The sequence below is a fragment of the Misgurnus anguillicaudatus genome, chromosome 20 (assembly GCF_027580225.2).
Source record: "Misgurnus anguillicaudatus chromosome 20, ASM2758022v2, whole genome shotgun sequence".
NCBI lineage: Eukaryota > Metazoa > Chordata > Actinopteri > Cypriniformes > Cobitidae > Misgurnus > Misgurnus anguillicaudatus.
In genome coordinates, this window is record NC_073356.2 from 5766846 (window position 1) to 5911024 (window position 144179).

At 38.7% G+C, this 144179-nt stretch overlaps 1 protein-coding gene and 3 long non-coding RNA genes across 5 annotated transcripts; 1 reads left to right on the forward strand and 3 right to left on the reverse strand.

Annotated features, from left to right (window-relative positions):
- Window positions 1–6480: 6480 nt before the first annotated feature.
- On the reverse strand, window positions 6481–82814 carry LOC129455254 (retinoic acid receptor beta). Its single transcript, XM_055219927.2, has 8 exons — window positions 82136–82814; window positions 63940–64088; window positions 39872–40013; window positions 30426–30586; window positions 21005–21181; window positions 17117–17321; window positions 10612–10770; window positions 6481–6762 (listed from the first exon to the last, which is right to left on the reverse strand). The coding sequence occupies exons 1-8, from the start codon at window positions 82266–82268 to the stop codon at window positions 6482–6484; spliced, it is 1407 nt and encodes a 468-aa protein (XP_055075902.2). The 5' UTR covers window positions 82269–82814; the 3' UTR covers window position 6481.
- LOC129455255 (uncharacterized) lies at window positions 49715–51804 on the reverse strand. 2 transcript variants are annotated; one of them, XR_008648298.2, is made up of 3 exons: window positions 51158–51804; window positions 50012–50136; window positions 49715–49904 (listed from the first exon to the last, which is right to left on the reverse strand). It is a non-coding gene; the product is annotated as an uncharacterized lncRNA (long non-coding RNA). The 2 variants fall into 2 exon arrangements; XR_012359624.1 differs by having other exon boundaries at window positions 50012–51804.
- On the reverse strand, window positions 55348–55918 carry LOC141351382 (uncharacterized). Its single transcript, XR_012359625.1, has 2 exons — window positions 55821–55918; window positions 55348–55743 (listed from the first exon to the last, which is right to left on the reverse strand). It is a non-coding gene; the product is annotated as an uncharacterized lncRNA (long non-coding RNA).
- Window positions 82815–110844: 28030 nt separating the features above from the next.
- Window positions 110845–112900, forward strand: LOC129427834 (uncharacterized). The gene is made up of 3 exons (XR_012359527.1): window positions 110845–111078; window positions 111215–111310; window positions 112254–112900. It is a non-coding gene; the product is annotated as an uncharacterized lncRNA (long non-coding RNA).
- Window positions 112901–144179: the final 31279 nt, after the last annotated feature.

The window sequence follows — 144179 nt, forward strand, 5'->3', positions numbered from 1 at the left end:
TTGACAGTGTGGCTTGAATTTTGTGGTTTGTGTAAATTTCAAGAAATGTGTTTTAGCAATTCAGAAAAGCTTTGATATAAAAAGAAAGAGTTGACAAATCTCTTCTCTGACAGACTTTTGGATATTTGTTGGATTTTGCTCACCCTGCTGTTTGATTAGGTTCAAAACTGTTTTTCTAATACAGTTTTTTACAGACGCTAGGACACACTTCTCAACACCCAGGTCACCTCTGCAAAACTCCTCACACAGTGAGCACAACAGAAGTCAATGTGGGCTAAACTGAGGATCAATTATCATTGCTTTGGCACAAAATGCACTCAAATTTCATGAATTCTTTTCTAATTCAGGCACAACAACTCATACACCAACAGCGGTGTCAGCCATGCAAGGCGCCAGCCAGCTCATCGGGAGCAGCTGGGGTTAGGTGTCTTGCTCAGGACACCTCAACACTTGATCCAATGGAGCCGGGGATTGAACCACCAACCTTCTGGTTTGTAGACAACCTACATAAACCACTGAACCATATGTTGAATATGAAGAACGAGATATGAAATGAACCACTTTGCCAAGCTGAAAGTTGGTTAGGAGAACTGAAGAGTTTAGCAAAAGTGACCTAAGCATTGAGAAATGTGTCCTAGCGTCTGCAAAAAAACTGTAAACAGATGAATTGGATTGATTGATATTATCCTGTGCAGCGTTTTAAACCAGCAGGACAGTATGGCAACAGGAACAACATTATTAGTAAATAAAGATATATCAGCACACTGTTGTGTCTGTGCTGTGACATTAATTACAAACATAAAACATCATCACATTCAGCACAACAATAAAGGCAAGATGTACAGAGTTGACTATACAAGATCATTCTAGATGACCCTTGTTTCCAAGTAAGATTTTCAAAAGCAAGTTTGAACATATGAAAAACAAAATTTTTTAAATATCGTGTGCCTATAGCTCAGTTGGTAATGCAGTTTGTAAGCAATGCAATCAGGTCATGGATTTGATCCCAGGAACACAGTCTTTAACAAGATATACAGTATTTTATCAGCATGTAAGTCACTTTGGATAAAACGACAGCCAAATGCATGAATGTAAATGTAAAATATAAATTGCTCTATTTCATGCATTTGCCATTGCAACCAGTAAAATTATGAAAAATTCTCCTTTTGTGTTCTACAAGAGAATGTCATACTGATTTGTGGTACTGCAAATGATGATAATTGATGATTTTTTTGTGAACTAAGACTTTCTTAATGCCAATGGATAATGGTTCCATAACTTATAGAACTGATTGTATGCATACTATAATAGAACTATAATGGGTCACGTTTAAAAAGACATTCATGAGCTGCTTCATTTCACCGCAGCATCAGCAAAAACAAAAAGCTTTCATTGTGAAAGACAAAATATGGATACAGAACTCCTTCCTAAAATACATGTGATGAAGGTCTGAGAGCCAGAAAGATAAGTTCTGCATATCATATACTTAAACAAACATTCACCTTTTCCACTTGTGTGAAGGTCATATAAGTTCATCCAAAAATGGCAATTACAACCCTTTTTTAAGTGGAACCCAAAGTAGAACACAATATGAGATGTTCATGCTGATGTTTTCCATTAAATAAAAGCATCCAGTGAACACAGCTGTCATGCTCCAAAAAGGGCAAAAAGGTACACAACATTTTATTTTGTTTTCTGAAAATCGACCATTTCTTAAAGGCGGAGTCCACGATGTTTGAAAAACGCTTTGGAAAAGGAGACGGGCCGACTACCAAAACACACTTATAGCCAATAGCAGTAAGGAGCGTGTCTACTAACCAACATCCTTGCCGGGTTGCATATGTGTGGGGCGGGTCTATCAACAGAAGGTCCAGATTCTATTGGGGTAGGGGCGTGTTTGTTTAGGGGATTTCAAATATCAACATTGGCTTTCAAACATTGTGGACTTCGCCTTTAAATGACATTCACATGGATACAGTTCTGATTAGAATTATTAGCAGCCTTTATGTTGCTTTGTCTATACTTTTGATCTTTCATTAAAAAAAATGATAAAATGAAATAAAAAATGGGATAGGCCTTGGGTGGTAAACAGTAAAAATCGGTGCCACAATTTCCAGGACCTTAAAGTGGAAAAGTAGAAGATCAAAAAATACAGTGCAGATTTATTTTCACAGCCTTTTTTCTCATATCAAAGAGTGCCAAGTTATATTGATATCTAAAAGCAAAAGTGCTTTTTGTCTTAATTTTCAAATCTCAATTCCCTTGCATTACATAGAAAAGACACTGAACAAGAATGCTAAAATTTCTTGTAAATATATTTAGTTATAAAGGTTGTGAAAGAACTGATGTAACCCTCGTTCCCTGAAGGAAGGGAACGGAGACATCACGTCGGTGACCGGCGAATTGGGAACCCGCTTAGAGAGACCAAAAAGAGCCAATGAATAACTCCCCCACCGGGCGAGTATAATTGAGCAGCAGGTGCAATGCATTAGTACTTTTCACTGAGGGGCCGAGCCTGAGAGCTCCGGCCACCTCGGGAATGGTACAGCAACCGTGGCAACAGGACGTCACATCGGTGAGCAACGAATTGGGATCCCTACCAAAGCTCCATGGAGTGCTGCCCCTTCCAGTGCCCTGCATAGGCCTCCTGCCCCTTGTTTTAGAGTAGACGGGACAGGGTCCTATGCTGAGAAGGCTGGTCACTGCTGTCCGATATAACCCACTCAGTAACACTTAGACCAGTGGTTCTCAACGTTATTCCTGGAGGCCCACTGCTCTGCTCTTGAAAATGCATGCAGGTCCCCTACCCTCTTTATCGAGGCCAGTGCAAGCAGGATCAGAGTTTTCATAGGCAGAAACTTGATATGCGCTGAATGCAAAGAGGTACCCTTGAGAGACTTCAGCACCATGGACAAGTCCCGAGAGGGTATAGAGGGAGGACAAATTGGATTTAATCTCCTCGCCTCTCTAAGGAACCTGACGACCAGGTGGAGGGGGACAGCCTCCTCTCCAACCATTGCTGCTAAAAAAGAGAGCAGGATACTGACCGGGCATCTTCTGGGGTCACGCAGAGAAGCGTGTCTCGTAGATGGTGCTCATGCCAAAGGGATTGTGTTCGATACCTCCTGGGGTGAGCCACTTAGAACCATCCTGTCCATAGACTACACGTGGAGATTCCACAAGTCTGGACTGGGTGCCATATGATGCCCCTCCCTGGGGGATTTCCCAGAGAAAAGATATTCTTTCTCAGGGAGGGGGCACCATAGGGCTGTCACGAGGAGTACAAGTTTTGTGAACCACATCCTGATGGGCCAGTAAGGAGCCACTAGTAGGATGCGCTCCCCGACTTCTCTGACTTTGGACAGCATCTGTGCAAGCAGGCTCACTGGGGGAAACGCATATTTGCTGTGTGCCAGCACATCTGTGCCGAGAATTCCCTTGGTCAGAGAACAGGTGCAGTGGGAAGTTTCTGTGGATGCAAACAAGTCTATCTGTGCTGTCCCAAAATGTCTCCATATCTCCATATAAGCTGGACTGCCTGGATGTGGAGGGCAGCCTCTGCGAAGATGTGGGGGGAAAGGGACAGCCTGAAATGTAATACTGTGTTGGGGGAGAATTGAGACATTAAAGTATGCATCCTTCAGGTCAATGGCTGCTAACCAATCTTGGTGATGGACACATTGGAATAAACATTTCTGTGAAAGCGACTTGAACAGCATCTTGTGTAGTGCGCGATTCAGACTACGCAGATCCAAGATCCATCGTAACCCACCACCTTTCGTGGGAACTATGAAGTAAGGGCTGTAAAACCCAGACCTCATGTCGGCTAACTCCATGCGCAAGATGTTAGCATCTGCAGCTAAAGAGAAGTGGATGCTGGCAAACTTATGGGGACGCTGGGTGAACTGAATTGCATAGCCGAGTCTGATGGTGTGGATGAGCACTCGCAACGGGCTGGATAGCTCTAACCAGGCTCCCAGGAATTGTGCTAGTGGGACTAGGGGCACCACAGATGAACCCACAGTGGGGCAGCCAAGCGAAGCAAGGGTGCTGGTTGCCATGTGCCTTGTATGTGCATAGGAGGGGGAGAGGTCGGTGTGTGTGGCATAGGCCATAGTTGGACTGCTGGATCATGGCTGGATTCTCTGGATGTCCAGGCATGTCTGCTGGCGACAGAGGGAAGGGATGATGGGTCGACTCTGCGCCGTCCATAACACCCTGCGTCCTCTGGAGACCTGGAGAAGGAATAGAGAACCTGCTCTTTTTTGGTGGAGTGGGTGCCAGCAGAACAGAAACAAAAGGAAACACAAGATTCTCCATCTACCCTTCTCCAGTGGAGGAATTGGTGCAGGAGGTTCGGGGGAGGCCACCGGAGGACGCCCTCGGCGAGGAGCAAACTGCGCCGCTGCGGATGGGAGGATGTAGAAGCTTTCCGTAGGGGCAGGATGTGACTAATCACCACAGTCTGCTTCTGGGCGGCAAAGAACTGTTGGAAGAGGCTGGCCTGGGAGTCGCATTCTCAGATCCGCTATGGGCATCTTTCCGCATTGGGAACATGACTATCCACGAAAGCCGCCTCAGCGTGCTGAATACCCAAATACATGAGACAGCAATCATTACCATCCGTGGGAGCGAAATACCGTCTGCACATACCGAAACACATGGTTGGAAAGACATCTTTAAAAAGTTGCTGATGCACCCGTGAACATGGGAGAAAAAGTCTTTAAAAAGACTCAAATCAGCCCATACAAGCCCTTTTAGGGAAAGCTGTCTTTGCGTTCAATGAGGCAGACAGGGGAAATGGCCACCGCACACTTGATGTTAAAATCAGGCAGAGACAATTACTGTAACACCTTTACGCCAAAGATGTCTTTAAGACAGCAGAGAAAAAGCTCCCAGCACACACAGTTCTACTAAGCAGAGGCACTCTGCCCCGATGCCAAAGAGAAGATGCATTGCACCTGCTGCTCAATTTATACTCGCAGATGGAAATACTGCATGCCAATATTCATTGCCTCTTTTTTAGACACACCAAGCAGATTGGTCTCTCTAAGCGAGTTCCCAAAGAGTTTGCCGTGACATCGGAGTGACCGACTAAAAGGGAACAGAGAAAAACATGTCAATCATTCACCCTTAGAAGGCAAAAGAAAGGTCAAATAAGGACAGAAATTGATGTTAAGTAATATTAAGTTACATGTCTCTTGTCCCCTGAAGAGTTCGGTTTAAGTGCAGTGAGAGAAAAGAAAACAAATTGTCTTGATGCAGAAAAACGAGTTTACAGGGCGACCCATGCCAAAGCCTTTATATTATATATAAAGATGCTTTGCATTGACTCTAGTCATAAATCTGCCAATGATTGTAACCCAGAAACACTTGCATTTCATTATGAGGTATTTTACAAACTCACAATCAATTTAAATAAAGCTCTTTGGTTAAGAGCCACAGCTTACTGATCATAGCTACAGTAAAGGCTGTCATATCACCCTGTCAGAAAATGTCCCAAAAATGATCCACGTAATAATAACCAGGTTCCCTACCGAATGAACACAGACGTTAATGTACAATCTGCTCGCCGTGTGGGTTTTTAGGCATGATGCAAATCACTGCAATGACCCGTTGATTTACTGCAAAAAAAGACACTCATGTAATTGATATACAGTAGACGATTATGGTAATTTGACCCTGAATCCATGTGCGTTTAGAGTGATGAAATGAACCTTAACCGTTCCAAAAGACTTAAATAAGACTTCCACTATCCACTGCACTGGAATCATCTGAAAACACACATCAGACCATGACAAGTATTTCTTATTTAAACAAAAGGAACAGTTTCACTGCTTGACATTCTTATTTAAAAAACATGGATTTACATGACGTTTTCATTTTAAATAATAGTTATAGTTAATTCTTTAAATGAATAAAACTGTAAAACAAGAGTTTTTTTCTACAGTGACACTGATTAAGTGTTTGGATTTGTTGCTGTGAAACAAAATCCAGATTTAAGAGTTAATCTACTACATGATTGGTTGGTTACAGTCTAAAGTCTTCTTCCATGTAAAGGCCTAAAACCATATATTAAAAACAAAAAAGAATAGAGTGCAATCTCAGCATTAAATATACAAACAAATGTGAAATATTAAGACTTCCATGCCTCTATGCAAGAAAATCTAAATAGTAGCATTTATATACGTGTATCAGTAAGTTTAAATTGAATGTATTGCAGTTTCAAAGACGATGCAAAAGCACTTCCAAATATGTCATAAAAACAAAGATATGACTGCATGATGATATTATGTACAATGTACACAGCAACAGCAAAAATCACTTATTTAAAGTAAGAGCTTATCATGCACATGAAGAAATCCATACAGGGGACCTGAGGAGCTTCACATTTGTTACAGCTGTTAAAACCAGTAGGTCATTATTTGTTCTCAAAGCAGGATAAAGGGTCAAATAAATCATTTAGAAAAACACTGAAGGCTTAAGAGGCACACCTCCAGTTCACCTGTACTGTGCAAAGTAATCTCTGACAGTCTGAAGGGATGGTTTTAGGGTTTCTCACTAGAGGAAGCCGCATCGGTGCCGTCCGTGGGCTTTGGAAAAGGGGCGGAGGGCTTGGGCTGCTTTTCCTCTTATCCGGGCCACTCCGCTCTGTGGAGTTCTGCCCATCCTGTTGTCCCTCAGAGTTCTCCAGCATCTCCTGAATCAGAGGAGGCATTGATCCAGGAATCTCCATCTTTAGAGAAATCACACGCTCTGCACCTAGAGGAAACAGTCATTGTTACAGCCTTGTTTATTTAACTGTGAGTGACTTATTCATAGCATACGTTGCCATTCCTTACACTACTAAACATGCCTTATTTAAACAATGTGGTTTAGCACATACTCAGGTGCTTCCTTATATGTCACAATCTGGACTTTAGTTCATCATTTAAAGCAACACTATGTCGTTTTTTATATTTAAATAATGTCTCTAAAATTATTTCAGTGATAGAACAACATTTAACTGGACAAAATGTACTGTTGCTGCAACCTGAGCAGCCTCCTAGCTGCTACAAGCACACTATGAAAGTGGCGGTGGAGGGTAGAGCACACAGCCTTGCCCCTCCCCCTGCCTGCAGAAGAGTGTCTGATACCACTGTTGCGCTTTTCAACCACATGGGGGAGCTGTAAGTCATTTTTACATGGAAACTACATAGTGTTGCTTTAAAGAGCACCTATGGTCCGATTCACGATTAAAAATTTTTTTTGGTGTGTAAGTGTGTATTACTACATGTTAACGTTATGCAAAAAGTCCAAACCCCAAAGTAAATGATGACGCGAGTTATCGTTTCCAACATAAATCTCTTTTCTTGTACTACTACAAACACACATATTGTAGGCAACAGTTTATATCCTGGGCCAATTAACGTGGACTAACATTATCATAATTCCTCCGGCTTCCAGCCTATACAGAAAAGTTAACTCCTGTTAACATTGCATTGTGAGCTAATCTTACAAACATGGTAAGAAGCGTCACATTTCCGGCTGACCTCAGAGCTATTCAGGCCAATCACAATGTACAGATTAGCCTGCCAATCAAGGACACAGTGCTTTTCAGTTAATTGAGCTTTGTACAAAATAAGTGTGTTTCAGGAAGACAAGGATATCTGGAGCTACAAAAATGAGGCATTGGGTCCGGGCAGCCTTGAGGGAGTTTTGCCACATACATGGAGTGGGTGGTGGTATCCTGTGGATCGTCGTACACAGCTGAGGAAGACGAAAGGCCCAGTTTTGCTCTCTGCAACTTTCACTGGTCCCACTTAGCTCCACTTCACCTTCGCTGGTCCTGCCCAGCTCCTCTTCACCTCCGCCTGTCCCACCCAGCTCCTCATTGCCTCCACTGGTCCCGCCCAGGTCCTCTTTGCCTCCGCTGGTTCCGCCCAGCTCTTCTTCTCCTCCACTGGTCCCACCCAGTTCCTTTTCGCCTCCACTGGTCCCTCCCAGCCTCCCTCCTCCTCTATACACTACAATTACATTATTAGCCATGGGTCTGCTGTCCGCTAGAGTTTCCTTGACTCCCCCTTAGCAAGCCACTGCTGTTGGGTCAGGGGTTCTTTGGGGTCTCCAGGTGCCAGCTACCTCAGGGCTTGAGCATCCTTTGTCTCTGCCTCCAATAATCGAGACCCTGACTCAATCTTGATCCTTCGACCCAGCGGCTCCATCTTTGGCTCTTGGCTCCCTCGTCTCCACTATGGCCCTTCATCACCTTGGCTCCACTTGGCTCCCTCGTCCCTCAGGCTCCGTCTTGGTCAGTCGTCATCCTGCCCTTACTGTACCTCAGGACTCCACTCCTCCATCTGTGACTTGTCGCTGCGCCCCACCGGCTCTGTTGGGCTCCTCCTTTACTCCAGCTTCAACTTTGTGCTGAGTCGCTCAGGCTCCACCACACTCTTCCGGATCCCCCATCAGCTGCCCGAGCCACCAGCTCCACCTTGACCCTCCGGAGTCTCTGCTTCCCGATGGCTCTCTGTCTGCTCAGCTCCGGCTCACCTGTTCACCATTTGTTTAATTGTTTTCACCTGTTCCCTGTAATCTTCCCTGTGTATTTAAGCCCTTTGTTCTCCCTATGTCCTGGTCATTTCTCGTCTTGTAAATGTTAGTTTTGTGTGTATATCCTCCGTGCCAGTCTGTTTATTAAAGTTTCTAATATTTTGGTCATCATAGATCACCTGAAAATGTGCGTACGTGAATCTGCCTCACATCCCGCCCTATAGGCCTACACGCCCATTTTTACCATAAATAGTCAATGCAAATCACCTCCTGAATGCTGATCCTCATATTAATGAGACTGGCATCCAATTGTTAGTTCGTAAGCTAAATGCGCCCAGCCAATAAACACAAGCCATTGTCGGAATCCTCGAGCATTGAAAGGACGCAGCATTACACAGAGGAGTCACCGCAGCATTTATATATTTTTACAGCAATTATATGCTGTGACACCTTGCCAAAATCACAGCATAAATGAGAGGTATTACTAAAATAAATAGATATGTGTTTTCTGCTTCTTCAGTGCATGCGTCTGATATATGCGGAGTGTTCTCCAGCAGCACGAGCATTCTCCTTTGCTATAGCCTACAAAAAGCAGACATGTGAAAAATGAATCATTTAAATTTAAAAACATAAATAGTAATTTCCTTTTACCTATCAGACTTGCATTAATTTAGTGAGAGAGTACACGTGAGAGTAAATATTTATTTTAATATAATAGGCGAACGCATGTTTTTTCATGCAGGTTTTCACATAATATTTAGGACTATTATAATCATAGAGAGAAACGGTTGTCCAGGAGCGTGATGGCTGTATTTCCACACTTTGACACACTTGATGATAAAAATGCACATTAATTAAGGAAAATTTTTGGTTATTTACAGTGTTCTGCAGTTATCCAATGGATATTTGATGCCATCCATCTGTCTGTTCATATCGCGCTTCCGTAGTGGACAAAGTGACCTTGAGACAGCGCTGATAAATATTTAGAATGATTTTTGATTTAAGATTGTATTATTTTACAAGATGTATATGAAACAATTATCACTCAGTACAAGTGCAAATAACACTGCTGGATTTCTTCCTGCTGGAAGTAGCCATCAGAGGATGGGTACATGGTGGTGATAAAGGGATGGACATGGTTAGAAACAATGCTCAGGTAGGCCGTGGAATTTAAACAATGCCCTATTGGCACTAAGGTGTGCCAGAAAACATCCCCCACACCATTACACCACCACCAGCAGCCTGCACAGTGGTAACAAGGCATGATGGATCAATGTTCTCATTCTGTTTACGCCAAATTCTGACTCTACCATCTAAATGTCTCAACAGAAATGGAGACTCATCAGACCAGGCAACATTTTTCCAGTCTTCAACTGTCCAATTTTGGTGAGCTTGTGTAAATTGTAGCATCTTTTTCCTATTTGTAGTGGAGATGATGGTACCCGGTGGGGTCTTCTGTTGTTGTAGCCCATCCGCCTCAAGGTTGTGCGTGTTGTGGCTTCACAAATGCTTTGCAGCATACCTTGGATGTAACGAGTGGTTATTTCAGTCAAAGTTGCTCTTCTATCAGCTTGAATCAGTCGGCCCATTCTCCTCTGACCTCTAGCATCAACAAGGCATTTTCGCCCACAGGACTGCCACATACTGGATGTTTTTCCCTTTTCACACCATTCTTTGTAAACCCTAGAAATGGTTGTGCGTGAAATTCCTGAAACTGAGCAGATTGTGAAATACTCAGACCGGCCCGTCTGGCACCAACAACCATGCCACGCTCAAATATGCTTAAATCACCTTTCTTTCCCATTCTGACATTCAGTTTGGAGTTCAGGAGATTGTCTTGACCAGGACCACACCCCTAAATACATTGAAGCAACTGCCATATGATTGGTTGATTAGATTATTGCATTAATGAGAAATTGAACAGGTGTTCCTAATAATCCTCTAGGTGAGTGTATCTGTATCATCATCGTGAACTAATGTTAAAAAGAAAAGTGGCTTTTTTGCTCTTTCTGCCCCTGCAGAGTCAATAACATATTAGTTAAGCTTAGCGTAGATTCAACTTATATGAATCATACAGACCTTTAGCACTGATACTGCGCAGGTCTGTGATCTTCATGAGTGTCTTGGGGAACATGTGTGGTTTACTGGGTCTGCGCTTCCTCACATAGATTTTTAGTGCCTCCAGTAAAGGTTCCTGGAGCTGGTCCACCTTAAAGGGCTCCTCCAAATCCTGCCGGTCTATGCGGAGAGAAACCATATGATCAGAGACATTATAAATTAATAAGCAATCAAACCCTCAGAGTATTGCTGAACAAAATATGAACTCTTCTGAAATTTGAGGTGATTAACAATGCAGTACCTCTTTGGATCAGAGGAGGGCAGTGTGTCTTTAACATTATCAGTGGAATAGTGTATGTATGACATATTGTATACTGTATATACACTGTATACTGCCAAGCCTTATATATTTCAAACATTATACATTTCAAACAGAGTAATATTACTAAGTATTGTTGTTACATGACCTCAAGTTTAATTGTGAAACCTGTTATCATTTTAAAAATAAAAATGACACAAGTAAGTCTTACTGAATAAAAAGCCAACTAATGCATTTGGTTTATTCATCACACTGTAAATGGAAGGTCAAGTTGAACGCATTGCATTGTGGGATGCACTATCTTTATCTTGCTCATGTTTTATCGTACATAAGGGTGCTCATACTGGCTAAGATCTTGAGACGTAAGAGTAGAACCTAACTTATTTCAGTATCCTTCACTATAAAGGCCTTACACAAGCACGACTTGAACAGGACATTCATTCAGGTATGTTTTTATTTTGTAATTGTTAGGGATGCACAGAAAAGAAAATTCTTGGCTGAAGGTGAATAAATGAAACACTCAGCCGAAGGTCGAATTCCGAACATGTTTTTTTTCCGAATTACTTTGCCAATTTCTTGCCATTGCAAAAGTTACATTCATAATGTCCTTGTTACTATATTGATTTCGCATTATTTAACAATGAACTTTTTTTATAGGACCTTTATACACCTCAGATAGCTATCAGACTTGTTGAAACTGTTCCAGTTACATTCGACAACATAAATGCATCTTGGCTAAATGGATATTAATCTGATTTTCTGTTCCAGCACAAAATGTAATTACATTATTCATTAGTCGTAAGAAACTTGCAACAATGCTTTTATGAAGCACTGTATGTTAAGGAGCAGACGCGCCACTGCGTGCACTGTCAAGCCCGAGCAAAGGAAGAAAGAAGTTGACAAAGAAATTGAGTCATGACAAAGGAAAAAGCGCTCAACAAAGCACTTCTAACAATAAATAAACATTTTTTTTCTTCTTTAATATAAGTGTGTTTCTCGTGACATCACTGGTTCTAGAAGTTTTTATTACATACTGCTGTCGGACTTCATCGTTCCTCTTCTATTCTAACATCGCTCATTCTCTGTGCCCAGGACGACCACCGTGTTTTTGCTGCACGGTGTTCAGGATGTCTTGATTTTATAATGAAATAAATGAAACTTGTAGTGCTGTATGTTTTCGCGTCTTTCTCGGACAATTTAACTCACCAAAGTATTTAAAGTGAGAAGGATACATAAAAACATGTATTTTAATGTTAGACTTTAAATTTGGTGTTAAATCCACTATTGTATTATACATAATTGTTCTACACTCCATTCACAATATTTATTTCAATTACATCAGAAGTAGTGTCGCGTAGCCAGACCTTCAATACTGAAGGTCTGGTGTTTTTCGCTGCTTTTTCTGGAGAAAGCTTGCCCACGAGCTGTTTGACCGGCATGTCAAACAACCAATCACAGTTTGTTTCATCTAGCGTCACGTTTCGGACTCCCCACAATAATGAGCCGGCTGGCAACAAGTCAGTTATTGAAATAACCAGCCGCAACCGAATAGCATCTAAATAAACAACATTACTCACCATAGAACAACGTTGTGTACTTCATCAACAGCCACACCAATAAGACGCTCCCATTAAACATCTGTTTGAAGCATATCTCTCCACTTTTTAACACCTACAAGCAATTCAGGAGAACCAACCTTTTTGACTCCACTAGCTGCGTCAAGCAAACTCTTGGACGTCTTGGAGAGTCTATGCCACGAACTTTGCATATTTTTGAGAATCCAATGTTTAGCTGATCATGATAACTGGTCATTATTATCCACGTGAACACGACTGATTCTCTTCCTCAATGGAACGTCAGAGCTTTGTTTTCCAAGGACCGAAACTAATCGCGACACTCGCATCTCCTGGAAATCCAGGAGACAACCAATCAAAGACGACTTTGACATTACCACAAGGTTTCCAGAAAAGTGTACGAAAAACATCAGACGTTTAGCCAACAATCTGTGGGCGTGACGTTTGAGGCTGAGACTAAATCAGAAGTAACTGTAATTAAATTACTTGAAAAATTAAAGTAATCCCTTACTTTACTTTTTAAAGGGAAAAGTAATTAAATTACAGTAACTAATTACTAAGTAACTAGTTACACCCAACACTGGTAATAGGCTACTTTTATTAAAACACTCATGGTGCTCTCTCAGGTGCTGAAGAAATATATTGTTATATATGTAAGCAAAAAGGTACGAGAGGCTGTGCTGTATCGTGAATAAGTAACGGCTGAAGGGTGTTGTTAGGCACGACGCGAAGCAGAGTGCCTGCAACCCCTTCAGCCGTTAATTATTCACGATACAGCACTTGCCTCGAGTACCTTATTGCTTTTATAAAACAGTTACCACACAATATTAAAGTAAAAAAAAATATTAGTGCAACTTTCATGAAGTTAAATCAATAAAAGCATTCCTTCTGCTAGAAAAAATAGTCCCGGACTGCGAACAATAACATTACAGCTCAAATAAAAACAACAAACTGTTCTCAATTATATGTTTATGTGTTGCTAAGGGTGTTGCTAAGGGCGCAGTGATATTAAATAGAACTGTTGGGTAAAGCGGTCATAGCAGTGTTTTATCGTGAATAAAGCACACCTATTGACCAATCAGAATCAAGGATTGGAACTAACCGTTTTATAATATTAAAGCCGCTCTAAGCGAATCTGTGTGAAGTCACTTTTTGTTGATGTTTGAACTGTTTTCAAACAAACGGAGCATAGATAACTCCTCCTCCTCCCTTCCGTGCTTTCATGAACGTGCCCAACCCCCCACCTTCAAATCCTTCTTGTCTTTATTGGCTGGAAAGCTTTGTTATGGTTTCTGTTTGGTTTCGGTTTGGCCACTGTGTTTTTATTGCAGTTTATGGAGCCTATAGGCTGTCTACAGAGATCACGTTTTTTTACAGTTTGATCAGCGGACAGGCAGCAAGCAGATAGTGAGGAGATGTTTGCTGTATGTAACAAAAAATGTTTTATGGTCTAAAACACGTGAATTCGCTTAGAGCACCTTTAATATTCAGCTATTAGAACTGTGCTGATTTTACTTATTACTCCATGACTGAAAAAAAACTTTAAAAGAGCACCAACGCTTTTATTACAAAAAAGAACTAGATTTGGAAAAACAGTTTTCATTTATATGCTGACGACACAAAATTGTATCTTACATTTAAGTGCAATGATTCGTGTTTACTCAGGTTTTGCTAGCGTGTCTGCAGGAACTGACAATAAGGCTACAAATTTTATGCTCTTTCATTTGTACTTTGTTAGTTTAATCATGTTTCTTCTGCCTGCAATGCCAGTGTAAAATGTTCCCTCCCTTTTTGAAGTAGAAATGTGTTTATTAATTCACGCCTCAGTTATTGCAGTCTGTTTTATTATGGAGTTGGCTACGTGTAAGACTGAGAATAGAATTTATAATTTTTAATTCTTAACCATTAAATGTCCTAGCACCAGTTTGTCTGACATTCGTCTTCACAACTCATCTAGGTGACGGACTGCTGTCTGTCAGTATAGGCGATTATAATGTTTTGTACAGCACATTTGTTCACCCTGGGTTGTTTTTACATCTGATGTTAAAAATAATTACATACGGGCTGGTGAATTATTCGAAAATAATGTACGCCTGAGGTGGTAATGCGACCACCTAATACATTGTTCAGATGTTTTATTTTAAGACATTTGGCAGGTTTTGCCCTTAAAATGCTAATTTGAGTACACTGTAAAAAAATTCAGTAGAAATTACAGTATTACTGGGTATCACTGGCAACTAGCTGCCAGTAACGTAGGGGAGAGCGGGGTATGTTGTCACACTTTTCACACTGTCTAACATTTACTGAGCACCATACATCAAAATGGTATAAATCTCATACCAAATGAAAGAAGGAAGTCTTGGGCACATATGTTGTATTCATAACATCTTTATATCTTATCTCATTACAGAGTTGTAGACTGTTGAATAGTGACTGTGCACTTGTGACAATTTGCCCCATCGGAGGGTAAGTTGTCACACTAGGGCGGGTAAGTTGTCACACTAGATTATCTAAAAATAAGAACACAACTACTTAATTGTGAATATTGATTTTAATTTTTAAACTGAAACCAAACTGGAAATATAAACATCCGTGCCTGGAGAATCTGGAAAAACAATTATTTCAATCCAAATAATGCACATTTCAATTAAGTGGCAAGACCACTTTACTTTGAACTTTGGTTCAAATGTTCTATGGCTTTCACATAAAACCAGATAACTGAATGGAACGCTGCAGATAACTTGCTTAACTTAACATGTTTAACCTCTGAACAAAACAGATGCCCTGTATGACTAATAGGACTCATCTCCAGAATCACAATTCTGACACACATAAATTGCCTGGCCTGAGGTGCAAGCATCATGGGCCCAATTGTTGCATTTTACACATTTTACCCAGGTCTCCTTTGGACGACTCTTTGAAATGGCTCTACACAGACGAGGCAGAAGCACTCTTCATCATCTGATGATGACTCTTGCATGATTTTTCTTCTTTTAGCTGCCTTGTTTTTCATAGGTCCGGATTTCTGCTTCCCTTTCTTTTGAAACAGCTTTTTGCTAGATTGAGGCTTATTCTTTTCTATATCATGTTTTCTGAGCATGTTCGATGTGTTTGTTTGTACAGGGGCAAGTTGTCAGATGTGACGACTTGCCCCAAAGTCATTGAGACAACTTGCCCCATACTTACTTGTGTGCTAATGTTGTCTAAATCTCAAGTTTAGCTCATCATATCACTTTAGCTAAAGTATCAAAAGACACTTTACGGTCTCCTCTATTTTGTGCAAAATAATCATTTTAAACATTCACACCTAACAAAGTTGTATTGCATAAAATGTAAAGTGATTTTTTTTTACTTTTTAAGCAGAAAAATAAGAAAATTGTGCTAACCTCAGATTACAGTGATCTTGACCACATGTGAACAGGAAGTTCACTATAGAAGAAGAAGTCACATAAAGTGGCTATTTGATTTTTGACATAGAGCCTCTAGTGTTGGAGTTATTAACAGTGTGACAACTTACCCGTGTGACAACTTACCCCGCTCTCCCCTACTGTAGATTTAACATTTATGTTATTTACTGGCAACAGTTTGTTCAAAGTTAAATGAACATTTTCAGTCTTTATCTTCTACAGTAAGTTACTGGCAACCAGCTGCATAATTACAGCAAATTTTTTACAGTGTAGTATTATATTCTTATGCATCTCATCTGAAGCGTCCATGTTTGCATTTGTGTTTGCAGTAACGGGAACAAGTTGGCCAATCAAAATTTAAATATTATTATTTTTCTTCAGTATTTATGTATAATTTGTTCTGGTTTTATATTATCATGAATGAAGCAAAAACTAAACTAAACAAGCGGGCAAATGTTAATTTACTGTATTTATTTTCTTCTGTTTTTAATTATTTTATTCATTTCACTTTCACTACACTCTCAGAAATAAAGATACAAAAGTTGTCACTGGGACAGTAACCTTCCAAACAGGTACACCTTTGTACCCAAAAAGTGCATATTAGTTCTTCAAAGATATAGGGCAGTTCAAAGATACATATTTGTACCTAAATGGTACACTGTAAAAAAAATTCTGTAGAAATTACAGTATTACTGGGTATTACTGGCAACTAGCTGCCAGTAACTTACTGTAGATTTTACATTTGTGTTATTTACTGGCAACAGTTTGTTCAAAGCTAAATGAACATGAAACATTTTCAGTATTTATCTTTTACAGTAAATTGCTGGCAACCAGCTGCATAATTACAGCTAATTTTTTACAGTGTATATAAATAGGACCTTTTTTAAAGGGTACTGCCCCAGTGACAGCTTTGTACCTTTATTTTTAAACGTGTACCACACATATATATTTATGCTTTATTTGTCAAAATAAAATAAATCTGTTATTTAGTCACAAGGAACTGTAATGTGGTCAACAGACCTGGAACTACTTTGTAAGTGTGCGTTGATTAAAAATAATGCACATCCATAGCTTAACAGCTTCTTTAACAGCTCCGTGCTATAAAAATAAATAAATGAATGAATATTATTCTGGTTGAGTACTGTATCTGTAGTTAATGATTAGTGTTGTATTTGCCAAAAACTACCTGAAAAATGCTTTTTTATTTAAGAAAAGGTGTTGCCCACCTCCTGAGATGAGGCAGATAGCAGACAGCAGTCCTGTCTCTGTGTCGTCCATCTCAATCGGCAGGAGTTGATTGGCGAAGGTAAACACCAAGTCAGTGAGTGGCCCGAAGCCAGCATTGTGCATCTGTGTGCGGTTTAGCGTCAACCCATCAGAGAACGTCATTGTATCCTGGTCAGGAGTATAGCGTGTGCAGATACGCAGGATCTACACACACACACACACACACACACGTTATTATTTACGTAAACAAATGCATCTCAAGCTAGAAATGCTGTATTTAATCATTTGGTCATCATGCTATGTGAAATTTGTTAAACTGTGTGCCACCTGTAATATTTTAAATCTTTCAGTCTAAACTCTTGGGTTCTTTGTTACAATTTCATTCAGTTCATTTGCCTTGAGAGTGTGTGCGTGTGTGTGTAATGTGTGTGTTTTTAGTTGGATAGGGTTCATCTGCAGCACACCGTCGGCTGCTGTGGATGATTGGCAGTACTGTCATGAAGATGAAACAGAATAAAACATGTCTGCTGCCAACAGCAGACTCTCTCCATCTCTCTCTCTACACACACGGAGAGATGCCGTTTGATCTTCCTCTTCAACACTAACTCTATCCACAGCATAACGCTGAGCAACTATCACAGGACAAAAACTTTGACCCATGGAGTTGGACAGTATATGTGTTGAGTTTCGAATGAGCTTCCATTTTAGTTTTTGCCAACACTGTAAAAAGCACAATATCACAATAAAGTAATATGGGACAGGCCATTACATTAGCTGTCTGTTTTTTATTTTGTCCTACATGCATTATATGTGGTGCACGTTGGTATATTTTACAGACCTCTGCATGCATGCTTTGAATTGGATGTTTTTCACATTTTTGTAATGTTTATATTTTTGGTCAAATTTTGGCCAATAAAGGGCAATTGCTTAAGTACTTCCACAGCGGTGTTCTCTGTGAGTTTTTTTGTGAATGTGATTTTAAGACCCTAGTGATGTGAAAGTGTTTAATCAAATGTCATCAAAAGCTGACTGCATTCGTTGGGCTTAATCATTAAATTCAAGAAAAATGAAAATAAGCTTTCTTCAATTTATAAGAAATGTAAATATGTAGCTTTGGCTAACAGTGTCAGTATACAATGTATATCATACATTATTGTATACATAAACAGCAAATAATATTTTTTTAAAAGCTAAATAAAGAAAAACTGTATTATAAAAAAAACCCTGCAAATGATTCAAAATGCAGCTGCATAATTGGACTCCAATGAGCCCAAATGAGCCCTCATCACATTTCTGTTTATCTCTCTGCACTGGCTCAATTTCAAGGCATTTGGTGCTTGCCTATAGAACAGTCACGGATTTAGCACCTCCCTACCTCAACTCTCTCTTACTGTACAAGTTTACATCCCCTCCAGAAATCTGCAGTTGTTATAAGAGCGGCACCCCCTGGTACCTTCACAAAAAAGCACAAAGTCACTTTCAAGGATTCCCAAATTCCTTATAGACAGCCGAATCAATTACACTATTAAAAAAAACCAGCTGAAAACTCAGATTGCACTTAAGGCTCTCTTGCAAATAAAAAATTATTTGACTATAGGCATTTTCCGAACAGCATTTATATACCCTTTGTTGAGTGAAATAAAAAATTGTCCTACCTTTTGTAATATGTACACTCACCTAAACGATTATTAGGAACACCTGTTCAATTTCTCATTAATGCAATGGTGTAATGGTGTGTGGGATGTTTTCTTGGCACATTTTAGGCCCTTTAGTGCCAATTGGGCATCATTCTAAATGCTACGGCCTACCTGAGCATTGTTTCTGACCATGTGCATCTCTTTATGACCACCATGTACTCATCCTCTGATGGCTATTACCAGCAGGATAATGCACCATGTCACAAAGCTCGAATCATTTCAAATTGGTTTCTTGAACATGACAATGAGTTCACTGTACTAAAATGGCCCCCACAGTCACCAGATCTCAACCCAATCATCTTTGGGATGTGGTGGATCGGGAGCTTCGTGCCCTGGATGTGCATCCCACAAATCTCCATCAACTGCAAGATGCTATCCTATCAATATTGGCCAACATTTCTAAAGAATCCTTTCAGCTCCTTGTTGAATCAATGCCACATAGAATTAAGGCAGTTCTGAAGGCAAAAGGGGGTCAAACACAGTATTAGTATGGTGTTCCTAATAATCCTTCAGGTGAGTGTATTATGCTATTTTACTATATAACCATCAGAAACCCTTAGAAAACTTGTAATATGTTATATAACCTTGAAAACGACTAATAACCTGTAGTTTGTTATTTTGTACTATGTACACCAAGTATTGTATATACAAAAAGTATTATAACCACAGAGTTTGAAAAGTATATGAATGACAACTCTCTTGGTTAAGAATTATGAATGAAAATTAAAGACAAGCACACAACATTGTATTAACTGTTTATTGAGATGACTTTCTAAACATGTGTTAGAAAGAATAATGCATTTAACCTATAAAAGACAAAGGAACAAAGAGTAAGTTACCATCAGATAAGGCATGATGTCTTGCAGGTCAAGAACACCATGAAGAGGATCGTGAAGAGGAGGATACGGAGAAAATGAAGACAAAGAACAAAGGAATTCAGAAGGATTATATAGGATCTGAGAAGGGGATTTCCAAGATTGTGATGTCATGGAGAATTTAGACTTGGCAACTCGTCTATAAAAGGATGAAGTTTTGACGAGTCCGACAGAAACTGGACGCGACCTCCGTGTCTGACAATCCGTCGCTCTTTTACTTTGAATTAGGGTATTAGACTTTTTATTTTCTTTTTACTTAACTGGAAAAACATTTTTTTTGTACTATTACTAAATTGTATTAATAAAACTTATAAAAGACAAGAGAAGGTCTGCTTGCTTCTACTAGAACCTTAGCGGTAATTAACGTCCCATGAAGGAGTCTTCTGACAAAGAATAATGTATCATTAGCTTGTAGATAAAAAACCCTTGACAAGAAATATTAAAAAGAATATATATATATATATATATATATATATATATATATATATATATATATATATATATATATATATATATATATATATATATATATATATATATATATATATATATATATATATATATATATATGCAATAACTGAATCCTAGGTTTCATGCAGACATGCAGTGTTGTCAAGGTGACATTGGTCTGTCAGTCATTTCACCAAGGGAGATCCAAACGCATAGATGAGACCATAAATCCCCTACACCCTCCAAAGAACTCACTTCAAGGGCTCTGTCCTTCGAAGGGGCATAGGGATGCTCTTTAATCACTCCATGTACTGGCTTATACTATCTGAATGTTGTGACTGAAACTTTGTATTACTGACTTTTTTGGGGCCTATCATACACCCGGCGCAATACGCAATGCAAGTGTTTTTTGCTAGTTTCAACCCGGTGCAATTATCATTTTCACATTTAGCACCACGTTGTTTAAATAGCAAATGCATCTGCGCTCAACTGTAATTGTACATTCACAAGGGACACAAAAGCGTTAACGCTTGACAGAAGGCTTATCTGAAGCGTGGCCAACAGCCAATCACAGTGGCCGCAACACATGCTCCGGTCTTCCATTAACGTAATTGGCTTGCTCTGCCTAGGTTATTTGCATAAGACGATCTGATTGGCTGACGCACACGTTGCTTCTTGAAAAGTTGAGAAAGGTTCAACGTGGCGCTGACGGATCCACAATTCAGTTCGGTTATGCATGACGTCCCCCATAACAAGTGAATGGGAAGTGTTAACGCTTACGCCCCGTGTGAACGTACTGTAAGAGTCTTGGATAAAAGAGTTTGCTAAATGAATAAATGTACACGTTATATACAAATGCACATACCAGTATGTCGAGGCAGGCGGCTTTGAGTAGCGTGATTTGATCAGCCATAGTGAGTCCAGTGAAACCAGGAACTCGTTTGGCAAACTCCACAATTTTAATGATGCATTTAGTAGCTAGTTCACTGAACTTATCCCAGAGACCCAGATCCAACCGGACACGATGATCTGAACTGGAGTTCTGCAGAAAACAAACACAATCAAAGCGCTAAAATTAAAGATTTTTCCACACGTGGCACATTGAAACAATACCATCTATGAGTTTTCTCTACTGTCAAATACAAACAGTACTATAAAGTAAATAGCAAAAATATTTCAAACAGTTGTATACTACATTGCCATCATATGACTTTATTATTTGTATGTTTTATTCTTTTCCAGTAATCGTTTTTGAAAATAAAGATTTGCCATTATTATACAATGTTTTTTCAGTCAGTTCAGCCAAATAAGAAAAGTCATAATGAATGTATACATTCAATTTTTGAACATGATGTTTAGTGTCTATTGTTATTTGACAAAATAATAACTTGTCTTGCTGGTATGCTGTTTTTTCCAGCAGGGATATTACTTAATGATATCTTTAAATGACAAAAACAATATTGCACCATTGACTTTAGCCCAGCTTTTAGTTGGTCAATGGTGTAGTATATTTTAGTTGCTTCAAAATAGCAACGTGTCAACAATGCGCCTGAACACACATTGTTTTCAAGCCAGCACGCCCATGGTCACACAATGGGCGCAAATGCATTTTCCTATTTAAACAATATGACCCTGGGGGTGAAAAGGATAACTGCACATGGCTCAAACTAGCAAAAAATACTTGCATCGTGCTGCATTGTGCCGCATGTATGATACAGTAGGGCCCTTTGGATCAAGTCTCTAGTCAAGTCCTCAGTCAAGACAGACAAGTCCCAAGTTGAGTTGCAAGTCCTCACGTCATAAGTCATCCATGCTCTGTCAACATTGATTTCAATATTTGACATGGCCTTACTCGCCCAATATTAAACATTTCAAGGTTATATTTTCACACAATGTTCCTTACATGTTTTTAATGTAAAAAACAGTAAACCTAAAAAAAAGATTTCTGCTGGGTTTTAACAGGTAGGGTCACATTTTATTTTAATTGTCTGTCACATGTTAGCGAGAAAAGAGAAGGCCAATCATGAAGCAATGTGGGTTACAGAGGGGGAAATCAGAAAAGGCAAAGCCAATCCTATTAAAGATATGATTTAGGGTGTCAGGACTCTGAGAACGAAATCTGATAACCATTTACATACCACTATTTTTACAGAACGCAGTTGTAAATGATTTTTATCTAATTGAAATTATTCTTGGATGAATTAATGTTAAATGAAATAAGTAACACATAAAAACACAAGATGAAGACGGACATCAGTTTTTATATATAGAAATATAGATGAACTGTTTGGTCGAAATTATTGCTACTGCATGTAAGATTCATTGTTCCCTGGATATTGGTCGGGACATGTCCCTACTCAAATCGAGCCCTTAAATAATTTTAGCGAAGGGATTTTTCCTGCACTTAAAGAAATTCTTCCAAGTTATAGAGTAATAACTCTTGATCATTTAAGACAGTCAGCAGGAACGAACTTGGAAATATTGATTCAGTTTCTAGACATCAAGAAATAAGGTCAACACGCCCTGATGACCTAATTACTCGAGAAATTGAGGTTTGCTCTTACTTCCAAAGAAACTGATCTACTGGAGAATCATTTAAAGAGCTCAGTTAATCCAAACTGTGAGAACCATTTCCCAATATGTGGTTATTACAGAATCTGGAGGAGTGTAAGGTTCTTTTTTAAATGTTGAAACTGTAATGTTATTACTGTAAGACCAGACTCAGCCTCTGAAAAAGCTTTGTACAAAGTCTTTAAGGTGCTGAAGAAGAAAATTAAGTTATATGTTGTTCATCTTATTTAGCACATTTAAATGATTGGTATCCACTGAGATAAATTGCCAGATTAGAGTCTAAAAAAGAGATTAACCACAATATTAGCTTTGTATTGTATTGTTAAAAAAAATTGCAGGTGGAGGAAAAGCACCAATGAAGACATCCGGATCTGCATATTATAAGTTAGACCTACTTACATTTAGTTATTTACATTTATTGTTACTTGAAAATCTGTTGGTTTTACTGTTTAAAATGGATGAAACATGTATGGCATGTTATAGAACAAGAGGGGAAGTCAGAATGACATAATTTTTGCTGCAAGTAAAAAAAATATTAATGACTTGGTCCTTTTTTACAGCTTAATAGGGCAACTACTACTACTTGAGTATGTTAAGTACATTTTTCAAGCAGTGTTTATCTTGGGAAAATGTTTTACTTAACTTTACAAAAAAATTCACAATCTAAAAAAATAATCCGTAAAAAACGGACAATGTCCTGCCAGAAAATTACCAGTACCTTTTCCGTTATGTTTACAGACATTTCCGTTTATTCAAATTCTGTAGATTTATAGAACATTGTTCGTAGATTTACAGAACATTTTCCGTAGTCTTTAGGGACACTTCAATCCGCCTATGAAACAACAAAGCTTCATGCCACAATGCATGCTGGGTACCAGGATTGTACAACACTCTTTCTTAACATTTACTCTCACCATTGTTGAGATTTGTATCCAAAGTGTTGATATCTCTGAAGCAAAATCCACAGCTGACACATTTGCAGCAATCTTATTCAATACAGTGTGTTTTTAGATCAGCATAGACTGTCACTCTTATACATTTCAGCTCCTCCATTTATATTTTATCATTTCATATTTAAATGTTAGGTAGCATAACATAAAAACAACCAAGCTTATATGACATCATAGACAATTCCCCTTACTCAAGCAAGAAACAAGTTGCAATTGCTACAAGCAAAAACACTGTTGCAATGTTAAAAGAGCAGAGGCAGTTCTGTGAAGGTCAAGGTACAAAAGCCTAACTAAAGGGAACACTAATCACCATAGTGGTGACTTCAAATGAATCAATCTTAAACAAACACAAACTGTAGATTTAATGTGATTAATGTTGTGGTAAATATCCATTTGACTTACACGTCACGTCAGAAAGAAGATTTGTCTACTAAATCACGTGTCGATGCTGGAATAGTTTAACACTTGTATCTTGTTCTGACAGCATTTGTTTAGAAGTTAAACATCATCCATGTTAGAAAATAACTACGCAAGCAAGTTGTAATTTTAGGTTTCAAACAGAGATGGTGATAGAGAGGCAAAAGTGAAAGATTGCAGCAGGGGTTATTGCACCCATAATGCAACATGTTATTAAAAAAACAGATAAATGCCTGTAAAACATAAATACGGAAAATTCCTTCATATTTACACAGTACTTTGTCCGTTTTTTTATGGATTTTTTTTAGAGTGCACTACATTCTAAATCATGGAATCATACAGTGTATTTCTTTTATATTACGAAAATTGATTTAATACCTAATCACATAAAAATTGTGTACTTTTACTTTTCTTAAGTAAAGTAAAAAAATACTAGATGTTTAATGTACTTGAATATTAAATATAAACCAAAAACTTGATATTATGAAATGTAGTGGAGTAAAATTTATATGCTTTGGAATGCATGTTTTCCAAAGAAAAACACTGATTAAATACAAATACTTAAAAATGTACTTTTATGTAGAAAGTTAAAATACGTAAGTAGTGTCCGCCTCTGGAGATACACTCATAAAATCCTTAATATATCAAATATTTCATATTTTATATCTTTTACTTAAGTCCAGATGATACAAAAAACATGACATGAAATTAGTTTTAGTTAAGCAAGATTGATACACCCTGGTGCATTATACTTCAGGAAGGACATAAAACCAGAATGGGGAACCTTATACAGTATAAGTCACCATTAACCAAGAAAGCAGGAGACTTACCGGATAATTTTACATGGTGCAATTGTGGTTAATGTTTTATTTTGGTTTAAATAAGTCATATAAGTCATGATTGTCCTTTTTATTTCAGATAGAAACAGTGTTTCATGCTTTTATGCATTGCTTCAGGCTAAAGCCTTATTTATTGTTTTGGGAATTTAAGTTTTTGGTGAATCTTTCTCGTTTGAAGTTTTTATTTGTGATTTCAAATATACTCAAAGACATCGATTTTAGTGTCATGCAGGGGCGTAGCCACGAGGGGGCCTGGGTGGGCCTTGGCCCCCTCATTTACATATCCGCTTCCTCAGATTTCCAATTGCTTAAAATAAAATAAGAAAATGTTGATTTCTTAGTCTGACTGATAGATTGACCAATCAAAATGCTGCACTGTAAAATGCAGCTGTTTTCAAACTTGATTGGATTAGCTTATGTCATGTGTTGTTGTGCGTAACTTATGCTGTCATCTTCGCATGAGAGTTCATTAATATTCGGTGACAATGGCAGCTGGCGCGAAAAAGGCGCGTTAAGCCGTTTTATTTATAGGTTTTAAGCTATTGCCCCCTCATTTTAAAAATAAAATTCTAGCTACGCCCCTGGTGTCATGTGTTGGATTTTGTTTTAGGTCAAGCTAAGATGGCAATTGATAGGTAGGTAACAAATGTATAGAACATTTCCTTAAGTTAATTTCAAGAAAAACTCTGGAATGAGCTGTAAGTACAATTTCTTTCATTTTACAGAAGTTTATATATAGTTGGTATACCATTAAATATCTCAAAGTGCTTGAAATGTATTTGTATTAATATTCCAAATGTTGTATATGCATAAGTTAAGCTTTTTCTTTAGGTATTGGTTGTTTTTGTATTCTAAAATGTTTTCTGTAAACCTGCTTTGCAACAATGCATTTTGTGAAATGCACTAAAAAGTGGTCCTCAAAATAGGCTGTTTCCTGCTGTTTCCAATTTCCTGCTTTTCTTTAGATTTTAAGGTAATTATAGAGCTAGAGATATTTTTAGCAGTTTCCTAAAATATAGCAAAATATGCTTTGAGTGGCTTGCTAAAAGCATTTGTCCTGTTTATAATCATATCAAATTTTTGGATGCACCCTAACTAGCAGTAGATTAAAAAAATCTGTTTCCTTCCGAAGAAACACCCAGTTTTGTTAATGCTGTCACCAAGTACAATCCTGTCACTACTGTCATTCATTAAAAAATTTCTTTATGCTTTCCACTACAGTAAAACTGAATCCTGCAAGCTGAGAGATGCTCTGCATGGACGTTGGGCAGGAGATCTATTGTCTCTGGCTCAGATCAGTAAATATGATCTCTGCTTAAAAGAAAATCATATCACAGCTGGCATTAAATCACTCTTAAGTGAACAACAGCACATTTCACTGAAAGACCTCCCCACTGATCCTCAAACCAACCGCAGAGACACAAATGGACAGGCGAGAATATTAAACCTACTTGTCTTCTTTCTCCCCGGGGCAAAGAGGATGCCGTTTGATTTTCCATCCAATCTCAGTCAATTACCGCACAGACATTATTCAATAGAGCCAAGGAAGTGGCCAGGGAATTTTAATTTAATATAAAAGCATTTATACTAAAAAACAGACAATTTGTGACATTAGAAAATAAGCTGCCAATGTTAGAAATAATGTAACAGCCTCCATCAGACAAATATCAAAGCAGAGGCTCCAAATGACAATAGCTTGAGTCTGTTTTAACATTCAACCATCTTAAAACTCCTCCTTGATTCAAAGGCCATATTGATGCTAATTTGTTTTGCTTTTAAATGTTAACTGAGCAATGATGGCTTTATTCATTAAAGCTTTATTCATTGTGACTGAAGACTGATTGTCTCTCTCACCAGCTTTAAACTACTCAATTTCTGAAGGAGGGGTTTAACTATTTCACAGATTAATGCTTTAACCTAATCTGAGAAGAACAAAGGATTCTTCTCTGTTGCTATTAAAAGCCTGTCATGCATAATTGTGTGTGATGATGAAGACCGTCTTTCTGGTGGTATGTGATTATAGTCCTGATCTAGTTTAAAACTGTGTCAGAAGACTCCTTGCTGGTGTTCAGCAAGTGCTTCTTCCAGTGTGCATTGTTGCAAAGCTGACTAAAACAAAAGAGTAACTAAAATTAAAGACAGCTTTGCCAAGGAATCAATATTGTCTAGGTTTTATGGTCTCTCGACATGCCCAGGAGTGAGACAAATCATTACAACAGAAATGAGCATAGTCCTCCCTAAAAGGTACATCCACATCATCAAGTCAGTTGTGCACAACATAAAAGCAGTATTTTGATGAAAATTACATAAGCAATTGTGGTTACCTCAGTTTTTCTCTCTCTTCATATCATTCAAATTATGGCTGGACCATTTCAGTTTTTGACATAAACACACTGTATGTGTACAAATAGGATTTTGCAAGCTCTTATCTGCACAACCATTATTTTATGAATTCTCTGTATATGTGCGTGTAAATCTAAAGCCTGGTTTCCATTACATATTAAATACTTTTGTGAAAAAGGTGTTTCCATTAACCAGCTTTAAGCAAATAATGTATAGTTATACCAATCTGAACCACCTCACTGATTTAACATTTTGTCCAAATATAAAACAGAAGTAAAATCTATGTGCAGTAGTGATGTCCGATTCTTAAACGAATCTGGGTTTTTTGTCGGTTTTTAGGTTGTAACCAATCAAGCCAATTTACAAACTTGAACTGAATCAAAGTTTAGTTCCAGGATGATGACAGAAGATGCCCAACCAAACCCTCCATCAATGTTTTTTGAAGATTACCGAGTGGTCTGACATATATGAATGCACACATATAACCGGGGACTTAATGAGCCAGATGCACAATGTAAGTTTCAAAACGCAGTGGAAATATACTAATGGCTACTTTTATTAAATACATTTTAAAACTTATAAAGGGAACAAAAAACCCAAACGTTATTAACTTAACTGAGAGAAAGGCATAGGTGTGTTCAACTTCCATGTGGCCTGGTGCAGACTGCCACATGAAGTAGAACTCACCCTTTGTTTTACAGATATACAACCTGAGACTACTTAGTGGTTGTGTTTACACAAGAAACCATAAGATTTGTTTTTTTGAACAGGTACATTAAATCGAATCATCCGAAAGAACCGGATAGTGGAAATGAAACACACTTACCATCACTAATCTGCAGATAAGTGAAGATTTATTAATCCAAAGTGCGAGCAGTCATTCACAGCGTGATGAAAACCATTAGACATGACACATGAAACAGTAAAAAAGCACATTCAATAGCCAACAATGAGCAAAGGAAACACTGGGGTATTTATACACACGGACTAATGACCCTACTGAAAGGACCAGCTAAAACCAAACTAAGCTGGTTGGCTGGTTTTAGGTGATCTTCCAGCCTGGTTTTAGCTGGGCTGTGTTTCCCTTATACCCTCATTCACTATTCCCTACTTTAGTTCACTAATATAGTTCACTTGAGTAAGTCAATGAAAACGAGTGAGTAAATTCGGACGCTTGAGCTCGCCGGAAGCACGGCAGTGTGGACGCCATCTTCAGCCGAGACATGTGAAATAATTTGACGCGACTCTCAGTGGACCCTAAGTGTGTCAGATAAGAGAGACATACAAATTGTACACTCTTAGAACGGATGCGTTTTAAAAAACACACCAGTGTTAGTTTAGGGACAACACACTACATGCGTTGTCACATAATCTCTGTGTTATTATTGATACAAACATTTTCTGTTACTTTTAACACAAGATATCCATACTTGGAATGTGACCTCTGCATTTAAATCCTTCCCAGTGAGTTGTACACACACACACACACACACACACACACACACACACATCCAGAGCAGTGGTCAACTATCACTGCAGTAAAGCTCTTCTCGGGTCCAAGGAAATGTACGACGACACCAAGGTAACCGCTAAAATGTACATTTAAATTTGACTGACATGTCTGTCTCAACAAAAATTAACCTACCGCCAGCCACACAATGTCGCAAGCGCTCTTGGCAAACCGATGAGAGGTTTGAAAAGGACATTGACCTATCCATTATTGTATCAGACCCGTGTCCGAGGCACATGTGAAACTTTTCGGGTCAGACCTCGGGTTTTTGGATCTAAGTGGACCCGTGAAGACCTCTACATTGTGCCCAGAAAGTAACTGGGGTAAACATGCCTTGATCAAGAGCACCTGAGGCCCAACCTGGCGGTCGTGAGACTCAGACTATCAACCTTCGGGTTAAAAGCTTCATGACATCTTCTGTAAGGTTCTACTGCTACCTGAGGACAGGCCTCTATTACGGTTTTTTATGGCGCGACGTGTGCCAAAATGACCCTCCACACACAACACACTATAAGTGGCAAATGATGCCCTTTGGGACTATATCCAGCCCATGCTGTGCAACCTTTCAGCAACACTATCCACTTTTTTTATTCCGTTTTTAGTATGTAATGCAGTACGTTTTATGCTATTACTGCAACTTTTGTATGGACATTACTGCAAATGTATACTACACTCTTGTTTTTAAATATCCTCTCATTTTTGTAAGGGCTATTTCCATGTAAGATGGAAAGGCTTGTCTTGTTTAATTTGATACCTGTCATCTATCATATTAATTGATTAAATGTCAGTAAAAATATATAGTATCAGTAAAATATATAATGTTTTATATTTAATAATTTTGATACCTGTTTCTGTGTTTGAATATACCGTATTTTTCGGTCTATAAGCCGTGTTGTTTTCATAACTTGGCTGGTGCTGCGTCTGGATTCTGTAATGTGGAATGACGAGTATGTGAACTTCACACTCGTTTTTTGTTCGGTTAATTTAGACTATTCAACCTTCCAGGTAAGTTCTGTATGCTATGGTTTATCGTTTAAATAACTGATAATATTACTTTAACGTACAGACATCTATTCAGCCTGCTGTTCTGTCTGCTATTGTTTAATTGAACAACTTGCCTTTCCAGATTAAATGTCTGTTCTTTGGCTTGGATTTTGCAAAATAATTTTCTATATAAACACAACGTATAGTCCACTGCGACTTATATATGTTTTTCGTCTTGATGCATTTTTTAATGATGCGGTTTATACTCCAGTGCGGCTTGTAGTCCGGAAAGTACGGTAAAGCTGCTTTGAAACCAAGCAACATCGTAAAAAGTGCTATATTATAAAATTTTACTCTAAAAATTGCTGGGTTCTTTTTTTACCCATAAAGGGTAAATATTGGACAGAACACATGTTGGGTTAAAAATGATTACATGCTGGGTCAAAAATGACCCAATGTTGGGTTGTTGTTATGCAACTATAGTGTATAATAACCCAGCAGTTGGGTTAAAACAACCCTGCAATGGATCAATTTTAACCCAGCGGTGTGTTCTGTCCAATACTTACCCATTATGGGTCAAAAATAACCCAACCATTTTTAGAGTGTTAAATTAAAGTGCACTGTATTTGTGTTCTATTACATGTGATAGAAACAGGCCTGTGAGGGTCATACCGTGGTGTACTTGCCCAGCTGACAGAGTGAAGGGAATGTCTCCTGATGTGCTTTTCTTATCTTCTCAATTACGATCTCCATCTCTGCGGTCAGTTCATAACTCTCAGTTAAGTCCTGCTTTGGAATCTCCTTCTTCCTTTTATTCCTGTCATTCCGGACAGCTATGAGAAAAAAGAATACAAGGGAGCTCAGCGATACTTCAAGGCAGGGGTGTCCAACTCAATTTCATCCCGAGCCAGATCAGCATTAGGGTTGCTCTCAAAGGGCAGGTTGTATGTGTAAGACTATGAATTCTTTTATTACATTGCATAATTACCTCTACTGGTTTTGTTAATAACTCAGGTAATACCTAGCTGTAAAAGTAGAAGCCCAAGACAAATAATGACAAAGTGTATTTAGGTGTGCAACTATTCTACAGAGTATTTAAAAAAATAAATGCGGTAACAAAAACACGTGTTGTATGTGAGCACACTCTCTGTTTTCTCTGTTATCTTTCATTGTGCAGGTAATTAAATAAGAGCCATTTTAAGACAACCAATAAAGAGTTTTACAAACTCCACCACATTATTTTTAGGCCATTCATTTATTAGACACAGATACATGTCATCATTTCTTGCCCTCTGTGATTTTAATTAAAACAGTTTAAAATTAAAAGTGCAGTCAGTGTGAAGCAGAACAGTGATCATTTGGTAAATGCATAGTTGAACGGATGTGTTTTTAAAATAGATTTAAAAGTGTCTACTGTTGAAGCACATCTGATCTCTTCTGGAAGCTGATTTTCATATATGCATTCAAGTAGGAGCATATATAAATTAAACAGAAGCGCTGCAAGAATTGAACCCTGTGGGACTCCACATGTCATGGATGTCCACTCAGATTTATGGTTACCTATGTTCACATAGTAGCCTCTCCCTTTTAGGTATGATTTAAACCATTTGAGGACCATCCCAGAAAGCCCTACACAGTTTTCCAGTCTATGTAAGAGTATGGTGTGATCTACTGTGTCAAAGGCAGCACTAAGATCTAGTAGCACCAGCACTGATATTTTACCTGAATCAGAGTTTAAGCGAATATCATTTATTATCTTTATGAGCACTGTCTCTGTGCTGTGATGCTGACGGAAACCAGATTGAAAATTGTCCAGATAGCTGTACTGTTTGTATTTCACTCTTTCGTGATCAATGTATGTGAATAAACACAACTCCAGCATGCGTGTCGACCGTGCAGTGCGTGTCGACCATCAGCTCGACATCCATCTTTATTAATACCTCACTTCCGGTTCCCCTAACACTTTGGTAATCCGGTTCAATACACAACAACAGTAACAAACATTACAATAGCCATTTGAGTTTAAGAATTTGTTCAGCTGATTGAAAACAACATTTTCAAGGATCTTGCCTATAAAAGGAAGATTTGAGATTTGTCTGTAGTTGCGAAGTATGGTTTTTTCTAGGTTACTCTTTTTTTAGGAGGCTTAACAACTGCCGTTTTTAATGACTCTGGAAAAGTGCCTGTGAGCAGATAGGTATTTATTATTTTAAGAGATCAATTTCTAAACAGTTAAGTACCTTTTTGAGGAAGGATGTGGGGAGCGTGTCAAGGCTGCAAGTTTTTATATCAATTATGTCAAATTCTGAGAGAATGATTCATTCCTGAGGTTGTTGTAATGATATCTGACTGACCACAGTACAATGAGAGGCCATTAACCAAACAGCGTTTTTGTCCTTTTAAGGACACTTCAGGTGGAAGAGATGCATAAATAGTTTATTAATGAATGTGTTAAAATAACACATAATGTGTTAAATAGAATAACACAAAAAAAGCCCTCACTAATTCTAAAATGACCAGTAGATGATACAAACGGTGAAGTGGTTACTGTGATGTTATCAGTTGAATATCACACAGCTGGGAAGGACTCTTAGCCAATCAGATTAAAAAAACAGAAAGAATTGTTGTTTTATGTATAAATGTATTTATATTTCACACCTTTATTTCTAAACATTAAATATAAATAAATCTCACAGTATTTAAAGTCATTATGAAATAGAAGTAGCATTTTTTTCTCTTTTACGTATATCCGAGTGAAACGGCTTCTGAAAAAAGAAAAAATATAGGGCATTTGTGGGTTGTTTCTCCATCGAGAACTTATTGGATCAGTGGAAGTTGGGCATTGTTAACGATATATGTTTCTACTTGTTAGTCACCACAATCTTTATCCAGGCATAACAAGTCTTTGATAGCCCCACCCTTGTGCCCAGATAAGTCGTTTACAAAAACATACTACAATATTACAAGTTTTTCATTTCAATTCCATAGTGACTTTAAGAATAAAAACACTAGAAATAATGACACTATTTCCACCAAACAATCTCTTGCACTTCCTGTAAAATCTCTTATGCACATAATGTCACTTTTTCCTAAACAGACAGCTAAGACACAATCTGGGCAACATAAAAAAACATGTGGCTTCTGTGTATATGGCATCGCTCTGAAGAAACAAAAGAAAGTGTGGCAATGTGTCAAGGTCAGTGAAGCACACTGCTCTATTATTCAACTGCATGCTGGAGCCTAGCCATCATCCAGCATTATTAATACAGGAGAGGCTGATGAAGTTTGCAGTGCTGTACAAGATCATTAAGAAAAGAACACCTGGTGTTGTGGAGGGCCGTCTGGGGACCATCATGTTTTATTAAGCCTTGAAGGGCTCATCTTTGAAGCGGCTCTATGCAGAAGGTGAGTCTCAGATAATGCTTCCAAACAAGGCCAAGATATTTTTCAATAACACCAATCCTGAAACAGACCTCCGCAAACAATCCTGATGAAATGTAAAGCAACCTCAGCCCTCTGCTGTTCTTATTATGGTCCCACGGTGAGCATGTATTGGCCATGGCTTGATAATGACTCCCTGCCCTAGTTAAATGTACATCCTTTTCATATACCTATCCAGACAGGAAGATTTGCATTAGAAAAGATTCATTTATAAAGGCTCTAACCAGAACTGACCTAATTATTAATAAATTCTTCAAGAGGCATTTGGCAGATGGAAATACACAGCAGACATACAGTAGCTTTGAAAAATGTACCATACATTAGTACTGTACATGTTAAATTGTGTAAAAGGTGCTTTAGATAAATAAGATATATCCAAGTTTCACGTTAGATTCAAGTTTCTAGATAGCTTTCCCCAAATAGCACTAAGGGCTCCTTCATATCATACCTAACCCAACAGAACCGTGCCGGAGCACGATTGCCCCCCCCCCACTTCCTATGATCACGTGTTATATTGCACATTATTACAAAAATGCAATTACAGTACAGAACATATACAACGTAATCTGCTTAGTAAATATTTTTAATTCATAATGTATTTGAGCGTACTTCTGTTAAGTTTTAAATGAAAAAGCAAATACTTTAAAAAGCAAAAATTTCATAAGCTCATGTCTCCACCTGCGTAAGAAGCGATGTAATAATATTTTCATAAAATAAAAACAATACTCAATACATGTAGTGGTTTAATATGTTTATTATGGTTTGTTCAAATAACTTACAATGTGTTGAAAGATACTGCTGACTGTGTCAGACCGCGTGAAGCTCGACGTGTCGCCATAAACAAGGCCATTAAAAATTGCCGAAAAAAAATTTCACACCAGAGGGACAGCTGTGACATTTTAAACCAGCCTCTGAAAAGTTAAAAACACAAAGTCTTTGTAAATTCCATGTACAGATACTCGACTGACTTTCCCATTGTAAAGATACTGGTATGTCTGTGCTTTTATATTTGCAAATTGAAGATCCATCACCGCCAATCAACAACACAAAATGATTGAACATATCTTCATATGTCAAGACACTTTTTAATTTCATCCTCACACTGGTTCATACATGGCAGGTGTAGTAAATACTAACTGTTTAAATTATGTTTTATGCGTGCTCCCACTACACTGTTTTCTACCGGCTGGCTATTGAACCGGAAGTCTCGGACCGGAAAGGAAATACGTCACATCACTTACTTCCGCGTTCGAGAAACAGGTGGATATGTCACAATTTTGGCTGTGCTGTGCCATCATCAGCTTATTCAGCTCATGTCTGAGAAAAAGTCACACACAAAATTAAGTTTGAATGAAATTTTACTCTTGCAACCCACCGCGATTAGCTTAAGGTAAGTACACTTTTATATGCTACAGATTTGTTTAATTGCTAACTTGTACCCTACTGAAAAATCTGGTGAGATGGTTTTAACTGGTTTTGCTGGTGTAGCAAGCAGGTCTAGCTGTGTTTTGGTCACTTTTTAAGCTGGTCTAGCTGGACTTAGCTGGATAGGCTGGAAGACCAGCTGATCCACCAGCTTTACCAGCTTTGCCAGGCTGGGAGGACTAGCTTAAACCAGCTACTGCCATCATAAACTAGCTAAAACCAGCTACCAGCTTATGCTGGATTTTTCAGTAGGGTATGTATTTTTTTTATTTCGTTGCTGGTGGAACCGGCAACTCTTGTTACATTGTGTATAGGCGTGAGGTAACTTATGTGTTTTGTTGTCATTGTAGACTGGACTTGTATTGGTCTATTTTTAAATGACTTTGTTCAGTCTGTTTCTCACTTTATAAATGTGCCCCCCCCCATGAAAACAAAATAAATAATTTATAATAAATAAATAAAATTGCTTTGTACAACAGTTTGATGGCACAAGTGTGTAGACAAATCAAGAACAACAACGGAGTGTCTTTAAAAGCCTCTTTTGTGCGATACTACTAGTTTCTGCCATGGATTCCCCTACGCATCATGGCATTGTTTTTGAATAATTCAAAGGCCTGTCGTCAATTATTCCTTACATATACACTTTATATATTAACATCATTAAGCTCTATAAAACATTTCACTGTACATTAGACAAACATGGGGGTATGTTGCAAAAGTACAGATTCATCTCCAACAGCATGAATACAAATTTTTATTTCCTGCAGATATTTTGGCCTTTCATCTAAATCTATCAGTGCCACACATATCTCCAGATACACTGCTAAAAAAGGACAGGAAATTGTGAGATAAGCATGCTATCTGTAAAATGAACATTATTTTGTTCTGGCAAGCAATGGGGAAGAGAGTTGCCCTTTTCTTGTGGTAAATGGGGTGTGAAGTCAACCTAAACCATATTGTGCTGATGCAATCAAACAATGGCAATGTGGTGTGAAATGCAAACGCTCCAAATGACAGTAAATGCAGTCACAAATGACAGTATACTGAAGCTAAAGCAATGATGCATTTAACATGCCACAGCCCTTGATTTCAAGGGTTATTCCTTTTGAAAGTCTCCAGATGCAACTTTTGGGTTGTTTGATAATTTAATTAAGGAAAATTATGGGTGTCTCCAAGATAAGATCATTTACTTATACATTGCATAGAAAAAAAGATGTGACAGTTTTATTACCAAAATTATTTTTTATTAGTTAGTGTTTTTTATAGAACCTTTTATATATCTTAAAATGATAATGCAAAGATAGTATATTTTTTCACACTATAAAAATAATCATGTATCTTAGTAGATTTAAGGAAATAAAATGAGTAAACTATATTTAAATAATTGTTTTATCTTACCAAAATTTGAGTTAAAATAACATAAAAATGTTTTTTAATTAAATCTTCTAAGTTTGTTTTGAATATTAATAATTTTGAGTAATTCTAAATTAACAATATTGTGTAAGTTCAACTTTATTTTATCATGTTTAATCCACTAAAATTTGTAAGAAAGAAGTTAACTTTGTTTTGAAACTACATTAATGATTTTGGTAGACATAACTAACTAGGCTGTGGATTTGAAGTTGTAAAATCCATCAGGTAGAGTCCCCTTATGTTCCACCATATAATTTATAGCATTTTGCACTACATTTCCCATAATCCTTTGTACAATAGCTGTAATTACTCTCACCTGTGTCTCGTTATCATTGTTGGCCCAGGCTTAAATTTAAACTTGAGATGTCTAAAATAGCTCCCTATAGAGGGTATGCACGTGAATGCAGTTACGCCCACTGAGTGGCAAAGATTCTGAGTTTACAGCATTAATGCATAATTAGCATAATGCTAATTAGCATAACATGAAAAACGCGCCTAAGATGGGAAACGTAGTTGTGTGCTCGACTGTGCTCACAGATTCAACAAAAATTTAGAGCGGTCTTTTCCAGACTGCAAAAAAAACACTCAAAGGAGAAGTAAATCAGTAGCAGTAACCATGTGTCAGGTATTTAAAATTTTGGGATAAAAAATCCTATAAAAATACACAAATGAATATTCTTATTCTGTGTAATTGCAAAGTTTTGTCAGTGAGCCTTCATTTAAAAAAATCCATTATGATGAGCCTTGTGTTCTGCAAAAGTTTGATGGTTTAATAGTGTTTGGCAAGACAAAATTACACTGGTTGTTAGGGAAGTTGTTAGGGTCACCGTTAAGGCCAACTAAATTAAATATAAGCTGATAATAGTTTTACTGTTGTTTTTCGCCATTTTGTTTAATGTTTTGCAACTCAACAGGGCGAGCTCCGGCGTGGTCATGTGGAAAAGTGACGGCGTTGCATACCCCTACCTTAACTCTTTCCCCGCCAATGACAAGTTAACTCGTCAATTAAGAGAAAACGCTTCCCTGCCAATGACGAGTATTTCCAGCATTCCACCATAACGTTATAATCCACCAGGTGGCGCTCTTCCGCAACTTATACAACCCTGAAGTAAGGCCTCATGTGAAAGAGAAAGAACTCCATGTATGTTTTAAGGATCGCTCTGCATCTGATCTCTATCAAAAGTCCTTCACAAAAATGTAATTATCTTGGCTTTTTATCACAACTTGTAATTGGCCACCTTAAATACATTTTCTCGTGATTGGATGCATTTTCAAGGCTTAATGAGCTCACCAAACCAATTGTGTGTTCCAATTAATCAGTGCTAAGTAGGTAATGGTATTCAAATCAACAAAATGCCAAGAGTGCCCAAATTTATGCACCTGTCTTATTCCAATGGGATGCATATTGCACATTTTCTGTTAATTTAATACACATTTCACTACTGAAATATTACTGTGTCCTTCAGTTATTTGATAGATCAAAATGAAATTGTTGATTCAAACACCCAAATATGTATAAATGAAAATCATGGAAATTGTCAGGGGTTGCTACATTTTTGCATACAATTGTGAATGTGTCGCCTTCTTTGAAAAACAACATTAAAGTTTTAGGTTTATTTTTATATTCTTCCACAACACCTGCATTGATTAACTGTACTGTAGGCTATGTCGACTCACAAATTTCACAAAACAGTAAGGTAATAAAGCTGATGTTTTAATGTAGATGTGTGTAATGACTTGATTACAAACCATTTTCTGAAACTGTGGTCTATGCAGAACAAAAAGAAACTGAAATAGGTGTTTTTCCACCTCTTTGTCTCATTGGCTCAAATTGAGTGGCGATTGCCAAATGCATTTTTGAGAAGGAAGTCTCTGAGATGCATTTCTCAAGAGGCATTTCTCATTTTGGGAGCGTTTTCAAACTGAAATAGGTGTTAAAAAATAATGATGTATGGTTTGATTGGATGGTTAAAAACGCCTAATCCCAGTTTGAAAACACCCCAAAATAGGGAAACACCCCTTTTTTGTTCCACAGGGACCTATACTTATCAATTTTCCACAGATGATGTCACAGTTTTTCATTGCTATTTGCTTCAAAACTCTTCAATTTTAAGCTTTTCTTGGTTCACCTGATCGTCTTCACTATTAAAGTCTCACGCACACTCTCAGTCACTGTCTGGTCTCATTACTACATACCATTTCTTGAGCGCACTGTTGCTAACTGCCTGACTCATCTTGTGTGGACTGTTATCTTCTGTTGTCGTCATCTGTTGTCTACTGTGAAGTTAAGGAAAGTCTTTATTGTGTCTGTGACTGTCAGGAAGTGTTTGTGTTGGAGTTGCTATCTGTTATCATCATCATTCAATCTGCATACAGCTATATCCATCTAACCTGCCTGTTTTATGTTACATGTTTTAATAAGCATTCGATTGGTTTTACTCCGTTGTCCTCTCAGTCTGTCTATCATAACAATTTGGATCCACTTTGAAGAAATAGGACCAAGCAAAGCAAAATGCAAACCGTGCAATCGAACTCTGGTACGATTCAACCGAACTAAATGAGGCAGGTGTGAAAGTACCCTTACATTCTTCCAAACAGACAGACCATTTCAGCAACAATGTTTCCCCAAATGTAAAACTCTGTTAGAGCAGAGCTGCTGGCAAAAGTTAGAGATACCTCTGACTTCAATTGGTGAGAAATTTAAGGTGAAAACTTTTGAAAGATTACTTTAATTGTTAACACCTAAAGTTTTGTATAATGGTTTACCTTCATTTTATTAAAGTTAATTCTACTATATAGTAAGCAAAAAGCAGTAGGTGAAGGAATAGCATGTCCAAATCCTCAGTATTCATAAAAGGGTAGGCAAGAATTACCGGGATTTTGGACAATTTCTGGCGAGATTCAGATGTACGTATACATATGCCTACTTATCTACTATATAGTATGTCAAAAGAATAGTATGTCTGAATCCTCAGTATTCATAAAAAGAGTAGGCGAGAAATCCCTGGATGCCCTACAGCAGGGCAGTAGTTTACTCATTTATTTGTTCATTTTTTACTCATTTATGACAAGTCATGTGATTGGTGGACAAAAATGAAGCAGGGGCAACACTGTCAAGACCGCAACCTTTTAAAAAACTAATGGCATTAATCCATCCGCATCAATAAAGTGAAAAGTGAAGCTTACAAACCCTCTCGTGCAAGGAAAAGCATGCAATGTGCATTTTAATGTAAAACTATGATGATAATAACAATAGCCATCACCAACTACAATCATGAAAGCCTGCTATTGGCGATATCATCTGTATACTACAGAAATCAATTAAAATCTATTTAAATGTTAAGTTGTAATTTATTTTAACAGTTGTAATTTCAAATTATTACATTACTTTTCTGATTCTTGATTTCTGTGCAGTTCCTTGATCATAAAATCCTTAAAATCCATAATCCATTAATTCATGCACTAATCATTGTTTGACTGAATAACATAATTACTGACATGATAACGTCAACATGGCGGATGATGCCCATACTTAACCAAATTAAGTACCTACTCTGAGAGTATGCAATTTCAGATGCCGCCTTTGTTTTTGGATTGCTTACCCGTGTTTTTGATATCCGCCTGTTAGATTGGCTTATGATTGTTGATTACTCTTTAATAAAGTTTCAATTAGATCTCCACTCTTTGCGTCCTGGTGCAGTTTGTGACAGTAGTTCCCAACTTTATTTGGAGAGTAAATTTTGAAATTTTAAAATAATGTGGTCATGGAGAAATTTGATATGAAGTGGGAGAGCAGCTGTGAGCAAATTTCAGTAATAATAAAATGTCCTTGCACTCACATTCTTTGGACATTCCCACAGCAAAGCACTTCTGCAGGCGACAGTACTGACAACGGTTTCGCGTCACCATGTTGATAATGCAGTTCTTCTCCCGGTGACATGTGTACACCATGTTCTTCTGGATGCTTCTGCGAAAGAAACCCTTCGAAGAGAGAAAATAAAAAAGAGTGAATGAGACCTCAACAAACACAACTGGCATTCTGAGTCTTGTGATTTGGTTTAATGTCTAAATGGCTTGGGACAGACAAGAACATGTAAAGTGACCAACTACTGGTCATTTTGTTTATCATCTCATAGTATATAAGCACTGTGTCTTATCAGCTGTGCTAAAATTTGTTGTCCAAATTTTAGCAGGTAGTTGTACGGCAAAAGGTTACATATTTTCATCTATTCTCTCAGAAAACGTATTGTCCAAAGTAGTGATGTTAACAATTAAGCGTTCTTCGATTAATTGTCAATAAGAATTAAATAGATAAAACTTAACGATGGTCAAATAAGCAAGGTCATCCCCTTGTGTGTGGCGCCTACGCAAAACACATACAGCAGGAAAAAGAAATGAAGCGATCGCGCAAAAGTTGATAACAACAATGCTCGATTCCAAGCACACACTTGGGCTTTTTAACATCATGCGGTACGAGGCTGGCTGCCAATGCAATGAAATGGCATCAGCAGTGGATCTGATAGGGTTTGATACAAAAAATGCAAATACAGTTAGCATACTGAAAGCAGTGACTCTCTAGGAAGCCTGCAAGCTTAGCATAGCAACGCTGCTAACGCTGCTATAGAGGGTATGCAATGACTTCACTTTTCCATGTGACCACGCCGGAGCTCACCCTGTTGAGTGGCAAAACGTTCAACAAAATGGCTGGTTTTCATAGCGGATATATTATTTGCTTAAGTTGAATTTTGTTGGCCTTAACAGTGACCCTAACAACTTGCCAAACAACCAGTAGTCTGTGGACATTGGCATATGGCCAGACATTGCTTTCCCTGACATATATGTTTGTCTTGCCTAACGCTACTAAACTTATCTCACCTTTGTAGAAGACAAGTCTCATCATAATGGATGTTTTCATGGAGTATATTGGTGTATTTTTTATAGGATTTTTTTATCCCAAAATTTTACATATCTATGACTACTGATTTACTACATGGCCACTATGGCTACACTCCTTTAAGTGTTTTTTGCAGTCTGGAAAAAAGACTGCTTCAAATTTTGAATTGTTGAATCTGTTAGCACAGTCGATCGCACGACTATTTTTCCCATTTTAGATGCGTTTTTCATTGTACGCTAATGCTGTTGCTCAGACTTTTTGCCACTCAGTGGGTGTAACCGCAGTCACTTTCACCAAAGGTGAAGTCACGTGCATACCCTCTATACACAGGAAAGGAGAGCAGAGGCCGTTTTTAATTAACATATTTAAATGTAATTTTAAGTTCTGGCTAATAACTGTAAAATGTAAACTGTAACAGTGACTGAACGACTGCAACAAATTTCACAGATCATTTTTGACTGGCTGAGGCGCTGCACACTCAGTCAAGTTGACTGTTGCATGTTTTCTAATGGAAGGTTGCCATCTCCATAATAAAAGCATCTTTGCTGAAAGGATGACCCAGAGGTCTAAGCTGAGGTGACGACGGGAAAAGTGCCCTTTGCATGCTTCATGGATATGATTACAACAACAGTGTATTAACGACCCAAAAATCAAGGTGAACAACTAGAAAAATAACACTTAATGATAATGAAACCTTTATTCTTACATGGACGCATGGATATGCAACTGTTACCAGAGTGCCCATGTGAGGCGGAGTTATAGACGGTGTCTAATAATCATTATATTTCATTACGAGATTAGTTTAAATTGATGATTTTATCAAAACATCAACTACATCCACTCATTTTAGAATCCCATTAACATGTTATTTAGACAATAAAACTTAATTTGTGTGAGGAAGCTGCCATTTTTACGCACACGTTCATGTCATTGATTATATGCCACTGCAGTATAGCCTTAATGCACTATTACAATTAATTTAAACAATCATCGAATATGGGAAATTGCATATATTGACATCCCTTGTCAAAAGTTTTTGTCTTCCAAGTTTTTTGTAGCTTTTTTTAAACAAAATCATACATATTAAATCTCAAATTTTAGTTAATCACTTTCAGAAACGTTTCTCACCCACAAGCTCATTCAACTTTTCACATTTTACATGCAAATTTACACTCAAAGTTTTATTTCTAATTTAAGATCAAACACCTGCTCTCTTCATGCCATCCCCAATATGTTGCTTAAGGATGTTTTAGACTCTGTTCCATCTAACATCATCTCTCTTATAAACTGCAATTTTCTGCAATAAGACTCTGTTCTTTCTTGTTTAAAACATACAGTACGCCTTCTTCATTTGTTGTTTGCTTAAAACAGACCCATTTCAAAATTGCCATTTTTGTCAAGAATTCGGTAAGGCTGTTATAAATCCGTTGTCCCCTTACTTAATTGCAAATTATTTACTGGATTCCTTTCAGTCCGGGTTCAGCACTAAGGATAGCACTGAATCATTGTTAAATGATCTGTTACCGTTTCTGGTTTCAGGGGAATTGTGTTTTTCTGATATTCACAGACTGTAGTGCTGTTTTTTACAGCATTCTTTTAAATTCACTTCAAAACACAGCTTTTCTCATTTGTCTATTCATAAATAAATTTAGATTTATGTTTGCCAGTATGTTACAATCTCCATATGAATGTTGGTAATTGTTTATAGAAAGTCCACTTGTGATTGGATATTACATGTCATAACGCATAACGTTTTTTAAACGTTCAACTTTCAGAATCAACTCTATTCCCCCCACGCGCACACACACACACACACACACACACACACACACACACACACACACACACACACACACACACACACACACAATATCTTATCTATTAATCTAACATTTACATGCCACCTGCTGTAAGTAATATGAGAATAGAAGCAGCTACAGGACAACTACAGCCAAATGAGCAGCAGGACACATGGCTCAGACAGTTCAGGGTTAAAATGATGATGAGGACAAATCAATATCAAGAAGCGATTATGATTTGAAAGATGATGATTTGGAGAAAGACATTGGATCATTGGTGTTAGATAATAATAATAATTATTATTATTGTGCTTGTGCTTTTTCACTTGCTGTATAATGTTTAAGCATAAAAAAGATTTACTTCACTCCAAGTCCACTTTAAGCGAAGGTATTCTGTCTAGCCAATTCTGCCAACTAATTAATGTGGCAATTAGCGGATTTTGACAACAAACTGGTATTTATGAAGGTGTAAGGCTGGAATTAAGCAGATTTGAAGTATTTGAGAAAAAGGGTTAGGTTATACATGCCGAGAGCATTAGGTCAGTGTTATTGGGCTCTATAATACACCCGGCGCAATGCAGCGCAATGCGTGATGCAAGTGTCTTTTGCTAGTTTCGACCCAACGCAATTATCCTTTTCACGTTTAGCACCACGTTGTTTAAATAACAAATGCATATGCGCCCAATGTTGCGCCCATGGGCGTTCTGGTCTGAAAACAAGTGTGTTCAGGCGCATTGTTGGCGTGTTGCTATTTTGAGGCAACTAAAATAGACTACGCCATTGACCAACAAAAACCTGCTCTACAGTCTAAAGTCAATGGCGCAATATGTTTTTGTTATTTAAAGAGCGTGTTAGTAATATGCGCCTAGAAACGGGACGACAACGCGGGTTTGCTTATCACATACATGAATGCGCAGCAGCACAAAAACTATTTTAAATATGAAAAATTAAAGGATTAAAATGTAAAAGATTACTATTGCGTCTCCTGGACATAAATGAAAACCAATTATGAGATGTTAGAAGGCATAAAGAGCTGCTTCACCTGTAGCCTAAGTAAATAAACCCTTTGCTTTAAACAGATGCATCTATTTTTAAATGTTTTTTTAAAAGCTACCCTACGGATTTATTGTATATGATGACTATGTTCCTGTGGATATGGTGAGATGAGAAACATTTTAAGTAATGCTCTTAAAAAAACATGGCGCTGTTCAAGTGCTGAAACTTCGGTTCGATTCGGCTCTCCGCACGTTGGTAAATTCTTTATCTCTTGTTTGTATTTTTAGAGTACAAACCTTTTCTTGCATATTTGCAAATTATTTTATGAGATTACAATGATTATGTAGGCTATCAATACATTTACAGCAATTAAAAGCCTGCTATTTGTACTTCTATGACTGAAAGAAAAAAGCTTTTAAAGGTTTTAATCCAAAAAGGTTTTAATGTTTTGCATCTGAGCACCTCCTAAGTGTTTATCACGTTGTGCGGACCAATTGCCCCCACAAAGATAGGAATACCAGTATTTTTGTGACCTTGTGGGGACAATTTGAGGTCCCCATGAGGAAACAAGCTTATAAATCAAACAGAATGATGTTTATTGAAAATGTGAAGTATCAGAAAGTTCTGGGTTAGGGAATAGAATATACAGTTTGTACAGTATAAAAACCATAACGTTTATGGAATGTCCCCACATAACATGGAAACCTGTGTGTGTGTGTGTGTGTGTGTGTGTGTGTGTGTGTGTGTGCGCGTGGGTAAGGATCTTTAATGATTGTCTAGTCTGTAATGATGTTGAGATAAGTGCAGGTTCACTTCACCTGGTTTATCTATCAACAAAAGTGGTTAACAAAATACTTTACAATGCCTCTCTCTCTCTCTCTCTCTCTCTCTCTCACTCACTCACTCATGTAAACTCTGTCTTAACTGGGATCATTATCCTCCATCTTGTTATCTTAATGGGGTACAGATAGGGTGTCAGGGCTTCTCATTTACAGATTAAAAGAAACGAAAGTGCCACTCATCAATTATTTACCTCCAAGCCTTCTCCACAACTTCTCTTCCTAACTTTATCCTGTGTTATATAGGTAGTATCAACTTTCATTCCTAATCACATAGGCTTTTTTTAATGAGTAATGAAAAGTGAGGAGACACATGAAACGGAAACAAATACAGAAATACAGAATAAACAGAACTATAAAACAGTGAGACAAGAGTTGTAAAGGTTTTGCTGTGTGGTTGCTATGGTGTTCTGATTACTGTGACATTGCTATGTGGCTGCTTGGGTATTTTGGGTGGTTGTTCTGATGTTGCTCTGAGGGACAGAGACTCATTGTTATGCAGTTGCAGTGATCTGGAAGCATGTTGTTATGACATTTCTAGGGTGTTATAGGTGGTGATACAGCTTCCAAGTGGTTGCTTACTGGTTTCCTACTCCAATTACATGGATTAGGTATTGTTTAAATAGCATATCCTTCGATAAGCATAAGCAACAGCACTGCACATCTTAGCAACCAGCACTTATTAAAGAGGGAAAGTTACAGAAAGATGCAAGAACTGGTAAATATTCACTTTCTCTGACTTTTAGCATTTAATTTATGACAGTCTGGAGTTTGTAATAAAGCATTTTTAATTATTAATAACTAATAAATATATAAAAATAGACATTAATAAGTTTAACCCGTGGTGCTAGAAGAAAGCGAAGAAGATTAAAATCCATGTGCGAAAAGGATTATTGTGTAAAATCCCAAAAAGGGCCAGCAAACAAATCCAAGGGGCAAAACCACAATCGTAATCCAAATACAGGCAAATGTTCAGGGCAGGCGGCAAAACAGGCAAAATCCAAAAACAGGCACAGGTTAACAACAGGCAGGTACAAAAACAGGATTCAGGTAAACAGATAACAGAAACAGATAACAGATGAACAGGCAGAACAAGATCACAAACAGGCTGAACATACTATTGTAATAATCAGCGATCACTAACAGGACTGAGGTGGCTTTATATAAAACAAACAGGAAGTGGGAAGTGAAGTGTGACATGATGATATTTCAATATAAAAGCCAGAACAGAACAGGATGTCAAAATAAAAGTCCCAATAACAAAAAACACACAGAACACAAGAAAATACAGAACAAAACCTTACAGAACCCCCCCTTTTAAGGGCGACTCTTGGAGCCCAAACATAATAATAATACAAAGTCAAAAGGTTGGCGGGTGGGTGGGCCAGGGTCATGGGTAGGGTGGCCATTCGTGCCAGTTCTGCCGGACACGTCCCGAACATGTTTTAGGGTTTATTCTCCGGAAGTCGTGTTGCTCAACGGCATACTTCATCAAGGTTTAATATTTCGGGCTTAATTTCAGAAAAGCAACCATTACATTTCAAGGTAAGAATGAAACTACAATGATTGTATGTCTTAAAAGAAATAAATCTTAATTTTCTAATGTATTTTAACTGAAATGTGAGAACCTCGATGACGCATGCGGTCGAGCAACGCGACTTCCGGAGAACGAACCCAAAAACATGTTCGGGACATGTCCGGCGGAACTGGCACGAATGGCCAGCCTAGTCGTGGGGCAGGCTTGGACCTGGGTCATGGGGCAGGCTTGGACCTGGGTCATGGGGCAGGTGTGGTCCTGGTTCATGGGGCAGACGTGAAGCAGGATCAAGGGGCAGACATGGAACTTGGTCATGGGGCAGGAATAGACCAGGATCGTGAGGAAGGCAAGGATCAGAGTACACCTCGGCCTCCACCTCGGTGTCCTCTGTCTCCTTCCTGTGTCCAGGTACTACGCCCCCCCAAAAAAACTTGGGAAAGCTTCCACTGACCAGGGTGGCGATAGTCTTGATGGTGAACCAGACGACTCAGGTGAATCAGGTGAACCAGACGACTCAGGTGAATCAGGTGAATCAGGTGAACCAGACACTCATGAATGCAGGTGCCAGAATGGTGGTAGCCATCTCAAAAACAGGTGCAGGCAACATGACAGCCATTTTAGGTGCAGAGACAGGCATAGTGGTGGCCATTTTAGAAACAGACATGGTGGCGGCCATTTTAGGGACAGGCATGGTGGGGGCCATTTTAGGGACAGGCATGGCTTGGACAGGCTTGGGCAAAACAGGCATGGCTTCTGCTGGGTTTTGTGAGGTGGTTGTGGTTGAGCTGTAGTGTTCCTCATCTACAGCTCCTACGGTGAAGGGAGAAACACTCAACAAAAGAGCATGGTAAATATACATTTCTAAAGTCCAGTGTGGTGTATGGAGTGGCATAGAACAGGATATGGTGCAGTTTAGTCCACAATAGAAAATGTCTTTCAAAAATGAATCTTTAAAGTTCACCTGATATGAGAGTTCACAAAACTCTTCAACAAACTCCTCAATATGCCTGTTACCTTGGCGAAGACCTACTAGTTGATCCACTGGATCCATATTGCTGGCTGGGAAATTACGAACCTGATTATTCTGTAATGGGTGGTGCTTGAAGAAAGCGAAGGAGATTAGAATCCATGTGCGAAAAGGATTATTGTGTAAAATCCCAAAAAGGTCCAGCAAACAAATCCAAGGGGCAAATCCACAATCGTAATTCAAATACAGGCAAATGTTCAGGGCAGGCGGCAAAACAGGCAAAATCCAAAAACAGGCACAGGTCAACAACAGGCAGGTACAAAAACAGGATTCAGGTAAACGGGTAACAAAAACAGATAACAGATGAGGAGGCTACTGATGGTCGCTTTCAAAGCACTGCTTCATGAGGCTTCGAACCCTTTACAAATCTTTTGTTTCGAATCATTGGTTCGGAGCTTGTTTCAAATTTGGCCAAGTCACGTGATTTCACCAAACAAGGCTTCGAGACGTCATTACTGTTTCGAAACGTTTCGAAACTCCGTTGGTTCACCACTAGGGGGTGTTGATTTCAAAGTGAATCCATGAACCAGTATGTGATATCCTGCCAGATTTGACTATATAAACAGCAAGCAAAGGCAAGATGTTGTGGGTTATAGAGTTGGTGGATGAAATTGTTAATTTGGCATTTGATAGCGATTGTGAAATGAGTGGAATTAAAATACCAAGACCAATTGTCTGGGATCACTTTGAGAGTTTGGAGAACAATATTGTGAGATGTTGTGTGATCAACACCTGACATACCACAATAACACCTCATCAATGTTGAGGCACTTGCGCTCCAAACATCCAGATGAAGCTGATGGACACAAATCCGGTGAAATATCTGGCACATCCAGGAGAGGTGAAATATCTGGCACATCCAAACAAAGTATGTATAGAATCTGTCACACCAAACTATCTGTGCTTGTTGTCAAATGTGTGTGTTTGTGGGGGACTTTAAAACCTAAAAACAAACCCCCAGTTTCAGAGACAAACAACTGAAAAAACTTAAGACAGATATTAAAATATGCCAGTGCTATTGTTGATTAATTCACACTCCAGTAATGTCTAAGGCATGTTTATTGAAGTTGCTTAAACATCTTAATGTTACCAAGGCCTAGAACAGGCTTCAACAAAGCCTTGGCTGATACCAGGCACATGTATATGAATAAATGACAAAGTTTAAATATAGCTGCAAGCAGCAATGGCGGGCCCTCGCACGTTTTTTTACCGCTACACGGTGCGTCCAAGAAAACGATGCACGGTGGGCAAAGGCATCAAGTGGGTAAAATATCAGTGGGCTATTTAATGTCGTTTCTGAACCATTTGGGGACTGTAGGTAAAAGAAACCCCACATTTTAGACAAACAGGGGCACTAGTGAGCCACTTAAGAGACACGCCTTTATCTGACCTTTTTGTGCACACTTAACAGCCGAAAACTCTGATGTGTGTGCCAAATTTAAAGTTCAACTTAGCACGCCAAGAGCCTTAAACATGCCTGAAATTAAAGTAAAGTTTGATGCGTTGCAATGGGAACAGCGTTCGAGATGTCAAAAATTCCTTCGCAATTTATCATCTACAATGTCTTTGCATTATGTTGACCACTTCTGGAGTCAATCACATTATTTCCTCAGGAGGAGTATTTAAAAGTTAACTGTGTGCAACTGAAAGGCTTAAAAAATGCCTTTAAAATGAAAGTAAAGTTTGACGCGTTGCCATGGGAACAGCGTTCGAGATATCAAAAATCCCTTCGCAATTTATCATCTACAATGTCTCGGCATTATGTTGACCACTTTTGGTGTCAATCGCATGAATATCCTAGAAGGAGTATTTAAAAGAACATCGCATGGAACTGTAAAAAAAAATCCACTTTTGTGAATGACATACTTCCTGGCGCCTGGTGGTGGCGCTATACCCATGAGTCACAATAGGCACATCAATGCGATCGGAATCTTCAGACGAACAAACACCCCGCGTGTCATCACAATAAGACATTTTTTGCCTTAGATATAAGACACTTCCTGTTTCTCTGATTTCGCCATGACTTTGTCACTTCGCCATGGCAGAACCGTTCGAGATATCAAAAATCCCTTCGCAATTTAGCAAGTCCAATGTCTCGACATCATGTTCACCACGTTTGGTGTCATTTGCATGAATCCTCTAGGAGGAGTATTTAAAAGTTCACTGCATGCATTTTTTAAACAATCCAAAATGGCCGACTTCCTGTTGGGCGGAGCTAAAATGTTAGGGGGCGAAAGTTGTTCAGGTCGATGAGATCTATATGCGTACCAACTTTCATACATGTGCGTACATGTTTGCCTGATCTGTGCCCCAATGTTTGTTTTAGCATTACAGGGGGCGCTACAGAGCCCCCCTGCCACGCCCGTGTTTCAGCCTTTGCCCAGACCTGATGGCCGACGACTCTGACGTCTGTGCCAAATTTCAAGAGTTTTCGAGTATGTTTAGGCACCCAAAGTGCCCAAAAATGTTAAAAAAAAAAAAAAATAATAATAATAATAATAAAAATAAAAATAATAATTCGAGCAAAAACAATAGGGCTTCGCACCTTTCGGTGCAGGCCATTCTGGCCTGCTCCTCGGTGCTCGGGCCCTAAATAATGAATTTTTATTTTTCAATTTTCCAGCAAGGCAAAGGGACATTGATGAGGTTCTGGTGGACATGATTGTGAAGGATTCCCAGCCATTTTTTTATGGTGGAGGACGAGGGCTTCAGGGCTTTTGTGCAGAAACTGGATCCAACATATGTGCGTCCATCAAGGCATGGGCTGAAGGACATGGTTGCTGCAAGGTATAAAGTGACAAAAGAGAAGGTGGTGGAGGAAGTCAAAAGCGCAAACACTGTGAATCTTACATCTGACATGTGGACATCAATAAATACGGGGGCATACCTTGCAGTAACATACCATTATATCAATGAAGAGAAGTTGTGTAGTGTTGTGCTGGGAGTTTTGAAGTTTCCTGAAACCCACACAGCAGAGCACATCAAAGCAGCAAAGTCCATTTTGCTAGAGTCCTGGGGAATAAGAGACAAAGTGACATGTCTCGTCACAGACCATGCCTCGAACATGACACTGTGTGCTAATCTGCTTCAGATTAGACATATTCCTTGCTTTGCACACACCTTAAATCTGGTTGTAAAAAATGCCCTGTCTCAAACAGCAGATCTTAGTGCCATTCGAGATCACTGCAGAAGAGTTGTTACCTTCTTTACATGCAGCACCAATGTCACTGAGAAACTGTCTGCAATTCAGCAGCAGATGGGCAGACCGAAGAAGAAACTGATTCAAGAGGTGGAAACAAGGTGGAACAGCACATTTTTCATGCTCCGAAGAATATATGAAGAACGTGAAGCAGTTGGTGCTGCTCTAACATCCTTGAACACCAATGTGACACCCTTGAACAGTGGACAGTTTGAAGCAATCGCACAGTGTCTTCAAGCCCTTTCAGCCTTTAACCATGCCACAGTTGAGCTCTCTGCCGAGAAAGTGGTCACAGCTTCAAAAATTATACCCATCGTCAGAATGCTGTTTTATAAAATAAACGAGAAGGCATAGAAACTTTCATCAACAACAGCAATAGAGCTCACAAACAACTTGATAAAAAAACTCAAGAAACGTTTTGGAACAGTGGAATCCTTGAGGACCTTGGCTAAGGCTACACTTTTGGATCCCAGATTCAAAACTGTTGTGTTTGGCTGTGCAGCCAATGCTGACGCTGCAGTCAAGGACTGCATTGCTGAATGCAGTGCAGTGATGCGCAAAACATCATCGGCTCCACCACCTGGGTCACCTCAGCCATCAACTTCAGCTGCAGCCACTTCAGCAGAAGGACAGGAAGACAGAGAGAACCTATGGGAACTCTTGGACAATAAGATACAGGAAACACAAAAGGTCCATAGTGTCACTGCTGATGCAACAGTTGAAGTACAGCGATATTTAAATACACCATACATGAACAGAACAAGTGATCCACTGGAGTTTTGGTCAAAACATCAAACTTTCTTCCCTCATCTCTGTCAGCTTGCCAAAAAATACCTCTCAATACCAGCTACATCTGTGCCATGTGAAAGAGTTTTTTCCAAAGCTGGAGAAGTTCTGCGCAAAAAAAGGGTTGGAGATTTAGTGCTAAAACACTACAACAACTTCTGTTCTTATATAAAAATTCATAATGTAATTTTTGCATTGGTCTTGTGTTTATTTTTGTCACACTTCCATTTTTTAAAACACAACTTCATGTTTATCTTACTGTCCAAGAGTCCCCATAGTGTTCATCTCCATTCAGTTCACTTTGACTTTGCATGTGTTTTATAGGCAGCTTTGATGACAAACACATGTGAGTATAATTAAAAAGGTGTAGTAAAAGTAATTGCAGGTAAATTGTCTAATTAACAAAATACCCTAACTAAGGGGCTGTCCACACGGAGACGCGTATCACTGTATACGTATAAATTTGTTATCGTATTGGCGTTTCATCCACACGGATCCGGCGTTTTGGGAGACTGAATCCGCTATTTTTTTAAACCGGGTCCTAAAGTGGATAAATCTGAAACCGACACCCTTGCGGTTTCGTCTGTACAGCCAATTCGTATATTTTATGAAGCAAAAACGTCATCACATCACGTGTCGGAAGCGTCACACGTAACAGCAACAACAATAACAGCGGACTACGTGATTGTGTTCGTGCTACAGAAGCTACTAAAGCCTACTAGCTTTATTACAGCAAAATCTATTGCTTCTATGCAATTGTGGTGACCATCAAGCGATAATGGACAACACCATACGTTGGTTATGCGCATGCTCAAAGTCTTCTTCTCCGTGTATAGCATATATCTGTGGCAGAATTACAGCGCCCCATACTGGTCCGGCATATATACTATACCGCTTTCAGTCGGTTTTTAGTGGTTTTGTGTTTACAGATAATTTTTTTAGAGCAAGGAAAAAAAATGATCGGATAGGGAATGCACCGGCTTCGTGTATTTAATGACTTGAAAAATATTTTGACAATACTACACTGTTGTGAACATATTTACAATAGTTTGCCAAATGTGTCATTATGTTTGGGCCTAGATTTTAGTGTTTACACTAATTTGACCAGCAGGTGTCGCCAGCGTGTGCGGTGTTTCGAACGCTTCAAAAAACTGAATCAATTTGAGAAGCAATTGGTTCAATTGATTCGAAGCTTCGAAAAGCTTCGTTTCTCCCATCACTAGAGGAGGCAGAACAAGATCACAAACAGGCAGGACATACTATTGTAATAATCAGCGATCACTAAGAGGACTGAGGTGGCTTTATATAAAACAAACAGGAAGTGGGAAGTGAAGTGTGACATGATGATACTTCAAAATAAAAGCTTACTATGTTTTAATCTAATTAATAATAATATTATTAAAGGTGCAATTTGTAAGATATTTGCAGTAAAATATCCAAAAACCACTAGGCCAGTGTTATATATTTTGTCCAACTGATTACTACCAATATCTGTAATGGTTTCAACTACTTGTAAATCATGAGAAAATTGCCATTCAAAACATTGACACAGGGCAGGTCAGTCTCCTGTCAATGACGTTAATATCCACGAGACCCTTTGTTACCGCCTTTACTGACGTAAAAAGCACATGACAACAGTGTCGGGTACAAATGCGGAAGTACCCAAGAAGAGTTTGGAACAAGACGAGGAAAAGAATGAGGATTAATATAGGTGTTGCATTATCTGGATGGAGAGAGCTTCACGACAACATTTAACCAGACAGAGATGCTGATCTTGCTTGTGTTTTACACGACAGGTGAGTTGTTTTGATTTGTAACCCTTCAAAAATCGTATGCTATCATATCGATCACAACATTAGTGTGTAGATTGTAATCAGTGCGTCTTCCCGCGGACGATATAATGCACATTAAGTATTGTACAGCAACAAGACACTTACTTATAGAGTAGACTTTGGTACTGTACAGTCTATCATAATTTTACATCATAACCACACAATAAGATTTGTACTGTCAATACATTGTGTGAAAAATAATTTTAGATTGTAAGTTTGAAGACTTAATTCTGTGCTGTGTTAACACACGAATTTGGACTCATACTGTAACATCTATGACTAACAATTTCGTTTTAAACATCAAATATAACATTTTATATTGGAATAAAACAATGTCATTAAACGCAACATTTATAAGACTTAATTAACTTATCCGTCAACGTGATTTCTCGTTCGCGTCTGATTAATGGCCATCAGCGGTTGAGTTAAAGACTACAAATCCCATAATTCCGGCTGCTTCAGAGCGTCATTAATCATCGTCATTTGTTGATATTGCTGTTTTGGCGCCATCTAGTGGCGAATTTTACGTATTCCATCTTTAATATAATATAAAAATAATCTATATTCCAAAAACACAAAATTTATGTGCAGTTTACCAACTTTTACATATAGGATTATTATCAAGCTGCTGTAATGGTGGATCTATCGGATGTGTGTTTTTCAGATGTGTCTTCACCTCTGAGTGTAGGGCTGTGGAAAAGGCTCGGACTTGTGCATCCTGGATACCCCTGGTCAACTTCACACCAAAATCGAGGCACCACCAGCGAATGGTGTATTGTTAATGTCTTGTTACACTAGGTGCATCTGAAACAGTGTCTATGTCATAAACATTGCTTGGGTCCGACATTAGAACCAAAGTGTCAGGCCAGCTGGGTGACAGTAAGGTGGCATAGTCGTAAGAAAATGCAGTGCCACTATCATTTCAATCAGGTTCTCCACACTCAGGAGCACACCATTTGAGACACCTGTAACAAGTGCCCTGGTTATAGGTGATTCTATTTTATGGAATGTGGAAATAGAGGCACCAGCCACCATTGTTGAATGTGAACCAGTATATTCTGACATTAGATTTAAACTAAAAGTGCTGGCTAATGTTAAACATAAATATTACTGGACCTTATTGTAGCCTTTGACACAATAGATCATAAAATTCTCCTGAATACACTAAAAAATGTTGGCATTAGTGGTCAGGCGTTAGCCTGGTACAGTATAGGTCCTATCTAACTGACCATTATCACTTTATGTAAATGAAAAAAAGTCATGTTACTCTAAATTTTAATATGGCATGCCACAGGGATCAGTTCTAGGCCCTATTTTCTTCTTGATAAACATGCTTCCTTAAGGAAACATTATTAAGAAACATAACATCAAATTTCATTGTTATGCTGATGATACACAGCTTTACATTTCCTCAGAACCTGGCAAAACCCATCAGTTTTCTAGGCTAACAGACTGTGTCAACGATATCAGAAAGTGAATTGCAAACAATTGCCTTCTCCTTAACTCAAATAATACAGAGTATTATTGTATTTAGGGGTGGGCGATAAACCGGTAGACATAATTAACCGGTAGAAATTTGTCAAACGGTAGAGATTTTGGACTATCGTTTCTATCGAGGTTACGTGCCCACGTCACGCTCTTGTGCACGTGGTCGCGAAAACCTAATGTTTATACACGTATTTAAGCACTGCAGTTTTAAAACAAGTTATTTTAAGCCATTGAAACACAGACAACAGATCTGTATGCGTGCGTGCTTTCTGTGTGTCAGGAGCGGACAAGTCGCGCAACCGCTGCTCTTTCTGTCTGTGAGGATCGCGAGGATCCTCATTAAGCTCATGAGCATTTTTCCCGTTTTATTGTCCTTAAATACACATATGCCTCAAAATACCCGTCTTTGCGAGCATCCTCATAAACACGACCAGTTAGGTCTTAAGAGAAAGTAAACAGCTAAAAGAGAAAGCGCATGTGTAAAGGCCCGGGTATACTTTTTTTCTGCGTCCGGCTCGCGTGCACGCGTCCGCGCAGCTTTCCGAGTATAGTCCCCGCGGCTACACGCGGATGGCCGCGTTCGACACTATATGCAATACAAATGATTTCTTATTCAAATTATTAGTCTAACAGGCTGTCAGGGCAGCACTGATTTGGAGACATTTACAGTACATTAAAACATTAGGATAGGTGAAGAAAAGTAACTGATCCACCATTGCAAACACAGTTTAGAACAAACAAGAAGACAACAAAGAACAGGAATCAAACAAAAATGCTTCAGGGCTTTCTGTTCTTGGAAGAAGTAAAAGTTAAAGAAGAAAAACGATAGTGTGTGTGCAAATGCTGTCTATTTCCTTTGTATAATTGTTTATTGTGGAGTGCCCTGTCTAAATAGTTTCACGCGCATGCGCTGTTGTACGCGGACTGTACGCGCACTGTCCGCGCGGTCTCAAATTTTGGGCTGCACGCGGACGGTCCGCGCGGCCGGCCGCGGACCCTCTTGATGACGAAAATGACGTCATGCGGACGGCGCGCGTACGCGGACGTCCCTAGTATACTTTCGGCTTAACAGTGTATTGGGTCCGGACTTTGCTCTTAAAGGGGAAGTTACCTAATTTTGCTCCTGTCTGTCACTAGTGTTAATCAAACAGCATTGAGAGAAAATCTCTCACTGCTCCTGATTAAATCACTTTTCTACCTTAAATAAAAATATATATAGGCCTATACATACATGCATAATTATTTATTATCATTCTTATATCATTGACTGTTTATCTTCAGAGAGCTTGAGTTTTGTTTGTTTTTATCTTCTTTCTATGCTTGTATATGTTTTTTTTTTGTGAGAATTATGAACATTTCTATGGTATTAAAGATTTAAACCTTATTAAAACATAAAAAAACTCTACCGTGATACATATCGTTATCATGATATAAAATTAATCCTATCGTGATAGAAGATTTTGGTCATATCGCCCACCCCTAATTGTATTATTATAATAGTACTGATTATTAAACCACATAGCTCCAAACTAAATATGGCAGTATACAACATCTCTATATATAGTTGCACTGTTGTTTTGTCTTCTGCAGTCAACCTATAGGTGGGTGTTGGATTTGAATCCACCAAGAAAGTTGGCTATTTTTTGTTAAATGTGAATTTTGATAATTGCATGTAGTTTTACTTACTTTATATCTCCAAAGAGTTTTTAGTTTTATCAGATTTATAAAAGAAAACTCATCTCTAGCGATTGGTTCCGGAAAAGCATGAAATCCCAGAGGCGTCCAGCAGGAGGAGCAGGTCACGAGCAAGCAACACACAAACATTATTCCACTATATCTGGATAACTTATGATTCACTACATGTTTGTGTCGTTTGCCAACCAAAGACAGACATTTGATGCAGTTTTACTTAACGCCTGCAACTCATCGCTTGGTTGGGACTGCCCCATTTCAACAAAAGTTAGCATTAAACAAATACACACTCAAAACTCTGCTGCTACCTCAGATAAACATACAATATCTAGGGGTGCACCGAAATTTCGGTCGCCGAAAATTTTGGCCGGAAATGGCATTATCGGTTTCGGGCCGAAATAAAAATCCAACCGAAAATGAATGTCAACCGCGCCCCTCCCATCTGTGCGCTAGCGCTTGGGTTTCACTCACGGTGATCAGTCGTCACACACCCCTTCCCTTCGTGCTCAAGCAGGTTTCACTCACGGTCGAGCTGTTTGCACTCGTCTGCAAAGATTAAGCATGTCTTGATGTGTAAACTTTAGAGAGAGTCGTGCTAATGTGTCTCAAACTGTAATCCATTAACATACATTTGGCGAATAAAGCAACGAAACCCAGTGTAACATTTTTATGTGGAGCGACTGTTGCGCTGTTTGGATTCACTCTCCGTCTCTTTGTGTGTGCGCGTATAAGTGCCCTCAATAGTGCACATACGAGAGAGACGCGTTTAAAAAAAACAAGCAAACATAAAATCTCTCTGTTATTGACAGGGCACATATAAACAAAATGATCTCCACAGTATTCTTTTTCTAATGAAAACATTTGTTTATGTCTTAAGTGTATGTATAGATTACAGTCAGATTAACCTACTTAAGTCTGTGTCATTAATGTTAATCAAACAAACCATGACAAAGAGACAAATAGCTCTAAAAAAATAATAATATATTTAATTTATTGTGTTATGATTCATTTAATTTGATTTCTGTACCTAATGCTAATTTCAGACCTTATTAATGTACAACTTTGTTTTGTTTTTTTTAGAAATGTTTGCAATTTCTTTATTGTTTGTTAGATTTTTCCCACCCGCTTTTTGCTGATCCGAAAAATAATTTGATCTGTGCCTCAAAAACTGTAATGTGATCCGAACTGTGAGTTTTTGGATCTGTCACACACCCCTAGTAAAGTTAGTACACAGATAGCCATAAATGCAAATGTACTAATAATTGGCATAATAATATATTTCGGTGTTTCGGCCTTGGTTTCCTTTTTTCGGTTTCGGCTAAGAATTTTCATTTCGGTGCATCCCTAACAATATCCATTGTTTCCATAAGGCTGGCTTACTTGGAAGGCTTTCTTTTCCTTACATCTAAAAACACTTCTTCTTTTGTGCCATTGTTGAGTCTTGATATAAACAGTCACATGCAATGATACATGTCACTTCTACTCGAAGGAACAATGCTAACCAAGTCACCAATACATAACGGGTACCCATGTTTGGAAAAAAAACTTTCCGAAACTTGTAGGAAAAAGGAGGCGTGAGATTGGCCCAGAAAGATTCCGTCACATCCTCAACTGCTTTTTTGACACTGTGCATTTGTTTAGCATGAGGAATATTTACCATTTTATATTTTTTATTAATTAACACAACCTTGTCACAAGGTTTAACCCTGACAAATGACCTGTGTGATATGGTTGTGTTTTTTGCTCTGTGTCTATATATATGCAAATTGTGTCCCTTGTTGGCAAATGCTATTTACACTAGCTCTGGCAACCAAAATGATTTTCTTTTAGTCCTGACTTTTTAATCTGTCAAAGTTTTTTAAAAGTTGTAAGTGCACAGCCAAAGTTCAATCAACAGATTTGCAGCGGACACGTCAAAAGAACCCAATGTCAGAAAGGATTAAAGAGACAAAGCAAACAGACCTTAGCAAATCTGTCGTCTTTACTCAGCTTTGCCTCATGTGTCTTTTTGTATGCATATGTATGCTCAGGCATATGTTTCCTAGCCACCTTATCAATTCAAATTAGACTTCGGGTTTAATTTCATACAAAGCATGCTCATGTCAAACTGTGCAAATGAGCAGATTTTGTGCTTTTGAGGCAGAAGTATGCAGTTTTGGAACACAGCTCACAATCTTTTAAGAATTTTGTGTAAATCTAGCAGAGAAATACAAATTGGAAATTGTGAAAAGTCCTCAATTAATGCTTGTAAAAGTGAATTTACATAATGCCAATATCTAGACAGCGGCATGACCAATGACTAATATTACATACTATAGTTAAATCCTAACACCTTGAACAAAGACTTAAACATATGCATACTGTACTTCACATACAGTGACACGAAAAAGTATGGGAACCTTTGGAATTTCATGGTTTTCTGAATAAATTTGTCATAAAATGTGATCTGATCTTCATCTAAGTCAAGAGTATTGACAAACATAATGTGTCTAAAAATAATTACACAAAAATCTGATCTTTTTATGTCTTTTTTGAACACACTCATTCAACATTCAAAATGGCAGTGGAAAAAGTAAGTGAACCCTTAGAACTGGTTGACCCCCTTGGTGGCAATAACCTCAACCAGGCGCTTCCTCTGACTTGGCCACTCCAAATTACAGATTTTGTTTTTCTGAAGCCATTCTGTTGTGGACTTGTTTTGTTTTTTTCGGTCATTGTCCTGTTGCATCACCCACCTTCTCCACATTTTCAGGTGACGTACAGACATTCTCACATTGTCACAAAACTTGTCTGATTGGCAATTTATTTGCCCCTCAATGATTGCAAGTTGGTGCAGCAAAACAGGCCCAAATCATCATGTTTCTTCCACCATACTTTACAGTTGGTATGATGTTTTCGTGATGATATGCAATACCCTTTCTACGCCAGATGTACAGTAGCGCTGTGTGTTTCTTCCAAATAGTTCAATCTTAGTTTCATCAGTCCACAAAACATTTTGCCAATACCACTGTGAAGTGTCAATGTGCTCTTTTCCAGTGGCTACCCTGCTTGTTCAGTGTCTTACAAATTGTAGACTCTTTGACTGGGCGCTTCTTGGTAGAGTAGCAATAGTCCCAAAGAGTCTCCATTTGTATATTGTTTACCTAACTGTAGACTGGTGAATTTCTAAAGTGTTTGAAATAACTTTGTAACCCTTTCCAGCTTTACGTTAAGCAACAATTATTGATCGTAGCTCCTCTGAAAGCTCAGAGGGGTTTTTATCAGTAGCTGTAGTCCACACCTCCAAACATATTATCTTAACCAGACTCCAGGTGTGCTAAAACCTGACTCCAATTAGGGTTTTTTGAGGTCTTAACTCAAGGGTTCACATACTTTTTCCATAAACACTATTAGTTTTTTGGTTGTTCTCAATCAAGACATGAAAGATCAGAATTTTTGTGTTATTATTTTTAGACACATTATGTTTGTCAATACCCTTGACTTAGATGAAAATCAGGTCACATTTTATGACAAAAAACTATGAAATTCCAGAAGGTTTACATACTTTTTCCTGCCACTGCATATGTTTTGTAGACCTTGCTGGAAACCAACACACTAAAAATCAAACACAGGCTTAATCAGGGCTTAAAATTCTACTTGATCTAAATGTATAACAAGAGATGCCGCAAGATCTGTTTTATAAGGCAGTTTACTTTTTTCACCTGCAAACATGTAAATGATGTCCATGCTGATTGTAACCATAGCAACATTCTGTCAAACTGAACCTGACTGCAGCTTGTGTATGATGTATGATGTTCAAATGCCTTCCCAGAGTCAAGTGGCTGTATTACTGTATATTCAAGGCTTAACAACAACTTGGTGTAATGTGAAACAGTCATATTAGTCATACACACAATAATGATTTTAATGATCTAAGCACATGGTCTAAAGCACACGGCGCAAGTGCACTTAAGGGCATGTCCCAATCCACTTTTGCTAGTCGACTGGAAAAATGGTCAGTGCGCCCGGCGTATGGATTAAAAGGGTAGTCCCTATACTCTTAGTAGCGGTTTCCCAGAAAAGGGATAACACTAGTACTAGACAAATTAAGGAGTTGTTCAAACGGAAAACAACTTGCATCGATATATCTAAAAAAACATCAGTCCCCTTTGTTTTGCCTCAAAATGCACACAATTAATGTTTTTAGTGAGGCATGTTTGTTAAAACTAGTTATATTTCCTAATTAAACTGAGGGGTAGTCCTGGCTTAAGCTCTGCCCGGAAAACCATCCCTTAATCATTAATGAGTGTGTTTTGAGGGTAAAGTGCAATAAACCAATGAGTCTTATCACCCATCCCTTTTAAAGGCCAGTTGTGCTCTTTTGTGCACTTTTGAATACCTTAAAAGTTGATATTGGTTGGTTAGGAGGAAGTTGCTTCCTTATTGCAGCAGCAATTTAGTTTTGATGTCTTACTAAGATATCTTTCCGAGGCCATGCAGCTTCTTATTCTTGTTCTGTGGTGGGTCTATTTTCATAAAAACACCACAAAATCCACAAAGCCTGTGCTTTGAGCATGTTACTGGCATGTTTGACAACATTTTAAATATTAATTCAACATAAAAATTAGAAAACTTTTTGGTAAAATGTATAAAATGATACTAACAAAGTTGCAAATGTAGCCTCTATTTAACTATCACACAGACTAAATACACTCACCGGCCACTTTATTAGGTACACCTTACTAGTATCAGGTTGGACCCCCTTTAGCCTTCAAAACTGCCTTAATCCTTCGTGGCATAGATTCAACAAGGTACTGGAAACATTCCTCAGAGATTTTGACATGATAGCATCACACAGTTGCTGCAGTATTGTCAGCTGCACATCCATGATGCGAATCTCCCGTTCAACCACATCCCAAAGATGCTCTATTGGGTTGAGATCTGGTGACTGTGGAGGCCATTTGAGTACAGTGAACTCATTGTCATGTTCAAGAAACCAGTCTGAGATGATTTGCGCTTTATGACATGGTGCGTTAACCTGCTGGAAGTAGTCATCAGAAGCTAGTACACTGTGGTCATATAGTGATGGACATGGTCAGCAACAATACTCAGGTAGGCTGTGGCGTTGACACAATGGTCAATTGGTACTAATGGGCCCAAAGTGTGCCAAGAAAATATCCCCCACACCATTACACCACCACCACCAGCCTGAACTGTTGATACAAGGCAGGATGGATCCATACTTTCATGTTGTTGACACCAAATTCTGACCCTACCATCCGAATGTCACAGCAGAAATCAAGACTCATCAGACCAGGCAACGTTTTTCAATCTTCAATTGTCCAATTTTGGTGAGCCTGTGTGAATTGTAGCCTTAGTTTCCTGTTCTTAGCTGTCAGGAGTGGCACCCGGTGTGGTCTCCTGTTGTTGTAGCCCATCCGCCTCAAGGTTCGATGTGTTGTGCGTTCAGAGATGCTCTTCTGCATACCTTGGTTGTAACGAGTGGTTATTTGAGTTACGGTTGCCTTTCTATCAGCTCGAACCAGTCTGGCCATTCTCCTCTGACCTCTGGCATCAACAAGGCATTTGCGCCCACAGAACTGCCACTCACTAGATGTTTTCTCTTTTTCGGACCATTCTCTGTAAACCCTAGAGATGGTTCTGCTTGAAAATCCCAGTAGATCAGTAGTTTCTGAAATACTCAGACCAGCCCGTCTGGCACCAACAACCACATTCACTTAAATCACTTTTCTTCCCCATTCTGACGCTTGGTTTGAACTGCAGCAGATCGTCTTGAACATGTCTACATGCCTAAATGCATTGAGCTGCTGCCATGTGATTGGCTGATTAGAAATTTGCGTTGACAAGCAGTTGGACATGTTTACCTAATAAAGTGGCTGGTGAGTGTATATTCTAGAACCAAAACTGGGTAGTTATTGCTAAACCTTACTCAACAAAGTTAAACATTCATAATATTAGGCTGAAAAAAAATGTCATAATGATTTAATAAATAGACACAGTGGCAGCCGGTGACTTCTTTTTCGAGGGCGCACGATGCAAAGCTCCTTACAACATGTATGTAGCCCATATTTCAAAATATGTGTTCACCGCCTCATGTGAACCATGTGCATCATGCGTCTTGTCAAAATAAGTGGTGCTGCACGCACGTCTAAATGGTTTAAGATAAAAGTGATGCTCGCGTTTGCCAGATACTCACGTAATCTCAGAGTTTACTGTTAAGTGAGTGTCTTGCGCGTATTTTGTGAACGCGAGGGTCTCTTTTATCATAAACCCTTTCGACGCATGTGCAGCAGGCGGGTATTTCGACAAGATGCATTATGCACATGGTTCACATGACGCAACAAAGATATGAAATGACAGCAACATACATTTTTGTTTGTTCATGTTAAGATCGCCTGCAAATAACTAAGAAACCTGTATTACTCCAAAATCATATTTGTACCCACAATAAGAAGATGCTTTAGCTTTGGCTGACCTTCTGTGGCCCTCAAAGGGAAAAAAATTAACATCAATGTCTGTGAATCTTGTACTTTGTTTAAGGGATGAGGAGAGCATTTGGCCATTGTACTTTTACACCAGCTGTGTTTGCAGTGCATACTGTGGCACTTACCAACAGTACAAAATTATCAAGATTTCAAGTTCACATTACTTTAATTTATATACATTTATGAGTAAAACCTTTTCAAAAGTCTTTTTGACTGTCAGTGTAATTAATATAACTGTGCTTTGTTTAAGCCACATATTTACACAATAAAAAGAAAAAAGAAGAAAAAAGATAAAAAGAAAAGGGTACACTTGGTGATTGACAGCATGATGCAATCGTGTTCCCAGTTTAACAGTATAAGCATAAGACTTAGATTTTTCTGTTTCTCTGAAGGTTATTAAGAATGATGAGGATTCACTAAGTGCTTTGCAGAGAGTGAATGACAGCGCAGTCTTCAGGCAACAATGTGTTTTTAAATATTTATTTCGTTCTTTAAATTGCTTAAATTCATGTCTGTTTTAAACATACTTGGCATCACATTAATGATTTTATGTTGAAATTACACTTTTTCATGTCAATCCACAAGCATTTAAACAATGCCCTGTCACTTTAATTGAGCGTGAGCAGCAAAGCAAAAATAGAGCAGACGCAGAACCGATCACAGCACTGCTGAATCAGCGCCGCTCCTGCTACACGACGTATGTGGTGTGCATGCTCTAACTTGTTAACACAGACACCATAAAAAAACATGCGGCGCTTACGTGCTGCTCAAGGGCTCGTTATAGTTGTGCGTACAAACACACGCACAGACCGCTGGTAGGCAGTATCCACGCGTGTAACCACAGTAGCAGCGCGACCATCAAAGAAGAAAAAGCTTAGCAGGTTAACCCACAAATGAAGAAGACACAGCAACTTCTTGTGTATGATTTTAGATGACCAGCAATGATGAAAGTAAATAAACAGTGACTTTTGTTGCAGTTTGAGTTAAATCACTCCTCTGCTTGGCCCATCTTTGTTTTCACCGTTGCAAACGGAAATACCTGTGATGCAGGGAGGGGTTCTGGTGGACTAATCACAGCGCTTGCGGTCCGTGTAGAACTGACGTGTTGTTAAAATTTTTGTGAGGTGCACGTCAGGCTACGTAGAGGCTACGGATAACCTACGGCGTAGCTATGGCGTAAAGATTACACACAACTATAAATCGGGCTTCAGGCGTGCAGGGTGAAACTGCCGTTAAATTAGGGTACTGTGTTGTAGAACATTTAAGCAGAGAAAAGCAGAACATAAATTGTCACGGTTACATTTGATGTTGAAGAGATGGATAGAATACTTACCTTGCAGCCTTCACAAGCGCTGACACCATAGTGATACCCCGAGGATTTGTCCTGACAGACAAAACAGGGTTTGTAGACTCGTGGAGGAGGAAGAGGAGATGGGGGACTAGGGACCAACTCCTCAGAACTGGTGCTCTGAGTCTCGATGGCTACAAAGGCAAAAAGAGACAAGAAACCAGATTGTTTATAATTGTGCCGGGTCAAAACATTTACTTAAAAATCAGCCTTTCAAATTAAAACGTTGACTTATAGACGGTTTCATCGGACGCACGTGATACACGTCTGGATCCGAACCTTACTTCCGGTTTCGTTTTTTTAATGGTCTGACTAGTTACTAAACTGATCTCTTGAACAAATGCCTCGTCGAAAATAACAAATGTTTTGGTATCCTAGGTAATCTATGTGTTGTTTTTTTACTTGTTACATAAATAAGCTACGTTTAAAGAACTTTGTTGTTATTTATTCTTAGCGGAGTTTACCGGAAGTTACATGCGGACCGCGACAGCTGCTTGTTTATGTTGTTACTGCTGAAACGGTCTATAAGCTACTGACAAAAATTGCGCCCTCACAACTGTCAGAATACAAAAAACTGTTAACATTATTTAATAATTACTCAATTATATGTAATCATGTTGTGTTAGCACAACAGGATGACATATAATTACTATTGTGTGCATTTGATTGCAGACGAGGTGCAAAACTACTGGGTGATCTCTGAAAAGCATCTTCTCCCAGTGTATCACAGTGGTTAAGATCATGCAACAATAATCTCAAGACATGAAAACATCAGTTAGTCAGAAACAACTTGGGCCTGGCCTAGATCGTTTTGCTGAGGTGCTCATAGTTAGTAAGTGTATCCAACCAGTGCTGTTTTTTTACTGTCTAAACTCTAAAGAATGTTGGGTTGTTTTTAACCCAGGGCTGTGTAACTATTGGACAGAACACATTTCTGGGTTAAAATGACCCAAATAATGGGTTGTTTTTACCCAACTGTTGGGTTATTGTTAATTAACCATGTTGAAACAACCCAGCAGTTGAGTTAAAACAACCCATTATTTGGGTCATTTTAACCCAGATATGTGTTCTGTCCAATAGTTACCCATCACTGGTTTAAAAACAACCCAATATTTTTTAGAGTGTAGTTAATGTTTATTATGGAATCCAGAAAGACTGGCATAATTTGTGCGGTAAGTGGTTGCCATAATAGCTGCAGTACATCTCTAAAAAACACATTTGTTTTGACCATAATACACATACAGAGCTGTGTGGACAGTAAAATCCATCACACACATTCATTCAATAAAACCTTTCACAGAAACTGTCAGTGAACAATAAATACAGTAATTGTTTAAAAACAACTAATATTATGCTTCGCTCACTACCTGATCCACTCGATCAGTAAACGCAACACAATGGCAAGTGAAAATATTGGTTTCATTCAGTCATCTTTGTTAGAATCAGAAACTGATTCAGAAGAGGAAAAGTAACAACACAGGGTTGTCTTCGATGTATGAGAATAGTTATGTGTTTTATGTGATATTTTTGAAATTCCACAATAATATTCCCTTAATGAATATTTCATTTATTAATCCCAGTAATACAGGTGATGCATAAATTACACACTTTTTTTCAACTGTTGGGTTATAAATAACCCACTGCTGGGTTGTTGTTACCCAACCATGGGTTGAAATAACACAACATTTAGATTGACATTATTGTTTGAACACTGTTGAAACTAAATTTTATTATCATTAACATTATTTGCATACAGAAATAGACAATGCAATATATTATTAAGGCCATCAGCCTAGGTTGATATGCATAATGATGCATTTTCTTTAGTTCTGTAGAAAGTATAAAGCTCTTTTATGTGTCAAAGCCTTACATTGGTTTAATTAGCAGTGATTGAACTCATTGGCTTCATTATGTATTTTTTACTGTATTATATTTATCTATAGTTATCTTATCTACTGTACATTTACATTTAGCATTTGGCAGATGCTTTTATCCAAAGCGACATGTTTGGATCCATGTTTGTTCCCTAGGTTAATTTGGTTGCCCGCTAACGCAATGCTCTACCACTGAGTTATGCAGAAGTGCATGTATAGCTTGTACTACTATTGTACTACTACTGTAATACTTCTTCACTTCAGAATAACAAAATTAATCAAAAGGCAATCCAAAAGGCGTTCTTATCAAAATAGTTAATTCAATTCATTTAAACCATTAAAGCATAGTCGGAGCTGATGATGTAGTGGGCAGCGCTCCGACATGTTGTGCAAACCCACTTCCGGCGACCCGAGTTAGAATCCCCGCCCGACTGTGTTTGTAACACAGAGTACAGTCCATACCCAGAGTACAGTCCAACAGTTGAGTTTTTTAAATTTTTTTACATTTTCATTATTTAATATTTAAACAATAATTTAATCTATTATTTATTTTTTTATTCAAATTTATTTCGGTACAATTTAGGTACAATACCAGGGGACGTATTCACAAAGAATTTCAAGGCTAAAAGTAGCTCCTAACTGGTGAATTTAGGGGCAACTCTTAAAAATAATGGGCGTGTCACTCCCAACTTTTTTCACTAAAAGTAATTCACGAAGCATTTTAGCCCTAAAAGTAGCACCTAAGTCTGGGACAGGGATCCTAGAATGGCTTAGGTGCTGTCTGATCCTCCTTAACACGGACAGTTTCACCAACTCAAAAGCATTGCCTAGACTTAAAAGCACACTTTAATGTAAGCATATTGTTTATGACATTTGTTTCATAATTCATTACATTCATGACAAGCAGGAAGTTTTTAGAATTACATGAAACAATAATGATATTATATATTTAATATTGTACGCCGTCGCCAACCTGTTGCCATGCTTGCCCGTTTAAAGGCTGCAATCTCAACCCTTGACTGCGATTGTAATGCATACCACCACCTCTCGCAGTCGAACGGGATCCGCGACACAAGCGGGAATGCTGCATTGATCTGCAAACAAATCCTCGCCCCAGTGATGCGCGGGTTGATCCGAAATGAGCGGGTGCCTGCTGTCATAAAAAATGTTTTTATGATATTCGGAAAAGATGCGGTCTGAGTTGCGGTCGGGTTAGTTGAAAACGTTGGTCGGGTGCCGGTTGTTTTGTACATTGACCCGCGCATCACTGTCTCCCACGTCTCACGCTTAGTTTTGCTTGACATCTCGTGCCGAATTTCCCTTTTATTACGTTTCTTTTTTCCAACACCAACTGGCCAGCAGCAGTAACTGATCCTGCATCCAGTTGGGCTTTCTTTTCCGTTTTGGCAAGTTCATAATCCACTGTCATTTATTTATTACATTAGGCTTCTTCAATATGGGCAACATTTCCTTGCTTTAAGTAGTCTATTTAGGCTAATATGATGTAGATTAATCAAGTGTTAATGCAATGTCGTTTTTTATTATTAGGCAATTGGCGGTTTTCATTTGGGTATTAGGCTACCTTGATTTAATTTAATTTTATTCACGACTTTTCTTTTATATATGCATTTCGATGGCATTGCTATTATTATTTTGTGTAGGACACAGACATATTTTGATGTTGTAATTGTATGATTTGGTGCGTCTGTGTTATGTTCCGCATGACAGCCCTGTCATCTAACAACCAATCACCGTGGTCATTGCGAGGTAGCTCGTGCATGAGAATTGACGTCATCCGTAGCAACGAAGACTCACTCTTAGTTTAAGAGTTATCATTTTTCCTTACTAAAAGTAGGTCTGAAAGGCTTTGTGAATAACTTTTAAGAGAAAACTCCTAGCTAAAATCTTTTAGTGTGATTTAGGAGTACTCATAGTGGTAAGATAAAATTCAAAAAAAGCCCACACTTACCATTTTCGAGAAGACTAGCTAAAAGAATTCAGCTGGCTGAGGTACTATAAGCAGTCGAAATATATGAACTGCGAATACTGCAGCAGCTACCCCAGAGCTGCGGGGAACACAAAGTTTGCCGATAGTACATGCACTTCGCAGTTTAAACACAATACACTGATTAAACACAATCTCAGTCTAAAGCATTGAGTATGTTGTGACATGTTTATAAATCAAAATGCAACGCCACTGCCGGTTGCTTTTAGAAGACAAATGACTGTAAATCAGAGGGCAGATGAGGCAGAGATGATGTTGAAATTTAACACGGCCTACCTCTTATTCTGAATGTATGGTATTTTGTTTACTATTTGTACTGTCATGACAGCGATGGTGCTGTCAGTTTACCTTGTTGCATCTTCAAAAGTGCAGAATAAAATGTGACACTGAATTTGAAACAGCTTATTGTAATTTCTGCATCCATTATTAAAGTAATTATTAGTAATACAGTGGAAATTAGTAGATTTGGTTAGCATGTTGATTTACGGTGTGCGCCCCTAAATTTTCTGGTTGTTCCCCTAAAATTTTCAGTTGGGGGCCACTGTGCGCCTAGTGAAAAAAGTAAGTCTGGAGCCCTGAATACATGTTTTAAATAGTGTTTTTCAAATTGCAAAAAAAATGTAAGCAGTGTATTTTAAATTAAAACAGGAAAACCATTCTGTAAATCAATTTATTCTGTTCACAAATCATTTAAAATTACATGAATAGATTTGTTTCATTAGTTTAGAAAGATTAACATAACATTACAGTACACTTCATGCCTTTACATGCATGTACTGTATTTAAACAGGAGCCAAGCCAGGATTTGAACTCTGGTTAGCAGTACCACAACAAGCCCATCTACAGACAATTGGACCACACGTGATCCCAACCTATAAAAACACAGATAAAAAAATAAAACATGAAAACACAACTGAAAACAAACTTCAATGCAAACACTAAACAACTGAGGACAGATTTCAGTGACGGCAGGCAGATTCATACATATATACACAACATGTTCACTATTGAGGCGACACCCATGTATGGTGTTTATTGATTAAAAATTTAATAATTATAAATAGCAGTAATGACCCACTCAACTCACATATTTTTGGATAATTTTGAACAAAGGAAATGTAACTTTCAAATCATTTACAAGGCAGAAAAACTAAATCATGACAAACTAAACAAAGCTGATGAAGATTGCATTACTTTTACAGTTAACATATTGTGAACTGTCCTATTCAGCACACTTTTTGCGTGAGCTACAATAGATTATAAATTAAAAACATTAATACAAACCTTGTTTCTCAAAATAAATCCAACAATTTCTCCTCACTGAAAATAAACCGCTCCTTCCACAGTCAAAACTCCCTCATCAAGCTGAAAATAATCCAACCTCATGAGACAAGTGAAAACCAATATGATTCCACATATTTGAATCCAAAGCTGTTATTTTCTACTTACATTACGTTTTTGGGTTTTCCGCAAGCCCAAAAGAGTGCATGTAATACCAATCTTCATCTCTCTTCTTTGCCTACTAGTTTCTACCTGCACCAAATTCATGTCGTTGCTGCTGGCATACAAATTAGCCACAGGCATACTGTACATACAATCTCTCTAGCAAAACTACATCCCATTCAGAATCCTGCAGTCAGCAAATGAATGACACCTTGTGGTAATTTCACTAAAGGGCACAAAATCACTTTACTGATCAATGGACTTCAATATTTATTGTTAAAAAAAGTGTCTGCTAAATACCTCTATGTAAATGAGAATGATCTGAAAAGTTGATAAGTGAATAAGCTCCCACTTACACTCATAGGCCGTATCGCAACAGTAAAAATGAAGACTCATAAAGACTCATGGTTTAAAAAACTCGACTCTCTCACCACTCAATTCTACTGGAAAGATAAAAAACCGAGGATAGCACTTACAACACTCCAAAACTCAAAGCAGTTGAAGGACTTGAAGCACCAAATTTCTTGCACTACTTCCTGGCAAACCAACTACAGCACTTATACAAATGGACTCAAAAACATACATACTCCAACTTATGGCTTGATCTCAAGCAATATCTGTGCTCCCCGAACTCAATCGCAGACCTTCCCTTTTTACCACAATCAATCAAAAAGCTAGAGTTTTATAATAACATTACAATATCAACAACTCTGGCAGCTTGGTGGAAAACCAATAAAATTACAAAATCACTATTAGCACCATGTAGATACACCCCAATTTGGCACAACCCTGACTTTTCCGTCTTCACGATGAACCGATCCACTTTCCTAAATGGCACCAAAAGGGCATCACCCATCTCCACCACGTATTTGAAAACCACAAATTCATGCCATTCACCTCAATTATTCCGAAATTTTTGATCGAGAAAGACCAATTTCTCCACTACCAACAGCTTAAATCTTTACTCAAAAGCAAAATAACTTTAACTAATACCCTACAGCCTTCTAAAACAAGTGAACAGTTAATGGAAATAGCCAATCACCCAAGAAAACTGATATCTAAACTACAGACTCATCACTTCATCTAACCCCACAATTAGCCTGCCTAAGGAAAAATTGAATATTGACCTCACGCTACCTTCAGACCCGGATTTATGGACACAGATCTGTAGAAACATCTTCAACATGACCACCAACACCAATCTACAACTCATACAATATGAAACCATCTACAGAATCCACATCACTCAGAGTAAACTATTTAAAATGGGACTATCTGACACAGATACCTGCTCACAGTGCACCTCTGGCAACACAGACACCCTACCTCCATGCCACCTGGCTCTGCCAGCCCATTTACTCCCTCTGGACTACAGTAACCAACACTGTCTTCAATCCTGGACTGCAGAGTCCCACTGTCTCCTCTACCCTGTCTTCTAGGAGTTATTTCAGATACCCCAAATCCCTCCCAAATATAAAACCCCAGTCCTTGTCTCTCTAGCTGTCGCTAAGAAAATAGTCTTTCAAAACTAGAAATCGAAATCATCTTGTCATATCAACAAAAAAAAAATGAAAAGTTGATCAGTGACCTCAAATCAATATTGAAAATAGCATAATTATAGTAAATAAGAACATTTCAGTGAGTAGGTGGCAGATATTTGCTCTTGACAGTAACACAAAAAGGACTTACAAAATAACTCACATGAATTTCTGTCAGGAATCACGAGCCAGAGAACCCAGATGCAGACTTTTAATGCAAAACTTTAATAACAATAACATAATGGCCCATGAGGGATCAAAAAAACTCAAAGGACACTAAACATGGCATATATGAGACAAAACGAACCAGCACAGGACAGCAAACACAAGGGCACTACATAGGAGAGTAAATGATGAGGTAGCAGGTGACATGAATAATAGTATAATTAACAAGGAGACAAGGGGGTGGGGTCAGAAGATGAGACAGGGAAGCACACAGCACAAAAGCCATGTGTTACCACACAAAATGCATGGGGCTGTCATCATCCTGCCACAAGGAGCAAAAACGATTACAAGGCGGCAGGACCATGACAGTACCCCTCCCTCAAGGGATGCCAAGACAAAATGACAGATCAAGGACACAACACATTTAACAAATCGGTGGCGAGGATAAATACAAAACAAAAGGTCAGGGCACAATATAAACAACAAACATGAATGTACAAGAAAGTTCAGGATGGATGAGCAAGGCAGGAAAGTAGTCCTTGATCAGGGGATACAATAAAAGTAGAGCGGGAGTCCAGGCAGGTACGGCAGGGGGACTTGGAACGGGTTCATGTAAAACCCAGCCACCAAAGCCAACCGTGGCTCAGAACAGAACCACTGGTCTGAGACGAAGTTGTCCTAGGCGAAGTCGGACTGGGACAGACTGTTCAGGAACACCCTCGGCTTCCCGCCCGGGAACACTCCCTTGTGGTTCCCTGTCCGGGATCATGCACTTCGTGGCTCACCATCCAGGGACACACACTCGAGGCTCACTGTCCGGGATACACATTCTCGCAGCTCCCTGTCCGAGATCACACCCTCACGGCTCACTGTTGGAATCACACCCTCGTGGATCCCCATCCAGGATCACACAGTCCGCGGTTTACCATTCAGGGACACACACACACTCGTGGATCACCATCCGGGATCACGCCCTCACGGTTCACCGTCCAGGAAACTCACGAGGCTCACCGTCTGCTGGGTTCAATGTTGGCTGGTTTGTTCTGTCCCATGTATGCCATGTTTCCTGACCTGTGACTTATTTTGCCCCCTCGTGGGCCTTTATGTTATTGAAGTTTTGTGTTAAAAGTCTGCATTTTGGTTCTCCGCCTTGTGATTCATGACAAATTTCCCCTCAATGGCCAAATAAAAAGCATTTTTAAAAACACTGCAATGTTCACAGTTGTGACCGAGAATGTGTAATATTGTAAAATCAATTAGCAAATATTTGATCAATGTGTACTGTACATATAGGTGGTCCAGTCTTAGCATACACATAAAAGTTTGTCAGACATGATAGTTTCAGTCATGGCATCACAGTACTGCATCATTAGCACACATCAAAGACCGGGCTTCTATTTTCAGAAATACAAGGTTTGTTGACATTGATTTTTTTAATACACAATACACATAAGGACAGCAAATAACATTAGTTTGAGAAGGTAACAGGATAAAGAGTCTAGGCCTATATTGTTAGTGGATCAGACTGCTTCATCAGACAAAGAACTGTGTATGTTTGTGAAGATAAACAAGAACAAGTTGGAGTTCAGGAAGACTACCAAATGTACGGTATGTGAAAAATGATGTTTTTTAACCATAAACCACGCATACATATTGTATTATACCAAATACACAAAATAAATTTAAGTTTAAAGTTTAATTCATTTCTAAAGCACATTTAAAAACAACAGAAGTTGACCAAAGTGCTGTACATGTAAAAGGTCATAAAACAAACAACATTAAAAGGGGTAATATACAAAGGACTACAAACAAATCCCCACAGCTCTCAGACTGAATTGAATGCCAAAGAATAAAAATAAGTTTTAAGACATATTTGGGGCCATCCTCACAGACAATAATAGTGAGTTCGAAAGTTTAGGGGCAGCTACAGCAAAGGCACGATCACCCTGTGCTTTAGTTTTACTCTAGGGACCTTCAGCAGCATATGGTCAGCAGACCTCAGAGACCTTGATGGACGTGCAATTGTATAAGTTCAGAAAGGTAAGTTGGGGCTGGGCCATTTGTAAGCAAATATTAAAACCTTTAAAATCAATCCTAAAATGGACTGTAGCGAAGATAATATGGGTGAAATATGTTCCCGTTTACGTGTTTGTGTTAAAAGTCGAGCTGCAGCATTTTGCACTAACTGCAAGCGTGAGAGAGAGGCCTGGTTAACACCAAAATAGAAGGCTGTACAATAGTCTAAACACAATGAAATAAAATCATGTATAAGCCTTTCAAAATGATTAAATGACAAAAAAGGCTTCACTTTAAATAAAAGCCTTAACTTACAAAAACTTGACCTGACTACCGAGTTTGAAATCTATATCCATTATTACCCCCAGATTTTTAACAGTGGATTTAACATAAGGAAGCAAAGGGTCCAAATCAGTTAGAGGTCTTATTTTTACAGTTTGGACAAAATAACATTGTTTTTAGCAATGAAATTGTTGCACTTGGTTTGCAGAAGGTTTATTGATGTTCTAAAGACCAGTGGTTCTTAAAATAGGGGCTGTAAATTGGTGCCAGGGGGCCCTAGTTTTATGACATTTTATAAAAGACATGAATTTATCATTAATTCTGTGTAATTACACCTCAGAAAAATAAGGCTACACAACAGCAATATGTTGAATTATTTAATATGTTTTATTTTATTGTTTAATTAAAAAGTTTTCAGGGTTCCCACACCTTAGTTAACTTCAAATTCAAGGACTCTTTAAGGACTTTCCAGGTCCAATACCCTTAAATTCCAGAACTAAATGTGGGGACACATTTCAAGTGAGCGCAAGGTTACATCGTGTTACCTTTAAAGATACATTGTTACAGTTCCCTTTCGAGGGAACTCGCGCTGCGTCACTGCGGTGACACTTTGGGAACGCCTCCAGAAGTGAGTGTGTCTGAATGTGTATATCAAATTCAACCAATGGTGAGGCTCAATGACAAAGACAGGGTGACGCGGGAGCTAGGAAGTATTTTGCTTTCAGAAATATCGCCAAAGACGGCGTTATAGGGATGCAGAAAGTATGGCAAGGGAGATGCAGCATCTCGTTCCCTTCTCAGGGGACAACAGTTGCATAAGTAACCCATGTGTCAAACACAACTATGCAAAAAAGCATTTTGGTAAGAATCAACATTCGCATACAGAAGATATAAGCATGTAAAGCGAACAGGTTCGCAATTTTATGATATTATCCTACACTACATAGGGAATAATATGGATTTTTTTCCAGAGAAGTTCTTGAATAAAATAGATTCAAGCACTTTCAATGACCTGTATCTATGTATGTAGATTTTCAAAAACTTCCCAGGGCCTTGAATTTTTTCCCCCAGATTCACAAACTTTCAAAGATTTCAAGGACCTGTGGGAACCCTGAGTTTTGTAATGTGTAAATGTAAATGTATGACATAAAACATTCTAATACAATCTAAATAAATAAATCCAGTTACAGTCTCTAAGAAAACACTGATTTTGTTATCCCTCTGTTATGTGGTTGTTTTGGTGCATTGCATGGTGCTGGTGAATGACAGGGAAGGCTTAGGGTGTGTAACAATGGTTGAAGTCTTTTATTCTCTCTTAATGTTTTGGCCGTCTGGACAGATACATGACTTATATTGATCTCATGTATCACTCCTGCCCCTCCCAACATCCCCAGCAAAGGAAAGCTGATTAAATTAATGATGACAGGGGTCATTTGTTTTCATTAAAGTGGCATGAGGTAGAACAAACTTAAATGGCCTTCATCTGGAAGAGGAAGTATGTGGTAATGTCCATATCTGTGTGCTCACAACATTGCTTGTCTCTTCTATTCAGCGAAAAACACAATGACCACTGATGTGTCATCCAACTACTTACCACATGCTATAGAGATTAGCTGACTTCTGCTACAATGAAAAACATAAAATATAGAATATTCGGGAGATAATTTCATCAATTCTAAAGTACTGAAGATTATTAAAGCCACATTTACACAAAAACATTTACATTTTTGTATTTGTTAGTGCCATGATAACCAACAGAACACACTACTGTATTCATTCACTTGCGTTCTCACACACAGCATTTCTTTCCCCTAAGGTGTGATGGCTAATTATGGTGTCACATTACAAGAAAAGCCTATACTTCTATTGTGTGCACAAAACATGGGTTATTATAGCAGAGAAAGCTTAAGTTAAATGCGCAAAATATCAACATTATTAACTCATTGCTATTGTTTCTTTGACAATCAAGACAGAGACGAGAGGTTCGGGCCACCTGCTGACACATGAGGCATATTAAGACATTTCCATTTACTCTTTCTGGTGGTGGGCAGCGTTCACCGCATGAGGCACATGGGAGTATTTTTCCATTTTCTGGGTGATTTAACCCAAGCTTGGTGGCCAGGTGACTTCTCACGTGTTAACATACACAGAGCAGCTATCAGACAAATAAGGGACAATGACAGACAGGCCAAAGAAAGGGTGACAGGAACGGTGAGCTGTGCTATAAAAGAATGTCACGTGGCTTATCTTCCTGAACTTTTAGCCTCTGGCTGAACCCCCCAGCGTGGACTAACAGGAAACTTTAAAACCCCTTACAGGCCATTCGCTCAATACAGGGAAAACAAACTGAAAACAGCTCTAAGGATTCACAAGTTTTTCAGAGCGACAAAGGAAAACAACAAATCTCCATATCCGAAAACTTGTAGCAATGTGTATGTTTCCTTTTGGGATTTGGAACCACCCTGAAAGATACTAGCGGTAAGTATCAAATAGTATTCCAGCATAACACATAATGTTGCTGTACAAAAACACAGAAAATAAATATAGACATAGTAAGAGCAATTACACACACACACACACAGGTCAAAAATATTGGTATTCCGACCGCTTCTGTCCTGTTTGTTTTAAGGGGATGGTCTGTGGAGATTGTGGGCAAGTCCCTCTGCTTTCGTTTAAATGCCAGCAGGAGAAATTATGGTTTTAAATGGACGCAAACGAATATTATGTCAGGGTCCGCTACTTGTGTTGTTGGTAAACATGCTGCACAGTGTTTTGCAGGCCGTTCCCCAATCTGAAGGCTGCAGCCTTCAGCGGTCGCATTTAAACCCTGCATATGTCACAAAGACTTATTTCAGAGCACTGCAGCAACATTGCATCATGGTGGCTGTCAGAAAACAATGTTTAACAGGGACGTGCATTTCAGTGAATAAATATCACTGCACTATTTTGACGTTGTAAGTGACAACTTCCTGCTGCCAGCTGGTGTCCCGCATCCATGTGATCAGCCCCTATGATGACCAAACATTTAACTCAATTTAGCATTTTCAATATATTGTTGTAATGTTGGTTATGTCTTTCCTGTACCAAAGCGCCACTGGTGATACCACATAATGCCGCTGAAAATTGCTTGATGCTTTTACCTGTGACACACATCCTCACTGGCCACATCTGTATGTACCACTGTAGGTAAAATTAGCCCCACCACCATGGCCATGTTTAAGCTGATGTAATCGCCTAATTTTATTTCATGCCAAATTTCATGACATTTAATCATGCTCCAAATATACCTGAACATACTGTAGTACTGAAGGTTTACTTGTTACCATGGCAACATTATTTAAGGTATAAACTCTTTTACAATTTCACATCTGCCATGTCTCTGCATTATTCTGACCAGGTTTGAAGCATCTTATAAATATAGATATACTATTTTAAAGTAAGTGCAACACTTCCTGCTGCTAGTAACAGTAGTGGCGCTTTGACTGTGACTAGCCACATCAGGATGATTCGACTCCATGTCCTAACATACAGCTCAGGTCTGACTGAAATATATAAAGAAAATGTAAGACACTTCCCTTTTTCACTTTTTTCCTGATTTAGACATAAATTTGTTGTTTCACTATAGCAACATCGTTCAAGATGTCAAAAATCTTCAATGTTTTTGGCGTAATGTTGACCAAGTTTAATGATAATTACATGAATACCCTAAAAGAAATATTTGAAAAGTTGATGGTATGCACTTTTAAAATTTTTAAAATGTCTGAATTCCTGTTGTGCAGAGCTGAACGGCAATGATAATAATATATGTATGAATGTCCATACATGCATATGTATGTATGTTTTTTTTACCTATTACAGGGGGCACTGCAGGGCCCCCGCCACTCCCAGACTTTGCTAGGGCCTAATGGCTGATGAATGATGTGTGCGCAAATGAGAATTTTTTTTGTGATGTTTTTGAGCATGTTAATAGCTTCAACATGCCCCATACAACTATATTATAACAAATTTTATAAATACTGAGAAATTCATCAGGGTGCTTTGCACTCAGCGCTTAGGCCCTAATGAAACATAATTTAACTAAAAATATGCTAGATGCCATGACAGAAAACAATTCTCCTCTAAAAAAAACTTTAGAGAGCTAACACTAAGAAATGCAAAGTGCAATATTTGCAGTGACTTTGTAATAATACAAAGTATAGAATAAAAACAACAACACAAACATGCAAAATCACCTGAAGTCTCTGCACTCACAGAATAAAAGAGATCCTGCTGCTAGCTCTGCCTTATTTCATTGTGTTTGTTTAGGTTTTAATAAATATTTCACTTTGTGAACGTTTTAGCAGACACAAAGAGAGGATGCACAAAAACTATTATTTCTTTGAACAAATGTCTTGTGAAAGATTCTAGAGTACTCAATTATTATAATTATGCCAAATAAATTTACTTTGTCTGCTAATATAGTCATTTAGTATGTTTCTCAACTATTGTAATTCAATTGTGTGTTATATTAGCATTCTATTGGCCTGTCATGAACTGCACAAGAGACAACGGGTGCGGATCCAAATGCAATTCTTTAATAAAGAGATCCACAATCATAGTCTAAAAATAGGCCACGGGTAAACAGTCCATAAAGAAGAACAGGGAATAAACCAACAAAATCTTCGACAGAAACAAGAACAGGTATGGCTAAGTAGCAGGTGAAATTAACAAGACTAGGCAATTAATGAATGACAAAACAGGGTTTAAATTGGCTGGGGTAAAAATCATAATGAGATACAGGTACAAACAAAGGGGGGTAATGAGTCCATAAAAGGGGTTATGGGAAATCTAGACTAGGCTGCATCTGAAATCTCTAAAAGGCTGCCATCGGAGGCAGTATTCCAAGGCAGGAAGGCTTCAAGGCATTTCTGAAACCAATGCCAGTCCCAATCCCTCCCTAGCTCCTGAGGTGGTGAATCAGTATATTGTGTATTCGGGTTCAGCACTGGTAAGGACCCTTGCTCACTTCACATTGGGACACTGTTCACTTATTTTCCTATGATGTGGCTGCTTAAGTTTGTTAAAGTATATTATGAAAACACTTTCATTATTCTCTTACATACCAGTGAATAAATTTGAAGGAATATTACATTTAAATGTTGTCCCTTCCAGTCTAGCTTTGTTTGTTTATATTTTAAAAAACTAAAACAAACGCTTGTCTTTACAAAAGTTCTGTCGCATTTCAAGAAATCTATTGAATTGGCTGAAAAAGGTCACGTAGTTTGTTTAGAAAAGGTCACGTGATTTCTGGGACGAACATTCCAGTTTAGTGGAAGAATTTTGCGATTGAGACAGCCCATAAAAAAAAATGGATGTTACACAGCCACACTACTTTCTCAACATTGGCATCAGCAATTAATAATCTGTGGGCGACCACTATAGATTTTTCTGGTCGCAGTTCAATTTCTGGGAGAACGCTGCAATTGTCAATGTCATTTTTTACTTAGCCATCCAATTGCAGGGAATGAAAGGCGGGACAAATACTACACCGACCAAGCGACACCTAGTACTGTAATTGTATATTGCTGGTATTTGAGTCTTCAATGTGTCAGAAGTGTTTAACAGATGATTTTCACAGACTATCAAAACAGCAGTGGCGACCGGTGACTTCTTTTTTCGAGGGTGCTCGATGCGAGGCAGCAGGCACTTATTTTGACAAAACCCGTGATGCCCATGGTTCACATGACGCAACATACACGTATTTTGAAAACGCAAGCAACACACGACACTGCAAACACTTGTTTTGAATTTGCGCCCCTCGGATGAGCAGTCACGAGCCGCCACTGCAAAACAGTAATATGATATAAAACTGTGACATCTTATACTAGTAACATATTTTTCCATGGATATTTCGTATCATAGCAACCAAAGCATCTCCTCTGAAAATGCTGTGCAGTCAAAAGCTGTTTTTTAATGAGAGCCTGGCATTTTCATCTAAAAATGCCTTGATTGACATCTGGTAGACACACGGCAACGAAATGATGCTGTGCATTTATGTACTGAATCATGTTAGGCGGAGTTTGTGTTTGTGCTTAGGGGGCACCTACCAGCAAACAAGTGTACTGCAATACTTTGAGATTAGAGGGAGAGTAAGACTTCATGTTTTTTTAATATGGTTAAAATGTATTAAAACTATTTTAGCTTTAAGTTACTCAGTCTATCTATTAAAATATTAAGATTAGACAAATAAAATATGAATTCTTTTATTTAATTAACAGCTCCCATTAATAGTGCTCCTAAACTCCATCTATGACTGTGTAATATTCAGCATTATTATTCATGGTAATATGTGGATTTTAGTCATAACATTTCAACTATAATATCTAATACCATTTGGTATAAAAACATTGAATGAGTACTTTTGAACTGTTTGCTGAGGTTGAGATAAGAATATTCTGTACTAATCAAATACATGTTTAAGTTACATAAAAGTTTTATAAAGTTTTGAAGTTCTTAGAATAAACATATTGCATGTTTGTTACATTGATTTATTTAATGAAGACATTGAGTAATGAGTGTGGATACTGTAATCTGGCCCCTTGGTATGAAGGAGGAAAATGCTGGCCCTTCTTGCTATCAAACGTGCCCATCTCTAATTTATGGTAAAAGGTTTGTTCAATTAATTAACCAACTCAATGATAGTTACATTGTTGTTAGCAAACACCACTACAATGAGATTTTGAGATAGGAAATCTTTAAGTAAAGATGCATGATAACTGTGAACTTCATATGTATTATATTGTGATATCACTTTTACACACAAGGCTTACATGCCCACCATCACACCATTCAAGCTTCTCCATTTCACTTGCGGCCAGCCATTTAAAAATTGTTTTGAAACCTCTCATTATAAGCTGTCATATCATAGACCCACAAAATGAGCTTGCACACTGTGCCAATGGCCTTTTAAGTCTGTCTTATTATGACCCGACAACACAAGGTTAACAAGATCATCAATTTAAACTGTAAAGTTAACTATTATGTAAAATTAATACATTAAAAACTACAGTATGTATAACAGTGCACAAAGGCTCTTGAAATACACTCCACAGCCATGGGATCATATTTGGTAACTGAATAACCTTCAAATTACATGTAAATAACCTTCCAATATATTAGCACAGACAGAAAGACAACATAAAACAAAGACCAAAAAAGGAAGGTCCCAAGCTTTATCTTGTTTCCAATTTTTGCTCCACATTTGTTGAACATTAGCTGTTTTATGAAAATAATTTCATAATAAATAAAAAATAATATAAAATAAAAAAAAAAGAAATCTTAAGCTTGTCACACATAATACAAACACACATGAGAACAAAACCACTTATGTTCAAAATATGCATTGTAATCTCATATGCTTATTTAAAAAAAAATAGATATTCAGGAGCACTGTAGTTTCACTCGCTACTCTTTACTTTTTACAAAGGCATGTGCTGTGTCTAGAAAATTTCTCTTTTAAAACATTTTACGATTAACAATTTTTTTTATTAAACTTTCAATCGACCAGTATCTACTGTGTAACCCTGCATGGCAAAGACATCCTATTAAGCTGCAATTGTATTTTAAATGGACCTCAATCCAGATCAGACAAAAGCTCAAGAAGATACTGAACAGCTCATGCAGACAACATGATTTGAGTCGTAAATAAAATGTTATCTAGTCACAGTTACTGGATGGAGCATGGTTACACCACAGTAATGCCGGTGCTTGTTTGAAAACACAGGCATAACTGAAAACGTTACGCCACCCTGACAGGACCACTTTCTTTTGATTTGTGTCCACTGAGCACATATAGACAGCGCTATGACAACTGAGTGGGTACTCGGTGTTGTTTTTATAAGGGTCATTAGGATGTAAAAATAAATAATGATTATGGTGCTAAAGGACTGAATAGACACTTGGGTGACATAGAATGCGCTTCAACAATAAATAGGAGCTCAAACAAACACAAAAACACAGATTTCTCAATGTTACAAATGTAAATGTTGAAAAGTAATTTTACTTTGTTTGTGAATCAGTCTGCGTGCAGATGTGTGTCAAAGTCATAAGCATTAACAAAGTGCATTCCTACAGCTGCTATACCGACCTTAAATCATTTAAGGAAAAAACTACCACACACCATCTGCAAATAGGTATGTTTTAAGCATGCCAAAGCATTAACTTGGTTATGTACACCACATTCTATTATTTGGGTAATTAGCCTTCAAGGTAACATAACCACAAGTAGTGTAAATAACAACTATATATGTTCCTATATCCTTATAAGATGGTAGTGAAACAGTACTATGATATAGTCTAATAATGACATCATAAGTAATAGCCTACCATTGGAGTGAATGATTATTTATATACTGGTATTAATCTAGTACTCTTCTTCAAGGAAATATATTACTATGCCATAGCCTACATTTAAAAAGCAGGATACTTTTGGGGTAATTTACAATAATCTAAGTAAATGATTGCTTTTTGTATGATATTACTATGATTATAATAATGTTTACAATAATTATAATTACTGTGTACTGTGGTATTTTATATTCCCTGGTATTTACGTGGTTCTCTAAAGTGCTTTAAACAATATTAGGCTACACCATGGATCTCATGTTTAAGAATTTGTCGTAATACTATAGCATGACACTGAATGATTACCGCATTCAACGACCACTGTACCGTGTACTTAAACAAATAGACAATCTACTTTATGTGTCTAATTTACATTATTATTTTAAAAGTTTAAATATCAATTAAAGTCTCATTAGCAACGCGATATGCAAATGTAAATACTGCAATGTGAAAATAAGGGAATAATATAGACATACATTGTTTGGTGCGCCGCTGATGCCAGCTGAAGCACGCGCTCAGCGCTTTCTCTTGTAACATACATGATGAAGGACTGGAAGAGTAAAACTCCAGCATGTGTCCCGATAACACATCCATGCAGTCAAACATCATCTACTTTATCACTGAAAAAGACGAAAATGACTCTGATTGTCCTTGAACTGTTTAAAGAAACTCCATCAAACTCTCAATGAGCTTTGGCACGTTCTAATCTCTTTCGGTTTCCACAGACGATCGCCAGACAACACGGCAAAAATCCCAAACACATCCCGTTCATCACTAGCGCTTCTCCGCTTTTGCTCACGGATAAACATGTGTCGCTTAACGCATGGAAATGTCGTTTTGCTCGGTGTTGTGGTCGGTCCGGTTCATGTTACCGATAGCAGTTCTCCATAATGAGTGATATTGTTATGAATATATCGCGTTTAAAAGCGCAATGACTGATCTGCGCTAATGCCCGAACGCTGCCCATTTCGCACTAGTTCATTCCAACACAATGAAAGACTGAGTTGCCTAATATATGCGAGTGAACTTTCTATGAACCCTTCTGAGGCTGCTAACCTTCAAATGACCCACACCAGTGTGACATCACCAGCGTTCACACACGAGCGGCCGCGCGCGCACACACACAAGTAGGTCCTCGTTTGACGGGAGGTAGAAGAGCAACTCAGCATTCTCGAAAGAATATTCTCTGTATAGCCCACATTTATGTGTCAGAGAACATTTCATAATTTTAAAGCAAAACTAATCATAGGTAAGAAGAGTAAAAAAAACATGAAGATGAGTGCAGCAAAAAGTAGCCTGTAATACCTAATTTAGACACGTTGATATTACAAAACAGTTTCAAATGACTCAAACAAACATTTGCAGTGTTTGTAAAGTGTAACATATTTTCTCCCGAGTGATGTATTTTTGTATTTATAGTGAATGTCTTAACACATTTTGTTTCTCTTTATATGTTGAATAGAATCATTTAAATTCTTTGCACACTTATCAGAATTATCAGTAACTTCAATTGAGATTTTTTAATATATTTAGGGCCAGATTTACTTAACGGGGCAAATTATTGATGGAATTTTTGATTCTTTCAAGAGATTTGTTCCTTTAGTTCGTTCATCAAAATGGTTCGTTCAGATTCGTTCGCCTGGTGAGACAAAGACTTTCCTTCATCGGAAGTAAACGTTCCCCCCTGACGCCAGTTGTACGTCTAGGAGTGACAAAATTACAGTAGGACTGTCCAAACAAAGTATCTGTCTAGCATTACAGTGTCAATGTATTGATTCATCATCCCCTCATAGTTTGCAAGAGACATTTAATAAATTTATAATTAATATTAAATAAACTAAGCGTATTTAATAAACTAAGATGTAGGCTATTTAATAAACTGAGCGTATTCATCTGTCAATATGAAACGCGACTTGGCCATTCCAATAAATGATCGGAAGAATGCGTATCGACACCGTTACTGTAAAATATGCACGTATGTCCATTTAAACTCAATTTTGGTCAAATGTGGATTATATCATTACACTGGCAAAAATATGGTTACATGTAAAGATGCCGTACCAAGTATGAAAACCCTACATTCAACTGCTTTTGAAATACAGTGTTTTATCACTTCCTGAAAAGTTACCGTTTTGGACATACGTGAGTTTCATTGGGCAGCGACAATATATTAGCCAGCTGGAGGTGAAAAAGAATGTCTTTTGTGTTAGGTCGAAAGTCAACGATTGTATTGTATTACTATTTAGAAGTAAATAGTTTTTCTAGGCATGGATTTGCAGCAGATGACACCCACACTGGATCTATCTTTGAGGTACTGACAGGCTGTCCTTCTCTGGCGACATGGAGTGATGTGGCGGGTGTCATCGCTAATGTGTGGTTCTGCGTTGAATCCTCCTGTCATGGTTCTGCCATCTTGTCCTTTGTTTAATCTAGTCTTGTGGCAGAACCATGACAGACCCATGTTTTGTGTGGGTTCACGTGGTCTTAGTATTGGTTTACTAGGCCACGTGTTCCCTGTGTCTTGTCTCTTTTACCCCGCTCCCTTGTCATCCTCCTCATTATTGTTTGATTTATATCACCTGTTCCCCTCTTGATTTGTTCCCCTATTTAATCCTCTTGTATTCATTGTCCTGTGCTTGTGCATTGTATCCATACCCGTGAGTAGAGCAGTGTAGTCAAGTCAAGTCTAGGTCTTTGTATATTTACTGTGAAGTCAAGTTTATTGTTTAGTGTTTCCAGTTTAGTGTTTAAGTGTAGTTTTGTATCTTGTCCTGTTTGGTGTTCTATCCATCTGTTTATTGTTACCCTGTTTATATTGTTTTGCCCCCTCGTGGGTTTTGTTTTCAGTTTCTGTTATAATAAAAGTCTTTTGTGTATATCCACCGCTGTCTGCACTTGGGTTCCCTACACACATCATAACACCTCCATGTTCACATGCCTTTGTCTTTTCAGATCTTTACTGTAGCTCTCATCATGAAGATGGTTGGGTGTCTTTTTGCGCAAATGTCACAATTGATGCGCTGTCTACAGTCTTGTGCATTGTAACCTTGTTTCAAACAGCCATAACACAATTTATTGTCTTTAACATATATACTTGTATGTTCCAGAGACATTTTTATGAAGAATGGACATTTGTGAAGCTTGTGTGTGCCCTCGGACAATATGCATAGAGGTCCCATGTGCATTTTGGTTGTTAATTGTTTGTCAGTTTGCACAGTAGTCTTCATGTTAAATGCACTTGCCTTATTCCTTTTGATGTCTTTTAGATTTCTTTTATCGTTGATTGCTTCAAAGGAGTGGATTGCATGGTTGGAATTATTGGGTTACAGGCAGCTTCTGCTTCTAGGGACAGGAATGTAGCGAACTCACTGAAGCTGGGAAAGTCTTTGCCCCACCATCAGGGTTTTTGTAACATGGCGATTCCACCTGGAAGCTGTTCATTTGGGTAGTTTTTGTAACAATTTCTAATTTTCATTGCAATTGTTTAGTATTTCCAATCCTTTTATATTAGGTATTGCACGCATGCATGCATTTACAAAATCTGCGAAGTTTCTTAATCCTTCAGCATCCTTTGGGTATATTTTTGGCCAGCAGGACAGTTTTTCTCTATACACTATTGAATAACAAATGTCTGACCATATCTTTTGTTGAGCCCTTCCCAAGCATCCTGGTAAGCTTCTTCGTCATTTCTATAGAAAGTTCCCTCAAGGCATTTACAAACCTGGCCACTCACATAGCTTTTAAAATAGTACAGTTTATCTGCAGCAGAGATGCCCTTTTGGTCAATTAGTGACATGAAAGTGGATTTCCATTCAATAAAATGAATTGGTTCACCATCGAATACTACCGGCTCTGGGGTAGGAAGTCTTTTCATCAATAAACTGTCCTGCACGGCATTTGCAAGCAGAGTGACACTAGGAGGCTCTGTCAACATGAATGAGTTAGACAAGGGTGGTACAGAGGGTTTTGGTGTATAATTTGGGTTTATTGGCTGAGTTTCATCCATCTGTTTTATCTCTCTGTCATAGGCTTCCAGTCTGGCTCGAGCTGCCTTTACATCCCTTTCAGCTTGCAGACGTTCTAGCTCAGTTTTCTGTATTCATTTCTCTCTTATATTGCTCCTCTAGAGTCTTTATCCTTTTCTTTTGCTTTCTTTCCTCTTGTGCTATCTTATATTCAGCTTTTCTTGCTGCTAATTCTGCAGCTGCATCAACCCGTTTTGATGTAAGGTATGAGGATGAAGAGTGACGAGAGATACTTGAGTTTGCAGCAGTGGAACCATACAAGGAAAGTGCATATTCATGATCTAAAAACTCTCGTAAACGGCCTCTTTCATGTTTTGCATCAAAATCTCCATCAATGCCATTAATCTTTCAAAGATTATTTTTACTATGTCACGAGTTACTGCTTCACATGCATCAATTTTTCTCCGTAAATCAGTTGATGGGGTTACAAAGCCTCTCATCTCGGTGTAGTCTCATGACATTGTCCCTTGCTTTCTCCAAATCATCTACCAGTGATGACAGCTGTGTTCATATAAATTCACAAGTCTTCTTTCCTTTTTACTTGCTTCTTCCTTTTGATATTCTCACATCTTTTCTGTTGTTGTTTTGATTCTTTCAGAGCGGCAAGCTACATCTGACATGCTTTGGGCTTAATTCTGTAGGTCAGCCAAAAGTTTTTCATTACATTTTATTTTTTCCTTTATGTCTTGCCTTTTATTTTCACTTTCATTTTGAAGTAGTTGTTTACACTCTTCAGTATCCCTTTGAAGATCAGTAATTTGTTCATTAATGTCCTTTGAAATAACAGATGGAGTCTGTGAGTCTTCCATTCTCATTGCAGGCTTTATGTACCTTAAACGAAGCACAAAAAAACTGGTTTGATAAAATTTTATATTTGGATAAAATATTTAAACTTTTTTTAAGTAACGCAATAGATACTTTGCCTGGTAATTAGTTACTTTTATAATGATGTAACGCAGTTACTAACTCAGTTACTATTTTTGAGAAGTACATTTTTGAGAAGTAATTAGTAAGTATAACTAATTACTTTTTTAAAGTAACGTTGCCAACACTGGTCATTCTACAGAAAAGGTGGAATTCGGGTGATGGAAATTTGCTTAAATGAACTTCTTTCAAAACACCCCAAACTTCTATAATAGCATTAATTAACTTGTCAAATCTATGAATCCGCAAAACGGGGAGCTTAATCTATGTTTAATTTTTAATACATTTTAAATAAAGAATCCATGACATTGTATCTTCAATACCTGACAAAATGAGAATATAATAATAGATAATGAATATGATAAAACTTATAAACTTAAAACATTTTCCATCTTGTTTTATTTGTATGCTTTTATCAACATGAGTTGGTCAGTTAAAGGAATAGTGCTTAGGAAGTACTCATTAGAGAAGACGGTAACACCAATGACGGTAACACCAATGATCGTAACACTTATGACAATTTACAGAAAAAACAAACATTTTAACAAAATGGCTGCCATTAGCCATGTGCTATTTCATCAGAGATGTAACAATCACATACTTATTCAGTATAATGTATTTTTATGTAAAGATCTTAAAGCAACACTATGTAGTTTTTTTACCTTTAAATAATGTCTCTAAAATTATTTCAGTGATTGAACAACTTTTAACTGGACAAATTGTACTGTTGCTGCAACCTGAGCAGCCTCCAAGCTGCTACAAACACACTCTGAAAGTGGCGGTGGAGGGTAGAGCACACAGCCCCGCCCCTCCCCCTGCCTGCAGAAGAGTGTCTGATACCAGGCACTGTTGCGCTTTTCAACCACATGGGGGAGCTGTAAGTCATTTTTACATGAAAACTACATAGTGTTGCTTTAACACTCCCAGCCAAGGCCACCTTAATGCACGGGCTTACCTTGGCTGAAGCCCAGGGGCCTCCCAAGTTCAGGGGCCTCCCATGTTCGCGTTCATGACTAGCTGAAAAGGTCATATTGTTTTGTAACTTGTCAGGTTTTCTGTCAATCACTCTAATTGCACGTTACATGGCTGCTGATTGGTCCGTGGACCGTGAAATAAAATGTCAGACATAACAGATTTTTCTATTCCGCGTAATGTAATTAAGTGCGCGTTGTCAACTTGACATTCCTGCATGTTAGACTGAGTGTGACAGAGAAATGGGAAATAATCCACCAACAAATAAAAGAGTAATTTCTGAAATTTCATAATAAGCACTAGTGAAGTGCAGGTCTCTCTCTTTCGCGCGCGCACTCGCTCTCTCTGTGCTCGTGCAGCTGAGTCTCTAGCATGCAGAAGTCTCTCCAACCATGCGCCAGAAACTGTGCCGCTAAATAAAGAAAGGAGTTCCCGCACGTTATGCTGTTAGTTGTTATAAAGTTTAAGTTAACGCGACGTTAGCTCACAGTACACACATCTGTTGGTTTAGAAAGACGAGAAAGAGACGAAACGGTAAAGGTGCAAGTCTCAGAAAGTAAAGAACGACAAGACCATCTCAAATGATCATTCCCTGATAGCACCATTCATATTTATAATCTCCTTATCTAAATATATATACTGTACAGGGATGTTCCCTGTCTGTTTTGTGCATTTTCATACTTGTTCATTTTACATGCTTATGTATGCATAATGCATACTATATCTTCAATAGCCTACAAAATAAATAACTGATTAAAAAACAAGATTCTGTCAATAAAGACTTATCTTTTGTTATCATTAATGCATTTTCACTTTAAAACTAACTTTAACTTATTATATTTTTAAAACTGTGCTGAGCATTTAGTTAGTGAGTGGCAATTTTCTGCAAATTTGTATATTCCAAACTATATAAACATAAAGCTTAAACATATAAACTTTCACACATTTTGGTTTTATTATCACCACAAGTTGCTGTGTGTGGTTGTTAAATTAAGTGTCTTGTGTTTATGCTCAAGTGGGTTCAGTGATGTGTTAATAACAATATTATGGTGTTTTCTGGGTCAAAGAGGGAAAACTCACTGTTGTATGTCTCGAAAGAAACTAATTCATTTTGTGATGTAGATTACAAATAGAGGAGATGGGGTGTCATGGTAGGATAAGTCCATCGTGACTTTCTGTGTTGTGTTTGTCTGTATGACTGAACTGTGTGTGTGTGCGTGTCTGATCGTTAATGATCTGAGTGAGTGCAGGTGTGCGTGATTGCTTTGCTCCAGCTGGTGGTAGTTACCAATACGGCATATATACTCACCCATTCTCTCTTCTCACTGCCAGATGATTACGCTACATGTCTCACCAGTGTTCTCGTGTTCATGTGTTCCTGTGGTCTCGTCTTCCCGTGGAGTTCTGCCTGTTTGTGTATCCGGTTTCACCCGTCAACCAAACTATATCCACGTTCACCAGGAATTGTCACCGCAGCCTTTGTCTGTCCAACCATTTAAGCAATATCATCTGTGTCATCTGTTTAAATAAACCTTTGTTCATCTCATCCTGCAATTGCTTCCTGTTCTTATCATCCAGTCATTACAGAATCATCTGGCCACCATGGAAGCAGCAGGTAAAGGATCCCCGGCTCGGTTTGAAGAATTCATCACCACTGCCATTCATCGCTTCACCACTCAGGATAGTCGTATCGAGGAACTGAGCCGGGGAATGAAGGACATGACAGACAAAGTGTCTGAGCTCACCCAGGCGATCCAACAGCTGACGCTACCCACTGCGCCACCCGCACCGTCTGTTCCTACCACACCTCCCGCGAGCGCTTCCCGTCAGGAACCAAAACTATCCACGCCAGAGAAATACGCAGATGATCCAGAAGGTTGTAGATCATTTCTATCTCAATGCTCTCTTCATTTCTTTCTTTAGCCCCAGACCTACATTTCAGAAGAAAGTAAAGTCGGATTCGTGTTGTCTCTGCTGACGGGAAAGGCGGCGCGTTGGGGAACACCGGTGTGGGAGAATCGCGACCCGTGTACCCAGAATTTCGAGGCGCTTTCTGCGATGATGAGGAAGGTGTTCGATCGATCTGCTGTAGGAAGAGACGCTGCCAGGAAATTGACCGATCTGTGTCAGGGTACACGGTCGGTTTCTGATTACGCCATTGACTTTCGTACGCTTGCAACGGACACGCATTGGAACGAAGAGGCGCAGTGGGATATTTTCCTGCATGGGTTAACCGGCCGCATTCAACGTGAACTCCAACACGGAGAGATTCCAGCCTCTCTGAATGGTCTTATTGATGTAGCCATCCGTGCGGATATTCGATTGAGGACTATTTCTGCTTACGACGATGAAGTTGTGTCTCATGCTGGCAGGGAGAGAACGCCCCCGTCGAGAGAGTCTGCGGCCGGTTCATCCCTGTCCGATCCGGAGCCCATGCAGGTGGGTAGAGCTCGGCTTTCCCGGGAGGAGAGGATTCGTCGTCGATCACTGGGTCTTTGCATGTATTGTAGAGAGGCCGGGCACCTCCTCCATCGGTGTCCGGTAAAAGGCAACGCCCGAGAGTAGTGCTGGGGTTACTTTCGGGCGGAATCTCTTCAGCAAAGACCCCGTTAACATCTACCCTCCTCCCGGCGAAGCTGCGGTGGCGCAACACACATCTCACCTGTGACGCACTACTGGACTCGGGAGCCGAGGGGAATTTGATCGATCACCACTTTGCACGTAAGCTCCAGGTTCCGTTGACAGTTCTCTCCAAACCCATCTCACCCTTCGCACTCAATGGTAGTGAACTATCTGTCATCACTCACATCACGGACCCGGTCACCATCTGTATTTCTGGCAATCACTCTGAGACTTTGCAATTTTATGTCACCGTTTCCCCTCTGGCTCCCATTGTGCTTGGACATCCTTGGCTGCTTAAACATAACCCATCTGTCAAATGGAGATTAGGAACTATCACCGGTTGGAGTGAAGCTTGTCATAAGTCTTGTCTTGTCTCTGCTTGTGTATCTGTCTCTGCGTCTGTGTTTCAGGAGGAGACGGTGGACTTAACTAACGTGCCCGTGGAGTATCAGGACCTGAAAAGAGTGTTCAGTAAGTCTCGGGCCGATTCTCTACCTCCTCATCGTCCCTATGACTGTGCCATAAAGTTATTGCCAGGTACGTCTCCACCTAAGGGCAAGCTTTACTCTCTATCTGTTCCTGAGATGAAGGCCATGGAGAAATACATTTCTGATTCTTTAGCAACCGGGTTCATCCGCCCTTCCTCATCTCCAGCGGGGGCGGGGTTCTTTTTTGTTAGTAAGAAGGATGGATCCTTGCGACCTTGTATTGATTACCGAGGGTTGAATAACATTACGGTAAAGAATACTTATCCTTTGCCGTTAATGTCTTCAGCTTTCGAGAGGTTGCAAGGAGCATCCGTTTTCACAAAATTGGATTTACGCAATGCTTATAATTTGGTTCGCATAAGGGAGGGGGACGAATGGAAAACTGCTTTTAACACCCCTCGTGGCCATTTTGAGTACTGCGTGATGCTTTTCGGTCTATCTAACTCGCCGGCAGTTTTCCAAGCACTCGTTAATGACGTGTTGCGAGACATGGTAGATCAGTTTCTGTATGTTTACCTGGATGACATACTGATTTTTTCTTCGTCTCTCCAGGAACATGTGCAACACGTACGACGAGTGCTTCTTAGGTTGCTAGAGAATGGGCTTTTTGTCAAGGCGGAGAAATGCGAATTTCATGCACAGTCTGTTTCTTTCCCAGGGCACATCATTTCGACTGAGGGCGTCCGTATGGATCCGGAGAAGGTTAAGGCTGTGGTTGATTGGCCATCCCCAGAGTCTCGCAAGGCCCTGCAGAGATTTCCGGGGTTCGCCAATTTTTACCGGCATTTCATTCGCAATTTCCTGACTGCCTTGACCTCCGCTAGTACTGCGTTCAGGTGGTCGGAGGCAGCCCAGACTGCTTTTACCAAACTGAAAGGCTGCTTTGTTTCAGCCCCAATTCTTGTGGCCCCTGATCGTAAGCGTCAGTTCATAGTGGAGGTCGATGCGTCAGATGTGGGGGTAGGAGCCGTGTTATCTCAACGCACATCCTCAGACGGAAAGGTGCATCCCTGCGTGTTTTATTCCCATTGTTTATCGCCTGCTGAACGTAATTACGACATTGGTAATCGGGAATTGTTGGCTGTTAAACTAGCACTGGAAGAATGCCGGCATTGGCTTGAGGGGTCGGGTGTGCCTTTCATAGTTTACACTGATCACAAGAATCTCGAATACATCAAATCTGCTAAACGTTTGAACTCTAGGCAGGCTCGGTGGGCTTTATTTTTCGGTCGTTTCGATTTCACTTTGTCCTACCGTCCAGGTTCAAAGAACACCAAACCTGATGCTTTGTCCCGCATTTTTGAGCGTTCCGATCGTGCCTCCTCTCCCGAGCCCATTTTACCGGAGACCATATTCATCTCTGCGCTCTCATGGGAGATCGAATCGAAGGTGACCAAAGCCTTAGAAGGGGTAACGCCCCCGGCCCGTTGCCCACCGAACCGGTTATATGTGCCAGAGGGACTGAGATCAGAGGTACTTAAATGGAGCCATAATTCCAGTATAGCTTGCCATCCAGGGGTCAGTCGAACCAAGTTTTTGGTTAAGCAACGATTTTGGTGGCCAGGGATGGCTCGTGACACACACGATTTTGTATTGGCTTGTTCAGTTTGTGCTGTGTGTAAGGCGTCTAATCGTCCTCCTGACGGGTTACTTAGACCGCTGCCGGTCCCTTCGAGACCCTGGTCCCATATTTCGCTCGATTTCATTACCGCCCTCCCACCCTCCCAGGGTAATACGGTGATTTTAACCGTAGTGGACCGATTCTCGAAGGCGGCTCATTTTATTCCCTTGCCCAAATTGCCTTCAGCAAAGGAGACAGCGGTCGCTATCGTTGACCACGTATTCCGGTTACATGGCCTTCCGACAGACGTGGTTTCCGATAGGGGTCCCCAATTTATATCTAAATTTTGGCGTGAGTTTTGCAGGTTGCTAGGGGCTACGGTTAGTCTGTCTTCGGGGTTTCATCCTCAAACCAATGGTCAAACCGAGCGAGCCAATCAGGATGTGGAAAGAGTGTTGCGATGTTTGGTCTCCAAGAATCCTTCCTCCTGGAGCCAACAACTCTCTATGGTGGAGTACACGCACAATTCATTACCAGTGTCAGCTACAGGCCTATCTCCGTTTAAGTGTAGTTTAGGGTACCAACCACCATTATTTCCCAGTCTGGAGTCCGAGGTCGCGGTCCCCTCCGCGCACGCTTTCGTCCAGAGGTGTCGTCGCACTTGGAGTAGGGCACGCGAGGTCATACTCCAAGTGAGACAACGCACCAAGGCCAAGGCCGATCGCCACCGGTCGAAGCCTCCCGTTTACGTCGTGGGTCAAAAAGTGTGGCTTTCTACTCAGAATATTCCGATGCGTTCCGTCTCGAATAAGTTGACTCCCAAATTTATAGGCCCATTTTCTGTTGCTAAAATCATTAATCCAGTAACAGTCCGCCTTAATCTCCCTCCTGTGTACAGACGAATTCATCCGGTTTTCCACATTTCCAAAATTAAACCCGTGTTTAAATCTCGTCTTAATCCGCCTCGGGACATATTGGATCACTCCCTTATTGATGATTTCCATCGCAGGTCAAGGAGCCCGGGAACGTCAGGTGACGTCCGTGGGGGAGGGGGTACTGTCACGGTAGGATAAGTCCATCGTGACTTTCTGTGTTGTGTTTGTCTGTATGACTGAACTGTGTGTGTGTGCGTGTCTGATCGTTAATGATCTGAGTGAGTGCAGGTGTGCGTGATTGCTTTGCTACAGCTGGTGGTAGTTACCCATACGGCATATATACTCACCCATTCTCTCTTCTCACTGCCAGATGATTACGCTTCATGTCTTACCTGTGTTCTCGTGTTCATGTGTTCCTGTGGTCTCGTCTTCGCGTGGAGTTCTGCCTGTTTGTGTATCCGTTTTCACCCGTCAACCAAACTTCATCCACGGTCACCAGGAATTGTCACCGCAGCCTTTGTCTGTCCAACCATTTAAGCAATATCATCTGTGTCATCTGTTTAAATAAACCTTTGTTCATCTCATCCTGCAATTGCTTCCTGTTCTTATCATCCAGTCATTACATGGGGGCCTACAAAACCTCTTAGCCCCGGGGCCTCACATTAGGTAAAGGCGGCCCTGCTCCCAGCTATAAAAAAGAGTAACACTAATGACATCCAAAAAATCTTATCTCAAACATATCATGATATTTTAGACAAATAAACAGTGTTGGGAATGTTACTTTAAAAAAGTAATTAGTTAGAGTTACTAATTACTTCTCACAAATAGTAACTGAGTTAGTAACTGCGTTACATTATTATAAAAGTAATTAATTACCAGGAAAAATAATTACTGCGTTATAATTCTAATATTTCAAATAACTTGAATGCCCCTTACAAAATTAAATATGTTAAATGACTGAAATGGATACTTAAGAGAAATCACTAATTGTGTGGCAGCATGTGACGATGTGACGTGCTTTATTAGATCAGAATTACTTGCCACAAACGTGGAGAGACTTTTCTTCATGGGCATAAGTTGCACATTACACAAAAATTCTTGCCTTTCACCTCAACAATGGAAAAGTAGTGCTTTATACTTAGTGTTTGCGACCGCTACCTTTGAGCTTGTTGTACTTGCCATCGCCCTGTTGCCGGTGTTTTCGGAGTGATTGATGCGCAATGACCGGGCTGCATGTCAGTGCTTTGAGATGGGGCACAGCAGCAGCACTGCTGCTCATTGAGAAGAGAGAAGATGAATGAACTAAAAAACGAACGAATCTCTTGAAAGAATCAGAATTTCCATAACTAACTGTGTTCATCCACTATCAACTTATACATTTCTAGGTATACATAAAACCAACGACCTCTCCTGGCCCACCAATACATCTGCTGTGGTAATGAAGGCTCGGCAAAGACTCAAAAATACAAAATTTTAAGCAAAAAGCTGATATAACGCATTTTTATGCAGAACTTTTGAAAGAGATCAGGTGCAAAGTGATTTTCAAAACATTCACAGAGTTTTAACTGTTTGCCCAAAGGGAATACTTCTGGGTTTTATAAGTTGGGAAAGAGTGCCACCTGGTGGATAATAGTGGGAATATTAGTGGAAAATGGATTGCCGGAAAAATGTGTCATTGGCAGGAAAGAGTTATTGAGTATTATAAACACTTATCTAAAACAGAATTCAGAAGCAAAAATCTTTGCAACTGTTAAAAAAAGTTTATTGGTAATGCAGTAGTCCCTGAATAAGCGACACAATTAATGTTGTTTCTAATTATTGTTAAATGCAGTTGCAGACGTTTTACTAAATACATAAGGTTTGCACCAATGAAATGTGCAACACTTTTCGTTTTACTACCAAAATATGTAATATCTATTTATTAACTAACAATTAAAAGTTTCCGTGAGATCTTGAGAGGTCTGGGCGAAAATGATTTACATCCAGATCATGATGGGATATGCTTAGCTACACAATAGTTTATACCAGTGGTTCTCAAACTTTTTTAGCGTGCGGCCCCCCTTGTGTACGGCGCATACCTTCGTGGCCCCCCCAAATAAAATTTATGACTGTTCTAAAACTCAACTTTTAATTAATGCTGCCGTCGGCAACTCTGGAGGATTGAGCAGTTTCCAAATGTTTACAATTTCATGTCCCTCCCCCACTACCTCCGAGAAACCTCCCACGAGCTCGTTCTCATCAGCGCGTGTGCACCAGTATTATTGTGAACGCATACTTAGCAAGAACACTTAGATTACTTACATAACACTCCGAAACACAATCAATGGTTGATAAAGCACAATTACCTGTTGAGAAGAAATGTGGCAAGCTCTGCATCTAGCTTGAACCCTTGAAAATCTCGTAGATTCCTTCACCTTTCAAATGCTGGTCCGATATTGATCCTAGTTTTATTACGGTCACGGTCGCTTTCTATCTTTGTTTTCTTCTTTTCATTTGTTGTTTTCCTAGCTCTGGTTGTTAACTGAGTAATCGGAAGTTTGTTAGTGAATGTTCTCTCCGCCATCACGCTGCATTCAAACCAAAACACCTATGAACTTCAGGCGGATGCACGTGATATTGTAACGCGCGCGAGTGGGAGGGGGATCTGTGGCGCATGCAGGTACTGTGATTGACAGGCAGATTTTAAACAGCCCTGCGCTGATTGGACCAAATGAACCGGCCTGCGCTGATTGGACCAAATGAACCGGGAGCGGTGGATTTTTGCAAAACAAATAACAGGCTCTAGGTGGAGCTAGAAGCGCGGGGTTTTTCTTAAACAGTCTAATTTATGTTGTTCTATCGGAGAATAGTGTTGGTTTCAGTGAATATGATCAAAAAATATGATCAAATAAGTTGCCGACCGCAGCTTTAAACAAAACATATTAAATGATAGAAAGTAGTGCTGTTGGTTAGTAGCCTAATTTCTATAGGTTTACTTGCACAGAATTCATGATAAATTAATTTATTTGATAAAATGTCATAAAACTGGGGCCCCCCTGGCACCATCTCGCGGCCCCCGTTTGAGAACCACTGTTTTATACAATAGTGGGATAGTTTTGCTACACAAAAGAAATTGAGGGACCAGAGATCATTACTTTTAAGTGAGTCATGTGTATTAAATTCCCCACATACAATCAACATATCGTCGCTGTCCGATGAAAACCACGTATGTCCATTTTGCTGATTTTGAGATTTTTCGACGGATTGAATGTTCAAGTTAATTTCCGTATACAGTATGCTTCACATATCTAAATGGCCAATGAAAAGTTGTGAAATCATGTCATCTGATTTTCACGTATATCCATTTGGTGTCAAAGCTGTCAATCACGCCACGTATCTCCCGCTCTGTGGAAGCATCTCGCCGGTCTCGTGAAGTTTCATCGAAGCTCAGCACTGGATAGCCGAATAAACATAGCCTGGTGAGACAATGACTTTACTTCATCGAGGTAAACGTTTCCCCCCTGACGCCAGACGTACGTCTAGGAGTGACAAAATTACGGTAGGACTGTGCAAACAAAGTATTAGTCTAGCATTACCATGTCAGTGTATTGATTTATTGTTTCTTCATAATTTGCAAGAGACATTTAATAATAATAAATAAACTAAGCGTATTTAATAAACTAAGACGTAGGCTATTTAATAAACTGAGCGTATTCATCTGTCAATATGAAACGCGACTTGGCCATTCTAATTAATGATCGGAAGAACGCGTATCGACAACCGTTACTTTAAAATATGCACGTATGTCCATTTAAACTCAATTTTGGTCAAATGTGGATTATATCATTACACTGGCAAGAATATGGTTACATGTAAAGATGCCGTACCAAGTATAACAATGCTTCATTCAACTGCTTTTAAAATACTGTTTTTTTTCACTTCCTGAAAACTAACCGTTTTGGACATACGTGAGTTTCATTGGGCAGGGACGATATACATCTCAACTAGACAAAAGCATGAGTATAAACACACATAATTATTCAGTTCTAATAATTCATTTTTAAAGATAGTCCGAATGAATTCACTCCCGTGCATATTAGGACGTTCAGTGATTCAAGGTAAAAGTTTAACAGCACCAATAGCTTGCCCCTGAAGATATTGAAGTTGAGGTTATGTGTTGAATAAGTTGCTTGAAGAAATACTTGATCCTGAGGCTCTTGTAGTTGCCTTTTTGCCATGTGCTCACATAAATCCTCTGTATCAAACAAACAATTAATACAAGTGCTTGTGCTACCAGGTTACAACTAGGGATGGGTATCGTTATGGTTTTAACGGTATTACTACTCTTACCTGTACTGCTTAACGGTCCGGTGCTTTAACGGTATTCTTATCGGTACTTTGGCCAATGTTAACATTTGATCACGAACCTATGTTCACATGATTAAGTTAATTATGTGTCTGCATTTCATTATTACAAATTAATTTCTGGATATCATTTCTAAATATACATATTTGTTAATGCACCAGCGTGAAAGCTGCAGAAAAAATACTCTAAATAGGATATTTATATGTAGCCTATTTTGTAAACTAACTTAAAGTGCTGTGCATTTAGCCAAATTAATGTTTACATGCTGATTTTTCTTTATTTGGGATTTTAAAAAGAAGTAGAAAATATGTTGAAAAATTTTGCAGGCTGCGACCTTCTAAGGACGTATTTTAAGACTGATTGCGTCACAGCAGCGCGACTTGAGGCTGTGACTTGTGTTAATATTATTCTGTTTATGTTGCGTATTTCTAAAGTTGATTAATTTTATATACTGTTGAATAGTTTAATCTACATCAACGTGTCAGACAGGCGCGGTGGGCGCGTGCAGCAGGTGACGCAAATTGTAGGTTTTCCGAGGGTTTGACTGTCTCATTTCAGTTCTCTTCGCGGACTTCTGAGGCTGCCGTCTTGAAAGACCGAGTGCTCACCTTTTAAGGTTGCATGCTTAGAAGGTCGCAGTCCTTGAATTGGGACACAGCTTCTTTCTGCACGTAATACACTTTTGAAAGATGCTTTGACAGATTGCTTGTGTTTCCGCCCTTACATGCAAACATCTTGTTGCACTTACCTGTATGACAACGAGTGTCTGCATCAACTCTAGTGAAGTATAACCACACTTTTGAATGTTTTGCTCTATCCGCCATCGTCACTCTTTGTATAAAGAGGTAGTTTTCGTGCTGTTATGCGTGTGCGTGCGCCGCGCTTGTTGTTGTTGTTGTGTTTGACAGTCAAACGTCTTAATCGCAAATTAGAAATGTTTGGTGAGATAAAATGTGCACGAAAACATTATAAGCAAGAATACATAGTACATTTATTTTAATTTTTTTCTCCAGGACCGAAAGCAGAACCGATAGCGTCAGATCTTACTGATACTACGGTCTTTCATAATTTAGCCCCGGGGCCAGTTTAATACCGGGTTTCGGTACCCATCCCTAGTTACAACACATCTACAGATTTGCAAACGGTACTAACAATGTATTCATTCAATACTAGGGCTGTCAATAGATTAAAATATTTAATCGCGATTAATCACATGATTTCTTGAGTTAACTCGCGATTAATTGCAAAATTAATCGCACATTTTAATCTGTTCTAAATTTACCTAAATGTAACACTTTTTAAGTTTTTAATGCTCTAATCAGCATGGATTTGGACAATATATATACTATATGCAAATGTATGTCTACAACAGCCTGTGTACATTTTCAACAGAACCATCAGCCATCGTTTTATAAATGTTTTTGCCTTTAGAAGACCTTGTTCTTTCTCCATTTCTGTTTGCTGCTGCATCATTTGTGACCTGTGCTGGCAAATTGAGTTGGGATGAGCAAATTTTCAAAAATGTGTCATTTATATTTTAACATTCTCTATTAAAAAACTTCAAAACAATTGGAACAATTGTTGGAATCTGACAAAGCATGACAGAACTATACCTGTTAATGCAGAGCAAAAACAATATCAATATACATACAGTATTGTTCAAAATAATAGCAGCACAACGTGACCAACCAGAACAATCAAGGTTTCCAGTATACCCTTCATTGCCACGTGGCAAACAAGCCACCAGCAGGTTCAGCAGACTCCCAGAAAACAAACGAGACCCAGCATTCATGATATGCACGCTCTTAAGGCTGTGCAATTGGGGTATTAGTTGAAAGGGGTGTGTTAAAAAAATAGCAGTGTCTACCTTTGACTGTACAAACTCAAAACTATTTTGTACAAACATTTGTTTTTTCTAGGATTTAGCAATCCTGTGAATCACTAAACTAATATTTAGTTGTATGACCACAGTTTTTTAAAACTGCTTGACATCTGTGTGGCATGGAGTCAACCAACTTGTGGCACCTCTTAGCTGTTATTCCACTCCATGATTCTTTAACAACATTCCACAATTCATTCACATTTCTTGGTTTTGCTTCAGAAACAGCATTTTTGATATCACCCCACAAGTTCTCAATTGGATTAAGGTCTGGAGATTGGGCTGGCCACTCCATAACATTAATTTTGTTGGTTTGGAACCAAGACTTTGCCCGTTTACTAGTGTTTTTGGTCATTGCTTGTTGAAACAACCATTTCAAGGGCATGTCCTCTTCAGCATAGGGCAACATGACCTCTTCAAGTATTTTAACATATGCAAACTGATCCATGATCCCTGATATGCGATAAATAGGCCCAACACCATAGTAGGAGAAACATGCCCATATCATGATGCTTGCACCTCCATGCTTCACTGTCTTCACTGTGTACTGTGGCTTGAATTCAGAGTTTGGGGGTCGTCTCACAAACTGCCTGTGGCCCTTGGACCCAAAAAGAACTATTTTACTCTAATCAGTCCACAAAATGTTTCTCCATTTCTCTTTAGGCAGGTTGATGTGTTCTTTGGCAAATTGTAACCTCTTCTGCACATGCCTTTTTTTAACAGAGGGACTTTGCGGGGGATTCTTGAAAATAGATTAGCTTCACACAGACGTCTTCTAACTGTCACAGTACTTACAGGTAACTCCAGACTGTCTTTGATCATCCTGGAGGTGATCATTGGCTGAGCCTTTGCCATTCTGGTTATTCTTCTATCCATTTTGACGGTTGTCTTCCGTTTTCTTCCACGTCTCTCTGGTTTTGCTCTCCATTTTAAGGCATTGGAGATCATTTTAGCTGAACAGCCTATCATTTTTTTGCACCTCTTTATAGGTTTTCCCCTCTCCAATCAACTTTTTGATCAAAGTACGCTGTTCTTCTGAACAATGTCTTGAATGACCCATTTTCCTCAGCTTTCAAATGCATGTTCAACAAGTGTTGGCTTCATCCTTAAATAGGGGCCACCTGATTCACACCTGTTTCTTCACAAAATTGATGACCTCAGTGATTGAATGCCACACTGCTATTTTTTTGAACACACCCCTTTCAACTAATTCAACTAATTGCCCAATTGCACAACCTTAAGAGCGTGCATATCATGAATGCTGGGTCTCATTTGTTTTCTGAGAATCTACTGAACCTACTGGTAACTTGTTTGCCACGTAGCAATAAAAAAATATACTAAAAACCTTGATTATTCTGGTTAGTCACATTGTACTGCTATTATTTTGAACAATACTGTATATGTTTTTCTTTTATTGTTTCATTTTGACATTGAGACAGACCACTTTAAGACTGTAAGATAATGCAAGGGTTTAATATAATGACACAACAGATACTTTTCCTTAACAGTTAACCAAACATTCACTTCAGATATAACAGATTATAGGTCATACCTGCGTGAATTCTTGTCAAAACAGATATTTTTAAACCTGTAATTTTGTGTTAGATGTCTATGCATATCGAGCCCAGTCTCCTGAAGATGCGTATAAATAGCACGAAGTGTCACGCACTCGCACGTTTGTGTGCATGCGCTTCAGACGTCTGCGTCAGACATCGCTTTTGAGCCTTGTCACTCTTAATAACTCTTTTAACATCAATCAGATCCCAAACTTTATCTCTCTTAATAATTATTTTAACATCAAGAAAGTCCTGCGGTCTATTTTCTATAATTTCTGAATGCTTTTTAAAACGAAACTAAAAAGTGAAAGAAGACGCATCTTTGCTTTATTTGGATTTGGGATGGTACACCTCACAGTAAACGTGCAGATAAAGAAAACTGCACGTGCAGAAAACGTGCATTTTAGATGTTTAATGACCATTTAGAGCAGTGGTCTCAAACTCCCGGCCCGCGGGCCATTTGCGGCCCGCCCTCCCCCTCTCTGCGGCCCGCGTCAACCTTCAAAAATATAAAATAATCTGGCCCGCAGAAAGATTTTTATTAACTTTTTTTATATTCGTTTGATTTTTTATTTAAACGTTCAAGTGTTCGTTCACATGTCGCGTCTAACAACGCGCTAAAACGAGTCAAAGCATTACTTTCCAACGTGCTCGAGAGCGGAAGTTGCGCTCCGGGGCGTGGGTCGCGTCACCGGTTGCTACGCAGCCATGAACCGCACGCTGCGTGATGTCGAGGATCACTGAATGCGTGATCGGATTTTAATTCCTCAACTGAACCTCGCGTCAATCATACCATTGTCACCATGCGATCAGTTAATCTACTTTGTAGTGTTTGTCTAGAGAAGATTTGTTACTTCCGGGTGGATATCAGCTGTTACTCAGAGAAGATCGAGCTGCGGTGGGCTTAGTTCACCTCACGTCACAGCATCTAATGAAGACACCGCATAGGAAGGCAGAGCGTTAGATGTAATGCAACACATTTTAAACTACAGATAAGAAAAGAGCAATCAAAGTGCCCAGGTTAAGAAAAGAGAAAAGATGAGGAGAAATGTAAAGAAGATAAAATTATGTATACTGCTATATATAATGAAGTATAATATATTATTATGTAGCTTTCTATTCAATTACACATAGAGCAGTACTATTATTTTTTCTGTCCAATATATCTTATATAACATGGACTAATTCAAAAGTTATGGGATCACTTTCAATTATTAATATTTTCCCACATATAATAGAAAATTTATGAAAACTGAAATAATAAAGAACATAATGAAGTCAATACTATGACTGAAAACAATCCAAAATAAATCAAAACAGAAACACTTACTGGTGGTAATTTTTATAATAGTTTATAAATGTATGCAGGAATAAAATATGTTAGTTTAGTGCAAGGTTTTAATAGGTCTTTGTTAAGATAAGATTAAGAAAAGATTTACTTAGGCTACTTTTATAAAATAATGTATATTAAAAAGATAAAACCATTGCTTATATATTTTCAAGTATTATTTATTATACATTAAATAATAGAAATTAAACATGACATTTACAGAAACATTGTACTTTTTTGAATGTTAAAATAGCTCTGCGGCCCCCCGATGAACTGTCTGTCTTAAAAATGGCCCCAAGCCAGTTTGAGTTTGAGACCCCTGATTTAGAGCATTGGATTCGCTAGACGAGAGCTTAATGTTCTTATTTTTATGAAAAGCTCCGACTCATCTAGACTGCGCTGGTCACTTGCTGCGTCTCAATTCATCCAGCTGTGGGTCAAACAGAAATTGCGTGTTGCGTTAATCGCGCGTTAATAAAATTAGTGCCGTTAAAATGAATTTGCGTTAACGCGTTATTAACGCGTTTATTTTGACAGCCCTATTCAATACAGATACTTACACCTGAGTATAAGAACAACAAGTTCCTCAAAACAGGGTACAAACACAGATGAGAAAGTTTCTCCATGCTGAAACCACGGCTGCATCCGAAACCGCATACTGTGACAGTACGTACTGAATGAGATGAAGTACCTACTTACTGACCGTTAAAACAGTAGGTTCTGTATAGTATGAATCCTGGTAGTATGAATGAGATTAGGACGTACTAAATCCACCATGATGATACATCACTTGACATCCCTGCTGAAAAAAACAGCATACCAGCAAGACCAGCATATGTTGTGTTTTGGTGCTGGTTTGCTAGTGAACACCAGCTAAATCAGCACCAGCGTTAGCACCAGCTAAACCAGCACCAAATTTAAACCATAAACCATAATTCCCATGCTGGTCCATGCCGGTTTGATGCTGTTTTTTACAGCAGGGATACATTGTCGTCATGTCATACCAGCGTGAATACAGCCACATCGTCACTTTCCGAAATTTCTTAATATGACGAGCCTCTTCTTCTTGATTGGATAACTACTCTCCCAGGGCATTATGGGATAGTGAAGTGTCCGTCGTATGCGCAACTTCAAAATCTAACCAGAAGTAGTAGGTCATCCGGGTACTTGTCGCCTACTGTTTTTGGTAAACTATGAATTCAGACATACTACTCGCCTACTGCTTTTCACCTACTATACAGTATGGTAGTAGGCGGTTTTTAGAAGCAGCACACATCACTTCCTTTCCTATGCTTTTTCTCTTGCCCTTTTAGGCTATCATGCAACTCCATACTCAGAGGGCCCCCCGTGCCCGGTTTAAGCATAGATCCAAATTAGATACTGGAACTGAAGTAACAGTATAACAGTTACAACGTTTACTAAGTATGTTTTGTTTAAAGTATTGTACTTCGCTACATTTTAAATCATAACTGTTACTAAGTAAAAAAAACAAAATAAATAAGGTGATAAAGGCACGCCACGTATAGGTTTCAGCAGTAACAACATAAACAAACAGCTTTCGTGGAACATGCGTAACTTCCGGTAAACTCTGCTAAGAATCAATAACAACAAAGTCCTTTTAGAGTAGTTTATGATGACAACAAGCTAAATAAACAACACCTTAGCTCAAATCATAGCTAAAGTGTATCAAAAACTACATAGATCGGATGACAAACCTTCATTCACATACTGTAATGGTGATCCATGATTGCCGTCTTCACTCATCTTCAGAAAACCAAAACTTTTATTATTTTCAATGAGGTATATGTTACAGAGTTCAGTTTACACGCTAGCCAGACCAGAGATAAGATGCAGATGGCATGATATAGTATTTGGTCCCACAAAACACTACACCTGTTTTATAACTTTACTATGTACCATTCTATGGGCTGCCATTGACTAGAGTGGAAGAATAATACGACAACTAACCTTTGGGGATTAACCCCAATACAAATACAATAGGGTTCCAGCAATTGTCATGCTTGGAAACCTTAAATATGCATTATTTGTAATGAGTCAAATGAACAGATCATTTGTATTGATTTGGTTAATTAAAAGAAAACATTAAAGCAAATCCTTTCATTACAGTAAATTATACATTCTAAATTTAAAATGTTCCGGCAGTCATTATTTTAAGGCCATGGCGGTAGCTCATTGTGGCAGAGACTGCAGGTGTTTGGTAGGAATGCAATTACACAATAACAGGGGATAATAAGCAGCACTCATTTGAAGCAAGAGGCTTAAGCACCATATGTAATGGCTCCCACGTTGGATGTAGAATACATGAAAACATAATTACACTTCACTGTAATTATCTACATGGTAGAAACACTACAAGGTACTTTACGATTAGACTGGTGAATCATTTATTGGTATTTACATTAAACCGGTATTTACATTATGATTGCTTCAGTATGATTAGCTGTAAAGGCACTGGCTCAATGTAGCATGACAAAGAGATAAGAGATGTATTAATGGTCACAAAACACTTTTGTTTTGTGGAATTGTTTTGTAATTTTAACACAGGCAAAAATGAATGTACAGCGGTGATTTTCACACGGGGCACCAATTGGATAGTATGACATACACAGGATACTAGAGGTAAGTTTCACTAGAGGTGTGTCAGATGACAGTAGAGTGTCGCGACCTCACCGCCCATGCTGAGAAGAAAAGCAAAGGATGAAATCTCTCGCATGACGTAAAAATGTGATCGGCTGGGCAGGGCTAGTAACCCGCATGGCTTAAACAAACTTCTTCAAAAGTCACAAAAGAAGTACCCATTTTGGGCAACAAACCGTCTTCATCGCGTCGCTGTGCGATTAATTAGCTCATGACGGTGTAAACACTCGACAACGCAGCGATGACACAGGACAACAAAAATACAACCAACAGGGAAATCATGTCGGAGGAATCGGCCTTCTTACAAACAGCGAGGTAGCCAAAACTATGACGTGAACAACAAAAGTTTCAGACCGAATAATGAAACCGAATTTTACTGGCAGTCCATTAACAAGTGTCATTGTTGTATATGCACCAACCAAAGAAAAGCCAAAAGCAGAGAAAGACGAGTTCTATGCCAAGTTGTTAAAGTGTGCACAATAAGTACCATCACACAACATGCCGGTGACTTTAATGGAAGAATCGGCCTCAACAGCAGCATATTGAACCCAAGAGCAGTAGGCAAACATGCCCTACATGAGAAGACAAACGACAACGGCAGTAGACTTGTAGAGTTCTGCGAGACAACAAACACAAGATCTGCACAGTTCAGATTCCCACACAAGAAGTCTAGAATCTGGACGTGGCAACCCAACATTAACAGAAAGGAAAACAATGACAAAAATCAAGCACAACTTGATATAAGCGGAAAATGTGCAAACTCAGTGAAGAACATTCGAGCATATAACACAGTAAATGTTGGCTCAGATCACCGCATAGTCAACCCCCAAATAAGAGTCAGTCTACGCGCACCAGTCGAAAATAAGTATAAGAGGCCAAAATACGACTGGAGGAAGCTAAAAGAGAAAATAACAAGCTACAAAACAAATATGCGATCACAATCAAAAACCACTTCAGCGTGCTAAGTGAAGAACAAGATGTACAAACTAATGGCACTTTTCCATTGCATAGTACCCCACGGTTTGGTTTAGTTTGGGTCGGGTCAGCTTACTTTTGGGAGCTTTTCCATTGGGTGCCATACGTAGTACCCAATACTTTTTTTCGTACCACCTCGTTTGGGGTTCAAAGCGACCCGAGATGATACCAAACGTGACGTGAAAACACAGTAGATCACTGATTGGTCTGAGAGAATCGTCACTACAGCATCATCGCTATAATGTAAAAGATTAGCTACATGTTGTCATCCTTGCTCTGCTATAAGTTCCCAAACTCCCTTTTAGCGATGAAAAACATCCACAGGTTGAGAATCAGAAACATCATACCAGTTTTTCATACCAGCTACCAGAGGCTTAGAGATTGATATAGGCCCATTCACGTTCGAGGAAGTCAAAATAGCCGTAGACGAACTCAAAAATGGCAAATCACCAGGTTGCGACTACCCCATTGCCGCAGAAGCTCTCAAATACGGAGGATATCGCGCAGTCAGACAGCTGTGCAACATATGCAATGATGTTTACAAGCAAGAAAAAGTAACACCTGGCCGGTTCCGGTCGACTCCGGGCAAAGAAATCAGGAGAGATACGGATCAAGCGAGTAAGGCAAATGTGGCGATCGACGATTGGGTTTTAGAGAAGACTTACAGGCTGTGCTGAAAGGAAGACGGAGATTGGGGCTGAGAACAAAGAAGAGATAAGTGCTAAACCATTTGTTCATGTGGTTCTGTTCATGATTCTGTTATGTGTCATGAAGGAACGGATCGTGGCCTCGACACTCTCATGTGCTTGTTCTCTGCCCAAGCCGCGCGATTACTCAGGAATCCGAGCCCGGGCCGGAAACGTGTTACTGACCCTATATCACCGTGAGTGTGTGGAGTGTGGTGGGTGATTCCTTTGAAGTGTGTGCACCAGGAAAATTGTAGTGCTGTGCTTTGTCAGTGTCCGTCAGTGATCGTATTCTAGGCAGAGGAAAGAGCCCTGCCCGAGAAGAGCCAAGTGTTGGTGTTGGACAGCCGTTTCTTATATGTACATGACTGGGGGCCCGTCCAACCTTCCTTACCTTTTGGTGGTGGCGCTGTGGCCGTGAAAGTAAGGGCCGACTTCGAATTACTGTGCCTGGGGTCAAGAAAGGGAGTGTTTGTATTTACCTGTTGCTGTTGGGAAGTGCACTGGCTGTCTTTGTCAGATGCCAGTTTATGCTCTAACACACCGCTGTTGGAAGAGAAGGAGATTTGAAGCGGTTGGCCTCCATCCACCAGTGGGCTGAACAGTAAGAACCTCCATCTTGACCTACACACCGCTGTGCCTCTTTCCATTGCTACCCGTCTCTGGTATGTGTGCTTGCTTAAAAGCTGAAGAACCACAGTCCTGTGTTCCTACCTGCCTTTTCTGCATGTGTAAAGTTAAGGTGCCCTATCTCTCACTGTATGTCCATGGGAGCTTATACCAGTTTATGCACTTGTGTGTCCTCTGCCACCAGCCTGCAGGTTGAAGATCTAAAGCTCTGTATCGTCGGTTGACTGCTCTGCTGTACGTTGAAAAGCCAAAGCCCTGAGTACTCGCCGTAAGTCTACCTGTGAGTGGAAAGCTAGGAGCCTTATTGTTTTGCCCGCACGTCTCCTCCAGTCACTTGAGCATCGAAGGGCTAAAGTCCTGTGTATTCACCCACTCGTCTGCCTGTAAGTCGAACATGCCTGTATACCTCTTCTGTACGCCTGAAAGGTGAAAGCCCAGTGTACTCACCTGTATACATCTCCTGTACGCCCAAAAGCCCAGTGTACTCACCTGTATACCTCCTGTACGCCCAAAAGCTAAAAGCCTAGTGTTCTCACCTGTATACCTCCCCTGTATGCTCAAAAGCTAAAAGCCCAGTGTACTCACCTGTATACCTCTCCTGTATGCCCGAAAGGTAAAAGCCCAGTGTACTTACCTGTATACCTCCTGTACGGCCAGAGACAAGAGCCCAGTGTATTCACATGTATATCTCCTGTATGCTCTAAAGCTGAAAGCCCAGTGTACCTGTATGCCTCCCTGTACGCCTAAGAGCTAAGAGCCTAGTATACCTACCTGTATACCCAGGCCCGGATTGGCCATAGGGAGAACCGGGAGGATTCCCGGTGGGCCGGTCTGTTTTTTTTGGCCACGAGGGCCGGTGTTGTCATGCCACCGGGATGAAGCGTATTTGCGGGTGAGAGATGTCCCTGCCGCTTTACGCACAAGTTGATTGTGTCCCGAGTCCCAACCACTTATTGGAAGAATTCTTGCATTAGGGTTCATTGATATCTAAAACGCATGGGAAACGCAGGACGTGCCGCTGTCTTCTGGTTTTCAAAGCGCTTATTTGAACACGAGTTTTGTTTAAGACGTGTCTATATTGAGTGCGCTTGCCGGCCGCGAGTCTATATTTAAAATAAACTTGAGCGCGTCTTTTGAGTGCGCTTGCCGGCCGCGCGTCTATATTTTAAATAAACTTGAGCGCGTCTTTTGAGTGCGCTTGCCGCCCGCGCGTCTATTATATTTTAAATAAACTTGAGCGCGTCTTTTGAGTGCGCTTGCCGGCCGCGCGTCTATTATATTTTAAATAAACTTGAGCGCGTCTTAATACAAACAGGCTGGCCTCTAAAAGGAAAATAATTTACAAAACATATTTTTTATCCAAGTCATAGATGAATTCTCTATGAATAGTCATTATTCATCGTTTATTGCAAGAGGAACAAAAATCTATTTGATGCAAAACGCATTAGTTTATTTAAAAAAAGTAGTTTCAAAAGTATATCCATGATGTTTTCTTTTTTTAACACAATGTAGGCCTACCTTAGCCTACGTTATTTAGCAATAGACATGATCTAAGTACTAAAAGACTTTTTTCCATTTGTTTCCAATGCATACTTGATAAATCTTGCTTGTGTATTGTATATCAGAGGTTTCCAAACGTTATCAACCCAACAGTTAATCTCAAGACTCACCATTTTTTAGAAATATAAATATAGAGGAAAACACAAACACATTTGTTTCCTATAGTTTTGAATAAGTTTACTTTAGTAATATTATGGTCTTATGGCAGGGCTGCATGATTATGGCAAAAATTATAATTGCATTTGCACGGAATATGAAATTATATACAGTCGTGGCCAAAAATATTAGCACCCTTGGTAAATATGATCAAATAAGGCTGTAAAAAATTCATCTGCATTGTTAATCCTTTTGATTTTTTATTTAAAAAATTCACAAAAAATGTATCCCTTCATTGGACACCAAGAATTTAAAACGGAGGTGAAATATCATTATGAAATCAATGTCCCTCTCAAATACCCGTTGGACACAATTATTAGCACCCCTAGAAATTCTTATTGGTAAAATATCTCTGAAGTATATTCCCATTCATTTTCACAATTTTCAGAACTCCAGCATGATTGTAAACACAAAATCATTCAGCTCTGGCTTCTGTTTAACAAAAATATAAAGAGGAGGGGAAAAAAAGCCTAATTTCCCTCAATCATCCATCACAATGAGAAAAACCAAAGAATATATTTCTGATGTGCAGCAAAAGATAATTGATCTTCACAAATTGGTGAAGTGGCTTTAAGAAAAAAGCTAGAGCAGTGAAAATGACCATTTCCATCATCAGGGCAATAATTAAGAATTTCCAACCATCAGAAAATGTTACAAAACTGCCTGAAAGAGGACCTGTGCCTATATGGTCCTAATGTGCGGTGAGAAGGAGAGTTTGAGTAGCTAAAGACTCTCTTAGGGTCACAGCTGAAGAATTGCAGAAAATTGTTGAGCCTCTGGTTCAGAAAACCTTTTAAAAATTTGTCAAACAGAACCTACATCAACACATGTTGTTTGGGAGGGTTACAAGAAAAATTCTCCTAGCTCATTCAAAAACAAACTAAACCATATTCAGTTATCAGCCATGACTGAAAGTTTAAATGGGAATGGCTTCTATGGTCAGATGAAACTAAAAAATGAGCTTTTAGCAGCAAACACTCAAGATGGGTTTGGTAAACACAGAGAAAAAAAGTACCCCATGTGTACAATGAAATATACTGCTGTGTTTTTGATGTTGTGGGCCTATATTTCTGCTGGAGGTTCTGGACATCTTGTTAAAATACATGGCATCATGGATTCTATCAAAAACCAACAGATAAAAAATCAGTAAGTGACTGACTCTGTTAGAATTCTTATAATGGGCCATGTTTGGATCCTCTAACTATACAATAACCAAAACACAAACCTCAAAAACAACACAAAAATGGGTCACTGAGCTCAAAACCAAGCTTCTGCTAAAGCCATTCCACTCTTCTGACCTGAACCCCACAGAAAATGAGAGGAGTGAACTGAAGAGGAGAAGCACCAACATGTTGCTGGGAATCTAAACGGTCTGGAGTGATTCTGGATGAAGGAATGGTCTCTGATCTCTTGTTAGGTGATTTCTTACCTCATCAGGCATTATAGGAGAAAATTTAGACCTTTTAAACTGGCAAATGGAGGTTTTAAAAAGTATTGAATAAAAGGGTGCTAATAATTTTGGACAACGTGTATTAGAGAAAAACATTTATTTCATAATCATATTTCCCCCCCTTCTAAATTCTTATTATCAAATAAAAGAATACATTTTTGTGAATTTTTTAATGAAAAATCAAAAGGATTAACAATGCAGATGAATTTTCACAGCCTTATTTGATCATATTTACCAAGGGGGCTAATATTTTTGGCCACGACTGTATTTGAAAAATACAGTGAATTGCAAAGCTGCAGAGAACAGTGCACTACTGCAGACTTATACTACTGAGGGTTTAAAGATATTATTTTAATAATCAGTCGTGAACTAAAGTGGGCCGGTCTAAGGCATGAAACTCCAGGGCTGAAAATGAGTCCCACTCCGGCCCTGGTGCCAAAGCATAAGGTGGTTATGTAAAAAATGTAGCTTTCAGTCAAACCAAAGACTACTGTACAGCTATTAATACTCTTAAGTGCATCCAACTCTAATCATCACTTGATTGTGTTACATTTTATTTTCTTTGTTTTAGATAAAAAATGAATTCAGAAGAATCACCACAATTTCCTTGGAGCGTACATTCTTGTAAAACCTTAACTTCTATACCCCAAAACTCCTGACTTTGTTTGAGATGAGGGGTGGGGTTGCTGGCATAAGAATTAAACATTTGCTGGATTCACTCAGCCAGGTAAAATGTAAATGTGTTTTTTTTACAATTGTGAATTACTTGTGTGATGATATGCTGCTTCCTGACTCTGTAAATATGTTATATGTAGATGTATACACATTTATTGTTCACTGCATTTTCCTTCTGTTTTTAACAGCAAGAAGAAAGCGTTGAAGATAGGTGAGACGTTGTGATTCACTGCCTCCTATCTTTCCTGGGAGAATCAGCTGAGGAGCTCACTGAAGACCACCAGGTAGTACAGTTAAATTAAATTCTAATTTTTTGTATAGTACTTTTCACAGTGTACAATGTTGTAAGGCAGCTTTACAAAAACACAATGTTGAATGATCAATAAATTGAAACAAATCAAAGAAAAAGAAATAATCAATTCATAGTCTAGTGCTGACTTTGTTTAAAGTCCTTGCATGGCCTGGTGTCATCATTGCACAAGTCTTGGATCATCTAATGTCTTACTGGGAGGCGGGGTCCAGATATGGAAATACAATTATTGAAGCAGCTAGCAGTTAGCTGGCTACATACACAGCTACATCCATTTCTATTTTTCTTTTATTTTGGATGTAGACAGTAGTGGTTTGACTGATATACTCTATTTGTGTTACTTGTTCTTTTTATTCCTGAACCATTAAAACGTCTACAAGGAAATCTTCCATAATCTTTCTTTTTGCTGAATTTTTTTGCATATTTGAACCTTGTCAAGCACTGACGATGATGCTGAGATCCATTTTTTCATACTGAGGAAAATTTAAAAGCTAATACACCATTGTTACAAAACTTAAAGAACACTCAGTGATGGTCAAGAACGCAGCACCATACATTTAAATGTCAGGTGTTTACCAGTGTAAACCACACTTTTGGACAGGATTACCAGTGTAAATTGTTATTTTGTTTATATTTCTTATCTTTCATGTAAATATTGTCTTTAGAAACCATTGTTAATGTTTCCCAAAAGACATAACAATTTACACTAATTATAATTTCCAGAGGTTTACACCCTCCTGACTTTAAATGTATAGTGTTATCTTTATTAGCATCACTAAATGTTTCTTTCTACTGATATAATTGCATATAAGTCTCATTGTTGTGTTCAATGTAAAAGTATAAATTAACATCATACAGTTATTGCTGAATACTGTACAGTATTTTAACCACTTTGCAATTATTTGTATATTTTACAGGATATCAGCAGAGACTTATTAAGGATACCTTCTCCAGTCATGTCATGAAACTGAGCAGATCTGTGGAAGAAGATGCCAGTATGTCTGATGTCATCATTGTAATTGAGGGAACTGAGGTGCTGCTGGGATGTAAGAATCTCACAAATGCATGTCTGTCACTCACAGGCTGCATTAACTCCCTAAACTTAAGCTATCCCCCCAAAAAAAATTTCTCCAAAGGTTAACTGTGCATAGAAAGCTTCTATGTAATCTGCTAGTTGGGCACTACTTGCACTTATTGTACTGTTTTTGTTGTTGTTGTTGTTTGTTGTGTTTTTTTGCAAGAAAGGTTATTCACAAAACAACTTCAACTACAGTACTTATTAACATAGCCATTCTTATACATTTTAAGTAATGCTATTCTGCTGGAGACCATAAAGTTTTATTATTTTATTTGATGTCTTTGTTCCCTTAATTTAATGTAATTGAAATTAAAATAAGCTAATGAAAGGCAGCTACTAGTTTGACTATTTGCACTTTTGTTTTTGATATCTGCAACTGGGATTGTTGTAATGTTAATATGTTTAAATGTTTATGCATTTTAATGAACTGTATTTCATGTTCCCATCTTTAAGGAATCTTATAGAAATAAAAGTATTCAAGTAAAATGTATGTCAGAGTTATTTTATTGAACACCATTTAAATACATAAAGAACATCAAGTAATGTTAAAATATATTTAAAGTAAAGGTTACTCAAAATTTTAAATAAAATAACTAGGATCATTGTGTAAAAAAATTAATTTATAAGCATTACTTAAGTAAAATATATAAACAAACAGTCAATACAATTTACTGGAAAATTCCAAGTAAACTTTACTTGAGATTTTCTAATTAAAGCTACCGTTCCTTGTGTTTAGTTTTTACTTGGGAATTCTATTGAAATTACTCACATTTTCTAAGTGAAAAAACTTTCCTAACTTTTTTCAAGTAAATTGTACTCCAAATTTTTTTCAGTGTGGTAGCCGTCTTGAAGTAACTGGTCCATGTGCTTGGTCACTCAAAATCAGACTTTATTAAAATTCTGTATGTGTGCTTAAACTGTTCTCAAAAAGTGTTGCGGAGGATGAGAACATTAGGCATGGACACATAATTTTCCTAATTTTTTTCATTTTTATTATGCATGAATATTCAGTAAATTATTTTTCTGTCAATTAAAGTAGCCTAGCAAAACATACATTTATTTTTTTTTCTAATTAGTTTTGTGTTGATTTGTTTAAATTACAACTCAACGCATGTTCAAACACAGCTGGACGCATTGCAGTAATGAGAATTTCAGCAGTAAATGAGATAAAATTGAAAAATTATAAATTATTATGTTGAAATCACACATTGTGCAAGGTAGAACACAGTATTTGGTTAATTCTGATGCTTTTTAATATTACTATATTATACATTTTATATTTAAAATCATAAGTGCCGTGGTGTTTTAATGGTTTCGTGAGAATTACCCAACTCAATTTCAATTGTATCCTTTAAGTCTGTACTGTTTAAACACTTATATATATAAACACAATTTACAAATCTGCTAACTAGTTTTGGTCTAATGTTAATATCTAAACCAGGGGTCTCCAACATTTTTGTGAACAAGGGCTACCACAATGGATAAAACAATCTAGAGGGCTACTTTTTGAAATAGTCTACTCAAAACTTTTTGTTTTACTTGTTTATTTTATTTGATTTTACTTGTTGATATGTTTAAAATTGTTTAAAATGTTAACACACCTAAACCAAGCCATGCTAATTTAAAAAAAATGTAATATATAAATATTACAATTAACACTATTTCAGTCAGGATCACTTAAGAATACCAAATTATATAATATATTTATATATTATAACAAATATCTGAATTTGGCCAAAGGCTGAGGAATCAAGGGGCTCGGTTGTCATACTGCACCTTTAAGATGCATCCTTTGCATATATCCCCCAGCCTGTCATAACCAACATTTTAGTATGCTACAAATAAAATAATTAAAAAGGGGTGCAATGGTTGTGAAACTGAGATATTGGAGGTGAAGGGGAGGTGGTGGGTGAAATTGTCTGTGCGACAGAGTAGCTACAGAGCGTCTGATTGACTGCTTAAATACTGTTGATTAAAGCAGGTGAGAGTGATTAAGCAGCTGAGCGTCAGCTGGAGTAGTTAGCGATCAGTGCTCTGCCTGAACTACGCTTGAATTCCATCCGGTCACTCAAGCTATATTTCAGTCAGGATCACTTAAGAATACCAAATTATATAATATATTTATATATTATAACAAATATCTGAATTTGGCCAAAGGCTGAGGAATCAAGGGGCTCGGTTGTCATACTGCACCTTTAAGATGCATCCTTTGCATATATCCCCCAAACACAACAACGTAGTTGAGTGCATAACTTCTAGAGACTGCTTGTCTCGGAGTATGCGGCTCCTGGAATGTTGGGTAGCATACCTCAAAAGGGAACGCGGTTCCCTGATATTCATCAGATTTGGAACAGGCAGGTTCAGAGGAGAGAAATAAAATGAAGGACAGCTGAGGTTGACATTAGTTAATCATTAATTAACGAACCCCCAACACAAGATAACGCGTGCAAGATGTTTCTTACATCTTGGCATTGTTGGAGACTTTTAACGTGACATTCACTCTTCTCAATGAGCAGCTACCGCTGCTTCTGTGGCCTCCACCCCCGACCCAAAGCATTCACAGGCGGTCTAGTCCTTGCGCAGCAGAGCAGAATCTCTCTCCCAGTTGCAATCAGGGCAGGAGAAGTGGTTATCTATCCGCGTCCAGACGGCATAATCGTGCAATGCGGGAAGCCGGAGCAGGCGGATCCCGCGATAGCTTACATTAATGGCGAGATATAAATATAAAATGGTCTTTGAATAAAATGAATCACTGTACATAAAATAAATGTCCTTGAGGGAGCTGAGCAGCAGCGCATTTAGAACAGACAAACTGTACGAAGCTGACGCGTTAATGGGCTATTTACCTACAAAACAACGTTTCCCATCATTTATCAGTGTATGTTTGAAACTGGACTGTTTGGCCATATAAACATGAACATACACACATTTCGTTTTATGAGAACATAAGCAGATAAACAAACGAGAAAACATTTCCAAGCATTCATGTGTCTTAAAATAACATTTTTGACAGTTCAGAGAGAAAGAGAAACGTGAAATAATGTAGTAAGCCAGTGTAGTAAAATGCAAATGTGACGTGATGACGTCACTGTTATGCAAATGACGCAATGACGTAATCTAGCGACATTTAGCAACTTTCCAAGCAAGCTTTAGCTACTTTCCATTGAAAATAGTTGGCAACACTGGTTTCTTATGCTTTACATGCTTGTTGAAGATGCGTAGAGCGACTGCCTTCGGGACGTTAAATCAAGTATAAGACACGAAATGCTGTAAACTATAACTGTCGAATTTTGAGGCAATCAATTAAAACAACATATATACACTGACACTGCAAGGTGACCTGAACGATTTTATATCGAAATGAATTGGAACGAATGACGGACATACTCCTTGCTTGTAGTCACATTGGTCTAACATTACTGACCTACTGCTGTAAATACGTAAATGTAAATATGGTAAAACTGCTAAATATTGCATGAAATGCTGTTAATAGAACATCCTGCTATACTGTTGATAAGAAAGTTATTGTTTACAGTGACATAGCGATTTTAAACTATTTGAGCGACAAAGATACTAAAGTGAACTTTTTCCAGTGCGCATACGTGCACAAACTCAAAGCTCACGCACTGAAAAGCGCGTTCAAAGATCACGGAAACATAAGTTCTTTGGGCTTGACAGGAGATATACGCACAAATTATCTTAATACCTGTACGGAATGGATGTCTTCCGGCACTTCCACAGAGAGTAGCCTATTGCAACATCTTCCGAATCCGAGCAAGCCATGGTAACGCCGGAAAGGGTAAGGAATAAAATTATATCAATCGCATGAGTACTGCTCAGTCTACAATCTGCTATGCAAATGTCTGTGCGACAGACTCTGTAAAATTGTCTGTGCGACAGACTCTGTGAAATTGTCTGTGCGACAGAGTAGCTACAGAGCGTCTGATTGACTGCTTAAATACTGTTGATTAAAGCAGGTGAGAGTGATTAAGCAGCTGAGCGTCAGCTGGAGTAGTTAGCGATCAGTGCTCTGCCTGAACTACGCTTGAATTCCATCCGGTCACTCAAGCTATATTAATAGAATGTGCTTTGGCGGGCACCTATAAGGATCACTAATGATGCAGATTATAACTAACAAGTGATACAGTAGTTGATATAGGGTGGTGATCATAGAGTCTGTTTTAATTAGGTGTATTGTTCCTCACTTTTTATTATGCTAGAGAGAATCAGAAATAAATTAAGAGCTGTGTCCAAAACCACTCCCTCGTTCACTATTCCCTATATAGTGCGTGGCAGTTGAGTGCCCTATATCAGCAAAAAGTGAACGAAATGAGTGAGCGAATTCGGACGCTGATGTTATTAGCATGCGCCAGCGAGCGCGGACAATTTCGTCATTAACTTTTCCCATGGCCGTCATGTTTAGCTTGATAAATTTTGTGTTGATGTTCATTTGTCATGTTTATTGCATTATATAGTAACAAAACAGCTGCTTGTCTTTTTTGTTTAATTTTTTTATTTATATAAAAAATAAAGAAAACACGACAGTCACATTTGTTTATTAAATATTAAATATAACAGTGTATAAATACAATATAAATATATTAAAAATATATTTTTTGTCAACAAAAACCTACACAAATGTATTAGCATACGTTAGGTTATTTAAACATTTTCGCGGGGTTTCCAGTCAGTGTACAGCTGAGTCTCAAAGTAAACGAGAAATGTACTCCGTCTTGATAAAACTTTTTCCGTGAGGAGAAGAAAACGTAATTTATCAAGAAGAGCAACAGCTAAAAGGCGTGCTTTGTTAGCTCGAAGACGCCACTTATCGATAAGAAGATAGTAGTACAGTACATAGCCTACTACAGTACACATAACTTCAGATGATCCTTCCAAATCCTCTAAGAAACAAATGTTTACCAATTCAGTAATCATTGTGTCTTATAAGAACTGTGAGAATTTTTTTCTGCTGTATGTAGTTTAGGACTGTCAACGAATATTCTAAATTTGAATATATATTCGAATAGTTAAAAAAAAGAATTTCGAATATGAAAATTAATATTAGAATAAATTATTATTATTTTTTTAAAGCCCGCGGTAGTAGAGGCGTAGCTGTCTGCTTTGTGAGTGGGCACACTTGTGCGCCTGGTTCAGGGACAGGTCACAGTAGTCACACTGTCTGTCACTGTTAAAAGTTGATGAGTCTTGCATGGAAGATGGCAGAAAGTTGACCGCAGCAGAGAAAGCGATTTTAACCCCCAAAAATCTAAAAAGCTATGTCTGGAAGCACTTTGGATTTTGGTCGTTAGGAGGTAAAATTGTTGAGCCACGAGATAAAGTTGTTAGCATACCATTCGACCACTAGCAACATGATGTCACATCTGGAAAATGTGCACCCAAATGAGCATGGCATCTTGTACACACTGCATATTAATTCGTTTGTCACTTCAACTTTTAATGCTTAATCCTGTTCTGTACACACACACTTCAGTAATTTATGGGACTGACAATCGCATTCTACAACCGCATTAACTCCCGCAAACTGCACTGACAACCGCATTTACAGAAACTTTGCATAGTGTGTAGCCTACATAACCAAACTGAACAACTAGTAGTTAATAAAGTGTTTAAACGTGCATCATGGACATGACAGGTCTCTCTTCTGAAGAAATAACTTATTACAAGGGGGAAAAGTATTCTGTATGTGCGGTACAGAGAACGACAGAGGCACAAGCGTTTGCTGCTCAGTGTTGCCAGATCTTGCACTAAAAAAACAGCGAACAAGAAAAATCCAATAATAAAGCTAAATAAATCCAAATGTTTTACCTCAAAGATCAAAATATTGGGACTGGCACCTTCACATTTTAACAACACCTAAAACTTGATCGCTTCATGAGCCAAAAGCCATAAACGGTTAAGCGCTAAAATGGTATGTGAGTACAAAAAAGACGAGGACCTGGCAACACTGCAAGACCGCGCGCAGCCTCACAAATGCGTACAATACACAACGACACGACGGAGGTTTATTGCAAAACATAATGCTTTTAAATTATTTTCATCAAAGCTGTGAATGATAAGCACGTGAGACGGCAGACCGTTGCTATGGTTATCTCCGTGTCAATCAACACATTTTCAAATTTAAATGCGGTTGTCACTCCTGAAAGTTTGCAGTGTGTACGAGACCACAATGTGTGGAACTCCAGCTAAACAGTCACGTCTTAACACTTACTTTGCATCGCCCACCACAAGCTATTTGTCTGCAACACGACAAGAGGTCATAACGGAGAAATTAATTTTGTTCATTTGTAAGGACATGAGACCGATCAGTGTCGTGGATGGAGCAGGCTTCAGGGAGTTTTGTCAAGCAATGTAACCGAGGTACCATATCACTTTGATGTCTCTTGATTTACTTGTTTTGTGTATGTAATATACGTTGTCAAATATGTTTAAACTTAAATAGACCACCTATAGAAGTAGTTATGTCTCTTTATATTAATTTGTCCTGTTATTGACGTAATGCGTCGTTAAACGTTGTTAACGTCGTTGAAAAAATGGGCAACCAGATATTCGAATAGTTCGAATATTCGTGGGTTTTTTAGGGAGAATATTCGAACGTCATTTTTGAGCAATTTTGACAGCCCTAATGTAGTTATGTTTCAATATATATGCCATCTTTTATAGAACACCATTCATCAATATGTGATTAGTGCATCCTATTATGTTTACAAGTTTCATTATTGCCCATTTTAGTATATTTACCCTTTCAGTCTGGTACTCGAGCTCCATACTGCCTGCTGAACCAATCTGTGCCTGTCGTCAGGTTGTACCTGGATGGGCAAAGTGACCTGAGGCCAGACTTTCGTCTCAACAGACAAACCCTGACATACCTTATTAACACCCTTCGACAGGATCGTGATCATGGCTGGGGTCAGGATCTAGAAATTCTGGTCTTTCTGTTCTGGCTTGCAAGTGGAACTTCTTAACGAGCTGTTTGCAGAGCATTTGATATGCCCCTTCAACTGTTCACATAATTGTGCACAAAGTCTCAAAACTACTCCTCCATATTAAACGCAAAGTAACCCACTTCCCATCTTTAGAAGAGCTTCAGGAAATCAGCACAGGCTTTGCAAACCTGGTTGGCAGTCCTGTCTTCAGTTCAGTTCCTGGTAGCATTGATGGCTGTCACATTAGAATCAAGCCTCCATCTGCTGATTCTATGTGCTAACTTAATAGAAAATTATTTTATTCCATTCCACTGTGATTATTTGTAAGATCCGTTAAAATACACAATCACTCACATATTATAGTAAGACGTATGGAAATAGTATATCATTAGTATGTAGTTAATACAATAGTGTAGTTATCTTAGCTAAACTAAGTACTTGTAAGGTTTTGTTCTGTCTTATGTTGTGTTTTGGACTTTTATTTTGACATCCTGTTCTGTTCCGGCTTTTATTTTGAAATTCATCTTCCCATGTCACGCTTCACACTTCCTGTCTGTTTTGTATTTAAGCCACTTCCTGTATACTAGTTCCCTGCTGATTAATACATACGTAAGCCTAGGCTGTTATCTGTTCATCTGTTACCTGTTTCTGTATCTGCCTGTGTTTGACCCATGCCTGTTTTGGATTTTGTGATTCTACTCTGCCTGCCCTGACCTATTGCCTGTTTTTGGATATTGATTGTGGATTTACCCTCTGGATTTGTTTGCTGGCCCTTTTGGGGGATTTACTTTAATAAACACCTTTTAGCACATGGATTCATTTCTCATTCGCTTTCTTCAAGCACCACCCGTTACAGTACTTGGGATTTTCTTCCAAATTCAATTTAAATGATAGCTAATATAAAACATAAAACATGTTTTACAGTTCAAATACTTGCTTGTACTTTAATATCATATGTTAATGTGTTAACATGTACTTAAAACTGTACATTTGTTTCAGTTTATATTCTTAGTATAAATAATTAAAAGTTCAATTTTCTTAATAATAAGTTAACTTATTTTTACAATTTAAATATTTTCTCCATAACAAGTTTCAGATTTCACATCTTTTCAATAATTTTTTCAAGAATTGCAAGAAGCCTCTCCTCCCGCATATCTTCTCTTCTCATTCTCTCTTCTGTTTTTTCTGATTCTATTTCTAAAAATTGAATTAATGGATCTGCTGTCTGTCTTTTTGCTGGCCTTGCCTCCCCACTCTCTCGCCGGTCATGCTGCTCTGGCTCCTTAGGGACTGAATCAGAAGAACTTACTGCAGTTTTTCCTCATCCATGAGGTTGAACCACTTCCATGTTCCTGCAGTAGACTCCCTTGATTCAGTCCCTACCTCAGTCGGTGGCTTCCTTAACTTCTAAAAACAAATAAGCAAATGAAGTACAACCTAACACAGTTTATCAAAAAAGGTCTGACTGGGTAAAGTAATTTAAGGTGAATATTTAAAGAGTTATTTGACCCAAAAATGAAAATTCTTTCATTAATGACCTAGTGTTAACTGTCTTGCTGTCAATGCAGGCCTCACGAAGCCATTGGTTTTTATCAACAATATCTTAATTTGTGTTCTGAAATGAACAAAGGTAATTAATGACAGAATTTAATTAAAAAGGAGATTTTATTTTAATTATAGACCCAAACAAATCCATCAGCTTTGGTCACATGAATTTTTACGATCATCTGGGATATTTGCGACCATTAACAAGCAAAATAATGGCAATCAGCACAAAAACATGTGAACAGATGCCAAGGGAAAACAAATATTTTATTCATGGACTTGACAAATAAAATAAAATGTATCACAAAACATTTTGAGATATCTCAAGGTAGCACAGATCTGACCAAATGTAACATTCACACGCAACTATACATAATCCACAATCCATCTCTGTATGGTGGAGTTTTCCAAATGGTGGCAATACATAGATGTATTGTGGATTAAAATATGTATAGGCTAATTGTCTGTGAATCTTATATTTAGTCAGATCTGTGTTAGCTACTTGAGAACTTTGAAAATGTTTTATGATACCCGATATGGATCTTATCAGTGATAACACCTTTTTTCCCTTTGTTCAAAGTGTTTCTGTGCCTTAGTAGATTTAAAAAAAATAAATTGAGTAAACTGTATTAAAAAAAATGTAATTCTTGTTTTTTTAATCAAAATATGAGTTAAAATAAAATAAAAATTGGAATAAATTGATTAATTCTAAATGAGCACATTATTTAGTAAATTCAACTTAATTTTATTATCTTTAATTGATTTAAATTTGTAAGAAAGAAATTAACTTATTAATTTTGTGTTAAAACTACATGAATTATTTGAGTAAACACAACTAACTAGGCAGTGGACTTGCAGTTCCCAGCATGCTTTGCATGGGACTGCATTTGGAGAGTGAAATTTGAATTTAAACTTTTTTTGTTTTGTTTTTAACTAAAAAGAAAGACTTGTTAGTGTTTAATGTTCATTTATCTTCGATATTTGGAAGAGTTTCTGTTTCTTCTTTGAGTTTTGTAGTTACCATTGTTCAGAAGACTGGTGCTTGTGCATAGACTGCATACTGAAGTATGTCGCGCTTTACAGCTGCCCAAAACCAAACTGAGTGGGTGTGTTGTTTGAATAAACGTTTCTAGCCCTCATCTGACGGCATAAAAAACAACAACTAACCATAAATACGCTACCTGTACCAAGAAAAGAAGGCTTATCTAACTGAGTAATACTAGCACAATTAGTTAACTCAACTCAATTTTATTGCATTCATATTAAGTAATGTTAGTGTGTTCAATATACTTAAAAAAGGTTGAAAGTTGACTCAACCTAAAACTTCCCATGCAGTCACTTGCCTCACTTTTTATAAGTTAGATCTAGGTATTACTTTTTACAGTGCAGATGTACTCTTCCTGAATTAGTAAAAATATATTTCTCGATTGCACAAAGGATGTAAAGCAAATCTGTATTTAAATCTTTTGCCTTGTATGTTTTTTAAGTTTCCCTCTCTGGCAGGGGTTACCACACCCTGCAGGTCCATCTCCTTAAGTACTGTTCTGAAGTACAAATAACATAATGATTTACATATTAATAAATACACATCAATAAAACATCAACTGTATAAATTTATGAGAAATATATATATATATATTCATAAAACTCACTGCCATCCTGCCTAACATCCTCATCCATCCCTAAGGCAAACAAAAAAATTGTCAATAGGTAATTTTCTAAGTCATAGGTAAAAGTACTGTAAGTTACGTTCACTAACATATCAGCCTGGTCTCACTGTTAATACGTAGTATTTACACGTAACTTGAAACAACCAAAAACGTATTTTTTGTATGTTTAAAAGATGCTAAAACGTACAATATAGACGTATTTACAACATTTAAACGTAACATTATTACGTTTTGACAGCTAAAAAACGTAAAACATTTACGTATATTTCATTCCATAAAGATTGCTGTATATTTTCTTTTTAACCATTTTAGCGATATGTTACCACCTTAACCCTACCCCAAACCTTACCCTAAACCCAAAATCTTTTTATACAAAAAGTTTAAATACGTAATGTATTCTTTTTAAATTATGCAACATAACGGACAGATAATGTTTAGGAACATATTAGTAACAATATAGCATTCAAAGATAATTTAAGGTGGTACAGTCCTACGCAAAACAGTTTATTAAAATCATTTAACGTTACTGTTTAAAAAATCATAACAAACAGACAAGTGTAATCACAACAACTTATTTATTGCGAATATTAAAATCAGTACCAAAAGTAGTTAAAATGACGATGTGCTGCAGCCAAGGTCCTTTCTGGAGTATATGAAGTAAAGTAAAGAGAAGTATTAAAGTTATTAATCCAAGAGTTTGATCCGCGTTGATCCGGCTTCCCTCTGTAACGGCGCGCTTTTTTCATTTCAAACATACACCAACGGAAATGTAAATGACGCAAATATGTCACGTGGCACTCAAAGAGCCAATGAGCTTTTGATATCACTGCCGTAAAGCAATGTGTCGTAAAGCTTCTTGAGGCGGGATATTTGTATTCACTTTAACGAACGCGCGATCTGACTACGGTTGCTGATGAGAACTCGGATCAAAATCGCTGGATAAAGGGTTGAATTTGGATCTGTACCTCGCTATCATATGCATATTAAAGATGTGGATTACAGCAAATGAATAAAAGTAACATCTTTTGTGAATGTATGTTGTAATTATTGCTTAGTAGTAATAACGTATTGCATAGAAGACAGTAGGAGAAAACGCGTTTTTGTGTGTCATGGCAAACAAAATAAATATAAATACAGAAATGCTATTAATTTTAAAGTTTTAAAATGTTAAATATTGTGAAATTCTCTGAATATCATAATCATTTCATTAGGTAAGTGGGTAAACTGTCTTAAATAAGTCAGAAAATATGACTAAAAACATTGTTATGAGAAACGCCAATGCCCGCGATTTTAATATTTATGAATAGGAATAACTTATGTACAAATTTGTACGTTTGTAAAGCTGTAAATGCGTAAACAATTTACGTATAAGTCCTGTCAAAACGTCGATATTGTACGTTTAAGTGTGTTTTAAAAGTAAGTAAATGTACGTATTGTACAACCATACTGAAACGTAAAAATACACACGTATTCTCATAAGATCACGTTGAACATATATAACAACAATCGGCCAACTTATCATCTGTTGTATACAACTGCATATTTAATAGTTCCTGCAATAACTGGTGTCTGAAAAGTAACTACTGTGTGTCAAATAAATGTGTGTAATGTTGTGTCAAAATATCTTTACAAAAATGTAATAATTAATAAAAAATTAGACTTACATTTGTAAAAGTTGCCGCCTCGTGTGTTGCCATCCGCCATATTGACTTTCGCGCTCTATCACGTTGGATTCTGGGAAACGGCGCTTTAACAAGTGTACATCGAATATACACTCAAAATCAGATAGGATTGTGGGTAAAGGTAGGGAACGAATGTAGGGAATGAAGTCTTTCACTTAGAATTCGGACACCACTACAAAATGTCCTACACCCCATATAGTACACTATATAGTTGATAGGGAGCGGTTTCGGACACAGCTGAGGTGTGCATTTAGAGCAGTGGTTCTCAACCCTCATCAATTATCTAGGTCCCTTACTGACCCCCAACAAAAATTAGCTAAATATCTTTTCTGTATAATGTTAATCTGCAAATGTTTTATTGTAATATTGAGTTTTTTGCCACACGTGGACGCTGTCCCTTCAGAAAAAAATCATTCCTGACTGCTGCATGGTCTCTGTTTATCTTTTCTCTTTATAAAGAAGTAAATGCATATTCTATCTTATATGCTTATCCTGTAAATTAATGATTAAAAATAAAAATGTGATTGAGAACAAAAGCTATTAATTGTCTTATTATCAAAATATAAAATGATGGGTTATAATATTGATTACAAATTTTCAACATATTTTTACGGCATGTCTGTAAAATGATGGACAATGGAAAAAGTCTAACACATCCTCTGATATATGAGTTTACGTGCTTTGTGGAGGTTTGGCAGCATTACCCTGTGCGTGCCCTGAGATTAAATCCTGATGCGCCCCTGTTACAGTGAAAAAATTCTCCATTATGTCCATGGGTGTGTCTGAGTGTGTGCCTATGTTTGTGTCTTCTCTTATCCTAAACAGTCTCCATTCCCCACTGTTGCATCTTCAACATCATTACTTGTGTTTCTTGGTGTGTTCCTCTAAAACTCAAGCCAATTTATCAGAGCGTACAGGCTGATGTTTTTCTGAGGGGCTTCACTTATTGCCAACCAATTTCCCTGCTGTCTTTTCAGAGACCCTCAAACCAAATAAAAGCATTTTATGTGCCAGCAAAACATCCATGCAGTGTACAAGTGCCCTGAGATTGCTGTATGCGTCAACACAGCACAAATGCTAAAAATATATTTTTCTCTGATATTACATTTGCTGTATCTGCTGAGCAGCCATACACATGCTTTACCAGCTATTCACACGAGAGTACATATTATGTTTTAATTTGAAAATTACTACCATACTAACCAAACCGCTGAACACGCATGGATGTATGACCTGTATTAACTGACCTGTATTAACTGATCCTAGAGCATGTACTACACATTTAAAAAGTACATACACTTATAGTTAATTTAGGGGGCGTGCACACCAAAGCTTTTACACCCGCGGCTGGTGTATGTATTCAATTGTTTCCAACGGAAGCTCTGCGTTTTACCGTGCTAAAAGCCGGTGCGCTTTTTCCAGTGCCGAGAGTTACAAATTTTCAACTTTGGTGGAAAAACTCCGCTCGTCAATGTCAGTTCTCACACGGCCATCCAATCATAGTGGAGGAGGGGCTGGGCAAATATCACTACAACAAACCGGCGCATCATACAACGACTGATACACAAAGCAGAAGTATCACAGCAACCAAAGCGTTCAGCTGAAGAAAGCTGGTGCTCAGCTGAAAAAACCTGCTGTCATCCATGTGTTTTCAGATGTGTTTAAAAGCTTTGGTGTGCACACACCCTTACACCTGAAGCCTGAATAGCTTTTTTGTGCCATTTCTTGTTATAAACTAGAGAAGGTCAGAAGTTATACAAATACAATCAAGTCTTTCTAATTTTGGTATGTTGTGCCCTACATAATACCTAATCCACTCAGATCTCAATGGATAAAATCCCTACACTAAAATATTTGTCATTCTTCCATCACCTCTGTGAGTCGTTTTCAGTGTGCAGCAACAGGATCGTGACACCTCCTGTGGTTTCTGGTGTTGAGATCTAGACACTCATGCCTTGTGTGAGTGCACTATTTCCGTGTTCTTGTCATGCACTCTTTTGACCGTATTTGAATAAAACTATACCCTACCCTCTTCCAAGAAAATACCTCTGAAGAACCTGGCTTCTCAGCCCCTTCAGTTTCTTGCATACCAAGTGCTTTCAGAGAAAGAAGCCATCACCGGCTTTCCTCTTTCACAAGGTCTCATTTCTGCTTCACTACAATATCAGTTCTTCACCTGGTCCCACTTTTTCTTCCCAGCCTGACCTTTTTTCATCTGCATCCCTTTTGTAACTGTATGTCTCTGTTTCCAAGGCCCTGTTTACACCTGGTATTAACTCATATATTTTCTCTATATGTGACCCGTCACGGAAACCAGGGACACAAGTCGGCAGCACAAGTTTCAAGAAAATGAGAAACAAAGTTGTTTTTTTCAAAATTTGTGATTTTCGTTTTATTGCAGAATCTGTTAGTTGAGATCACGAAGAAGCCTCTCCATGTTTGAGATAGCAGTTTATGTATATTTAAAAGCGTACATTTTGTGGTTAAAATAGGCTTGTTTTTCCGGAGATTCTAGCGTTTTTATTATTTACATACTGGATAAGCTTGTGTTTTCACCTCCGCCCCCAAAGGGAACAGCGTGACTACTAAATAAGGATAGTTCGCCCAAAACGGAAAATAATGTCATTAATGACTTACCCTTATGTCGTTCTAAACTCGGAAGACCTCCGTTCATCTTCGTAACACAGTTTAAGATGTTTTAACATTAGATTTAGTCCGAGAGCTTTCTGTCTCCTCCATTGAAAATCTATGTACGGTTTCCATGTCCAGAAAGGTAATAAAAACATCATAAAAGTAGTCCATGTGACATCAGTGGGTCAGTAAAAGTGTGTTGATGCATCGAAAATACAGTTTGGTCCAAAAATAGCAAGAATTACGACTTTATTCAGCATTAGGTGTGTTCGACATCGGCTGTGGCTGGATGTAACCGATCGGCGAGATTAGCCGCGTGCAGGCGGGGAGGAGCTGAAAACGGAGACGTGAAGTCGGACGCGCTGTGGTTCCCGTAGTTTGCTGCATTATACGTCAGGCATGGCTGATCACGTGCTGTTTGCTTGCTTTATCGCAATAAACATGTTTTGTAAGATGTAAACTACATAAAAAGTGAATTATACTGTTTTGAATGTCCGTGAGCATGAGTGGAACTGAAGAGGATTACAACATCTGTTTTTACAAGAATAAAGTTTAACATAAGCATATATTATTTAAATACCAATGTAGTGGGGTCTACGTTTTTTATCCATTTTATTTTGATGAAGATGATACAATATAACATCGCGACTACATGAAAAGAGCTTTAACTGTAATAAAAATACAGATTTGTAAGCATTTGTGGAACTAAGGGCGTAAAAATACACACGGAACACACGTGATTGTTGTCATGTGGTGAATCCGACCAATCGTGAAACAGCTGTGTCGTCATTACAGCCCGTGCAGCTCCTCTTCGGGAACTGCGCTGGCTAAGTAAGGCGGCTGATCTCGAATCGCTCTCGCGGTACTTAAAAACCATATGACACAGTCACGTGCCTGCAGCGCCAGCTTAAGTCGGACAAAAGTACTAACCAAAATGCACTGCTTCAAGTCAGCCGCCGATCGGTCTGCGCAGCGCCGCATGAAGTCGAACACACCTAATGTCTTCTCTTCCGGCTCGAGCGTGAAGTCACGTGACTGTAGTGACGTTGCTGCTCTGTCCCTTAGACATGTTTGCTTAGTTTTATTTTTTTTTTTCAAACTTATAGCGTGCGTCTCCCCAGACTGTAAATGAAGTTCGGGCGCACAAAACAAAAGAAATATAAAAGAAGCTGGGGCGGAACAAATAACAGTCAGCCGCATCACTGACTTTATGGGGCGCCGCAGTCGGATGACGTCAAAGTACCGCGAGAGCTCTTTAAGAAAACTTTGATGTCATCTGACTGCGGCGCCCCATAAGTGACGCGGCTGACGTAAAATGCGGTTGACTGTTATTTGTCCAAACACACAGAAGTTACACAGAGATCGTTGTATTCTTTATATAATTGGCTACATGTTTTGTCTATCAATATTTTCCATGAAGTCATTGGCTGATGGAGGAACGAGCGAGCGATTGGTAGCGTCTCTTAAGGACTTCACGTTTTCGACGATGCTGTTTTTGGATTATATATTATTTTAAATACAGACTTTGAAGGCGGGTTCATGTGTTTAATGGAACGTAAATACCGGAGTGTAATCTGATATACCCTTACATGTTACGATGTAAATCGTCCTCAGATTGTATATTATATTGTATTACCAGAAGTTCATGCGAAATAGACTATATATCTATATTTCACGGATTATACGCATTTGTGGACAAAAATCATTGGATGATTCACACATCTGAAACAGACTGGATTCGACTTGTGATCCCCACAAAGGTAACGTTAAAAGTCCTGTTTATTTTTGCATTTTGTCATTCGGACTTCTGTAATAAAATACTACATATGATGGTAGAACATCTGTATCTCAAAACGGCTTTACAGGGGGTATGGCTTAGCTAAATGAGATGTAAATGAGCCCTATTGTCTCTCCAGCCAGGGAAAAGGGAAAGTGTTAACTTTTTTTCTTTCTTAAATTTCTCAGCATTCTCTTTCTTGAATGTGTTACATTCAAATGGCCACAACTTCTCCAAATCTTATCAGATTTCCATGTGTTACACATCGTTGGAAAGCTTAGAATCTGCACTTTCAGAATCTATGAATAACTCAAAATGCCCCAGATCCGACTTGTGTCCCTACTTTCCGTGACTGGTCACATATTATTAGGCCTATTTTTTAAATGGTCGACCATACACAAACCTAAAACCTATAAGCATGTTATTTTATAAGTGAAAGGCTTTTGTTGTGAATTTACTTTTGAGGAGTGTGACGGAGCGCATAGCTACCGTCATGGTAGCGGAGCGCTACCTACCATAAGGTAAAGACTGAGTATGTTACCTTTATATGTTGGTATAGTGTGTTTATGTATTTCGTTAACTATCATACTGTTTCTAATCATTTGTTAATTATAGCCATTCATCAATACACTCAGTTATCCCGTAGCTTTTGTGTGCACATTTTTGACATCTAACACTACGGTGATTCATATGCTATAGCTACAGCCATTTATACATCTCTTACTGTTCAATTCATGCCATTCACTTCACAACAATAGCTGATCACAATAACTACGCAACACATGTTTTTATTAATTATGTGTCTGTTTATTTAGTTTAAAAGGTAACAGAGTTTCAACGTACCATCATTGTGTCTTACCCAGTGCTTTAAGTGGCCCAAAAGAGGTGCCGGTACTCTATTTTTTTTTTTTTTTTGCTGACTCGACTCCTATATTGAAGGGGTTTTATATTTAGCAGTCAACAGACGACGACCTTGTAAAAATTAATTAATCCTTTTATAAATTTGTGGATTTGCTTGAGCTAGAAATAGCTACTGAACATAAATAAAATGTGCAAAAGGATTTTTGAAAAAAAATACCATTAGAAAGAGCTACTGTAGATAGAGTTTTTGAACATAAATAAAATGTGCAAAAGGTAGATATGTGAGTGAAATTTTCAGCATGGTTAAATGCTAAAACTAGTGGTTCAGATAGAAAAAGCTTGAAAAAAAACTTTAAAATGACACCAAGACCATGTCTATGGGGTCAAGAATAACAAAATACTGGCCATTTGAAATTCTGATTAAAGTCATTTATGTGTCCCATTGTTTTCCATTTTGCGGGTGGTAAAACTACTGTGCACGTCGTTTAAATTCATTGAAATTTCGTTTACTTTTAGTTTAGCAATTAAACTAAATGTATATTACAATTTCAAGAGTGTTTTCTGCACATCGCCTGAGGAAATCCGAAGTTGCGTCGAGGGGAACCAAACTGAAAGCTGCGATAGCGGAGATTATCACGTACCTACAAGGCTTGCGTCTGACCTGCAGCTATCATTCTGGCTTGGTGGGATGTCAGCGAGTCCTCTGATTCTGACTGCGTTCTTTTACTACTCAGAGTCTAAAACAAGGAGGGCATATATTACGTGTTCATTGTATTTTCATTTTAACCGAGCAGCTATGGTTGCGCGTTTCACACACAAACACACACCTCTCCAGAGCACGTTGACACTGACTGAAGGACGCATGCGCTTTTAACTTGTAAACGCAAGGGTGTATGGGTAATGTAGTCTCTGCTCTCGGTGGAACGAATTAGGAAGCGTACATTAAGGGCGCTCTGAAAAGCGGAGCGCAGCCAAATGATTAAATTAAACCTCTGATTTTTAAACAGATGGGCGTTCCGGTACGCTAAAAGCACGTTCTGGGCGCACGTAGAGGTGGTGGTACGCTCAAGAGCTATTTTTAGAAGTGGCGGTACTGAGTACCGGGGCGTTCCGGCCCACTTAAAGCACTGGTCTTACCAGCATATCACGTTTGGTCTGTTTAAAGGGAAGTTTGCTGCAATTGAAATGACGCTATTACTTCAGGGTCAACAGGAAGTGACCCAGAGTTTGATTTACTAATTTAATTCAATTTATTAGCTGTAAATATATATTGTGGCTTTGCCAAATATGAGCTTGCATTATAAAAATAATGGTCTGCAATTTTCTAGCTTTGTATATTTAGTATTTTGGCTGTTGTTAAGGTTTTATTGTTTGCTCACCTGAGGCACCCCTGTATTGTATTATGTGTTGGTATGTGCCAATTTCAGAGGTGTGTTTCAGGTCTATATCTAGACGAACAGTGTCAGTCTTTGAGAGGTGAAGACATAAGTCTGTTGTAGGCTCTTAAAAGTGATTTCTTTTTAAGCTCTGTTTCTAAACAGCTGAAAATTATAAATTTTGATTGTTTCTTTTTTTGACTCTCATGTCAATTTACTTTCTTACTCAATCGTTTTTTTTTTCTTCTTTAATGTTGATGATTTTTATTGCCTTTATTTGGCCTGAATTGGGGTAAATAAAAAAATCCTATCTTTTCAAACTCATCCAACTTCTCCTGAGTGTTTACATCTGCTCACGACTTCTCAGTCACATCTACCCATAACATTTGGTGGCAGCGGTTTCCGGGTAAACAGTGTCCGAGCAGCACTCAGTGAGTCAAGATGGACAGTCAAGGCAGAGGTATGGCACCCCCTAGAGATGGTTCAACTATGGGGACCAGGCCCAAATCCACAGAGTCATCTAAACATCCCACTCCTGTGGTCGAAGACAGAACAGACCGCTTGGAGAAGATGGTGAGAACGATGGTGGAGTCTCAGCGCCGTCAGCAGGACCAGATAGAGGCAGACGCGCTCCGGCAAGAGCGCAGATGGAAAGGTATGGAGCACCAATTTAAGCAACTACAACAACTGGTGAGAGGCGATCCAGCATCAATGCAGGCGTCGAGACAGCCACTCAACGGACTACAGCAGATAGATTCACCTGGCTCTCGCCCTTCGACAACTTTTGATCTACACAACATGCCTTTTCTGGATGTACCAACTCCTCAGCCACATCCAGGTCAACACCCAGGATACAGAGCTCCCTCAACTCCACCACTCTCGGCCTTGCTGCACCACTAAACCTCCAGCTGGGGTGGAAACCTCCTAAGATGTCCCCATATGAAGAGGATGAAGATATTGAGCACAGTTTTACCACCTTTGAAAGGCTCGCAGCAGCAAGTCAGTGGCCCCATGAGACTTGGGCATTATACCTCGTTCCCTTGTTAACTCATATACCGCCATTGACGAGTTATCTCGTCAATTATGAGTTAATATTTAACTAATAAACATGCCTTTCTGGACGAATTTCAAAGTGAAAGTGTAATACCGCTTTTATCCACTGGATGGCGCCAAACCGCCAATTTATCAAAAACGGAAGTTAAAAGGATTTAAATCAATTTGAACTGCCTTTATGTTTGATAGTCATTCTGAGTCTGATCTCTAACATAAATTCCTTTACAAAAACGCATTTTTTTAAGCTTTTTGCTCAAAATGTTGTATTTTTGAAGAGAAATATCCATATTTCAGTGGTCAAATTAAGTGGAAAAAGTAAATATATAATGAAACGTTTTTTTCCCCATTTTGTTTGTTTGTTTGTTTGTTGTTTGTTTGAAAGCAGAGGGTGTGTTCTTTAATTTGATATAATTTGTATGTTTATATATTTATAGAAGATAATTTTTCCTGCAAGGAATTTTGTGAAACTTTTGTTAAAATCACAAAAATGCAGGTGGGCAACGTTTCTCAAAAAGGCTGGTGGTGAATGAGTTAAATGGTAAGGCCAGATCTGCTTACGTAGCCATGTGTTTGGAAGACAGTCAGGATTACATGAAACTGAAGCAAGCCATTCTCAACAAGTTTAATATCAGTGCAGAGACTTACCACCAACGTTTCCGCTCCAAGCTCATCAAGGAGGGCGAGACGGCGAAAGAACTTCAAGCCCGGCTAAAGGACCTGATGGAAAAGTGGCTAGTTCCAGACAGGTTGACCAAAGAGCAGGTGTGTGACCAAATTGTGCTGGAGCAGTTTCTGGACATGTTGTACCCTGAGCTTCAGGTGTGGGTGAGAGAACGTACCCCAGTCTCATCGGCACAAGCTGCAGACCTGGTGGAGACATTCATGGCCGCTAGGCAATCCAGAAAAAGCTATCACCTGGGTATACAACAGCAGGACTGGAGAAGACCATACCAAGTAGCCCAGCAAGAGCCGGAGAAGACATCCTCTGGTAGGTCTGCGGGGGGGTAGTGGTCGTATGTTTAGGTCCTCTAACAACCCTAAAAGCCCCAGTGTTAACCCCACTCCAGCTGAAACACCAAGAGTACCTATATGTCATGGTTGTGGCCAGCAAGGTCACATTAGGCCCAATTGTACACTGAAGAAAGTGTCTGATTCAAGACTATGTTATTTACCTGGCCCTAGCAAACACTTACCTTGTACTGCTTCGGATGTTACTGTCCCTGTGAAGATAAAAGAAAAAGTAGTTCAAGCTTTAGTTGACTCAGGGAGTAGTCAATAATTCATTCTTAAATCTTGTTTAAAGTCTGATTTTCAGACTGTGGGCAAAGTGAGGGTCCGCTGTATCCATGGCGATGAGTCTGAGCACCAGACCAGTGAGGTTCTCATAGAGATTAATGGCCAAAAATACTTATTAACCATGGAGATTTTGGATAAATGCCCTTACCCAGTCATTTTAGGCCAGGATGTACCAGTTCTTACAGAGCTATTGCAAAGTGTTAACACAGTCAGTGCTTATGTTACAACTAGAGCACAAGCCAGAGACAAACCAGACACTGATGGTTGGTCAGACTTACCATTTGAGGGTTGTTCTGATAACAAACCTAAAAAGTCCAAGGCAGAGAGGCGCAGAGCAAAGGTGTCAGGTACCAAAATGCTTGAAAGTCTGTCCTTCCCACAATTAGATGGCAATGAAGTTTTTTGTGAAGACTTCAACAGGAAGACCCCACACTTAGCTCTTGCTTTTCCTCGGTTAAGACCGATGAGAAGGCTAAAGAAGCCATGAGGGAGGGTGACGTATGTTTTGTTGTCAATAATGAGAAACTTTATCGAGTGAGTGCAGACACAGAGCAGTTAGTGGTTCCTGAGAATCTTAGAGCCAAAGTGTTACACCTAGGGCACAGCATTCCGTGGTCAGGACATCTAGGCAGGGAGAAGACAGAGAAGAGAATCCTGCAAAGATTTTATTGGCCAGGTTTCAACAAGGACATAGCAGAGTACTGTAGATCATGTCCCGAGTGCCAGTTGTCTGCTCGCTCCAAAAGAGGCTTAAAAGCTCCCCTCGTCAGTCTCCCAATTATTGACACGCCATTTAGTCGTATTGCCATGGATGTAGTTGGTCCCTTAGAGAGGAGTAGGACAGGGCACCGCTTTATCTTGGTAATTTGAGATTACGCAACGCGTTACCCAGAGGCATTCCCCCTCAGAAATACTAAGGCAAGGCAAGTAGCCAATAGTTTAATTCAACTTTTTTCCCATGTGGGTGTTCCCAAAGAAATTTTAACCAATCAGGGAAGTAATTTCACAAGCAAGGCATTGAAGCAGATATACTCCCTGTTAGGGATTCAGGGTATTAAGACCACACCCTACCACCCGCAGACCGATGGCATGGTTGAAAGGTTCAATCAGACACTGAAGTCGATGCTGCGGAAGTTTGTATCTGAGTCAGGAGCAGACTGGGATCAGTGGCTTCCTTACCTGTTGTTTTCCTATAGAGAAGTACCACAAGCATCCACCGGGTTCTCTCCCTTCAAACTCTTGTACGGACGGGAGGTGAGAGGCCCACTCGACATCCTCCGAGAGGGTTGGGAGGGGGACGCTCCTCACCAACCAACCAACATTGCGAGTTATGTCCTGAAGATGCATGAGAAGCTGGACCAGCTGAGCTCTATGGCCCATCAACACCTGGCCCAGGCTCAAACGAGGCAGAAAACGTGGTATGACAAGACAGCACGCAGTCGCAGCTTCAAGTCCGGACAGAAAGTGCTACTGCTGTTGCCATCATCAGAAAGCAGTCTGCTGGCGAAGTGGCAAGAACCCAACACGGTACTTCACAAGGTTGGTGAAGTTACTTATGAAATCTCAATACCAGACAGATGTCGCTCCAAACAGATCTTCCATGTGAACCTCTTAAAGCAATGGATTGACCGACCATCTACTATACAAGATCAGCTGTGGGCACGAACCGTGGAAGAGGAATGTTATGATGTATGTCAATAATAGTGCTGTAGTAATTTGAGTCTTAGTTGGTTAGTTTAGGTTATTTTTTGCAGATAAGATTTAAAATGTCTTTTTTTTCTCTGACTCTGTCTTCTTTAAATGACTGTTCTTTCATTGTAGCTCATAGTCTTTCCAAACTAAAACTGGATCAAAAGCTAATTGAGTTCGTAATCAAGGACATGCAGCCACTATCTGTTGTGGAGAATAAAGGTTTTTGAGCATTTGTGAATACACTTGATCCAAAGTACAGGATTCCATTCAGACAAACAACAATTTTTGAAAAGAAATTAAAAAGAAAAACAAGCTCTGAAGGACCAGCTCACTGTTTGTCATTATTTCAATATGCTGTTTTGTTTTATGCTTTCCTAAATGCAAAATGTTAAAGCTACACTGTGTACATTGAGTTATTTTTTAGCAAAAACTCACGTGTTCTTTCAAAAATATGTGCTCATTCATGTGTAATTACTTCCACCTACTAATCAAAGTATTCCGTAAGTGTATAATCTGCTATTTATAAAACATACAGGCAAGTTCGTCAAATAGCTGAATCCATGTTGTGCCTCCATCTTTAAAATACTTTTGCCAAAGAGGGACATTCCTTTTCAGACTACACTCACGCTGGCCGCTTCTCAATCTGAAGCTGAACCCTCCAGAGGTTGAATTTATTAGGCAGCATTCGTCATCAAGACAATTATAAAGCTGACAATTATTCTTAGTTAATAGTAAATTGATCTAATATGCTTATGACCAGTGGCGGAGTGGCCATCGGGAGAGTCGGGACATTTCTCGGTGGGCCGGTAGTGTTTTGAGGCTGCAAGGGTCGGTCTGATAATAGTTATACATTGCGAGTTATAGCAACCCCGTCTGGCGGCTTGATGTGCGGCCGCTTCCCGCTGGTCAAACTGTGCAGCCTCTTTGCTCAACATAAAAGTGCTCTACCTGTTCGACAGGTCCAACCATGTTTAGCATTTTTACAAATATAGGGGGATCATTGAACGGCGCTCCCCGAATGGCATTGCCTGACGGCCTTTGATGTAAAAAGCCGCGCCGCCGAATGCCTGTTTATTGGAGTACATATGCGGTCAGATTGATCCATCAAGCAGATAGACTATTTGATAGTAAGTGTGGATTAAGGATGTTTAAAATCTCTAGCTTGGTGGTCAGTACATGAATGGATCAAATCAGCACATTTGCTAATGTTTGTCTCCATATGGCTATATAATAAATAAAAATAAGAAGGGTAACCTTGCAGTATCACATTATATATTTCCTACTATGTGATTTTCATATTATAAACGAGAGTATTCAACTGCAATATATATCCTCACAACATTATTATTTTTCAAAACTTTGACAAAAATTATTTTTAAGAATTAACTGTATTCATTTAAAGATACACACTTTATTCCGCATATGATTTGAATATTAGTCGAGAGTATATAACGGCAATAATATCCACATAACTTAATATAACAGCATAATTAAATGAATGAAAAGACAAGGAAGTAGGATTGGCATGTAAATTGTATTATTATTACCGGAAAAACAGCACAATACTTGAAATAAACTCTGAGGTAAATGCGCCAAACACGTTAAAATAAATTAGCAATAGCAGTGGAAAAAACATTATTATCTTTCAAAACTTTATATGACAAAAATGATATTTAAAGGGAAAATTCTTACAGTTTTTCAAAGATGTAAAGAAAGTATTCCATATTACTCCCATTTATGAGCACGTTCATCTCTGGTCTCGCTCTGTTATGTAATAGCTGATTGACAGGTGCGCATCTCTGTCTCAGTTAACTTAAATAATCCAGGCTTGATGGCGTATGCAGCCTGCATATGCCACATGCGTAGGCTGAAAGCCTTTGGATTGAAAAACAGCCGCCTACCATGAGGAACTCGTGATCTAATGCTTTGATTTGAAAGCCTGTTGAAGACCTAGGGCCCGTTCTTCGTACGTCGTTTAATACATCCAAGATCAAATGAGACATCTAAGATGTTTAGATCTCACTAATTATGATCTCGCTTATTTGGTTCTTTGAACACCTCTGCTGTTGATGATTAGTATGGCAGGATTGAATTATCTGAAATCACTGCGCGTTCGTGCACTGCAAGAAAAGGCAATACATATCGATAGTAGAAACACTGATCAGCAACGCTGTGATTGGCCAGTTACAATGGCCAAGAACACGCCCATTTTTTAACCCCTGCAGTCTGAGAGCTATTGATGAAAGGTTGTGAACTTTTTATGACACTGAATTTAAAATCCCAGTTAAAGCTACTTTAGTACATAAATCACCATAAATAATGTACAATTTTAAAACAGGGTAACATATTTGTAGACAACGTTTTAAAGATAGAACAGTTAGAAATTATTAAACGAAAACCCTTTCATGCATGACATTGTAAGCTACTTGACAATCTAAAGAAAAAACTAAAATAGGAGATTAGTTTATTCAAATGAAAATTATTTCACACTGAGTAATAGTCTTTATTGTACATAACATCTATTAGTGCTGGGTATGATTAATTGCTGTTTTTATTAAGGAAAATTCAAACAAATTTAAAGTGAATCTGATCAGCATGTTTGTCTTGTCATTCGTTTAAGAATAATAATCAAACACCTGTTACACAAAAACAAGTCGCACAAGTACAGAAAAAATATTTTTGTTATATTATATATTTTTTAATTAACATCTCTAAAAGATTTAATTAATATATCCTTTTTTATTACGTGTTGTATTTGAAAAGCTCTTTATATTAATCATGCATCTTACGCAGATTGCGCTCGTATAATGGAGAATACGCGACTGCGTCAGACTTTCCGTATCACATCCGCTTAAAAAGGTACAAACTAATCTTGTTTACATGAAATAAGCCTGCTCCTGAGCAGGTTTGAGCTTACGGACCTGTTGCTATGACAGCAAGTTTAGAATGAGCTTCGAAGAACCAAATAATCCAAGATCATGCCAAATCATCAACAATCAAATCCAGCTAACTGAGTTAGCGACGTACGAAGAACGGGACCCTATTCTCGAGGAAAACAAGTTGCCAAGGAAACAAAAAAGAGATTTAAACAACAATGCTACAGGAAAAAAAACAAAATCAATATTGGAGTTCTTTTCCAAGATGGAAACAGCTCATGAGGCTCAAGGGACGCCGAAGTTTCCTGCTTTCTATCTCTGCACAGGTAATTCAGCATATTCGTGAAAATTTATACAGTTTATGGCAGGGTTATTCAAATCTTACCCTGGAGGGCCGGAGCACTGCATAGTTTAGCTCCAACTCTGATCAAACTTAACCACCTGTGATTGTCTAGTGATCATGAAGACCTTGATTAGCTTGCTCAGGTGTGTTTGATCAGGGCTGGAGCTAAACTATGCAGCTCCCCGGCCCTCCAGGTTAAGATTTGAATAGCCCTGGTCTATGGTGTAAACACGAAGTTTTATAGTTGCTTGGCTAACAATATCATGGTTGTGCATAACACTACGTGAGTCAGAGGTAGTCGAAAACCCTTTCGATTGGATTGCTTTTGTAGTGTAAATGCATATGTGGTTAAATGTGTTCGAACAGCCACACGGACCGCCTTCTCTCTGCCTATTTATGTAATCTGAGGTACTGAGAACAATGTTTTACATCTTTTCTGACTTCTTGCGCGAACACACAGTATACATCGCAATCATTAGGCTTTCGTTTATAAAACTAAAGTGGCTGATCTCAGGGTATTTCATTAGTTTCATTTTGCGAGCATGTGAAAGTTGTGCGATCTTATTTCATCAATTGCGCTGAAAAAAACATATACTTGTACAAAACACTGTGCAGCATGTTTTCTTTCAAACCAAAGCAGCGGACTCTGACATAATATTAGTTTGCGTCTATTTAAACCCGTTATTACTTGCCCACAATCTCCACAGACCACCCCAGGGACAGACTGGGGCTAAAAATCAGCCCTGGACTTTCTCCCAAATAGGCCCATCATCTGGCCATTCGCCCTTAGCCGTGCGCAACAGACACAAAGATGTCCTGATACTATGCCACAATACTGTCAGACTATCAGACAAGGTTATTTAATATTTTGTCAATGTCATATTACACTTTGATGTATAATAAGGCTGTGAAATAATGAAAATGGCTAGGCCTTATTTAGTCTGTAAAGCTCTCACAAACAACCACCAGGTCTTTGCTAATTCCACAATACTAAACACAAATGAAAGACAAGGAAAAACTGCACTCTGATGGAAGACACAGAAAGTGCAAGCTAGGATTTTTTGGTTAAACTAATATTTGGTCAATTATTTAGCCCCCTTTCTCGTATATTAGCAATTAAAGCATGCCTGACATTTTGCTGTTTAATTCAATACCTTAGTCTTTATTGTAGCAGAAAATGTGAGCTCACTACAACCTCTTATATACAATAAACTCAATGAAAGAAATGAAAACCAATGCAATACGATGAATGTCCACAATGTGACTGTTTTTAAATGGGGTTGGATAAATATTTTTTTGCTTTGGTGTGTGTGATTTTGGTTAGATGACAGTTGTAGGTTACAGTTTGACAAGAGTTTACAGTTTGACAAAAGCACAATGTTTTGTTTTATTGCGACTGTACACAAATAAAAGTAAATATTTTGCAGTTTGAATGATGTCCCATATGAACAAAATGACTGTTTTTACATTTCCACTGTTCAATCGCACCCACGCCTCTCTATCTCTCTCTCTCTCACACACACACACACACACATCACGTCTCTCTCTAACAGTAGGTGCACATAATGTTTATTTTCACGCAAGTTTTATTTATTTTTATACCGTGTATTTTATATTATAATGTCACTTGTCCTGCTACTACTGGCACTTACACGACCTCTTGCTGGTGTGAAGTTAACTCTGTCTGTCTCTCATCATGACCAGGCTGTGGATGCTCAGGCTCGCGAATTCTGGGAATCCGTGGACCAATCACGGCTAGTAGGCCGACTCTTCTTCCTCGTTTTTTTTCACGCGCATATAAGTGATCGTATTAGTGCCTTTGCTGTTGGCTGTTCATATTGGGTTATTAGACTTTTTTTTCTGGACTTTTCCAGAACGAACAGATTGCCAATCCGTCCCTGGACCACCCCCTCAAAGTAATAAGGACAGAAGCTGTCAAAAGTGGACAAAAGAGACGGATTTAAATACCAGGTGTAAACGTGATGTGTCTCTCTCATCCACTTGTGATCCGGTCGACCAAAACACATCTTAAAACTAAATGTAAAATCTGACTTTTTCCATGTTTAACATAAATCTGTGTGCTATGACAGATCACAGGAAAAGGACCCTGCAAAGAACCCAGTCAGGAAACTATGTGCATAACAAATAATCTGAGCTGAGTATATCTTATTTCTTTGTTGGATTTGAAGAAAAAATACCCAGCTGATGACATAGCTACACACCTCCTCAGTATTTGTCTTTTTTGTGCAACTATAGACAACAGAGCAAATGTGGTTTTAGCAGTAAAAACATTAACATGAGACATCTGCCATGCTTTGCATACACTCTCAATCTTATTGTAAAACTGATTGTTTAGATCCAGTTGCACAGCAAAGGAGAAGACAACTTGATGAAAGAAATTCCCAAACTGCGCGTTCATCAGGAAGTTGAAACTAGGTGGAATTCCACCTATTTAATGCTAGAGAGTTTTTTAACCTCCGGAAACCCCTCTCTACAGCAATGACCAACACCTACCCATGTCTTTCCACCAGGACTGGACTGCAATGGCTGATGCAATTGAGGTGCCCATATTTTGTATCTTATTGTATAGATAGGCTTTGTTTGTGGGGCTTGTTTACAATCAAATCTTTATTTAACCTTAATTTTAAACAAAGTTTGTTTTATCAACTGTTTTTGTATAGGTCCAAAGAGCATTCTTGGTGTCAGTAATAATCATGGCTCTCTCTGCTCATTTATCCATTCATCCTACCACGAGGTGTCAACCTCTCCACCAACCAGACTATGGTCACATTCACTTTGCTTCTGTTTTCACTTCCTGTTTCTTCTGTATATAACCATGCTACTTACTCATTCACATTGCGAAGTATTGTCAGCTGTAACCTTCATTACCAAGCCTTGCCATTGTGTTCATTATTTAATGTCACCTTGTTCTTGTTATGACTGTTTGCCTGTTCATTGGATTACGTTTATTGGATTACCCTTTTGTCTTGTTTGCCTGGCTATATTAATAAACTTCTGCATTTGGAGTCTACCATTAGTCTCAGCACGTTACAGAATACTTTGCCTAACCAGAATCCAGTGGAAGTTTCAACAGCCATAGACCCAGCAGCTTTGATTGTTGATGTTCACCAGGGAAACTGCCCTGTCGAGCAACCGCTAAACTGGAGTTTTTTCAAGTCATGCATGTCTCTGTTACCAAGATGGCCACCACCAAGCCTGTCTCTGTACCCAGGATGGTTGTTGTTACACCTGCTCCTGTTTTTAAGGTGGCTACCACCATATCTTATTTAGGTTCTCTTGGTTGATAAGTTCATCAATGTCCCAGATGATAAGACGATGAACATGGCTAGAGGGAGTATAGGCTCAGGCTGAAGATCCTCAGAAGTTAAACCGTAAGGTAGAGAGAGAATGTCTGCCTTGAGGTTCTTGCTTCTGGGTCTGTAGGTTACAGTGAAATTGAATCGAGTGAAGAACAGGGACCAACAAGCTTGGCATGGATTTATCCTTTTGGCTTCATGAAGATATTCCAGGTTATGGTGATCAATTATAACCTCAAAAGGGTGGTTTGCCCCCTCCAGCCAGTTTCTCCATTCTTCTAAGGCTAATTTGATAGGAGCAGCTCTCGGTTACCTATATCGTAGTTCTGCTCCGCCAGAGATCATTTCTTGGAAAAGAAGGCACATTGATGAAGTCTGGGAGGATTCCCCTGCCACTGAGAAAGTATAGCTCTTACTCCTAAGGATGAGGCATTTACCCTGACGTGGAAAGGAAGTTCTGGATAAATGAGGATGGGGCAGACTGGACGTCCTCTTTGAGGAGGTGGAAGAAGTCTTTGGCTTTGGGAGACAGAACAAGATTTATGCGAGTACCCTTTAAGGATGAGGTAAGTGGAGCACTGATATGACTGTAGTTCTTAATAAACCTCTGATAAAAGTTGGCAAATCCAAGGAATCATTAAAGATCCTTCACAGTAATGGGTAAGGGCCAGTTGGGAATAGTTTCCACCTTCCTCTGGTCCATCTGTACTCCTTGTTGGTTGATGATGTATCCTAAAAACTGTACAGAAGGGGTATGGAACTCACACTTTTCCAGTTTTAGGTACAATTGGTGCTCTCGTTATTTCTCAAGTACCAGGGTTACATGGTGTTGATGTTGAGAGAGTGGAGGAATAAATCAGGATGTCGTCAATGTAGACAATTACAAATTTAAATTCATGGAAGACTTCATTCTTACATACCTAGAATACAGAAGGCGAGTTGGATAATCCAAAGGGCAAGACCTGGTATTCATAGTGACCTGAGGGGGTTACGAAGGCAGTTTTCCATTTATCACCTTGACAGATGGAGATTAAGTTATAGGCACTCCTTAAGTCCAGTTTAGAGAAAATAAAAGCTCCTTGCAGCTGTTCTAGAGCAGCTGGGACCATAGGAAGGGGATAACTGAACTTTACCATCTGAGAATTGAGGTGTCAGTAATCGATGCAGGGTCTCAAGCCACCATCCTTTTAGCCACGAAGAAGAAACTTGAAGCAGCAGGGGATGTAGATGGTCGGATAAACTGTTGATTAAGAGCTTCCTCCACATACTCCTCCACAGGGCTGGGTACCGAACGTCAATACTTTTATGGTATCGAATGAAATACGTAGATACTTTGAGTATCGAAAAATGATTTATCTTTCGATGCCAAATTTCGATTCCAAAAGCGGCTGTGTCTGTGAGCCTGTACTTTGCGTGTAAGGACCTAAAGCGCCGGCGATTGGCTGTCCACCACCACGTGATGGGGAGGATTCTCGCAGTCCAACTCGCAGTCACCCAACACAAGTGTACAAAGGATGCAATATGAGAAGAAAGTCTTTGTGACAGTCTTACCAATAGAGTTAGCGCAAGTATGGCCGTGTTGTCTCCATGAAAGGCACTTAAACCAAAACGGTGCTTCTCCTAAAGTGATGGGGGGTTTCAATTTAAAGCACATGCGCAGCCTGTGTCTCTGCATGTTTTACTCGCGCCTGGATCCACATGGCAAGGCTTTGCGCGCACGTCTCCCACAACAGTCTCGACAAGGTGTTTAAACTTGACCCAGGCGCGCAGCTTGTGTCTCTCAATGCTTATGAAATACTCGCGCCTGTCTCTCCGCACCGCAAAGCCTTCATGCCCTCATCTCGCAAAATGGACGATGCGTTTAAACCTATTTTTTACAGTCTATGGTTTAAACTTGACGCACACGCACAGCCCAAAGCTCGTTATTTAAAACAAAACTAATTCCGTTTAACTGGTTTGCTAATTTTACTTGAATGAAATGACATTGAACACATTTTCTACTCATTTTAAAAATCCCAAATGTATTTAATATTTTGATAATTATGAAGTTGAGTATTGTTTATAAAAAACAAACATGCATACAAATCTTCCCAGTAAAACTCAGTCACCCATTTAAATATTTTACCTTTTTGTCAAAGTTGCAGCTATAATGAAAGAACCCACAAATACTGTTAGTCTGAGCTAAATACCATTTTACATTTCATAAAATAAAGCAGTGTTAATTGTATTCTTAATTTCTTTATTTTTGCTTCCTTATTTTCATAAAAAAACTGATAAGTGTGTCTGCTGGCGCAACCATATCCAAAAAGCACAACCAGTTGTATTAATAATGTTACCCAGAATTTGTTTCAATTAAGGTGAAAATAAAAGTTTTGTGTTTAATGTATTTTTGTTAATGTTTCAATGGATTTTAAAACATATGGTATTGGAAAAAGTATCGTTAGGAACCGGCATCGAAACGGAGGTATCGAAATTGGCACAGGATCTAAAGATTTTAAACAATACCCAGCCCTACTCCTCCATGGCCTTCTGTTTGGGAATTGACAGCGGGTAGATGCAACCCTTGGGTAATGAGGCTCCAGGTAGCAGGTCGATAGGACAGTCCCATGAACGATATGGGGGGAGTTTAGTTGCCAGTTGTTTACTGAAAGCATCCTGGAACACCCGGTAAAGTTACCCATGAAGCACAGGCATGATTTAAC

Bases quoted from the DNA above. Each gene is read 5' to 3' on its own strand.
- LOC129455254 (XM_055219927.2), bottom strand. From the start codon at position 82,268: ATGATGTTTGACTGCATGGATGTGTTATCGGGACACATGCTGGAGTTT. The intron at 17,322-21,004 runs GTATGTGCATTT...GTGTGTGTGTAG, and splicing joins CCGCCTGCCTCGACATACTG to ATCCTGCGTATCTGCACACG. The intron at 10,771-17,116 runs GTGGGCAACACC...CTCTCCGCATAG, and splicing joins TATCTGCCTCATCTCAGGAG to ACCGGCAGGATTTGGAGGAG.